Below are 144179 nucleotides of genomic sequence, written 5' to 3'. Positions count from 1 at the left end.
CATGGAAACTTTGAACCTCTCCAACAACCCTTGGTGTTGGCCAATTAATGATGGCCTCCACTTTAGATGGATCCATTTTTAGATCTCCCTTGAATATCACAAATCCAAGATACACCAACTCTTGTTTCAGAAAGTCACACTTCTTCGAGTTTATCTTCAACTTTTGTTCCTTTAGCCTTGAAAAACCATCTTCAAATGCTGTAAATTATCTTCATTATTCCTACTATACACCAAAATGTCATCAAGGTAAACAACAACAAACTTCCCAATGAAGTCCTACAAAACTTCATTCATTAGTCACATAAATGTACTAGGATCATTACATAAACCAAATGGTATAACTAGCCATTCATACAACCCTTCATTATTTTTAAAAGTTGTCTTCCATTCATCCCCCTCTCCTATCCTTATTTGATGATACCCACTTTTGAGATCTATTTTAGAAAAATATGAAGCTCCCCCAAAACAATTCAACAAATCTTCTATTCCTGGAATAGGAAATCTATATCTTATAGTTATCCTATTAATGGCCCTAGAATTGGTACACAACTACCACTTACCATCCTTGCTTGGAGCAAGAACTGAGGGTATAGCATATGGGCTAAGACTTTTCATTATCAATCCCTTGTCAAGCACCTCTTGTATTTGCCTAGCAATCTCTTCATTCTACTGGGGTATCATCTTATAGGCTACCTTGTTGGGTAGCACTGCTCCAGGAATAAGATCAATCTGGTGAATTATGTCTCTTGTTAGTGGCAGGGACTCAAGTATTACCTTAGCAATGATGTCCTTGTACTGGTTCAACAACTCTTCAACTTCTTTCGGGCCTATTATTCTACATTCCTTCTTCCTATCTTCCTTAGGCTTCAACACCAATGCAAAGCATATTCCATCTTCTTCAAGAGTAATAATGAGCTCTTTCTCACTCACCATCAGCACACTTGGTCCAACTTAACCAACCCCTGTCTCTTCTCCTTCAGAATTCAATTTTTATGTTGCTCCATCCTTTAGGAAGCTATAACAATTCTTCTCACCATCATGGTGTGCCTTCCTATCAAATTGCCAAGGTCTTCCTAGTAAGAGGTGGCAAGCATCCATGGGTAAGATATCACACAATATTGTATCCTTATATACCCCTATACTGAACTCTACCCAAGCTTACTCATTCATAACTACCTGCTGCCCTTTGTTCAACCAACTAACCTTGTATGGACAATAATGTGGAAGTCTCTCCAACTTCAATTTGTTTACGACTTCAAGTGAGATGATGTTATCTGTGGAACCTAAATCAATTATCACATTGCACAACTTGTCTTTCACCTTGCATTGAACTCGAAAAAGAGCCTCTATTGAGTGGCATCTTCTTTCATCAGTTCTTTAAGAAGTGTCTTCCTTATCATGAGACTTTCTCCTTCATCCTCTATCATCAACTAAACTTTAGGTGAGTTCATACCCACATTATCTTTTTGCACATATGTAACCCTCCTTTCACCATTTTGAGAAGTAGATGCCCTTTGTGGACACTTATATTTTGGGTGCCCTATATGACCACAATTGTAGCACTTCATTCCTGAGAACCTAGGTCCTCTGCCTAATTCACGTGAGCTTCCTCCATTAGATCCCCTTCCACTGTAGCCTCCTCTGCTACTTGAGTCACCCACTTTCTCCTTAGGGTTAGACTCACCTTGGGACCTTTGGCCTTGTCCTCTATTTTTGAAGTTTCATCTACCTCATTCATTCCTTCCACTTCTCCCTCCTTATTTTTGATCACCCTTCCTCTTTAGCTTCTCTTCAACTTTAAGAGCAAGTTGAAAACACTTTCCCAATGTATATAGAGCCAAGAAGCTATTTTCCTCATGTATGCTCATTCTCAAAACATTTAAATACCTAGCCACTCTTTCTGGTTCCTCCTCTTGTTTCTTTGCCCTAAGAGATAACCTATGGAACTCCTCCATATAGGCATTCACATCCATCTCTCACTGCTTCAAGCTTTGCAGCTTTTTGAACAACTGCACCTCATAATCTACAAGCATAAATTGTACCTTGATTTTTTCCTTCATCACTTCCCATGAAGAAATTAGACTTTTATTGTTTTTTATCCTTTCTCCTTGAATATAATACCACCAAGAGAGAGAAGATGCTCTTAGTTTTCCTTTTTCAATCCTTACCCTATCATTCTTTGGAACTTCATTCATCTTGAAGTGATTGGCGATTGCTTCAGTCCATTCAATCACTCCCTCACTATTGCGATTGCCTCCATATGTAGGTATCCTATCAATAAAATCTCCTCTTATCAACCTTAAAGTAACCACAAATGCCTTTTGATTTGCAGGTAATTTCATTGGTGGATCCTGGTGTTGTTCTCCTTCTTCATCTCCACTTGCACCTTCTTCCATCTCATTCTCCTTATCCTTGTCACTAGACTCCTTCTTTAACTCCTTCAACTTCTCTTCTAGAATTTCCTCCATCATCTTTTTGATGGCATCCGAAGTCATACTTTTTAGAGGCATGGTGTGAGCCTTAGCTTCAGCCTATAATGCTTTAGTAGACATACACTTCCCAGCAAGACCTTGTCTCGCTCTGATACCAATATGATGACAAGATAACAAGAATATATCCTATAATAGCTTCAAAATGGGATGGAAAGAAGAAACTAGAGAAGACTATAGAAAAAACATCAAATACAAACAACACCTTACAAGTTACATCTATTCATTCACGACAAGCACATAGGGATGTTGCCTTACCAAACACATTTTTCTTAACATTGTAGCCCATTCCTGAAAATGATCATAGAGAAACTACTCTACATTCCTCCCACCCACTCTCCACCACACTTAGGCCACTTCAGATGATGTTCATGCGAGAAAGAGGCATTTTTGCCCAAATTAACTCCTAGAGATTCTTGTGTGAGTCTAGCTTCCTACAACAATAACTTCTAAATAAAAATAATGTCACTACTATTTTATTCAGAAACCAATAACTATGATAGGTAGCTCTAATCAATTTGTAGTTTGAAAAAAAATATAAACTAAGTAATAGGAAACCACCACAATGTTTTTTATTTCATCTATTTTGGGTAGAGCACAAATAATTTTCACAATATCTCAGCCTTCTTTCCACAAAAAAGAAAATCAAATCCCTCTCTCCAACGATCAATTTTGGAGAGAATATATAACAATGAGAAATAGTTAAAAATTGTTTTTGGCATCCACCAGACTCGTAAAGGTTTTGTTCAATCCTTTAACAAAATATCAAAGTATACCCTAAAACATCAATCATTTACTAAGTGATATAATAATATAAAAATATGCCCTAAAACATCAAAGTACACCCCATAAAAAATAAAAAAATATTATTCCTATAGGTACTCCTACAACCAGAAAGACCAAGAACTCTAATATTTGTTCAATTTCTATAAGGGCATCTTCATGGTGGTCACATATAAGCCCAAATGTGATAGCATGTAAAATCTCAACAATAACACCATTAGAATCAGAAAGTTCAAAATAACAGCCAATTTGGCATAAAGAATTTTTTTAACAAAAATTATAAAGTAGAATAAACAATGCAGGGGTGATATTGCATTGGATATATGGAAAAGCAAATCTTTTGACCATGTAAGAATCTATGATACATCCTTGCAAATTGTCAATACTAAGAAACAAATTTAGTAAAAACTAAAACTAAAATTTGAGTTCAATTTGATCCAAATATTGTGTAGTAGTATGATAAAAGCTTTCTCAATTTAAAGCGAGGTTGAAACATCAAACCAAATTTATTAGAGTCATATTATGCAAAATTTTTATGTTTCCAAGGTCATTTGGGAATAGAAAAATTGTATTACATTAAATAGCCAATTTGAGTTGAAGTTTCATAGTAGATAAGAAATATGTCTCATAATGTTACAAAATTGTCATGTTATACAAGAAGGCATTGTCAGCTAGATTTTTCATTGATGTATTATGTTAGAGTTATAGGTTATTTTCTTATTAATTAAATCTTTTTAATTTGATTAGTAAGTCACCTATTATCTATTATTTTCTTAAGATAACTTTAAACATATAATTAATTCTTTTATTAATTATTATCATGAAACCTAGGATATTTCCCTTTTAGAATTTTTACCTTTCTCCTTTTATAAGGATGGTAATTTTAAATCTCTTCATTCATTCAATACAATTTGTAATCCATTTTTTTGTACATCAAGAATGTCTCATCTATGGAAATGTGAATTGCAACTTCTATAGTATTTGCTTCTCTATTTCTATGACAAGTGTTTGCATGTAGAAGATTCTTAGGAGTTGTGGGGTTGATTTTTCATCAACTTCAATATGGTATTAGATCTTCAAATCTTCATGTCCTTGTTCTATTTGTGACATATTTCACATCATTTTTTTGATCTCTGGCTTTTAAATAATTTTGTATAGGATCTATGGGGAACCTACTTTTTAAAGCACTCTGAGTCCAAATGGATATCACCATTGAGCTCAGAGCACTCAAAAACCCCTATATCCATATAGAATACATCTAGTTTAGATGCTATATAAATTTGAGGGAAAAACATTTCAACCTAGGCCATGTGGCCTAGACATGCACTGCGATAAGCGATGATATATATATATATTTAAATTAAAAAGTATACTATCAAAAATTTTATGTAGAAGGTTTTTTTTTGAGTTGCATGAAAGAATTGGTTGGAGGCATTATTTTATAAAATGGAGTGACATTTTTTAAAGGTGAGAAAGCATTTAATAGGATAATTTTTTTATTGAATGTGTGCCCTATCATATACCTCTATCAATGCATGCAAGCCACTACACTTGTGTAGAATATGAAGCCATTAGCAACCCCTACCATGATTATTATTAGGATCATCCTTTTTCATTGGGCCTTTTTGTGGCCTTGCATGTGATTGCCAATTCTTGGAAAGTGTGATTTGGCATTTATTTTCCATTTATTTGGCCAACCCTTAACCCAATAGATTTGTGGATAGTTATTCCATGATATCACCAATATTTTGGTACATGTTAGCATTTGGTGGAGGAGAATTTACCCAGGTGGAGGCATAGGCTTTTGCATGCTTCTCGAGGCTCAATTTGTTTTTACTAGGCTTGCATGTAGTAAGAACTAACACATTACTCAGTTGAAACCCATCATGTCATCAAGTACAAACTATGTCAATGCCTTCCTTGGAATCACAATCTATTGAAGCTCACCATATTTTTTTGAGAAATCTCAACATTTTTTTAGGCCCCATTTTTGGCCACATCAGATTGTAAAGCCCTCATGCACCTTGAAAGCAGTCTCTTTCACTGCCCTTAAATTGGGTGAGATGGTGCATTCAAAGACACTTAATTTGGATGTTTTATTCTATATTTAATGGCAAGAGTTTTAGTGATGGTGAATTTTTCCATGTCTAAGGCTAAACCTTTTCCAATGACATCATAGCAATATGCTTCCTTGTTGGTACATGGAAAGATTGGCTTGTGATTTTTATGGGCAATTTTAGTAGCATTGTTGGGTGGAATCCTGATTTATTCTTAGTATTTTTTATTAAGATCATTAGTGATTTCTAGATTTTGTGGCCCAATTTTGGCTCCTATAAGGAAATCTTTTTACATTGCATGGCCAGTTTCCTATTACAAGATGATTTTTTTTCTGTTTACTCTGTCATTTTTTAGACATTTTTTGCTTTGACAATTTTTTGGCTATCAATTGTATGCTTATCACTTGCTAACATCAACATGTCTACCCTCCTAGCTTCGTTTGGACCTACCTTCAATTTTTTCTCATATCTTGGGCATATAGACTTCATTTTTCATAAACAAGATATCACTGGAAGGTTTTCTCTAATCTCATCGTGATGTTATACATAATTTTTAGTTTTTATATTTATTTTTTTTTGCTATCAAAGTCAAGAGTTCTTTTTTACACTCTGGGAGACATACCTTGGGCATACAATCTCTGATTTTAGAATTCTTTATATCATTATAAATATCTTTCTGAGCTCTTTCTTTTGAGGCTAGTTATTTTTTGAGATTCTACTCTAGACACTTTCTATTAAGTCTTTTTCAATTTTGTATTCTGGTGTTTATCATGAATGTTTTAGGTCTCAGAATCATTGTTTTTGTTTCAAATGATTCATCATGGGTTGTACTATCTATTTTATCAACTATATCTCTGTTCTAGTCGTCGTAGACATCATTTATATGCATTCTTGCAAACACACTAAGTTAAAGTACCATATTGCATCTATATTTTTTATTTAATTTATTTTTGCCTTATTTTGTCTTCTAATTCAAGCAGTGACATCTGAGGACACTTGTACAAATTATTGCATTATTAGGATTCACCATATAATTTTCCTTATTATATATGCACTAAATAGCCAACATTGTATTACATTAAATAGCCAATTTGAGTTGAAGTTTCATAGAAAATTTGTATTACATTGAATAGCCAATTTGACTTCAAGTTTCATAGTAGATAAGAAATATGTCTGATAATGTTACAAAATTGTCATGTTATACAAGAAGGCATTGTCAGCTAGATTTTTCATTAATGTATTATGTTAGAGTTATAGGTTATTTTCTTATTAATTAAATCTTTTTTATTTAATTAGTAAGTCACCGATTATCTATTATTTGCTTAAGATAACTTTAAACATATAATTAATTCTTTTATTAATTATTATCATGCAACCTAGGATATTTCCCTTTTAGAATTTTTACCTTTCTCCTTTTATAAGGACGGTAATTGTAAATCTCTTCATTCATTCAATACAATTTGTAATCCCTTTTTTTGTACATCAAGAATGTCCCATCTATGGAAATGTGAATTGTAACTATTATAGTATTTGCTTCTCTATTTCCATGACAAGTGTTTGCATGCAGAAGATTCTTGGGAGCTATTGGGTTGATTTTTCATCAACTTCAATATGCTATCAAAGCTTCAAATCTTCATGTCCTTGTTATATTTATGAGATGTTTCACAACATTTTTTTGATCTTTGGCTTTCAAATAATATGGTATAGGATCTATGGGGAACCTAATTTTCAAAGCACTCTAAGTCCAAATGGATATCACCATTGAGCTCAAAGCACTCAAAAACCCCTGTATCCATATAAAATACATCTAGTTTAGACACTATAGAAATTTGAGGAAAAATAATTTCAACCCAGGCATGCACTACGATAAGCGATGATATATATATTTAAATTAAAAAATATACGATCAAAATTTTTATGTAGAAGGGTTTTTTTTTTTTGTATTTCATGAAAGATTTGATTGGAGGCATTATTTTATTAAATGGAGTAACATTTTTTAAAGGTGAGAAAGCATTTAATAGGGTATTTTTTTTATTGAATACGTGCCTTGTCATATCCCTCTATCAATGCATGCAAGCCGCTACACTTGTGAAGAATATGGAGCCATTAGCAACCCTTGCCATGATTATTATGGGCATCATCCTTTTTCATTGGGCCTTTTTGTGGCCTTGCATGTGATTGTCGATTCTTGGAAAGTGCGATTTGGCATTTATTGGCCAACCCTTAGCCCAACAGATTTGTGGATAGTTATTCCATGATATCACCAATATTTTGGTACATGTTAGCAATTGGCGGAGGAGAATTTACTTGGGTGGATCCATGGGCCTTTGCATGCTTCTTGAGGTTCAATTTGTTTTTACTAGGTCCTTGCATGTAGTAAGAACTGACACATCACTCAGTTGAAACCCATCATGTCATTAGGTACAACCTATGTCAATGCCTTGTTTGGAATCACAACCTATTGAAGTTGAACATATTTTTTTGAGAACTCTCAGCATTTTTTCAGGCCCCATTTCTAGCCACATCAGATTGTAAGGCCCTCATGCACCTTGAAAGCATGTCCTTTCACTACCCTTAAATGGGTGACATGGTGCATTCAAAAACACTAAATTTGGTTGTTTTATTCTAGATTTTATGTCAAGATTTTTAGTGATGGTGAATCTTTCCATGTCTACGGCTGAACCTTTTCTAGTGACATCACAGCAATATGCTTCCTTGTTGGTACATGCAAAGACTAGCCTGTGAGTTTTATGGGCAATTTTGGTAGCATTGTTGGGTGGAATTTTGATTTACTCTTGGTATTTTTTATTAAGATCATTAGTAATTTCTAGATTTTGTGGCCCAATTTTGGCTCTTATAAGGAAATCCTTTAACATCGCATGGCCAGTTTCCTATTACAGGGTGATTTTTTTTCTGTTTACTCGGTCATTTTTCAGACATTTTCTACTTTGACAATTTTTTGGCTGTCAATTGTATGCTTATCACTTGGTAACATCAAAATGTTTACCCTCTTGGATTTTTTTGGACCTACCTTCAATTTTTTCTCATATCTTGAACATATAGACTTCATTTGTCACAAACAAGATATCACTGGAAAGTTTGCTCCAATCTGATGGTATACATAATTTTTAGTTTTGATTGTTTTTTTTTTTTGCTATCAAAGTCGAGAGTTCTTTTTTGCACTCTGAGAGACATATGTTGGGCATCCAATCTTTGATTTGAGAATTCTTTATATCATTATAAATCTCTTTCCGAGCTCTTTCTTTCGAGGCTAGTTATTTTTTGAGATTCTACTCTAGACACTTTCTATTAAGTATTTTTCAATTTTGTATTCTAGTGTTTATCTTGAATATTTGAGGTCTTAGGATCAATTTTGTTGTTTCAAATGATTCATCATGGGTTGTACTATCTATTTTATCAACTTTATGTCTCTTTTGGTCCTTGTAGACATTTTTTATATGCATTCTTGCAAACACACTAAGTTAAAGTACCATATTGCATCTATATTTTTTATTTAATTCATTTTTGCCTTATTTTGTCTTCTAATTCAAGCAGTGACATTTGAAGACACTTGTACAAATTATTTTATTATTAACATTCACCATATCATTTTCCTTATTATATATGCACTACATTGATTAAAGTACCATGGGGGATCAACATTTTACCTTTTTTTCCATCTTGCTTTGTCCAATGAGTTTCCCTTCTTTCACATTAGTCTCATGACACATTTGTGATTGATCACCTCACTACACACATATATATTCCTTTGTACATCTTTATCATGGTTCCTTGGCGTGTAGTTCTTTTGGCCCACTTTTCTAGTTGCCTCTCAACTCACCTTTGTCTACATTAGGGGGTTCTTCTTTTTTTTTTCTCATTCTTCCTTGGTTTGATGTAGTGAGCTATGTATTCAATTTTTGTTCCAATGTACTCGGTGGATGCAGTGACTTGATACATATGTATTTTTGTGAGATGGATCATTTATTATATAAAGACTATTTTTTTTCCTAGTTTGGTTTCAACCTTCCATGTTTGACTAATCAGATCTTCAAGCTTTGTTGTTTCATACCAACTATATCTTCAAGTTCTTTTATTTTCTTTATGTGCCTCTTGATTCAAGTAATGTGTTCTAAGAGAATTAATCTAGATTATTCTCTTCTCTACTTGAGGAGGTTCTATTTCGATGGAGGTTCTTCAAATGAACATTTACTTTTGACAGAGTTTGTAGCTTTACATAGTGGAGTTCTACATGATCATCTTTTGGTCTTATCTTTTGGTGTATTCCCTATTTTAGAGGCTTCTTCAGTCCTTCACTAGTTCTTTCAACATTCTTTCCATCTCTTTTTGGAGTACGGTTTTTCCCATGTGGTTTTCTCTATTTTTCCTCTTTACAAAGAATTTTTTGTACTTGGGTACTTGATCAATCATATGTTGTTGGGATCCATTTTTATTTTTTTTTAGTAGTAGTTTCTAGGTTTTTAACTACTCCCTGAGTTTATCTTAAGGAGGGGTATTAGAGTATTAAGATATTTTCTTATTAATTAAATCATTTTGACTTAATTATTAAGAGTTACTTATTATCTAAATTTTTTTTAAGCTAAACTTTACGCTTATAATAATTAATTCTTTCATTAATCATTATCATGCAATCTACGATATTTCCCTTTAGGGTTTTTACCTCTTAGGTTTGACCTTTCTTGTTTTATAAGGATGATAATTTTAAATCTATTCATCCATTGAATACAATTTGCAATCTTTTTTTTGCACATCAAGAATGTCTCCTCCATGGTTCTATTTATTGGAAACTCCATAGTGTTTGCTTCTCTCTTTCAGTGATGTGTGTTTTCATGTAAGTGATTCTTTGGAATTATGGGGTTGATCTTTTATGAACTTCAACATCTTATAATATACTACATCTATTAAATTTGGTACAATATAACCACTATTTTTAGCAAGTAAAATTAATGATTTCCCAATAAACAATACTCCTCCTCAAGAATGTGCACAACACAAGAAAGGATAACAAGACTTTATATTAGTATAGATATAAAGATGAAGTTCATAAACCCATCAATTTATCAAATCCACACTAACACATAGTCTTATTTTTTGAAGTTAAAAATAATCTTTTTGATAATTTTATATGGTCTTAAAAAATGATTTGATAATTTTAGTATACCAATAAAGAGTTTAATAAGCCATTTTCATATAAGTTTAGGAGACATATGGTATAGGGAAAAGATGTACAATTATGTATACAGGGTTATAAGTGCACAAAGATGAGGGACCAAAAAATGCCAATCTTTTTGGTCCCACAAAAGAAATAAAGTTTATGACATGTGATTGAGCATGTCAAACCTGAATTTTGCTATACTAAGCCTATTTGGCATCTGGTTTATTTAGCACTAAGAATATGTAAAAAGTCTTCTAGACAAGATGCATGCGCTATAGGGTATAAACCAATATGGCAGCTAGAAAAAGTCATAATCAAATATTTCATTGAGAAAATGATGCTTTCCATGGGTTTTTTGCAGTTCTCAAGGTACTAACTTGGTCTTGTCACCAAAGGCATTACACCCAAACTATGCAAGGAGAATTGTCCCTCAAGCCCACAAGAGGCACTACCTGTTAACCCTATGAGGGGTATTTTTAATAAACACCACTAGGGGGAATTATTCCTAGACCTTGGCAAGGTGTGTTTTCCCTTGATGTCATTAGAGGTGATGCCCCAAAACTCTTGTTTAATAATCTAAAATTTTTTATTTTTTTTGATAAAAGTCGGGAAAAGTTAACTTATGTCATTGATTAAGATCCTTATAAAAAATTAGGGTTTGATGGAACAACGGGGACATGAGGGGGAGGATCTGGGGAAGAGGGATAGAAGGAAAAGAGGGAGAGAGATATGGGAAAAGAGAGAGGGAAAAGGCAGAAAGGGTTTAGAGTTGATGGGTTATGGTTATAAGTTTTTAGAGAGAGAGAGAGTTTAAAAATTATGGTTATAAGATTTAGAGTTTAGTGATTAGGTACCTTTAGTTTCAAGGGGAATAAGAGGGGAGATAGGACTAGGTAGGGAATATGTAGAGAAGGAAAAGAGGGGTAAAGTGACAAAGGGATAGAGAGGGAGAGAGAAAGAGTAGAGAGAGAAGGAGAAGATATTAATGGTTAATGGATAATGTTTATAGGTTTTACCCTCTCTCTCCTCTTCTCTCACCCTCTTCACATCCTCTCTCACTCTCCCTTACTCTCTATAGATATCGCTACTCTTCCTATGTCTCTCTACCTATCTCTCTTTCTCTAAACCTTAAGCCCTAAACCTTTAGTAATTTCTTCCCTTTTGCATATCTATTTCCTCCTCTCTTACTATATCCATACCTACCTCTTCCCTACCTCTCTACATCCATACCCTAGTTCTCTTCCATATCTTTATATCTCCTATTCCTTTTAATTCCACTCCTCTATCTTCCCCCATCTCTTATTCCCTTTCCTACTTTCTCTCCTCTTATCTATTTTACCTTCTCCTTCTATTTTAGTACATATCCCTTTCTCCCTCCATCACTTTATCTTCCTATCCTCTTCCTCCTCCTATATCTCCCCCTCCCTCCTTCTCTCATTCGCACTCTCTACTTTTTTCATTCTCTCCCCCTTCCCCAAAAATGCCAACCCTCTTTATTTCACCTATCCTTTTCCCACTCCCTCCTCAGTTACTCTCTTTATCCTTTTCCTCCTCATCTCTCTCTCTTTATTTCTCTTGATATACCTCTCTCCCTCTTTCCATTCTCTCTCTCTCTCTCTCTCTCTCTCTCTCTCTCTCTCTCTCTCTCTCTCTCTCTCTCTCTCTCTCTCTCTCCTCTAACATTTCTCTCTCCTTATTTCCATTCTCCCCTTTCTATTTATTTTACCTATCTCTTTCCACCTCCCTCATCACAAAATCTCTCTACCCTCTTACTCCTCCCTATTTCTCTCTCCCTAAAGAAAAGAATGTTGCAGAGAAGATAGTGGTATCGCCTCTCTCAACTCCACCACCAAACAAACCAAGGACTAAGGCAATAGTGGCTAGTGTCAATCCATCTACAAAGAAAGAAGTAGTGAAAATCACTAAACCAATAAGCTCTAGTAAAGGTAAAAAGAAGTTGAAGAAGAAGAAATCCCAAGCCCCAATGAGCCAACCAAAGAGGAGATGAATAGTAAATTTAAATGAAGTTAAAGAAGATGATACAGAGAAGACAAAATTAGATGAACCAGACACTATACTTAGAAGAGAAAAAAATATTGATAAGGTATGTACCAACCTAAGAACCTATGCAGGCTTATCCAGTTTTAGATTTGTAAAATATGACACATTGGATAATGTGGATAGAAAAAAAGTTGAGGAGGCCATGATAGATATGATGGAAAATAATAAATTGGTTACTAACAAAGTAGAAAAGAAGGTTCCTATTGATTTGTTCAATAGATTAAATAAAATATGGGAACAAGCATCATTAGTAGAGAAAGATATTAGAGAAGCCTCATTAGCCAAGGTTATGTTTAATCTACAAAAGGAGAAAAAGTAAACAATTTTTTAAAATTATAGGAATAGATGTGTTCCTAACTTCATAATTTTTATGATATTACAAAATAAGATTGAATTTGTGTTTCAATAGAATGAGTGACTATGGAAAAGAATTTTTAGTCTCATAAATAAAGAAGTGATAGAGGAGAAAGACATTGAGAAAGTAACCATCTAGGATGATCAAAGTGATGAAATGAGTTTACTTGTACTAAGTCTACAAGGAAACATTTCACCTATTCATGCCATCACCCTTGACACTCTAGTTACTAAGATAGAGAAGCCCTCATATGTAGACAATGAAGATCAAGAGGTAGAGGAAACAAACAAAGACACAAGTGTAGACATTTCTACCAAAGCTCAAGAAGGACCAAATGTGGTTAAACCTCAAATTGAGGAAAATAAGGAAGAATATAAAACAATGCTAAGTGCTACTATTGATGTTTCTATCATTTATTCCAAGCAAGATGGAGTTGTGATACCCCCTCACCATCTCTTAAATTAGTACCAAGCAATAACACTCCTTCACCTCACAAAGGGAAATCAATAAAGTACATCTCTCTAAATATTAAAGTTCATCTAGATGAAGTTATTGAGATGCCACAATTGGATTTGGAAAACATCACTCTTGAACAAACCATTTTATTGCAAGAAATTATGGTGAAGAAGAAGAAACAAGAAGAGTTGAGAAGGAAACATCAATGGAGGAAATTACTACATGATGTTAAGGACATTTTTGTTGAAGCATTTGATATATAAAATTTTGATGGGCAAACCCCAATCTGTTCGTAAGCACTTAATCTTTATGTCTGACTCTTTTTGAACCATTTTCTTGAAAATGTTAAACTTTTTAAATGCCTTTGATTTATGCTTTAAGAAAGTTACCCATTTCATTCTTGTATAATCATTTGTAAAAAGAATGAAATATATTTCACCATTTCACAACATTGTTCTTATAGGACTATATAAATCAGTATGTACTAATTGCAATGATTTAGAAGAAAAATAATCTTTCAAAGGAAATGATGCATTTGTTTGTTTACCTCATGTTGACACCCTTCACAAATATAATTCTTTGGCTTACTTATACATGGCATACCTCTTACTTTCTAATTCTTACTAAATTTTACCAAGTTGTCAAAGTTCAATTGCTCAAGCCTTTGTGCCATAACCAACTTTCATTCACGTATCCCATAAGGAAAAAATCTTCATTGTTGTTATTATTTGTGATATCTTTTAAATTGTATACATTCCCTTTAGATATTTTACCTAATGCAACCAACTGTTCAAATTTTAATTTGATTTGACAACCATGATCACAAATTTGACTAACACTTAAAAGATTTTACTTTAATCTATCAACATAATACACATCATGAATGGAATTTTTTTCACTAAGCATCAAAGAACCCAAACCTTTAATATGCCTTAAAGAATCATCACCAAAACTAAATTTTCCACCTTTTTAGTTAATCAATTTGTTAAACTTTGCTTCATCTCCTATCATGGGTCTAGAACAACCACTATCAATTATCCAAAAGTCCTTATCTTTAGAATGTAGATCCATTTAAACAAAAATAGAATTATTAATCTTATGCCTCCATATCTTAGTCACTTTAGCATCAACTTCTTGATCAACTTGTAGACTAGCATAAGATTGATCATTCTGAAATGACTTAGTTTTATAATTCCTCATAACATGACCAAAGAGATTGCATTTTTAACATCTTACACCATTCATTTTAGGAAAGAAATAACCAAAATGAAACTTTGAATACCTCCTTGACATGTATCTACAATTACTTATTCTATGTCCATATTGATGACACATGAAGCAATACCCATCAAAGAAATAAGTTAACATGTTTGAGTATCGTTTACCCATGTATGAAGTGATTGATATAACCTGATTTTTACCATTAGAAATCTGATTAAAATCTGTATTTTTACCTTCATTTGAAGTGGTAGTATTCTGATTGATATCCTTACTTTCAGATTTAAATATCTCAAATAAAGATTTATCTTTGTTGTCACTAGAACATTGTCCAAGTTCCAAACCAATTCCTATTAGATCATTAGTTCTTCTTTATTTCCTTAACATATCATGCAAGTTAGTGTTCTCATATTTTTCTAACTTTATTCTATATGATACTACTTCATTTTTTAACCTTGTACATTCCTAGTCTTTAGAACTTAACTCTTCCTTAGCGACAAAGACAATTCTCTTTTATTCCTTAATTTTTTATTTCAATTCTATAACTGGTTGATTTAATTCCTTACTTTCCTTTTCAAATTTCTCTTTATAATTTAATAATTACTCTTCTTGAACACTTAAATTCCTTGATCTTTTTAAGTGCATAAAGAAACTCACATTCTAAATCAGCCTCAAGAAGTTCAACATCATCATCACTATTTGATTCTTCACAAATAGTTTTTATAGCTATGAATGAAACTTCATTTTCATCACATTCAAAAATACTAGATTCACTATCTAATACACCCAAAATAAAACTCTTCTTCTTCTTAAAACACTTCTTTTTGTTATAGAATTTCTTTTGATTTGATTTTCCTTTCTCATCATCTACTTCATCATGAATATTATAAGGACATTTAGATGCAAAGTGTCCTATTTTGCCACAATTAAAGCATTTGAAATTTTTTTTACCTTTGTATTTACATGCTCCATTCTTTAATTTCCTTGTGCTGCCCAAGTTTGGTTCATATCATTTTCTTTCAGTTAAAGTAATATTAAAGTGTCAATGTCTCAAGTCCGAGTCTAGATTACCAATAGGATGACCTTTCTTCTCATCATTCTTTTGAGCTAACCTAATACAGGAAATTATATGAGCAATGCACCAGTTCATGGCTAGGTGATTAGGTTTTTGGGAGGGTTTGTTATTTGTTTCCCAATGAGAAGAGGGTTTGGATATTTTAATGATTCATCTTTCTCTAATCTTAATCATGTTGAAGACAGGGATTCATATTATTCTATAGTTTCATGAAAGTCATTGTAGATGATCCAGTTCAGAATGTAAGAGAAGTCAATAAATCTTCAAAAATGGTAGAAGAACCCTAGTCTAAGATGGTATAACTCTTTTTGAAATATAATTGATGACTTATATTTAATCTATGCATCTACATTGAAAATATGACAAGTCAAATGACTTAGAGATTAAGTTCGGATCATTAGATGAAGATCAGATCGACAGACGATATTTTAAGATGGAATTATAAGTGTTTAATGATGCATCTTCATAACTGTTAGATCTAAGAAGATTGAAAATGCTTGTATTCCCACTTTTTAGTGTTGAATAAAGGGTAACCATTGTGGGAATATGAGAAATTGACATGTGGAAAAAATGGAGCAACATTGCAAAGCAAACTAGAGAATTAAGTCTTCTCATCTCAGCCATTCGATCCTAAAGATTAATGATCATCACATGATAACTGGAAATTGAAGGTAACCTATGGTTAAGGTTTTAATATAGAGAAAGGCTTCAATTTTCATGGTCACAAGTAGTTTAATGAAACTCTAGGTTAAAGTAGAAAAAGAGCAAAAATAGAAGAATCGTGTTGTCACAAAAGATTAATGATAAACTATGGTTAAGGTCAAGACTGAGTAAGAACAACAAAAGAGGCATGATTGCAAGGTTGAAGAAATTTCAAAAATGTTAAGTTGTGAAATGGTGACTATAGTAATAGCTAACATCAAATCAGTTGTCACATGTTTGCAGGTCAAAAATGGTAATTAAATTTAATATTTTAAAATCGCATTCATGGTTAATGAATAGTTATTGTTAAGTCGCCATAGTTAGTCAAATAAAGATATGCTAAATTGTGACCTATTGAAAAAGATTTAAATTAATTGTGTTGTCACATTGAAGGAAAGTATTGGATGAATGGTAGTTGCAAACATGCGATATGGAATAGGTATACATGAAAAAGAAAGTGAATCTCAAACATTTGATTTTAGGAAATCAACAATGGTCATATTCTTGCTTTTTATAAATGAATGAAGTTTAACAAATGCAAGAAAATGTGGTACTGACGTATGTATATAAAGGGACCCGTGGAGGAGATGGAAAAGAATTAAAAAAAAAGGAGATTTATCATGATTTAATTTGGACCATTGATCTCAGATTGACGATGGTAATACAAAATTGTGGTGACCATTGGAATATGAATTATACTAAATTTGCACCAAATAGTATAATATGAAGAAAATTATGATTTCTATAGGATTTTTGAGATAACATGAAGCTAAACAATCATGGTGTGTTCTCGAGAGTAAATAAAATGGATTTGTTGAGAGAAAGAACTGAACAATGAAAGAAATGACAAGGATTATGTTAGATGAATCTAAAGTACCAAATTGGTATTAGAAAGAAGCAATTCATAAGGTAGTATAAATTTTAAATAGGGTACAACTAAGGGTAAAAACTAAGTATAATCCTTATGAGTTATGGTATGGACATCCTTCTTCTATTGAGCATTTTAGAATATGTGGAAGTAGATATTTCTTTAAGAATTTTGATGACAAAATAGGAAGCTTTGATTCAAGATGTGATGAAGGAATCTTTTTAGGATATTCTTCTCAAAGTAATGCTTAATTTTTTTTTAATAAAAGGTTGAATAAAAATTTTGAAAGTGTACATGTGAAAGTCGATGAAGTTGTGCAAGATAAAAAAAAATAACAATGGATCATACTTTCCTACAAGACAGTGATAAAGAATTGAAATAATTAGATAATAAAGTTGATGAAGGTGAAGAGGAGATTAAAGCTAAGACAAAAACATCAAAACCAACATATATAAAGGCTACAGGAACAAGTACGAACAACTATCATCCTCAAGAACAAATTATAGGGGATAAATATACAGGTATTCAAACAAGAACAAGAACTATATCTACTCAATATGCTAATCTTTGTTTGTTATATCAAATTGAACCTAAATCATATAAAGAATCTAGTATCGATGAGCATTGGGTTAAAGCTATGAAAGAGAAAGTAAGTCAATTTGAAAAGAATAAGAGTTGGGATTTAGTGTCTAGTTCTAAAGATAAAAATATAATAGGTGCTAAATGGGTCTTTAGAAATAAACTTTGATGAAAATGGAAAGATATCAAGGAACAAGGCTAGATTTTTTCTTTAAGATTTATGCATAAATAGAAGGTGTGGACTTTGATGACACTTTTGCACTAGTTGCTAGAATTGAAGCAACTAAAATCTTTCTTGCATATTCATCTTTCAAGGGCTTTAAAATGTATCAAATGGATGTAAAAATAGCATTTCTCAATGCTTATCTTTATGAAGAGGTTTATATGGATCAACTTGAAGGATTTGAAAATAAAGACTATCATAATCATGTTTACAGGCTAAAAAAGGCTCTTTATGGTTTGGAACAAGCTCCAAGGGCTTGGTATTCTAGGTTGGATCAATATCTTATCAAAAATGGCTTCAAAATAGGTGGTGTTGATAGTAACTTGTACATATATGGCACATGTGATGATATTCTCATTGTTCTTGTTTATGTTGATGATATAGCATTTGGATCCAATGTTGATGCTTTAAGTCAAGGTTTTTCAAAGCTTATACAATCTGAATTTGAAATGTCCATCTTTGAGGAATATCCTATTTTCTTAGGTTGAAAATTTCTCATTTGGAAAATGGTATATTCTTATCCAAAACTAAGTATGCAAAAGAAATATTAAAGAAATTTCATAGTGAAGTTTTTAAGCCTATGAGAACACCAATGATAATAGGATGTGAACTTACAAAAAATGATGATTCTTGTGAAGTTGATCAAACTAATTAAAAATCCATGATTGGTAGTTTAATATCTCTCATGGATTCAAGGCATGATATCATGGATGTTGTATGTTTGGTTGCAAGATTTCAATCTTCACCTAAAGAATCTCATGTTATGGTGGTGCATGAGCACCTAGGGTCTAAGGTTAAGGTCTTGACACATTTTGGCTTGTAGATGGTTCTAGCCAAACATCGATGAACAAGGGATAAATATAAATCCCCAAGGATGTGACTAGGGAGATAGGTAGGTGAATGAATAAGGAGTCTTAGGGATGCCAATATTGCTTGTAGTGGCTTGCATAGGTCAAGGGTTGACCAAAAAATCTAATGTGGGGAAATGGTGTTAGAAGTTATTTTTAAACCACATGGAGTTCATATGTGAGGTTTTTCAATCCATACAAGGTCAAAGGAAAAAGTTGTAAAAGTTGCTCAAGCAATGGTAGAATTTTTGCAAAAGTTCCATTTGACAACTTTGACAACTTCTTGGCCAACTAAATGAACACCCATTTTTCAGCTATTGGGTCCATATAGGAGGTTTCTACATGTACACAAGCACTATTTAACACCATCACATGCCAAGGAGAAGGGTTGGTGTTCAGATTATATGAATTGGAGTTGAAGCAATAACATAATTTGAAGTATTTCTAGTTACAGTCTATTTTGCATATCCTAACATCCATTGTGAATGGATTGATTGGGATTTATTTGCTTAAAAGATAGTTAAAGGTTTGAATGTAGGTATTTCTCTATTATTTTGGCAACGTAAAGTATTGATTAGGTAGGTGTTTTAAATTCATTTTTCCATTGTATAGTTCACTATCCTATTTTGAGTTACTATAAGAGAAATGGCTCTTTCTTTAATTCTACTAGTCAAATCACCATGGCCATCTAGAATAAAGAAGAGAACTCTATAAATAATGTACATATCCATTTCCAAGTGCTAAGGAGTTGGTTTTGTATATATTTTTAGCATGCCCTAGGTGAGTCTAGTGTACCCAGCTAGTAGTTACAATCTATTACACAACTAGCAATTGAGTAATTGAGATTGGTTTGTGCTTATCCAAGAAGTGGTGATTAGAAAAGACCATTTTGCAAGGTTTTGAAGTCAATACTGGTTATAATGTACTCAAACCCTCAAAAACTTTAAAATTAGGGTATTTTGCTAAGCTCATGTACGGACAAGTTTTATGTTTTATTCCTACTAAATATTAAAGGTCTTTGAATAGGGTATCTAGATGACTAGATAGTTTGGTAGGATGTTTTCAAATTTTTAGAGTTGTGTGAAAACCTTAACATGAGGCCTAATTGGGGGATCTTTAGGTTACTAAGCCTAATAAGATAAATTCAAACTTTGGTGAAGTAGGATTTTGATCCAAGACCTAATATTGCTAAGGAAACTTGGAACAAGATTTGGGAAGATACTATGATGAATTTTGGATTCTAAATTGGATTTCGAGCCTTACCTTGCAAGATAGCAAGAAATGCCTCACTAGGAGTCTAGATGAGTTAAGGGAGAGAAGAAGTAAAGGGATAATTGGTGTGATATATCTTGTAGAAGGGGATAATTGTGAGATATCTTCTTGGGAATAGGGTCAGTTAGTCACCCTATAGGCTTAAGAGTATCCTTGGAAAGTTTGGGCATTCAAACCTAGAATAAGAGTTTTGGACCTAGTTACATCAAATTGGTATCAGAACATTAAAAAGGTCTAGGAAAATGCATTGTGTATGTCTAAATTTGAAGGTGAATCAATGAGAGAAACCACCATGGTGACAAATGTTGAGTTTGAAAAGAAGTGACTGAACAAAAAGAGAAGAATGGGTTGTTAGAGGAAGTGTTAGAGGCTATGAAGGGTAAAGTTGAGGAAGTGGTAGAAACAATTGACAAGAGGAAGGAAATTTTGGATATTGGTGAAGATAAGGGTAAAGAAGTTTTTGAAGAAGATGTAGAACCTGAACATGATCCTCCAATCTAAGAAGAATCTTTTCTTAAAGCCATTAAAGCCTTGAGAGGAAAGTATTTTGAAGGAGTACCCTTGTTTAAAGGTAAGATGGATCCTAATTTAGTAATGGAATGGAAAGAGGGAATGGGAAATCATTTTTATTGTGAAGGAGTTAATGAAACACAAAAGTTGAAGGCTACAAATTATATGTTAAGGGTACATACCCTAACTGGGTTGAAATTTCTCCAAGAAGAGAGGGAGAAAGAAAACAAGAAACCTACTAGAAGGAAATGGTGAGAAAGTTCAAGGAGAACTATCTACCAGAAGATTACAAAATTGAATTACACAAGAACAAACAAAGTCTTAAACAAAAGGATATGTATGTAGCCTCTTATACTAAGGACTTTCACAAATTATTCCTAAGATCTAAGATCCAAGAAGATGAGGCAGTAAAAGTGGTTATGTATTTGGAAAGGTTAAAATGGGGTATCCAAGAAGAAATCAATCTATGGACTTCCACTACTCTACAAAGATACTTCTAACTATCTCTCAAGTGGAAGAGAGGAATAAGAAGAAACACAAATCTCACAATAGAGGCAGATGAAAAGTTAGAGATGCTAGAGGCACCCATAGAGGTGGATATAGAGGTAGAACCAGTGACAATAGATCATAATGGGACAAAAAATCTAGTGAACGAAGTAATGACAGTGGTAATAGGGGAATTTATGGTAGAGGTAGAGCTAGATCAAGAAATTATACCTGAGGATCACATTTTTCTAGCATCAAATGTTACCATTATGGACAACTAGGGAAGAACTTGATGTTTAGAAGGGTTTTTCTTAAATGGACAAGCAAAGAAGAACACGAACAAATGAGAGCACTTTTCAAAGTAAAATGTAAGATGCAAGAAAAATTTTGTAAATTTGTAGTGGATTTAGGATTAACTAATAATATCATATAAGAGGAAGTTGGTCCAAAAATTCAATTGGTATGAATTTCACATGCTCGTCCTTATAGAGTTACATGGTTTAATAAAGGCCATAATATTTTGCTAAATGAACAAGTTTGGGTAGTGTTTTTAATAGGAGGGTATGAAGATAAAATACTTTTTGATATATTACCCATGGATCATTTTCATCTACTTCTAGGTAGAAAATGATAATATGATAGCGATGCTATCTACCATGGGAAGAAGAATTTGTATATCTTCAAGAATGATGGAGTGACATATAAAATTTAGTCACTTGTTGAAGAAGGAATGTATATGATAATAGATCAAAACCTCCTATTTATGAGTGGGAAGGAGTTTTTGAATGATTTCAAATAGGAACAAGAGGTTGGGTTTGCAATCATGCTGAAACCTAAGGAGGAAGAGGTAAAGAAACAAATCATATTACCAAGGAACATATAATAATTGTTAGATCATTTCAAGGATATCATCAGTGATGGAACACCTTCTACACTTCCTCCACAAAAGGGAAGATAGTCATCAAATAGACTTTGTGCTAGGGGCTTCATTACCAAATAAGGTTTCTTACATGATGACTCCAAAAAAGAAAAAGGAGATTGCTAGGAAAGTCCTAGATTTTTTAGATAAGGGTTTGATTAAAAAGAGCATTAACCCAAAAAGGGACGTAAATGGAGGTTATGTACAGATTCTAGATCCATCAATAGGATAACCATGAGGTATATGTTTCCTATCCATAGAATAGAGGATTTAATTTATTTTCTAGGGGGTGCTAAGGATTTCTCCAAGACTGATCTCAAAAATGGTTACCACCAAATAAGAATGAAGGAGTATAATGAGTGGAAGACAACCTTCAAAACCACCAAAGGACTATATGAATAGTTGGTCATGACAATTGGAGTCACCAATACATGTAGTACATTCATGAGACTTATGAATGAAGTGTTGAAGAACTACATAGGTAACTTTATGGTGGTATATCTTGAAGATATATTGATTTATAGTAATAATAAAGAAGAACATTTGAAGCACTTATAAATTGTTTTGAGGAGGTTGTAGGAGGAGAAATTAACAATCAACCTAGAGAACAACGAGATTTTGAAGAAAGAACTAGTTTACCTTGGATTTGTTGTCTCAAAAGGTAACTTGAAGATGAATGATGATAAAGTCGAAGGCATACTCAATTGTCCTACACCAAATATAGGTATAGTTGTGATTAGCTTTTATGGCTTGACATAGTTTTATAGGAAATTCATAAGGAGATTTAGTGAGATATGTGCTCTAATATTAGACACTATCAATGGTGGAATGAAGAATAAGTTTTGATGGACCAAAGAGGAAAATGAGGGATTTGAAATATTGAAGAAAGAGGTGGCTAAAAAGCCTATACTTATGTTAGCTAGTTTTGACAAGTTGTTCATTGTGGAATGTGATGCAACCAATATTGCTATTGGGGTAGTTTTGAGTCAAGAAAGGAGACTAGTAGCCTTCTTTAGTGACAGATTAAAGGAAGATAAGTCAAGATACTCTTCTTATGATTTGAAATTTATGCTTTAGTAAGAGTAGTTAGGAAATAAAGGCATTACCTTTTACCAAAGGAGTTTTTTGTCTATACAAATAACCAAGGATCGAGTTACATCAACTCTCAAGAAAAGTTGAGTTTAAGGCACATAAAATGGGTGGATTTTCTCCAATCATATACCTTTATCATTAAGCATAAGAAAGGTCAAGAAAAAAAGGTGTTGATAACTTAAGAAATAGTTTACTCATCATCCAAGAAATCCAATTGGAAAGCATTGGGGTAGATATTTTTAAGGACCTAGATATGATGAAGGTGAAGACTTTTAAGAGATCTACAAGGTAGGCCATGAATATAATAATCATTTTCATAGAAAATATTCTAATTCTACTTTGTAAAATGGATTATTTCTTAGGGGAAATTAGTTGTGTGTACCTTGAGGGTCCATGAGAGAAAATCTAATTTAGGAGAAGCATAATGGTAGTCTTAGTGGACATTTTGTGTAAATAAGATACTAGAGATAGTGGAGAGATTCTACTATTGACCAATGAAGTAGAAAGATGTAAAGAGGTATGTTGATCAGTGTGTGACATGTCAAAAGGCTAAGGGTACTTCTACAAATTTAAGATTGTATGAACCCTTACCCATACCAAATAGGCCACGGGAGTGTATTAGTATGAATTTTATTGTGGGTTTTCCAAGCAAAAAATTAGGTTGGGATAGTACTATTTTGTTGTTGATAGGTTTAGTAAGATGAGACATTTTATTCCTTGCAAACCACACATGATGCAAGTTACATAGCTCATCTCTTTTCAAGGAGATTATGAGAATCTAGGGATTACCCATCAACATTATTTTTGATAGGAATTTTAAGTTCATGGGACACTTTTGGAAAACTTTATGAAAGAGATTAGGCACAAATTTAGCCCATAGTTCAGCTTAACATCCACAAACACATGTTCAAACTAAAGTGATTAATAGGGTACTTGGAAACCTATTAAGGTGTCTAAGAAAGAAGTATGGTCAAACTTGAGATCAAGTCCTATCATAAGATGAGTTTACCTATAGTGACAATATGAACAAGACTACAAGAAAAAGTCCATTTTAAGTAGTATATGGTTACCATCCAAGAGGTATATGAGAACTTAGAGAATTGAAACCACATGAAGAAATGAGTGGACATGTAGATGACTTTGCACAATCCATGAGGGAGGTGCATGAATAGGTCAAGAGAACATTGGCTAAAGGTACTCAAAAGTTGAAGTCAAAGATGGATACAAATAGGAAATATGTACAATTTGAGGTAGGAGATTCAGTATTACTCCATTTAAACAAAGCTAGACTTACTAAAAATATTCATACAAAGTTACAAATGAGAAGGATAGGGCCTTGTAAAGGGCTTACAAAATATGTTTCTAACGAGCTTATAAGATAGATTTACCATAAGATTTGAAAATTTCTCCTATCTTTACTGTGAAAGATTTGATTTAGTATAATGGACCTAATATCAAAGAGAGACACCAAAAAGCAGAGGTCAAAGAGGACACTAATGAGGTTAGTATTCCAACAAAATCCAAGCCTCAAGCTAAAAGAGTTCTAGATTCTGGAGTGAAGAAGAAGACTAGGCATGGAATCCATATAGAACATCTCATCAATTTGGGGAATCAACCTAAATATAAGGAAACATGGATATCTAAGAGTTAGTTTAAGAAGAAAGGTATTCCTACTAAACATCTTAATTTTGATCCACCATAAGTTCTTTGTTATAGGGGGACAGTGGTATAGGAGCACCTAGGATAGAAGGTTAAGGTCTTGACACATTTTGTCTTGTAGATGGTTCTAGCTAATCATAAGTGAACAAGGGATAAATATAAATCCCTAAGGATGTGACTAGGATTAGATAGGTAGGTGAATGAATGAGGACTTTTAGGGTTGCCAATATTGCTTGTAGTTTTTTGCATAGGTCAATGGTTGATCGAGAGTTCACCAAAAAATATAATATTGGGAATGGTGTTAAAAGTTAGTTTTGTACAACATGGAACTCATATGTAAGGTTTTTTGATCCATACAAGTTCAGAGGAAAAATTTATAAAAGTTGCATTTGACAACTTTGACAACTTTTTGGCCAACTAAAGGAACTTGTATTTTTCAATTTTTTGGGTCAGTTAGGAAGGATAACACATGTGAAAAAACACTATAAAACACCATCATATTACTAGGAGAAGGGTTGGTGTTCATATTGTACGAATTGGGGTTGAAGCAATAACACAATTTGAAGCATTTCCAGTCACAGTCTATTTTGCATACCCTAATATCCATTGTGAATAAATTGGTTGGGATTTATTTATTTCAAGGATATTTAGAGGTTTTAATGTAGGTATTTATGTATAATTTTTGTATCTTGAAGTGTTGATTGGGTAGGTGTTTTAAATTATTTTTGCCATTGTATAGTTCATTGTCCTATTTTGAGTTGCTACAAGAGAAATGAATCTTTCTTGAATTCCATTGCTCAAATAACCATGGACCTCTAGAATCAAGAAGAGAACTCTATAAATAATGTAAATATCCATTTTGAGGTGCTAAGGAGTTGGTTTTCCATATTTTCAAGCATGTGCTAGGTGAGTCTAGTGTACCCAGCTAGGAGTTGCATGTTGTTGTAGAGCTAGAAATTGAGTGATTGGGATTGGTTTGTGCCAATAAAAGAAGTGGAGGTGGCTAAAAAGGTGTGGAAATACCTTGAAAAAAATTTGGTGATTAGGAAAGACCATTTGGCAAGGTTTCAAAGTTAGTACTACTTATGTTGTATTCAAACCCTCACAACCGTTAAAAATAGGGTGTTTTCCTAAGGTCATGTATGAATAGGTTGGAAGTTTGAAATATACTAAATATTAAGGGCCCTTGAAAAGGGTATCTAGATCAATAGATATTCTGGTAGGTTATTTTCAAGCTTTCAGAGTTATTGTGTGAAAATCTTGATAGGAAGCCTAATTGGGGGCTCTTCGGGCTACTAGGCCTAATAAGAGAAATTCAAAGTTTGGTGAAGTAGGTTTGTGAGAAAAGACCCAAGATTGTTAAGGAAGCTTATAACAAGCTTGGAGAAGAAACTTTGATGGATTTTGGATTATGCATTGGACTTTGTGCCTTACCTTGCAAGATAGCAAGAAATGCCTAGTTAGGAGTCTAGGTGAGTTAAGGGAGAGAAGAAGTGAAGGAACAATTGGTGTGATAGATCTTGTAGAAGGGGATAATTTTGAGAGATCCTCTTGGGAATAGGGTCAATTAGTCACCTTATAGGATTAAGAGTGGTGTTGGATAGTTTGGACATTATTGCCTAGACTAAGAGTTTTAGATCTAATTACATCATATGACAATTAAAATAGTTTTTTGATATATTTAGGGTGCTTTGGATTATGGGATTTTGTATCCTAAACATGATGATTTCATATTTTTTTCTTATACTAACTTGGATTGGGAAGGTTGTCTAGATGAAAGAAAAAGTACTTCAGGAGCGACATTTTTCTTGGGTAATACGCTAGTGTGTTGGCATAGTAAGAAGTAAGAATCTAATATACTTTCTGCTATAGAGGCTGAATATATAGTTGCATGTTATTGTTGTCAAAAATTTCTTTGGATGGTTCAAACTTTATCAGATATGAAAGTAACAGTGTCTAAACCAATTCCTATCTATTATGCTAATCATAGTACAATCGATATTTATAAGAATCTATTTATGCATTCGTGTACCAAGCACATTGATGTTATTATGATTTCATAAGGGAACATGTATTGAATGGCAATTTTGAATTAGAATTTGTTCCTTCTTCAGATCTTTTGGTTGATATATTTACAAAACCTCTCTCAAGAGCCATATTTGAAGGGTTAAGAACAAGATTGGGGGTTTTATTCCGCTCTTGTCTTGCATAAGCTAATAAATGAGTGATAGGTTTCAGGAGGAGCATATTTTTCTTATCTCTTTGTTAAATTGAAACCTTGGTATATCTCCTTTCTCATTGATTTCAAAGGGTGAGAAAAATGAAGTTGAAAAGAGTTGATGGATATACAAGTATAGTTACATAATTTATATATATATATATATATATATATATCCATCTAGACATGGATGCAAGTCTAGGTACAAGTACACATGGATATATAGGTACAGATACAAGATATACAGGTACACATGGATCTACATGTGGAAGTTGGTATTGGTATTAATCCTGAAGGGGGAGTATGTTGAACCCTTGGTATTTGGTCGTTGATTGTTGTGATTCATATCAATAATTCATCCATACAATTATAATGAGCATATGGTATAGTTAACATCATGTAATTATCTTATTTGATATCCACCAATATTGTTCAAAAAATATTCAAGATAAACACTTAACTATTGTTTAATTAATACTTAATGTTCACATTGGTTAAGAAAATAGTTATCAAAAAATAGTTTTGGTCTATGTGAAAGTTGGCACACTTTTTTATCAATTTGACCCCAAATATCATAACTTTTTTGAAAGGTAGTTAAATGATCTAAAATGGATCACTATTACTTTTTTCATAACACATGTACGAAAAGAGAAAAACTTTGTCTATCAGAAGTAGTTACCAAATTGTTATGATAGTGTTAGCAACTTTGGTCTAATTGAAATTTGGGGTATGTACTTGCCTCCAAAATGTAAAATTTTTTGGTTTATAAGTAGAGGATACATTCCTCTAAAACTTCCAATAGTTTTTTTTGATAGAAATTGCAAGGTTTGTGTGGAATTCTTTTTAGTTTGAATAATTTGCAGGGAGATTATAAACAATAAAGAAGATGGTAATGCTTTATGTTTCTATTTTCCTATTTGTGATTTGATTTTCATTACAAAATTTTATCGAAGGTGGAAGAAGGGTTATATATTTATTCCTTATTCATTCATATCAGTATTTGATCAGATCTTTAATGAAAAAGAAAATATTTTTGGATACCTGATGTTTTGAGGAGAAACAAGGGTTTATCACATCAAGATAGACTTTAATTGAAATCATCTTATTGAATTCATTTATTTAAAAGATCTAATTATACATTTCATCATCTAATAAATTCATTGAAAGAGGCTTGTATACTTTGGTGCAATTTTGGATGTATAAGAATTAGTCAGAGAGAAGAATAGAAGTATATCCTTCATTATGTTCCCAACAAGAAGTTAAAACTAGTGATTCAAAATTCCTATTGTAACACAGATGATCCTCTGATTTGGTATCTCATTTGTTCATTTTGGAAGTTGGCTCTTCCTATATTCATAAATCTAGTGCTTCAAGTTGGAGCTGTTAGAATTCTTTAAAATAACTGATAGTGGGGTGAATCAATTATCCAAGGTCCAAATGAACAATTAAAACTTTTCATAGCTTAGTGAACCCATATCCATAAAACATATTCATCATGCATGCATCCATTAGATCATACAATCACTTAAACTTGTAGGTTACTATCCTAGGTCAAAATAATTTTGCAGTGATATAAATATGAAACATAAAAAATTCAATAAAACCTTTAACACAAGGATTTTATTTGGAAACCCAATTTGGGGAAAACCACCAGTAACATGCTACTAATTCTCACTCTTCTAAAGTAATGCCTTATGAAAGGCCAACCCTGTTATAAGATACAATACACACTATAAAATGTGACCCGGTTAAAGAATTTCAATCACTCTATTAGGAGTGAGCCTTGTTAGAGGTCTTTAGATCATTTACTTGGAATTTCACCGAGTTAAAGTATTTACAAATGATTTTTAGGTCAACCTTAATCCAAAGGATTTACCCTAGACTGATACAATTATTAGAAAGTAACAGTAAAGCTTGATCTAATAAAAAATTACAACTCACGTGTAGATTAAAGATCTTTGTTGTAGTCCACCATTCTTCTTGGCTTTCACACACTTCAACTCTAATCACTTGTTCACCATTCAAGCATTCATACTCTTAAGCCTTCTTGCTTTTATTTCCAATAGTAGTCTCCTTTGTTTGATCTCTGAATGAAGAAATACCTTAGACATGTTGTCTAACTTATGTTCTCGAACATGAACAACCTTTATTTTGACCAACCATCTCTATAAATAGAGAATTAAGATATTTTTTTGTTCATCCCCCATCATCCATTTTAGGGTTAGCTAGTATTAGGTAGGATTCAATGAATCTACCCATCTTTTCATTTTAGTCCCTCTAGAAACTTCTTCTTGAATCCACTTTGAATTCACCTCAAAATAGTTTACCTTGAATTCTATGCCACCAAATCATCATAGTTATATTCCACACACTTCGCAAAATTGAAGTAAACAAAGTAGTGGGCTCAGATTTGTCAAATCTTAAATTAAACATGAATACTAGCACTTAGCCTCAATATGCTATCACTAGGCATACTGTTCTTCCATTTGGCTTCAACAAGATATCTTGAAAACACTAAAGTTTCGTAGTGATCAACATCAACTAAACTTTACTCATCTTACGCTATATCACTCTGCATACACTAAAACTACATTTTTCTTGGCTCCAACTAATTTTTAGCTAAGCTTGCACTAACTTTACTCAGCACCTACTATCCACTTAGTTAAGCTTGGCATACTGAATTCTTCTTTCTTGTTCTTCTAGATAGAGTTAGTGTATCTAACCTTTGTAACCTTATATCGATATTCAGTGCAAGTTATAATATCACTATCTTAAGTAATCTTTGTACTCCTTTTTCTTACCATAACTCAACCTTTCCTCTAAGTCCTCTTGTTATCTCATTTGATCAAATCCTCTTCATCAATCAAACAAATGATAGTACTCAAATTATCTAAGCAATTGTCTTACCAACAACTAGCAAGTTTCACATCAGTGACAAAACAATGATTGAAGCACATCTTCATACTCGTATCAATCTATTTTCAACAATCTTCCTCTTTGGCATTTATGGAAAACCATACCAACAACAATACCAAAAACAAAAATAATTCCTTGTATTGAAATCTCTCCCTCTATCATTATCTTTCTACTTCTATATAGGTTACAAAACTCTCTTTTGATCAATAAATAATAAAATCTTCCTTATGACTCCCTTTATCTATCATCTTGAATTATTTCTAACTTTGTTGATCACTCCCTCTTTCTGATATTCTATTCTTATATCTCTCCCAACACTTTCACCCTCTTACTAGGTAGATTAGTATATTATTTCTCATTTCTCTCTCTATAGATTAGGTCTCTCTCTAAGTAATTCTCCCTTTGTTTGGTATCTTCTTGTACTATCTCCCTCTTTGTCCACAATGCTAAAGACTTTTCATCTCAAGTTACTGATATGGACATGTCTAGGTTCTTCCTTTGTCACTTTACATTGTGACTGATATTTGTTTTAGCTCTTTGATTACTTTGGGCAACTCTTAAAGTAAGATCCACTACATCAAGTTTTAAGATACAACATTCAGCTCTACTTGATGCAGGGCACTTCTCATGCTTCTTAAATATCTTTTGATAGGGGTATCACCTCTAGTTTACCTCTTAGATACTCATGAGCATCCTTAGGTAATGCTTTTGTGAAGATAGTAGCTATCTGCTCTTTTGTATTCACATATTCCATCTTCACCTCTTTTTCTTGAACTAGCTCTCTCAAGTAATGATACTTGATTGAAATGTGATTAGTATTTGTGTGCATCATAGTGTTCTTTGATATATTTATAGCACTTGTGTTATCACAATAAAGTATCATAGGTTCATTGATTTCTTCCTTCATACCTTTAAGTAGTTGTTTGATCCATACAAGATTTGTATAATTTACTACAATAGCAACATATTCTACTTTAGTAGTAGATTGAGATATGCAGTTTAGTTTCTTGCTAGTCCATGTAATCAACCTCTTTCCTAAACAAAATTCTCCTCCACTGGGGCTCTTTCTATCATCAATATTTCCAGCCCAATCAGCATTAGTGTAGACTCTTAGCTCAATTTTTTCATGTTTCTTATAGTATAGACCATAGTCTTCTATTCCTTTCAAATATTTTTTTATCCTCTTAACTACCATTAAATGATTCTCCCTAGGATTAGAAGAGAATCTTGTAACTACCTTAATAGTTAATGCAATGGTAGGTCTACTATGCACCACATATTGCAATTTTCCAATCATGGACCTATACAATGTTTGATTCACTTCTATAGAATCATCATTCTTTGACAATTTTTACCATGTCACCATAGGTGTGCTTACTAGCTTGGAATCTTCCAATCCAAAAGTTTTCAAAATATCACCTTCACATACTTAGACTAAGTGATGTATATACCATATTTTATCTGATGTACTTGCAAACCCACAAAGAACATGATCTCCCCAAAAATAGACATCTCAAATTCTTTGTTCATTTCATTTGTAAAAGCTTTACATAAAGTATCTTGACCTCCAAATATCATATTATCTATAAAAAATTAAGATAGTAAAATACCTTTACCTTGTTCTATCTTCAAGTATAGATTGTTGTTATTATCGAACCTGTCAAATGCAATTTTTATAAGATAATTATGATGCCTTTCATACCATTCTCTTGGTGTTTTCTTTAATTCTTATAAAGCTTTGTGTAGTCTACATACCATGTTCTTGTTGTTAGCATCAAAAAATCCTTCTCGTTGTTTAATATAAACCCTTTTTTCCAAGATACCATTCAAAAATGCAGATTTAACATCCATTTGATAAACTTTGAAACCTTTGAATTGAGAGTAAGCAACTAGTGTTCTTACTCCTTCCAATCTATCAATAGGGGAAAATGTTTCACCATAGTCTATCCTGTCTTCTTGTGCATATCCCTTGCAAACTAATCTTTCTTTATTTCTTGTGACTTCACCAATTTAATCTAGCTTGTTTTTGAATATCCACTTGGTGCTAATCATATTTTTATCTTCTTGTCTAGGAACTAGAGTCCATGTCTTGTTTTTCACAATCTGTTCAATCTCTTGTTTTATGGCTTTACTTTAGTCTACGTATTCTAAGGCATCTTTCATTGTTTTAGGTTCATGCATACTCAACAAACATATATCACTTCTTAGCTTGTCCCTTGTCATTGGATGAGCATTTTTGTCTCCAATAATATTTTCAGCAGGGTGATGTTTCTTGACATACTTTGAAAATCTTGGTGCTACTCTAGTTTCTTCATTTGACCTGTGAATTTCTAAATCACTATGTACTTCTCTATTAGGTAATTAAATATCTCTTTCATGTACACTATTCTCAGAATCAGAATGTGCCTCATCTTCATTCTGCAACTCAGTATTTGACTGTAGCTTGGTTACCTAATGTAACTTGGCATTCATAGCATATGACTCGATAGTCACTAAAACTTGTTGTTAATTTTCCACTTGATTTACAACATCTTCATCAAAAGGCATACCTTCATAACTGTATACAAAAGATTTTCATTCCTTTGGTTCCTTCATAGGTTCAGCCTCATGTACCTTTGTATATTCATCAAATTTCACATTTGTACTTTCCACAATTTTGTTAGTATTAGTATTTAAACACTTATATGCTTTACTTCTTATGGAATATCTAATGAATGTACCTTCTTCACTCTTAGCATCAAATTACCCATTCCTATTATCCTTGAGAATATAAAATTTACTTCCAAATACCTTAAAATATTTTACGTTAGGTGAGTATCCATATTTTAGTTTAAAAGGTGTTGAGTGAGTACCTCTCTTGACTTGTACATGGTTTAGGGTATAGACAGTTGTACTTACAACCTCTCTCTAGTATTTAAAAGTAACATTTTTCTCCATCATGAGTGTCCTAGCATGATCTAGTACATATTTGTTCCTCCTTTTAGCAATTCCATTTTCTGGAGGGGTCCTACGTGCAGATGTTTGTCTTTTGATTCCTCTGTCATTATAACACATGTCAAACTCATTTGATGTAGATTATCCTCCTCTATCAGATCTCAAACATTTTAGACTTTTACCTTTTTCCTTCTCAACTCTAGCTAAGTACCACTTAAACATTTTAAAAGCATCAAATTTATGTTTCACAAATATGATAGTCATCATCCTAGAATAGTCATCTACAAATAGCATAATGTACTTATCTCCTTTGTATCTTTTCACTTCAATTGGTCCACACAAGTCAATATGAACAATCTCCAAAATTTGTTTAGAGGTGTGAGTCTAACTCTTAAAACTAGACTTTGTTAATTTGCCTAACTAACATTTTTTGCAAATTATATTATCAGGTTTCTTCAGCTTAAGAAAACCTCACTCTTTTCATGTTACTGATACTGACCATGTTATCACAATTAACATGACACAACCTCTTGTGCCATAACAACACATCATCAAATTCTGCAACTAGACAAGTAGCATCATTCATATCAAGGTAGAATAGCTTACCTCTAGTTAAATCACCTTTTCCAATTTTCTTTCCCTCATTGTCATATATCTTAGCTATCTTGTTCTAAAACTCAACCTTGCATCCTTAACTATTTAGTTCTGACACACTCAACCAATTATAGTTATGTCCTTACACAGAATAAGTATTGTCACATAAAATCTTTTATGTGAGTTTGATAGATCCTTTTCCTTTTATTAGACAGGGTGCATCATTACAAAACCTTACACTATTTCCATCTTAATAATTCAAGGTAATGAAATTTCTTTTATCTCCAGTCATGTGATGTGAACATCCACTATCCATGATCCATCTATCACTTTTGTTCACACAATATTCTAGTGCAGTTGCCTCATCCTCATTAGATTCATCCTTTATTGCCACATACAACACTTTATCATCATGATCGTTAGATTCATTTATGCTTTCCTCTTCTACAATGTAGCAAGACTTCTTGCCTTTGTCTTTGTAATCTTTGATGTCTTCATCTCTTTTACTTCTATATTTGTCTCCACCTCTATTGTTTTCCTTCTCTAGACATCTAGCAACAATATGACCAACCTCATTGAAATTAAAACACATGATAGGTAGCTTACCTTTGAATTTTCTTTTACCTCTATGAAATCTCCTTGCAAATAGTGCTTCAAGCTATTCTGCATCCTCCTCATTGGTATCATTATGACTGTAAACATATTTTACCTTTTTCTTCTTCTTCTCATTAGGTTCCTTCAATGATAGCTTGTCTTTGAAAGAAGATTCCATCTTGTTGGATTTGAAGTTGTCAAAATTAGATAGCTCAAAAGTAGTGAGTCTACCTACTAGACCTTCAAGAGTCAGATTAGAATTTGGTATACATCTCAGTTCTTGTATGATAGAAACTCTAATAGCATAAATAGATAGTAGTGTTCTTAAAACCTTACTCAACACAATATCATCATCTATCTTACCATTAGCTCCTCTTATAGCATCAACAACATCTTTTATTCTAGAGAAATATTGAGCAATATTCTCACCTTCTTCCATTCTCATGTCATCAAACTTACCTTTAAGACTTTCAGATTTGGCTCTCAAAACATTTGTATCTCCTCCATAAACGGTATGAAGAGTATCCCACATCTTCTTTGCAAAGTAAAAACCATTGATGTCATTGTATTTAGCATAACTTAGAGCAAAGGAAATCTCCAAAATTTCCTGATTGTGTTCTTTCTTCTTCTTCAAATCATTAGCAGCTAGGGCTCTAGTAGGGTCAACATTCTCAGTGGTCATGGTATATTGTGTATGGTCTCCAGGACCTGCTAGATATATCTTCATCAAACTTTTTCATGTAGGGAAGCTGTCCTTGTTGAGCCTGGGTACCTTTCTTTTTGACATCTTGATCTTTTGCTTCTAGTACCTTCAAACTAGTCCTCTTAAGTAGATGGCTCTAATACTAATTGTTTGAATTCTTTAGAATAACTAAAAGGGGGCTTAATCAGTTATGCAAGGTGCAAATTAACAATTAGAACTTTTCACATCTTAGTGAACCTATATCCATAAAATATATTCATCATGCATGCATCCATTATATCATACAATCACTTAAACTTGTAGGTTATTGTCTTAGGTCAAAATAACTTTGTAGTACTATAAATATGAAGAATATCAACTTCAATAACACATTTGACAGAAGGATTTTATGTAGAAACTCAATTTGGGAAAAACTACTAGTAACATGCTACTAAATCTCACTCTTCTAAAGTGATTCCCTATGAAAGGTCAACCATGTTAAAGGTTTCAATACACACTACTAAATATGGCCTGGTTAAAGGATTTCAATCACCCTATTAGGAGTGAGCCTTGTTAGAGGACTTTAGATTATTCACTTGGAATGTTACCTAGTTAAAAGATTTAAAAATGATTGTTAGGTCAACATTAATCCAAAGGATTTACCTGATACTAATAAAATGATTAGAAAGTAATATTAAGGCTTGATCTAATAACAAATTACAGCTCACTTGTAGATTATAGATCTCTATTTCAGTCCTCCATTCTACTTAGCTTTTAGACACTTTAGCTCTGATAGCTTGTTCACCCTTCAAGTATTCATACTCTTAAGCCTTCTTTCTTTCTTCCTAATAGAAGTATCCTCTATTTAGTCTCTGAATGAAGCAATACCTTAGACCTCTTGTCTAACTTAGGTTCTCAAACATGACCAACCTTGCTTCTAACCAACCATCTCTATAAATAAAAAATTAAGATCTATTTTCATTCATTTTCCATAATCCATTTTAGGGTTAAATAGTATTAGTTAGGATTCAATGAATCTACCCATCTTTTCATTTTAGTCACTCTAGAAACTTCTTCTTGAATCCTCTCCTAATTCACCTCAAAATTGTTTACCTTGAATTTAGTGCCACCAAATCATCATAGTTGTATTTCACACACTTCACAAAATTCAAGAAAATAAAATAGTCAGTTCAGATTCATCAAATCTTTGATTAAACATGAATACTAGCACTCGACATCAATATGTTGTCACTTGGCTTCCATACAGTTCTTCTACTCAACTTCAACAAGATAACTCGGCAAACACTAAATTTTACTGCTACTCGGCATCAACTAAACTTTACTCAGCTCACACTATATCACTCGACATACACTAAAATTACACTTTTCTCGGCTCCAACTAATTTTTTACTTGGCTTGCACTAACTTCTCTCGGCACCTACTCTCCACTAAGTCAAGCTTGGAAGACTCAATTCTTCTTTCATGTTCTTTTAGACTAAGTCAGTGTAGCCAAGCTTTGTAAACTTAAGTAGATATTCAATGCACTATAATATCACTATCTTAACTGATCTTTGTACTCCCTTTTCTTACCATAACTCAACCTTTCCTCTAGGTTCTCTTGTTATCTCATTTGATCAAATCATGTTCATCAATAAAAAAAATGATAGTACTCAAATCATCTAAGCAATTATCTTACCAACAAGTATTAGGTTTGACATCAATGATAAAGTAATGATTGAAACACATCTTCTTACTTGTATCAATCTTTTTTCAATAGTTGCTTCATACAATTGTAGCTCTAACTGATTTTCCCAAGAGGCCAATAAAGTTTTAGATTCAAAGTGATTTTTTACCCTATGTGGTTTTCGACTATAAATATTTTGTACTTTGTTCTTTTGTTTATTTTGTTCATGTTTCATAAAAATATGTTGTAATTGTAAAATTTTGAAAAGAACAAGTTTCATCTAACCACTGATTCACTCAACCTCTCAGTAGTGTTTCTATTCCAAAATATACTCTACCCAATTATCTTCAATCATAATTACCCTATTTTGTTCCTTGTGAACAAAGAGATACAGGGATATGCCCTCAATTTTCTCATAAATGTAGTAAATTTTCTATCCAAAATCTTTTAAATACTAAAATAAATCATCTTATATTTAATTTTGCTAAGTCCCATGCATTTTCAATAGTGGAAATTCATTTACATCAAACCCTAGGCTTTGTTGTCTAACCACACTAGTGAATAAGATTTCTTTTGAATTTCCTCTACTAAATTCAAATGGAAACCAAACCAAATAAAAATGAGAGAAAATTGAATGTACCTTCTAACCATACCTTTCGTTCACTGATGTGAATTAGTAATCCATACGAAATTGCCTATACAAATTCAGTTTGATAGAGAAATCAAATAATTCTTTATTGATTCTTATTCCAAAATATTCCAACCAAAATCATGATGTGATCCAAGGGAATTTATAATGGTTTCACAATTTTCCAAACCAAAATCAACTATTATTTGGATTGGTTAGCCATTTGAACAAATATTTTGAAAAGTTTTAACTTTTTCAACTTTTGTTGGAAAATTTACATAACAAATTTTTAGCATGTAATGTGACTTTTGTCAAATAAACTTTGCAGTTTTAATAATCCTATCCAAAACTTACCAAATGACATTATTAGACCATTTAAAATCTTAATAGGTTCTGCATGATCATTGACAAGAAATTTGGCCCTAGGAACAATAATTATATCATTTTCACCAATATGACCCTAAATGGCCCTAAAGGCCCCTTAGTCCTAAACATTGACATCACTCCTATCAATATTATTACAACATTAAAAAATATGACACATAGGGTCTTAAAGAGAATTATTTCTTAAAGCTATACCATCCCTCAATTATGGATTTATTCATTATCCTATGTGTTCTTGCACCATACTGTCCTTGGCAGAAGTCTCAAGTCCTATTAGAGACTAACTACTCCAAATATCATCATCTATGTACAATATGTTCCTCCTTTAACCACATAGAATTTGATGATGGATTATCCTTCCATTTGACCAAATTCTCCATATTTATCTCTTGTCTTGTCCTTTTTTCTATCTAGTTGTCTAATATTCTCTTCATTCCAAGTTTAACTTATATGGGTAACTCTATAATCTAGTCCCTTCTGACATCTTGGAACTCTTCAAAACCTAATTTGATAGATGCTTGACCTCTAAAGCATATCAAGTATTGTTTTGAATATGAGAGAGAGAGAGAGAGAGAGAGAGAGAGAGAGAGAGATCTAAGGTCAAGTCTATTTTTGAGGTATTATTTATATGCAACCTATCCTCGTCATCTTCAATTTTTTGTAGCTTCCTTTCGGTAATCTATCTTTGTTGATGTGCACCATCACCAAGTATTCTTCCCTTAATTTTACATCATTCCTTCTCTAATTATCCTTAGCTTTTATTTATCGACATTCTAATGGAGAGCCAACCTGACCTACTCATGAATCTCACTCATGGCTTCTTTAAAATGTTCATCATTTCTATACCTTTCTTTTATCTCCTTCATGTCTCTAAGTTCCATAGAAACTCTTGGGTGGTTTCTATACATAGACTCCTTATTGAACTTGTATATATGGAGTGACTATAGGAAAATTCTACTTGCATAAATACTAAATTCCAACTGTTTCCAAGCTCCTTTGTCAAATATCTTTTGAGATACCCCAATGATCATTTTACAATTTCAATCTACCCATTAGTTTGGAGATGATAGCTAGAACTACAAGATTACTTTGTCATTAAAAGTAACTATGCAACTCTCATCACCCAGTTTCCCTACTAAAATTAAAATTCCTACTTATCCTTGGAACATGTCTTACCTCTTGTAGTAGCCATTGATTCCCTTTTTGTAACTTAATCTTTATTTTTTCCTTTCCAACAATCTGACAAGGTTCATTATTCCCCAAATAAACAAGCCCAAAATCCCCTTGGACATTATCAAGAAAATAACCTTTATGGGGAGTACCATAAAATGAATCCTATGAATCTAAAACCCTTGAATAATCAACACTTTCTAAAGAAAGAAGTAAAACATCCTCTCTGGGTTTATTACTTACCAAATTTGCCTCCTTCTTTTCTTCTTGTTTGTCTCATTCATTGTTTTTTTGAGCCATTAATATTTCTTCTTGTGCCATGGTTTTCCACAATACCAACAATCTCTTGGTCCTCTTGATTGAGACCTTTTCCCCTTGAATTTTCCTCTTGATTTCCCAAAATTTTTAGAATTATTTCCTCTCGGAGTCATTATTTCTATACTTTGTGTGTTCAAAATAATTCTTGATGTAGATCCACCTAAGATTTTCCTATGAGTTTCCTTACTCAAAATAATACCAATCACATCGTCAAATTTTAGGGTATTAGAGACCCAAAAAAAAAATTTCTCATAGCCATGACCAACTCATTCCAACTCTCAGGCAAAGAACACAAAATCAAGAGAGCCCTTATTTCGTCAAAAAAATTAAAATTTACACAAGATAAATATCTAGTAACCGTATTAAACTCATTTAAATGAACTACAATAGATCCACTTTCTTTCATCTTCATACTAAAAAAATGCTTCATGAAAAATACCTTTTTTGAAGTGGAGGGATTTTCATACAACCTTGTTAAGGTTTGCATAAACTTTTCTATCATCTTTTCTTTTTTAATATTGAAAGCCACCGATTGTTCCCAACATAAATGAACACTTCCAAGTGCCTTTCTATCCAAAACATTCTAGTCCTCATCTATTATACTAGTCAGTTTCTTGGATTTTCCTGCTAATGGTCACCATAAAGCCTTTCGATAAAGAGAGTTGTCCATTTTAAATTTTCAAATTTGAAATTTTTTCCCATTAAAATTATCAACCTTTATCTTGCCCTCATATTTTATTTCTCTCACTCATTCATATGACTCCCACTGAATTTATAAAGGACCATGAGACTTTCCTACAGAGTAGAGACAAAAATAATAATTACATGCAAATATAACCAATATTAGAAAATAATAATACACATAGAAGAGAACAAAAGACACAAAGATTTAACATGGTTTACCCAATCCTTGGGCTATGTCCACCAACAATAAGTCTAATATTTTTATTATCTCATGGTTACAACTTGATTACAATCTATAATCCCTTACAACTCAATACCACCACAAGAAGCAACTATCACATCACACCATGCAATATGTAACCCTAAGCTATTACATATAATATTTTTACCACTTTAGGGTTATTATTAGTTACAAAATGTCATCCCAATAATTTATGATAAAAAGGGCCCAAAAATTGTGCAGAGTGTACAATACTTCCCTGATTAGTGATGACAAACTAACAAAAATCCTCCATCTTGATGAAAATTTATTAAAAGGTTTTCTGATGGGGGAATTGGGGTACAAGTATCTAATTTTAGGTTTTTCATTATGACTTGGGGATTTTAAAACCCCCCAATAGATATAATCTACTAGCATTAATATTTCCATGATATAATTTTGGGAAAAATATGACAAATGTATTGTCATTAAATAATTTCATCTTGGAGGGCTCCAAATAGGGGTTAATCAGGAAGAGAATATAAAATTCTTTCTATGATAATATTGGGTTATCAAACCCTGGAAGAGAACAAAATAAATTTCCCACACTCTATAGAATACCTCTATTCATGAGAGAGAGTGGGAGCATTCCCAGATTGAACCAGATAGTGATTTTTTGCATTTTCCAAGAGAGAGTTGAAATTAGGGGGAAAACTATATATAGGAGGGGGAAACACTTGAAACAAATTTTACCTCATCTATAAGATAATTCAATAGAGTATCTAAATAAAACTCAAAGCATAAATAGTCACAATCAATGTATGAGATACTTAAATGTTCTGCAAATGTCAAATTCCTCCAATCCACCATATTTGAAGAACTTTTCCTATTGTAGTATGAACAAGTTTTTCCAGAGCTCAATGATGCACTTAAATCAAGAATTAGCCTAGGTCTATCATCCTTATGACCAAGAGAAGGAGAGATAGGGTTTTATGATGCTTCCTTGTTTATTGAAGTTAGGGATTTACTACTCAATTTGAGAGATCTTCCCAGGAGGTTTTCTTATCCCTAGATGCGAAATGTTGGATAAAGGATGGTAATAGAATTGCCAAGATATTGTCCACTTTGTGAGGAAGGGATTGATTACAGGGAATAGATTGATATTTGGGGGAATTCCTTCTCCTTTTGGATTTATAAAGTTTCTCCATCCTTATCATTATTGGAGGGCTTTGTTTCTTATGATTTCAAGCTAGTCAAAGATTGGAATTTCTTGGATTACAGATAAGGTTTTTTTTCTTATTTTTGCTAAGAACCCAAAATGAGGAACTTTTGATCAGGAAGTGCTAAGAATTTCATATTATGGGAACATAGAAACCCTCATCCACCATATAGAGAATTGGTAATAGGGCATAAGGAGGGGAAACAAAAATACTAGGATCTTAATCAACACAAAGAAAAAGTAGAAGATTTCCATCGTTTCAAAAGTTAATTGTTCATAAAATATTTTGATATTAATATTTTTAAGGTGTCCATAACTTCATGCACTTTCATGTTTTATCTTTCATGAAAAAATTAAAATTGAAATCAATGCATGGACATGACATTGAAATGAACATGATAATGAAAATCAGATGTAATTATTACATTTAATATTAGTTTATAAGCCTCATTGTTACCTTCAACTTTTATTCCTTTCTATGTATACACTAAAGGTCTTTGGTAAGCAATTTCTTTGCATCATCGATGATCATGTAAGAGAAAAAATCTCACAAAAATTACCTACTGATAGGTTGATTAAATATTTTAGTGAACTCGCTCTATCTTTATGCTTTGTCACTTCAATCTTCAGTCTTTCTGGCACTTTTTATACCTAAAACTTAAGTTTAGTTTGTAGAAGAAATGGATTATCTTATATGCTACTACTAAATATTTCTACAATTATTCGTAATGGAATTTTTAACCTCAAATTTTAATTATGATCATTTCAATTGAGAATACAATTTTAAAAAAATTCCTCAATGATTATAATCTTGTTTTAAAAACAAAAAACAAAATACATCTGTCTAGAGTTTTAAAAAAAAAAGACAAAGAAAGATGAGGGGAACCTCAAATATGGGCTCTGTCAAACACAGATCCTCATCTATTATATTTATAGGAAAATACATACTAAATGCTATCTACACTATAACATAGAGTTAGTTGGAACATTTATTAAAATTGAAACATTTTTATCATGGACAACTAGTGTGTGCAAATTGCCTAAGATAGATCTAGAAATGGTGTACGGAAACCATACACAGTTGGTGTTGATAATTAATTTATCTTTCTCACATCCCCTAATAAATTTATCATCCAATTTTTTGGTTAGATATCCCTCGATAATCTAGAAATTATGGGTCCTAGCCATAATCCTTGTTAGGTACCCACTTAGAATAATTTGTTAAATACTATCATTGATATTGTTTACTTGGCATCAAAATTACTTTGGTTTTTTGTCATTTACCCCTAAGTGATGCAAATTTTTAATTTTTTAGAGTTCACCATGAACTTCATAGACATCATACAAGTGGTTTCAAGATCACAAATTATTTTCCATGAAGGTGGTTTTGGCTCACCACAAACCTTGCTCACAAATAATGTTAGGACCACCATGAACTCTACACTCAATTACTTTCCAAATCAAACATACAATGGTCATCATTATGTAGAAACCATAATCTCTTTGAGATTTCTACTTTTGTACTTGTTTCAAAACTAAATATTGAGTCAATATCTCAGCCATTATACTCATCATTTCTATTGAAATTCTTTTTGGATACACAACTCTTCAATCTATCAAACCAAACTCTAGGGTGTCATTTACAACTAATAATGAACTCCTTACAATAGCTCAGGTATGATACATTTACTTAATTTCCCTACACTAACATGGTCTTAACTTTTTTTGTAAAATACACTATCTACCAAAAATAACCTTTTTAACCTTATCATGAAGAATATCATCCAAAAAAAAATTTAATTTAAGCAACTGAGGACACTAGACCATTCTACCATTATATCTCGTGACTTTTTTTTAAATCAAATGGATGGGCTGCTTGGTCAAAGCTTCTAGCTTGAACGGCTTGTAGTATGACCAAGTTTTGTTCGAGCTCAATGATGCACTTAAATCAAGAATTAGCCTAGGTATAACATTCTTATGACTAAGAGAAGGAGAGATCGGGTTTTAGGATGCTTCCTTGTTTATTGAAGTTAGGTATTTACTACTCAATTTGAGAGATCTTCCTAGGGGGATTTTCTTATCTCCAGATGTGAAATGTTGGATAGAGGATGGTAATAGAATTGCCCAGATATTGTCCATTTTCTGAGGAAGGGATTGATTATAGGGAATAGATGGAGATTTGGGGGAATTCCTTCTCCTTTTGGATTTCTCAAGTTTCTTCTTCCTTATCATTATTGGAGGGCTTTATTTCTTATGATTTCAAGCTAGTCAAAGATTGGAATTTCTTGGATTACAGATCAGGTTTTTTTTTTCTTATTTTTGCTAACAACCTGAAATGAGGAACTTTTGATCAAGAAGAGCTAATAATTTCAGATTTATGGGAACATAGAAACCCTCATCCACCATATAGAGAATTGGCAACAAGGGATAAGGAGGGGAAACAAAAATACTAGGATATTAATCAACACAAAGAGAAAGTGGAAGATTTGCATCTTTTCAAAAGTTAATTGTTCATAAAATATTTTCATATTAATATTTTTAAGGTGTCCAAAACTTCATGCACAGTTTATTTTTATCTTTCGTGAAAAAATTAAAATTGAAATCAATGCATGGACGTGACATTGAAATGAAAATGATAATGAAAATCAAATGGAATTAATGCATTTAATGTTAGTTTATAAGCTTCATTATTACCTTCAACTTCTATTTCATTCTGCATATACAGTAAAGGTCTTTGGTAAATAATTTCTTTGCATCATCGATGATCATGTAAGAGAACAAATCTCACAAATATTACGTATTGATAGGTTGATTACATATTTTAGTGAACTCATTCTATATTTATGCTTTCTCACTTCAATCTTTAGTCTTTCTAGAACTTTTTATACCTGAAACTTAAGTTTAGTTTGTAGAAGAAATTGATCATCTTACATGCTACTACTAAATATTTCTACAATTATTCTTAATGGACTTTTTAACCTCAAATTTTAATTATGATCATTTTGATTAAGAATACAATTCCTAAAGAATTCTTCAATGATTATAATCTTGTTTTAAAAAGAAAAAAGAAAATATCCGTATAGAGTTTTTTAAAAAAAAGACAGAGGAAGATGAGGGGAACCCCAAATACGGGCTCTGCTGAATGTAGAAATTCATCTATTATATTTATAGGAAAATACATACTAAATGCTATCTACACTATAACATAGAGTTAGTTGGAACATTTATTAAAATTGGCACACTTTTATCATGGACAACTAGTGTGTCCAAATTACCTAAGATAGTTCTAGAAATGGTGTGTGCCAACCATAGACAGTTGGTGTTGATAATTAATTTATCTTTCTCACATCCCCCAATAAATTAATTGTCCAACTATGGGTCCTGGCTTAAATCCTTGTTAGGTACCCACTTACAATCATTTATGAAATACTATCATTCATATTGTTTCCTCCACATCAAAATCACTTTGGTTTTTTGTCATTTAGCCCTAAGTGATGCAAACTTTAACTTGTTTAAAGGTCACCATGAACCTGGAAAACATCACACAAGTGGTTCCAAGATCACAAATTATTTTGCATGAAAGTGGTGTTGGCTCAACACAAACTTCACTCATAAATAATTTTAGGACCACCATAAACTTTGCACTCAATTTCTTTCCAAATCAAACATACATTGGTCATTATTATGTAGAAACCATCATCTCTTTGAGATATCTACTTTTTTACTTATATCAAAACTAATTATTCAGTCCATGTCTCAGCTATTATACTCATCATTTCTATTGGAATCCTTTTTGGATACACAACTCATCAATCTGTCAAACCAAAGTATAGAGTGTCAGGTACAACTAATAATGCACTCCTTACAATAGCTCAAGTATGATACATTTACTAGATTTTCCTACCCTAACATGATCTTAAATATTTTTTTTAAAATTCACTATTTACCAAAAATAATCTTTTCAACCTTATCATGGGAGGTATCATCCCAAAAAAAATTAAATTTAAGCAACCAAGTACACTAGACCATTCTACTAACTTTGTATTTTAATCAAATGGATGGGCTACTTGGTCAAAGGTTCTAGCTTGAACGGCCTATATATGAAAATGAAGAAAAGGAATGGTCATTGAGTGAAAATGAATCCCTACAAATTTCCAAAACAAAAATAGTTAACCAATTGCATCATCTCCAAAACAGCATATGACTTTTAATACATCACTTCCAAAGAAACTATCTGCTATCGCCCTGCCTTTAAATAGGTGGCCATGATGCATTGCGTACCATCTCAATCTTTGGGCTGCAATCTAATCATTAAGAATCCTCTCTGCATTTTGAGTTATTAAAGACACACAACTCTAAACATGGGAAGTTTGGTTCACATGAAAATAAGCACAGTGCTTGTTGTTCTTTCCGTCTTTTGTTGGCTCATGTATCAGCTTGATATAACCTCCGAAATCCTTCAAACAAGAATTTGAGGCAGTCAACTCCTTCCAGCCCCAATTACTGTGGCAGCTCCCCATGCCCTCCCCCACTAGCAACACTACACAAAAAATTCTCTTTATCAAATGATAATGCAGCTCTAAAAATGGAGGAGTTAATTGTTTCTCCACCACCAACAACATTGCTATACAAACAAGTTGCCTTGTCAGACCATAATAATAATAAAATGGAGCAGTCAACTATCTCTAGTCTCGACCACTATGGCTCCTCTCCATACCCACCATGACCATCATAGCTACTCAAAAAAGTTGGTACTATTTCAGACATCTACTAAAACCCATTTTTCAGTCCTTGTCTATTCCTATCCCTAAACATTAGTTGCTCCACATAAATAAAACTAGTTGTTTTCTATGATTCTATTCTTTCATTATTTTCATTCATTCACTAGGTTCCAATAATATATCGATGAGAATGCATTTGTCTTTAGGAAAGCAGCTACCTATTGGTTGGTTATATAATGTCTAAATAATTCTTGCCTACTATTCTATTCTTATCCATAGATAGCAGTTGCACCAACCAAAGAGAATAGATATTAGTTGCACCACCCAAAGACAATTGTTTTTTATTAGATAAACAGGTTTTACAGGGATCCAGAAACCCAATAGTTAGTACAAAAGAAGGCTAATAATAAGTGTGATAGCCCAGCCAAAAAAGTATAAGTTCATAGGCTAATAATAAGCATTAAGCCTAGAGAAAGGAAAGAGTTCTAAGAAAATACTAGGAAAAGGAAATAAGCAAAGCTACAACCTAAAGCCAAAACAAAAAGCCAAAAGACAGTGATAAACAAAAGAACAGGCAAGAGTTATTCCTTGTTATTTCACTCCAGATCATCCATCACTTGAGTAGCCTCAAAGGCCAATTGATTCTCCTCCATTTCCATCTGTTGCACCCTTTGATTCCCCTAGTCCTGAGCAGGAATGGAGTTGTCCTTTGCAGGGTCGTCCTCTATTTTGGCTCATCCCTATCTTTTCCATCCTCATCTTCATGCATTTCTCTATCTTTAATCCAACCCATGAGAGAGATGATGTTGTTGTTGATGGAGTTTAACAAGGAAAACATCTAATTTTCAAGGTTGTGATTGTAGTTTTCTAGGTTGTGTATCCTTTGTTTCGCCAAACTAAGCCTGTCGGTCAAATTCATCCTCATGTTGGCATCCATTCCTTTCCTTGTTGCCTCAATATGATTCACCTAATCTTTAACCTCCTCAAGCTTGTGGAAAATCCATTTCATTGAACTAAAATTATCAATCATGCTATTGTGAGCATTATTTAAGAGGTTCATCCATGTCTCCCTGGGTCTGTCGAAAATAGCCACAATTGTCAGATCAATTAGTTCCTCTAGTCACTGCACTTCTTGATTATCCATGAGGATTTGGGGATTCATGGCCTCCCTAAAGATTCTCATCTTGGCAATCTTGACATTGAAGTTGATCCACACTTTCCTCCTATCATTGGTCTACACTTCCCCTTCTGCATACCCAACTTTCTCCTCTTTTTGCTCCTCAGGGTGGAGATGGATAGGAGAAAGGGGCAGCATAGATGCCTCCTCAAATTGAGAGCACACATCCTCTGGACTCTCCCTCTTGTGCTTCTTCCTTCCACTTTCCTCCTTTGTTCCCTCCTGCATCTCCTTAAACACCTCCTTAGACTCTGATTCCTCCTCTTCGTTGCTACATCCCTCCTCAGCCTTTTTAGCCTACTTCTGCCCAAGATCCCTAGGGCTTTTTTTTCTTGGGGTTATGGGGGAGGGGGATTTTTTAGCATGGTAAGTTGCTACTTTCCTCAAAGAAGATATCCCACATTTCTCAGAACTAAGGCTCTGAATTTCATCTAAGTCAAAGGAGTAACTGGAACTTCTAGACTCCACATTCTCAGTCTGAGGGGGGGCATTGCTTATAGTCTGAGCTTTGAAGTGCTCATGGATAAGTAGCAGTAGCCCCTCATGTAGAGCCAAGTTAGCAATGGGCTTCTTTTTGAAGCTATCCATTGCCTAACTCCAAAAGGTTAATAGATAAAAAGGGAAAGAAATTTTGGCTTTCTTCTAGAAATGATTCAAAATAACAAAGTGGTGGGTTCAAGCTCTATCAAACCTTGGGTCCAAAGTGATGTATTTAATAAAAACTTTTAGAACATACCTCCACCACTTCTTCATGGAGTCAGGGACATAGTAGGTGTCAATCTTTTTCAATTCCTTCAATTCCTTCTCACTCTCCACAAAGTCCCTAACCACATTGGCAGAGAGCTTCGTATCCCTAAAAAAATTGAGACCCTTGATAGGGATCTCAGTGATAGCCACAATCACCTTCTCCGTTATCTGGAAGTTGATGACATTCACCTTAACACTGCCATCCTTCCAAGACCCCACCATACTGTTGGTCACCTACTAATCAAAACCATGTAGCTTCATGATATACTTGGTAAACCTAGCCTCTTCAAGCTTTTCCCACACTTTCGGCCTACTTCTCCATTTCTCAAAGTCCCTTGCTGACTCCTTTTTGCATCTCTCGCCCACCATCTCTACACACTGCACACCCACTTTACTCATGTGCTCTTCACTCTGTGATTGGAATGGACCACTGAGAGTAAGCAAAGAGAAAAGAAAATTAACTCTATTTTTTCCCCTGAAACAATTGCAATAAACAACCCACAAAGCATGGCAATTAATCAATAAAGGATATCTACATTTACAAATTCCCAAGCTTCTATTATGAAAAGTACCCTTTCATATTCATAATTACAACTTGATTTCCTTCGTACTTCCTTGGATTTTATCCAAGTCGATCAGACACTTGACATCCATCGGCAAACAAGTTCCAAGAACCCAAGTCTTTTTTTGGTCTATGTCGACACCTATATTTGCCAACCTGTCGGCAACCAGGTTTGCTTCCTGAAAAGTATGGGTAATGTGGAATTTATTGAATTTGGAAAGGGTCTCTCTAGTCTCATTAATGAGATTTTCAATCGTCCACAATGGATATGAATTTCCATTGATGCACTTAATAATGTTATTCGAGTACCCTTCAAGCCATAAATTGGTGACCCCAATTTCAAAAGCTAGTTTAACAACATTGCACACTGCATTGGCTTCCGCAAAATAATTTGTTTGGAAACCCAATGGGAGAGAAAAAGCTGCAATATTCTCTCCATTTTTATTTCTAACCACACCTCCACTACCCAAGGATCCAGGGTTGCCCTTGAAGGCTCTGTCAAAGTTGGCTTTGTGCTAGCCTTTAGGAGGGAGGAGCCACTTGGCTTCCTGTCTTTTCCTCACTTTGTCTTTTACCTTCTCTTTTTTCTTACCTCCTGTCTCAAAAGCTCCCCCCTTCCTCACAAAATTTTTTTCCTTTATGTTACTAAAGATCTTCCTTCCAACAACCAAAGCCAGCTCCTCCCTATCTCTAAAAATCCAATTTTTTCTCTCCTTCCATATGCTCCAACAAAAATGGGGCAGGAGCCAGGAGCTAATTTCTTGCAAGGCAAACCCATCAAACATGCCTTGCCATTGGCAGAAAAAGTCTAGAAGGTTGGAAGGAATGCACCAGCTATGGCTAAGGTCCTGGGTGAGGAAGCCCCAGACTGTCCTAGAGTAAGAGCATAGAAAAAACAAATGATTACCTATCTCTGAATCTTCTTTACATAAAACACATCTGCTAGGCATGATATGACCTCTTTTAATGAGATTTTCCTAGGTGAGTATTTTGTCCTGAAGTGCTAACCAAAAAAACATGTTGACTTTTCGCATTAGGCTTGGGAGCCAGGCCCTCGACCAAGGGGGGACACTTTTGTGCTCCATAAAGTAGAGTACCTATAGGTGCCTGAATAGAGCCCATTGGCATTATCCCTCTAAACCAGTTCATCCTTGTTGTTGCTGAGGGATAAGGAATTAAGCATGATCATAATTGGTTTGAGGTCCTCTGAGATAATGGAAAGGTCCTTCCATCCCTGTTTAGTCCTATAATTGCTGACTTTATGCCCAAAAAGGTTGATGCAATCATTAGCCCAAACTCCATAGCTGGGGTTATTAAGGAGGGGGCCTTGAGAAAGCTAGCAGTCAGACCAGAATAGAATGTTCTCCCCATTTGCCACCTTCCAAGAGACTTTAGAATTAGCCAAATCCTAGGCTTTTAAGAAGCCATTCCAAACAACTAAGCCTTTAGGGATATCCTTGCTAAATAGAGTGAATTGAAAAGAGGGCCTTTTTATATACTTGTTTACCACAATGTCTCTCTATTCCCCCGTGCTACTAAAGATGCACCAGATTTGCTTTTCCAAGAGGGCCTTGTTGATATGAGTGAGCTTCCTAATTCCTAGACCACCATTCTTCTTAGGAGGGCAAACTTTGTCCCAAGTATCAAGGGGGTACCTTTTATTCCTTTCAGTTCCCATCCATAAAATATCCCTTTGGATTTTCTCCATCCTCTAGGCATATTTCCTGGGGATGGTGAAAAGGCTCAGGGCATATATTGGCAAGTTTTGAAGGATGGATTTAACTAGTTGACATTTTCCAGCTTGGCTGAGAATGGCTCCTTTCCAGCTAGCCAGCTTCTTACTAAACCTATCCATGATGCTATTCCAAAAGGAATCAGAGGGGGACATACCCAAGGGGAGACCAAGGTAGGTAGAAGGACGCTTCCCCACTTGACATCCCAGGAATATGGAGATTCTCTACTATCTTTCCTCCGGAGTGTTGATAAAGAAGACAAAGCTTTTGTCCCAATTGATGAGCTGCCCCAACCCTCTAGAATAGGTGTCTAAAGTGTCTTTGATAGGCTTGGCCTCCCTGATCAAGGCCTCTCCACCCATAATGGTATCATCAACAAATTGTTGATGCATGAAGGGGGTGCATTTGGAAGAAGGTTTAAAACGTTTGATCCTCCCTTCTTTCTTTTTCTTCTCCATGAATCTGCCAATATATTTTTCCAAGATGATGAAGAGTATCAGTGATAGAGGAACCCCCTGATGAAGGCCTCTAGTAGGTTTGAAGAAATTAGAGGGGGATCCATTCACTAAAATTGCTAGAGAGGGGGTGGTGACCAACTGGGAGATAAGCTTGCAAGATTTGACATCAAAGCCAAAAGCCTTCAACACCAACTCCAGAAAAGACCAATCCACCCAATCATAAGCTTTAGACTTTTCAATTTTGAGTAACATCCCTTCTCTCTTACTAGCTTCCATATAGTGAATCATTTCATGCACCATGATAATCGAATCTAAAATATGTCTACCCGAGACAAAACCAGATTGTTGTTGAGAAATAATCAAGGAACAAAGCTTAAGAAGCCTCAAAGTGAGCGCCTTCAAGATGATCTTATAAAATGAGTTTCATAAGCTGATGGGTCTGAACTTATCCAGAGTTTCAACACCTGGCACTTTGGGAATAAGAACTAAGAATGTGGAGTTGATTTCCTTCTGAATACTTTTGGCTCCAAAGAACTCCTGAACTGCCTTAACAACATCCTTCATAATGACAAGCTAGTACATTTGGAAAAAGAAGGTGGGAAAACCATCAGGTCTAGGTGATTTGTCCATCGAAAGAGAAAAAAGAGCTTCTCTCACTTCAAAATTAGAAGGAATGGCCTAGAGCAGATTATTATGGTGCAGTTGGAGGATCTGAGGGATACAAGAGATAATGTCATCCTAGTCCACCTTATAGAGAAAAGGATCCCAAGAAAGAAGGGAGGAGAAGAAGGAAACTGCTTCAAGTGAAATATATTCTTCCTTAGTCAGCACACCCTGATCTTTCTTCAGGCCAAAAATCCTGTTCCTAGCTCTATGTTTAAGAGTGGATAAATGGAAGAACTTTGTGTTCTGGTCTCCTTCCTTGAGCCAATTGATTCTAGATCTTTGCCTCCAGAACTTTTCCTCTTTACTAATGATGTCATGTAAATTAGACAGGATGGACAGCTCTTCTTCCCTACTTGAGGCATCATACCCATTTTCCTGAATGGAGGCTTGGATTGAAGTGAGATTAGTAGAGAAATCCTCCTTCATAGAGAATAAATGACCGAAATCATTCTTATTCCAAGCTTTTACCATCCTTTTAGCATTACTGAGTTTTCTAGCTACCCTAAACATAGCAGTGCCTTCCACATCTATGCTCCATCGACCCTTTATTCTCTCTAAAAGGTCAGGGTGGGAGGTCCACATTTTCTTGAAATGGAAGGGAGCAGGTCTATTGGGGTCAAAAGGAAAAATTGAGAGGGAGATGGGGGATTGGTCGGACCCAACACTAGTCAAAAAAGCTAACTTGCAAGAAGAGGACTGCAACCAATCAGGAGAAATGAGGGCTCTATCCAGTCTAACCTGAATACACTCCTTGTCTAAGCATTTATTGGACCAAGTAAAGTCACCTCCCATAAAGTCCAGATCCAAAAAAGCCAAATCATTGATGAAGTTAGAAAGATCATGCTTGCTATCCCAGTCCTAAGGCAGACCACCCTTCTTCTCCTTATCTAGAAGAGGGGTATTGAAATCTCCCATAATGATGCCTTTATTCAAGTTACTATTCTATACTAGCCCTTCTACTTTAGACTAGTAGGATTTTGTTTCTCTCTTATTGTAAGGGGCATAAATGTTGAGCAAGAACCAAAATTCATTGGAATGGATATTGTACACTTTACAAAAAAGAATGTTACTTGCATTAGAAATCGATTCCACCCTGAATAGTTTTGACTTGTATAAAGTCAGTAGGCCCCCAGAGGCTCCATCAGAATTCGAAGCCTCACCGCTTATCATGTTACTAAACTCTATATTTCTCAAAGAATCCTTTTTCATTTTTGTTTCTTGGATCATCAAAATATCTGGTCTCTGGTCTCTAATTATATTCCTAATGATTTCCTATTTATGGGTGCCATTTAGGCCCCTAATATTCCATGAGATGATCTTCATTTTTTACTCTTGGAAAAGTCTATTAGGGTGCTTTGGCACCCATTTGCCAAACATCTTCAGGTCTCCTCTTCTTTGGACTCCCTTTATGATTTCCTACCTACTTTGGTCATAGAGCCCACATTTGGTTTGCAACTACTCCTGGTCACCGTTAGAGAAGCCTTGGATGGATCTCTGATTTGATTCTTCCTAGGTATCTCTCCCTTTTTTTCAAACTTCAAAGATCTAGAAGCCTTATTAGTGTTCCTTGGGGTGTTGTGAAGATCAACCCTTTGGTCCTGATCTTTCAACAAGTCCTCCTTATTTCCTGTTCTGGTCACTGCTTCTCTTGTGGAGACCAGGTTTTCCTCTAGGTTTTGGAAGACGATAATTTCCTTATTGTCTCTTTCCTTGATCTCATCCGTGGAGCCCAGAGCCGGTTGTTCCTCACTAGGGAAAAGGTCCATACCAACCTCTTGAAAACCTTTCTATGAGACATCCTTACCTTCCTCTTCCCTAGGCTTGAGGGTCCTTTTCTTGACCTATTCATCAGTGAACAATTGGGGTTTGATTAAAGGTAGAGAGGAACTGGGTCCTGACTTGAGTAACTCTCCTTCTTTTCTTGTCATTCCCTAAGGCTCTTGGTTTTTCCTCTTAGGGGCTTCTGTAGCATTTTGGGTCTCTGTAGAAAGGTCCTTCTGGCCTTGTGCAGTGGTCTTCTTTTTCCAAACTTTCTTCATCCTCAATTGAGAAGAAGAAGGGGGATTCTTCTTTCTAGTCATCTTAGATTTCAGGCACTAAAATTCCTTATGACCAGTTTTTAGACAGTGAAAACACCCAAAAGGGACACTTTCAAAGTCCAGCTACTGAATATGAGTGCCAAGTTTGGACTAAAACAAACCACTTTAGGCATATCCTCCCCTTCCCTCACTCCAACGTAGATCCTTGCATACGTCAGCCTACTCTTAGAAGCAGTGATTGGGTCGATGGAGAGAAGCTCTCTGAAAGAGCTGGCCACTCCCTTAAAGACATCCTCATTCTAGAACTCCAATGGCAGCTCCAGGAGTCTAACCCATATCAAAGCTTGCTGGAGGAATGATTCGTTTAAGTCTAATTAAGACAACCATCTTTGAAGGATGAGGGTGGCCCTTCCAAAGCTTCAAGGACTTTCACACAAAATGTCAGCCATGTCCTCTTGACAAGTGAACTCAAAAGAGAGAAAACCCTTAGCCATAGTTGTGACACTGACCTGACCTTTCAAGCTCCATTTTTTCAAAGTGTATGCCTGGACCACATCAATATTTGGTCTTGGGCCAATAAACTTCCTGACGAGGGTTGAGGATATTGAGGCAATGTTGTCATCAACAATCTCATCTGGAATAGCAATTATGTAAGATCCCTTTTCCAGTCCTAACACAACGTTAACTAGAGGGAAAGAAGACTTACCAGATGGCTCGACTCCAAAGAGTGAGGCCATATTCTTTGGGAGATTCCTTGGAATTTCATCACATGGGTGCCCATCTCCTGACTCCTCCCCGTTGCCTACCTAGATCCCCTCCTGCGTGCTTGGTGGATGAGGTCCGCCTCCCTGTGATTTCTTGCCTGTCTCAAGATTTGAATTTTGAACTTGTGCTCCCATATTCAGAACCAAGGTTGAGAATGGCAATTCTTTTTCCCAAAGAGAATTGTTTGTTTTTGCAATTCCTTGATTTTACCATTTCATATTCCTTCACATTCATTTTCATTATCGTTCCATTGGTATGAATAAATCATTCTCACATTTTCACATTGTACAAACTAATGGAAACATGAAAAGCACCATATAAAAGAGACCAAGTTAATAAAGAGCTACAACTACTATTTTGTAGACTATATATATATATATATATATGGGCAAGGACTAATGAAAATGTGATAAATTTCATGTTCTAAAAAAAAAGCAGAGGTAATGACAGAAATATAAGTGAGCTAACGGAGCTTTTAAGTTTTTTTTCAAATATAGCATGGGACAATGTAAAAGGAGAATAATATATAGTTATATGGAGAAGTTATATGAATACATAGGATTTATTAAGATCCAATTTTTTATATTGACATCTTAATTAAGAAATAAGAAATTTAATATCCAGAATATGATAATAAGTGGTAAATAATTTTATTAGATTGTAATATATATTAATGTGTATTAATAATATGCTGTAATAAAGATTCTCATAATTTAAATCTATGTATTTATCATAGTTTTCAATTATATATATGTTTGTATAACATTGAATTGGATGTTTAACTCATGTATCACTAAAATGTAAATGTAAATAATGATAAGTGAAAAAATATTGATTCTTCTATACTGCAAGCTTGGTGAATTAGAAGTAAATAAGATTGTTCTATAAGATTTATTGCATGTATAGGGTTAGTTACAAAATAAATAAATAATTGAACTTTTGAAGAAATGTTCATCATCATTTGCATTCTTAATAGCATTTTTATATTAATGCACCAATGTGTTAAACATATGTTAATGTAAAAGATGATTATTCAAGAACTACAATTTCATTTATGCGAGGTAGTGTATAGCTCTCATAATGAATGTTGAGAAAGATATGAAATGTGAAATTGATCTCATAGTACTACTTGGTTCCATAATTTTATACACTTTCGACACATGAGTTTAAAATTTGAATTCAACTATTTATTCAAAGGGCTATTGAATAGATGATTAGTTGTGGTTATTTGGAATTATCCATTTATACCCTACCAATAAGGTCTACAGACCTTTTTAATGTGTAGAAAAGAGTAGCATGAAATCATAGAAATAAATCAATTCGAGTGAAGTTTCACCTAGAATATGGTGTATACTCTATTTATTAATAAGAAGCTCATGAATTTTTAGGAAGATGACACATTTATTTCCACCTTGACAATGATTGAATAGTTCAAGCTAGAAAATATTTCTTTGCATATTTCCCAACTAATATTTTACTTTATATATGTTATTTCCCATGATTGGAAACAATTTTGGTGTCCCTTAAGATATTTTAACATCTAAGGTTAATTTGTGATCCATACAAGTTTTTGTGCTAAATATAATTTTAGAGAATTATTTATAAATAATTTTCTAAGAGATGTTGTATTAGATAGAAAGAACCCCATTTTTGTGTTCAAAATTAGACATAGGTGTCAATTTGAGAGATTGTGATATGACAAGGAAGATAAATGTACATTATTTATAGGAAGGAGAAGGGAAAGATTGAAATAGCTCATATTGGAAAGATGAGAAAAAGGGTCAAATAACAAAGGAGATTTATAATCAAGTTGTTGTGTAGTAAACAACAACCTAGCTAATGCTACCTAGTAAAATTAGATAGGTTATTTTCTTATTTCCTTTGTGGTTGAACCATTTTTTGTCAAAGGAAACTTTCCTTTAAAATTTTACAGAATGTGAATGGAATACCAAAATCTTGGGATTAAAATTAAAGAACAGTGGCCAGTGAAGATTGATGGATCAACTATGGTAAGGGTAGCCAAAAAACATTCTTTCTTTAAGCTATCTTTTTCTTTGTCACCTCAATCTTCAAAATTTGTGGAACTTTTCGTACCTAAAAATTAAGTATGGTCTATAGAAGAAATTGGTCATCTTACATGTTTCTCCTACATATTTCTACAATTAGACTTTATAAACTCAACTTTTAATTATGATAGTTTTAACTGAAAATAGTATTCATGATAAATTTGTGAATGATTATAATTTTGTCTTTAAAATAAAAACACCTCTATATAACCCCAACAAACATTCTTTCTTTAAGTTTTCTTATGCTTTGTCACTTCAATATTCAAATTGTGGGGCACTTTTTTTAAGTGAAACTTAAGGTTGGTGTGTAGAAGAAATTCATCAACTTACATGCTACTCGTACATATTTTTGTAATTATTGTCAATTGACTTTATAAACTCAACTTTTAATTATGATCATTTTGATTGAAAATACCATTCATAATAAATTTATCAATGATTATAATATTATCTCTAAGAGATAAATACTTATCTTATAGTCCTTCTAGCTTATATCTAAGCAAGAATCATTCCAATAGTAGTTTTGTTCTATGGAAGAACATTATGAAAACCAAAATCTTGATTAGAAGAGGCAATATAACCCAAATAAGAAATGGTAGAGAAATCTCATTTTGGGAAGAAATATGGAAGGATGAGGCTCTTGTCAAGGACATGGTAAATGGCCTTGGTCTAATAGAATGGTTGAAGGTGAATGTGCAGGAGAAAGTGGAAAATGACTTAAAATGGGAGAATGGTAATACTAGATGGAAGGACCTTATTAGGTTGTGGCATGTTCAATGCGAGGCAAAAAGAATAAGGCATGTCTCTAAGGAGGCAGATACCTTTCTTATGAACTTGCTCACCAATCCTAATCTCATTAATCAAGAACATGAGGAAAAATGGTTCTAGAGATATAAAAGGAATGGTCTTTTCAATGTTAGTTCGGCCTACTAATCACTTGAAGATACTTTAGCTGCTAACAATTTCAGGAAGAGTTTTTGGACTCATAATCTTCCACCAAAAATTAAGTATTTTTGGTAGGTTGTGGCTCATGGAAAAATCCTCACACTAGAAAATCAATATACACATGGTCTCTTGTTAGCTAATAAATATGTCCTATGTGAAAAGAATGTTGCATCTACCAGTCACATTCTTTTACATTATCAATTTATAGTTGAGCTATGGAATCTAGTGTTCAAGGAATATCATCTCACCATGGTATTCCCTAAAAATATTAAGGATATGATGATGGAATGGAAGGTCTCTCCTTTATTTGACTATGTCCTTGCTAATGCTTGGGAATTAGTACTTCTAGTGGTCAGATGGTGTGGTTTGAAAGAAAGAAATAGTAGAATCTTCAGAGACAAAAATATAGAAATTGGTTCTATCTTCCATATCATAAAAAACATCACTAGGAATAGTACAAACTATGATTTTTTCCCCAAAAGACTTATGTTCCCCAACCTTCTTGATTTAAGGATAAAATAAAACTAGAATATCAAAAAAAGTTTGATGAATATCATCTAGTAGACGATCTAGTAAAGGAAACTATGCTACTAGATTCTACTCGAGAAATGCTGATGGATGTTTCAAAGGCAACCCTAATGCTGCTAGAGCTAGAGGAATTATTAGAGACTAGAAAGGTGATATTGTTCATGGCTTTTATAACATGTTGAGAACTAGGTCCAACAACTACGTTGAGGTTATAGCAATGTGGTTTTGTATTAAAACTCTACAAGATTTAGAAGTAGACAAAGTTTAGTTAGAAGGAGACTCAAAGAACATTATTGAATTTATTGTTAAAAATTTCAAATTCCCATGGAGTATCACCCCTTTAACTAGTGATTAAAAAACAAGGCTCTCATCCATTCAATAGTGTGCTAATCAAGCACACCATTGGAGAAGGGAAAAAAGTTGCAGACTACCAAGGTACATGGTGTCTAAACAATGAGGAATAAAAGGTAGCGACTAAGACGGAGGGGACACAAGAGTTAAATTTAATAGTTTTAAATGATTAAAAAAAATATAATGGTACTTGTTAGGGGTACAATAATTTCTTGGTGGACCACCAAGCAAACAAATTAGGAGGGTTTTGGGCCCTATGATCATTAAAGGAAACCATCCTATTGAGATGTGTTTGAGTATCATTCATAATATTCACCTTAATGATGTGTTAATCCTCATGATTTTGAAAAGGGTGCTACATATTGATTCAATAATGAGGTTTAATCATGTGAATCTTAACCCATATCTCTCTCTTTTCTTTCCCAAGATGGTTAATAATCTTTTTGTTAGACATTTATGGAGTTATGCTAGGAAGTACCCCACTCAACTAAGGTATTTTGTGTTGTAAGTCATCATGATTTACTACATGTGTCACATCAATGGTAGGGCAAGGGCCTTCTTTGTGAAATGGTATAGAACTAGGATCAAGAGAAATATTTGTGGAAAGATTTTTATAACATTAAATCCTACAATATATATTTTTCATGACCCTTATTTGGAAACCAAAAGTTCTTCTCTACACACAAAGCTCCTTAATAACAACCATTTTCTTCAATTTTCAAAGAAAGTTTCCATAATGAGCATTGTTGCAAAAAAAGGTGTTCACAAGCTTAACCTGGGTCAAAAGAAAACTAGTTAGTTGTTTAAGAAGAAGAACATCATGGTGGTCCACTAAAATGTGTTGAATCTAGAAATAGGAAAGATTTGGAGTAGAACAAGGAAATCTGTGGTTATTTTATCAAGATGGGATTACATTCTTATATTCAGGAGATTTAAGGCAACAACATCACCCTTTCAACTAAGTTTGCTAATTATTGGAACAAGGGACAGGTGGAGGAAGGGAATATCAAATTTTTGATGATGTCAGAACTGATTGGTGAAGCAATGGGTCTAGACTATATTGGTGTTAAAGTTGAAAGAAAAGGTATGATAGATTATAGTAAATTTAGGCACAAATTCTTTGAAGATATAGAAGAACTAGTTAGAGTTATTTCTAGAAATGGGTATGATAGGCTCTCTCTTCCTAGTCCTTTTGGTGACATATGTTACTGGTTAATCAAGTATTTCACTCTTGAAGGTCAGTATACAGCCTATCATGGCTACCATTTTCCTTTTCTTAACATGTTGAGATATGAGGAAAATGTTAACATCCCGTCCTTCCTACTTTCTTCTTTGGTCAATAGTATCATCCTAGAAGAAAACCCTCACATTCACCAAGGGCTCATTTTTGTCCTCTACCATCATGCATGTGCCCACCATCTAGGTTTTGGTAGATGTCTCTTGCCCATTAAAAACCTAGAATGCCTAAGGGGCCCAAGACTTCGATGGTTCTTGAAGAAATATGAACTAAAAAATCCCAAATGGAGTCACCCCATCTCTAAGATAACCCTCATTTCTCCAAATCCAAGAATTTTACTATTTCTTCAAAAAAATCCCTTTTTCTTCAAGCCCCAAAAAAATGGAAGAATGCTCCCACTAAATCTAGCCTTGCCAATGCTCTTAAAAAAAGGAAAATGAAGAAAGACATTATTGATATTGAAAAAAATGACATGGAGGAATTTTCTTATTTTGAGGTGGAGGATAGAACTATGGACATGAAAATGTAGAAAAAGAATACTTGTTATGGGGAGATAAGATTAGTGAGATTTTAAAAAAATGGAAGAGCTATAAAGAAGAGAGAAAGGAGGATTCCAACAATTACTAAATGGAGGATAATATGGAAGAAATGGAAGTGGAGGAAATGATAGAAAAAGCTGGGGTTGTCTCCCCTGAAGATACAAATTTTGAAGTGGAAGCAAAGGACACTAATGAAAATTTTAAGTGATGAAGAGATCAAGTCTTATCATAAAAATGAGGTTGGGGAACAAATATTTTCCCCTCCTATCATCTAGAGGCATTTGGAAGACTTAAAACGGGAACAAATATTTTCCCCTTCTATGTTCTTTTTTTGTTATATCATAGTATCAATTCTTTAAGGTCCAAACCCAATAAACGTATCTTGCTTGAGGGCTGTATGAGGATCATTAACAGTTATGTGAAAAAAATTGTTTGTGAGCCTATTCTGAGGAAGATTTTTGAACATTGTGCTAAAATGTCTTGTTCAAGAGAAAAATGGGGAAAGGTTTAAAAGGATTTTAGGAGAATTAGGAATGAAATACCCTAGTTCTACAAAAAGGAAGAAGGATAATGTCAATTATGCGGAGCTTGTCTTTGAATCTGAGGAAGAAAGGGAATGTGAAGAAGAGAAAGATGTGACTGTGGGGAAGGAGAAAAAAACTCGATGGACACAGATAACTTAGATTAAGTTGAAATTTTTGAATCTATGGAAATATTGCTCTAGAGTGGTAATAACCTTATTTCCATGCCCTCTCCATCTTTGGTTCATAATGAGATGAGTTCTCCAATAGTAATCAAAGAAAAATATATCCAGGCTACTCAAGAGAACGTGGAACAAGAGGATCCCAAAGAAGCCATTAGGTTTTTTGACTATGATAAGTTATTTGAGCATGAATTATTCATTTCTTTGCAAGATGCTAAAAGTAAGCAGATTGAGAGCCTGGCACATAGTTAAAAGCTAATTGAGAAAACGAACAAGGCTTTCTGGGAGGGTAAGAGGATAACTAAAGGATGGGATTTCAATGTTGCAAGTGATTGATGAGGATGAGTTTAACAACAACTTTATGGAGGAAGATATCAATGATTTATCTATTGACCCTCCTCATTGTGTTTTGCAAACTGCAAAATCAATTTCACTTTAATCGCTTAGACTAGATAAATGGACTTTCGAATCCCTTAAAATGTAGAATTTAAAATACAAAGCTCTAGAAGGGAAAATAGAGGAGATGCAGACTAAAGAGGACAAGAAAGGGTAGAAGGAGTGTAGGGTAAATTTTAAGAAACTCCCCTCTAAAAAGAGATATAAAATATAGGTTAATCTTTAATTATTTTGAAAAGAAAAACTATTTCTATTAGTGAATCTCTGAACTTTTTTATTTTAAAGATTGTTTATTTTGGTGATCATTTTTGAATCATAATTTTTATGTAGAAAATATTGGTGAATCTCAATAATAATAGGAAGCTCATTAGTCACCATGGAATATTACAAATAAATATTGAACCTTTTTTTACCTAATGGAATATTATGAGGATCATCACATTATATTAAAATCAATGGTGAAAATTAAATTTTGATGAAGCTTGTGCTTGATCTAGAGGAAGTTAAGAAGCAAGAGGAGGATGCTAGTCTTCAAAAATTGACCTAATCGAACACCAAGAAGAAACAAAAGAAAGAGACCCAAATTGACAAAAAAGGATATTAAAGAGCTCATATATAAGATTAGAAACATTCACTTGGATCTAAAAGAGAAAGTGGATGACATAGTCTAGCTTCTTCCACCTATGTGTTGTCTCTACTTTTTTTTTGCTCTAGTTAGACTATTAGTGTTTTAGTTCATGCAGGCTTTTGTGCTAACTTTTGTCAACACCCTTAAACATCACATACTAAGCTTTGACTTCTTAGGTGGATGTGGGCTCAATTCTACTTACCCTTTCACTCACTATTACTCTTCTTGTACTTTTCTTTCAATTATTTTTGAAGTATTAGATAGAAGCAAAAAGGACAGGGGACTGACTCTGGAGTACAAAAATACGAAGGATCTACTGGAGGTTACCTTCCAATCATCTAATCAATACTAGTTTTATACTTCAAAAAAGAAAGAATTTCTAGAACAAAACTATCAATACCATCAGTCCTATTACACACTAGTACATAAAATGGAAAGGCATTCTAGCAGCAAGGAAACATATTACTACTATTAGTCCAACACTTAGACATAGATGTAAAAAGTAAAACCTTGTAGGGCATCAACTTTAGAGTGAATAACAACATTACAACAAAAAGAGAAAAAATAACTAGTGCTAGCTGCCCTCATTCCTTTTAGGTTCCTCATCCTTCTTCTTCTCAAGGTCATCCATGTTCACATCCACTGCCTCCACTTTGATGGGTTTGTCCAAATGTGTCTTCATCTAGTCCTTTGCCACAAAGCCATAAATAGAGTGGGTATTCTTGCTCTCCTTGCCCAAGTCTTTCTTGTCCTTATTCACTTGTAAGAAATAAAGAGTAGTGGGAGAAAAATGCATAACTTTAGTTAAGAATTCTGCCAGAGTGTCAAATTTTTGGTAGATGCCAATGTGATTTTTCATCATCTCCCTCATTAACTATTCTAGCCTATCAAGCTGAACCTTGTTTTGGCTTAGGCCATGGCTATGCTTCCTTTTTTTTCCCCACCTTTGAGATTACCTTTCATGGGGGAGGTGATGCCCTCCCCCCCACTTCTTGTTAGGGATGGGGGCGCATCAAGGGTATCAAAAATGTGAGAGGGACAATGAGGGCTAGAGACAAGCTTCTTCCCAATATCCTAATGAGGTTTCTTCCTCTTGGTGGGTTTAATGTCACTCTTAGTAGACTCAGAGCTACAAACTTATTTGGGGGGGACTTGAATTTGTCCAATTGGAGACGTTTGCTAGTTCTCCAAGCATTCTACTTTCTCTTACTCATATCCATATCTAAATCAATTAGGCTAATTTTATCCTCAAGGGAAGGGGTTTTCTTGGGTTTTTTTGTGGCTGGAGCCAGGGCTAGGGTCGAAATAAATTTGGGGAGTGACAGTATCCAGCATGTTGACCAGAAGTGGTAGTTTTAGGGAAAAGTGGTAGATATATAATTTATTCATGAAACCCTAGGAAATGAGGTAAAATGGTTTACCCTTTTTTATTTTTTTCTATCCTTATAGATATTGTCTTCCAAAGAATTCAAAAAGAGACACAAAAGAGAAAGTTGATGCAAGTTTCTGAAATGGTTGAGAATGGGGAAATGGTAGTAATGAAGTACCTAAAATTGATCCTCAAGGGAAATATATATCATTATGGAGTAGTTGATAACATCCCAGGGCTTCAAAAAATCTTCTCTAGAAAACCAAACTCACATTCAAACTAGGTCCAGATTAAACTTGAACTACTTTTGCATACTAGTTTCATCATTTACTGTAGCCTACGTGCGCCAGTTCTTGCCTCCTAGGGTAAACCCTCCAACTTTAGCAATAACCTCCTCCATGATTTTGAAACCCAACCCATTGATGTTCATTTTTCTCTCATTCCATGAGTTGAATAATTGCATCAAGATGTGCTCATCATGCTTTGTCATCCCTTCCATAAAATGGTAATAAACCACCCTCCCACAGATAAACCATTGTAGCTTCACTCTTAAAGATGCAAGCCTCGACTCCCATAGGTTCAATGTGATCATTGGTGCCTTTAACTCCACCCAACTTAACCATCAACTCCTCAATTTTTTCTAACATCGCCTTGTTGCAAGTTTGGTAGTCACCTTAGGTTAAATAAAAAACACCCAAGATGAAAATGTAAAGGTGGTAAAATACCATCATAAGACTATAAGGCTATCCACAAACTGAGAAACCTCCCTTGGGGCAACATGTTAACAGTCCCTTTCCTTCCTTAATCACCCAATGCTAGTTACAATTGATGTGGGGTTTGGTTAAGGTGTCTTTATTATCTTTTTTAGCCAATTATTTTATATCTAGGGAAATCCACTCCATTTGTCCTTTTACAAAAATAATTAAAGCTCGTGGCAAGAGGATCAAAAAAATAAATCCTTATGCAATCTTTCCAAATGATCTCTTTATAAAGGAAAAACTTCTTTCCTTCCCACCTACGTAGAAACTTAAAGGCATGCCACCTGTTGTTATTCATCATGCATCATTGTGAGAAATATAGTCACGTTCCATCATCACTTGAGATGATTATAGAATTCAGTTGACATCATCCCATTCAATTAGTCATGTGACATTATGGTTGAATTTCACCAACTCATCCCTTCACATTCCTCCATCAACTTGTAAATTTCATCAATAATCACTTTGATCGACCAACTACTCTGGACTTCTTCTTTAACAACTTTAATAATTAACATTGAATCCCCCTCAATAGCTAACTTGTTAATTCCTTGATGAGGCATATTAATGTCTTTATTTTGATATAGTTATCATAGTTTGTACTTACTCTTTGTGCTTTGTCAAAAACATTTTCAAAACATTTGTGTAAATATCTTTTGAACTTATGCCAGAGACAGCTAGAACTTACTAAACCTATGGGTAGTGTGTATGACATACTTTGCTTAATATTATACATAGAATGTACTATTTCATATAAATATCTTAAGCTATGCTATAATATCTAAATAAGAGTAGGAATGTTATCTTGCATATATGTTCTAGATGTTTCTAACTTTTAGGAAAATGATTACTGACACAAAGTTTGGTGATTACTACATTAAAGGAAGAGGATGATGGAGACCGATCATGGCAAGGAAAGCACAGTTCAGTTCCAATGGATAAGTTGCACCTATAGAGGAGTTACTATTCCAAAAAATCTGGGAGGCACGAGTTTCTATATTCCCTACAAGTTGTTTTTCTACTACTTAGTAATAAATTTACTATGTCATGGTTTATCTTCTGCCTTCTTTTCTGGCGATGTTTTTTCAAGACTTTTATATCATAATTTTAATAAGTATCCAATCCTCTATATAATGGATTTAAATCATCTTAGTAAGCTAATGAGAATATAGACAATGCTGGTTTAAGATTTAGAAGTTTCTCTTTTTCTGTTCTTCATGAATTATTTATTTAATGTAATCAAAGAAGGATTTTAATGAAAGAGTGATTTTGGAATACTTGTTGTGTTCATAGTTATTTGAAACCAACCTAGGGCGCCCACTTGGGAGGTGGAATATATTTACGTAGAGTAGATTCATTCTTTACAATTTTCTATTTTCAAGATAGATTTACTATATTAGTCTTGCAGTGTTGTTACTGTGAAAGTTCCTACATCACTTACAGAAAATGATCATGGTAGATGTTTTGAGTTGTTAACTAGTTTAGGTTTATTTTCCAAACCTTTTTATAATTATCTATTTCTATCCCAAGTGTGTTTACTATTTTTTAATAGTAGTATAGATTATTTTCATGCATTTTGCTTTCCTGCAACATAGGTGTTAAGACTCTTAAAGGAACTTAGTGCACATATCGTGCTAAACCATTTCAAGTCCTACATCCCTAGATTGACAATTCAAGTGTATTTAATGATGGAATAGGTATTCTTTAGAATAAATATAGTATCCTTGAGAGAGACAATGGTGTAATTATCTTCATCTATTATGAAACTGTACATTCCTCTTGTTCTAGAAAATCACATTCCCCATAGAAGTGCCAAGGCTTCCTCTTCATTGTTTGAGCACCCTCTAAAATTCCTAGTATAGGCAACCACAATTTTCCCCATACAATTGTAGAAGAAACCCCTAGCAAAAGTACTAGTACCCACCATGGTAAAACTATCAAAATTGAGTTTTATAAAAGAATAATTGGGGGGGGGTGCTACCACACTATTCTACTCCTAGCCATAGCTTTGGAGTTGTCAAATTGTGTCACCATTGGGCCTAAGTCCCAAGAAAACACCCACTTATTATCAAATTTTTCTACAGGATTCGGGAGGGGGGGGGGGGGGGGGGGGGGGCTTCCACTGCAAGATCCCACTACATTCTTTTAGATGTATAATAACCTACCGGGTCACCACCAAATAGGTAGTGGTTTTTTCTCTAAAGCTTTTTTTATTCTGCACCTTCCACATTTTCCAAGAAACATACAATGGGATTATTGTCCATAAATTTTGAAGATCTAGGTGGAAAGATGGACTGTCTGAGTGAACAAATTATTGTAGGATTTCATCAGCACACCACTAGACCTCCCATAAGGCAAGGGACCCCCCCCCCCCCCCCCCCCCCCCCCCCCAACCCCCCATACATCTAAGGCAAAATGGAAGTGGATAAGAAGGTGTGGAATAGATTTTGTATCCTAAAAAGACACAATAGTTAGCTAGTTGACATCCTCTCCTTTTAAGGCTATCCACCATCAGGATAAACCCATGTAAGGATTTCCACCAAATCTTTTTTTATCTTTGGTAGGATCCAAGGGTGCCACATGTTTCTCCAATCTCCCTGGGCCACCCTCCCAAAGATAACAAAGATAAGTTGACTTCACCATGAAATCACCTAAGGGGGTAAGTTTCTAGACTAAGAAGTCATCCACTAGGGTGAAAGGGATCCTATAACTCTAAAGGAGGTTTTGTAGTTCCAAGGCAAGGCATGCTGCAATAAGCTCTTACTTTTAAATTTTAATCCATTGATGATCTGAGGTGATATAGCTTTGAGTTAGAGAACTATAATCTCAAGTACAAGTCTCACACAAGGGTAGGAACCTAGTGTTTATGAGGGGGTTGTCTTGGAGCCATTGGTCTTCCTAACAATTAATGGTGTTTCCATTCCCCACAATCTAGTGACAACCCATCTTAAGAAATTCCCAGGTGTGCACCACATTGTTCCAAATTTTAGAACCCAAGGGGAAAGCATGGGTCCAAAGGAAGTGATGGAATAGTTCTACTCCTAGGTACTTGGCCATCACAATGTTACACCAACTTCCTAAGGAATTCAAAAATCTATAGCCAATCATTTTTCGGAGGGCCTTATTCATATATCCTATCCTTCTTATATTCAAACCTCCAAGGGCCTTAGGGTGACAGACTTTTTCCCATCTCACCAAGCTCATCTGAGAGTTCTCTTCAGTGCTAGACCATAAGAAATTACATTGACTTTTTTCAAGAATATCTCTAAATCTACTAGGGAGCTTAAAGATAGAGATTAAGTACACTGGGATGCCCTGAAAAGAAGCTTAGAGAAGCTAGAGTTTCCCTTTGCTACTTAGAATATTTCCTTTCCAACCCGCTAGCTTTCTCTAGAAGCATTCAACTAGGCCATTCCAATATTGATTAGAGACTTCTTCAACTATAAGTGGTAGACCAAGATACTTGTATCTTGGAGAAATGCCTCTTAGCATTCCAGAATTTCAGTCACCTTTTCTCTCAGACTAGCATCAGTGTTAAAAAAATACACTTTACTTTTCTACAAATTTATGCATTTCTTAGAAACCTCTTATCATGAATGCTAATGATACTACATTGGGGGAGTATCTTGAGCATTGAGGACTATTGACTTGTTGAATTTGTGACTATATTTGTCATTGATGTCAACATAGCAATAATTCTATAAAGACTAGAAGAATAGTAGTCAATAACCTTATGATGTGCAGAGGCTGAGGAATTTTTAGATAATGCATAGTGGAGGAAATTTTCTTGAGGTTTTCCTAATGATGTGGTTAAGAGGACTAAGTCTAATTCAATGGTGTATGGGAGTTACACTTGATTTACTAGAAGCAGTGCAAAAATAGAGCATTGGAAAATAGAGTTCTGATGATCTATCACTATCTTTCATCTGAGATGTAATGAAGAGATGTGTAGTTACATAGTGGTAGAGGACAGTAGTATGATGATGCTATCATTTTTTCAAGAAGTGGTTTCACACGTGTGAATTTTTGTATAGACTATGAGCCGACAATGCTATTGCAATTGTGAATTAACTAATTATCTTATTTTAATTAATTAGGAAAGCCTCAAGGTTGACTGAAGGAATTATTATGAAGATATACTATAAAAAAATGTTTTTTTCCTTATTTTTAATGTGTCTTGAAGAAGAGGATGAAGTGGAATGCAAATTATTAGTGCATAGTGGGAGAGGGAGCAAAATGCTTACCAAATGTGTGTAGTAGATTCATAGTATGAGATCTAGTTACAAGATCTAAAGGAGCATAAGTCTAGTTGATAGAATAGATACAAAGGAAGGAAGTACATTTTGGTTCTCTTATTATACAAGGAATAATACAAATATCATTTGGATAGTGGCTTTATTGATCTTAATCTTGAAATTGTTTGGGTAGTGGGTCTAGCAGTCTTCCATAACTCCTAATAGGGTTGGAATCTCCTAACAGGGATTCAAAGTCTCCTAATAGGGCCTCATATATACTTAATGTTATAAAAAACACCTAATAGGGTCTATCCTCTAACAAGGAATATTTATATTAGTACATCATCTTGTGGGTACCATTCCCACCAGGGTTTTACCTCTGATCAAGGGTTTACATAGTTAACATATTTGGTGTTAATTGTGTATGAGTATCTTGTTGTGGTTTTAGTTTATGTTACTCACCTGGTTAAGTTTTTTTAAGGTTAATGATTGTGAAAATAGTTGGATAACTTATATCAGTGGACTATATATTCTAACAATTGGTATCAGAGCCTCAGGTCCTTGAAGGAAAAGCTTAACAACTTTGGGAGATCCACAATGAGTTATTTCATAAGGAATAGTCCTAAGTCAAATGGAGGAAATTTCAACACCCAGAAGATGGAGATTCTTGGTGAGTTATCAGAATTGTTTACAAAATTGAGCATTGAGTTTCTAAATGCTTACCAAATGTGTATAGCCAATCCAAGGCATCATTAGATGTGTAGTATGAGATCTAGTTACACGATCTAAAGGAGAAAAAGTTTGGTTGATAGGATAGAGATAGAGGAAGGAAGTACATTTCAATTCTCTTATTATATAGGGAATAATACAAAGATCATTTGGATAGTGGCTTCATTTATCTTAATCTTGAAATTGTTTGGGTAGTGGGTCTAGCTATCTTCCACAACTCCTAATAGGGTTGGAATCTCCTAACAGGGATTCAAAGTCTCCTAATAGGGACTCGCATGTAATTAATGTTGTAATAGACTCCTAATAAGGTCTATCCTCTAGCAAGGAATATTTATATTAGTACATCATCTTGTGGGTACCATCCCCACTAGTGTTTTCCCTCTGATCAAGTGTTTCCATAGTTAACATATCTAGTGTTAATTGTGTAAGAGTATCTTGTTGTGGTTTTAGTTTATATTACTCACATGGTTAAGTTTTTTAAAGGTTAATGATTGTGAAAATAGTTGGATAACTAATTCAACCCCCCCCTCCCCCCCCCCTGCCTCCCCTCAGTTATATCAGTGGACTATATATTCTAACAATTGGTATTAGAGGCTGAGGTCCTTAAAGGAAAAGTTTAATAGCTTTGGGAGATCCACGGTGAGTTATTTCAGAAAGAATAGTCCTAAGTTAGATGGAGAAAATTTCAACACCCAGAAGATGGAGATTCTTGGTGAGTTATCAAAATTGTTTACAAAATTGAGCATTGAGTTTCTGAATGGATGCACAACATAGATTCAGATCCAAAGAAGACATGAAGATCAAGGAAGGTATGTAAAAATTTTCTTGTTGGACATGTAATGAGTTTGGTCATTATGCATCTACATGCCCTAAGAGAGCAATAAAATCTAGAAAGAGTTTTCTTTTTTATGAAGATGAAGAATCTAAAGAAAGTATGGAAAGATTCTTGAATGATTATGATGATAAAGACAATGATCTTGAATTGGCTAAGAAAGAGGAAGTAGTTGAAGAGATAGATTTGGTAACTATTGTTGATCCAAAGGCTAACCAAGAAAATGTGGTAGTTATCATTGAGACCAATAATGATTTGTAGAATGAGATTCAAATTGAAGATTTGCCGAGTGAAGAAGAAAGAATTGATTTGATGAATCCTAAATAGAATGGGATTGCTGAAATAGGGAACAAGTCAGTAGCAGAAGCAACAAGAGTGATGTTATTTGAGAATAATGTCACAAAATTTTTTATAGAGAAGTAGTTAACACTATTGTATATACTCTAAATAGAGTACAGATATGAAAAGGTATGAGCAAGACACCCTATGAGTTATGGTCTGGTCATTCACCATCAGTCAAGTATTTTGAAATATTTATAAGTGTTACATAAAGAGATATGATGATATTGGTAAGTTTGATCCTAGAAGTGATGAATTTATTTTTCTCGGTTACTCATTGCAAAGTAAAGCATCTAGGTGTTTTAACTATAGAACTAAGACAACAGTTGAGTGCACAAATGTAAGGATTAATGAAAACTTTGGTACTAAAGAGAAGACGGTAGATTATACTTCTGATGAAGAAGTGGATAATTCTAGAATTGTTAGATAGAATGTTGAAGTTCTTTTTTAGACTAACAATATCGTTTAGAATGATGTATCTATTAAGCATAGAAGAGAACAAAGATTTGAACCTAGAGAAGAAATAAGAGTTGAGATATCAACTCCTACTTCTAGCAGAAACATGACAACAAATCACCCTCCAGAGTAGATAATTGGGAGCAAGGATAAAGATGTGATGACAAGGAATAAGGTAAATAAGGAATTATCTTTTATTTCTCAAGTGGAACCTAAGAACACAGATGAGGCATGCAAGGATGATTCCTAGATGCAAGCAATGAAAGAAGAACTAGATCAAATTGTGAAGAATGAAACATGGGAATTAGTTCCTAGACCTAAAGAAAAAAAATTTATAGGAACCAAATGGGTATTCAGAAATACAATGAATGACCAAGGAGAATTTGTCAAAAACAAGGCAAAACTTGTTTGTAAAGGTTATTCACAGCAAGAAGGCATAGAATATGAAGAGACGTATTCACCTGTGGAAAGAATGGAAGTAGTAAGCATGTTCTTGGCTTTTGCAGCAAGCAAGAATTTCAAGGTTTATAAAATGGATGTCAAGTCAGCCTTTCTAAATGGAGAACTTGAAGAAGAAGTCCACATTGAGCAACTTGATGGATTCCCTCTAACAAAAGAAAAATAATTTATATTCCATCTTAGGGACAAAAATAATGAAAGTTTGATTGAGTTCGTTTAATAGTTCTCCCATTTAAAAAAAGTCCCTAGCAGTGTTGACCACATCGTACTTAAAAATATCCCAAAATTTCTTTAAAAATTTGGGGGAAACCCATTAGGACCAGGGGCTTTGTACTAATTCATGTTGAACATAGCCTTTCTAATTTCCTCCTCCTTCACCTTACCAGTCATTTCCTCAGTCATCCATTCATTCACCACTGGATAAAATGACCTCAAAATATAATTTTACATGTTACTGCTGACTTGGACAACATGGGGGTTGTAGATTTTGTGGAAATAGTTATTGGCTTTATCTTCTATCTCCTCCACTTATTTTATCTCTTGACCACTATCATCCACCAATAGGTTTATGGTGTTTCTCTATTTCCTACTTGACACTGATCTATGGAATATGGTTGTATTTTGGTCACCCTCCTCCAACCACTACACCCTGGATCTTTATTTCTAGAAGATTTCTTCCCAATTCAAAAGGGTCTTCTACTTGTCCCAACACTCCCTGTCATCTTGGCGGTGCTTAGTATTAGCATTGCCTTTTGTAATTTGATTTTTTAGAGATTCCAACTTCTTTTTAGTAGACTTATTTTCTTTGGAAATGTTCCTAAATAAATATTTGCTCCATCCTCTCACCTATTTTCAGATTCTGTCAAGTTTTCTGGCAATATGAAACATAGTTGTTCCTTCAACCAGATCCTTCCACCACTGTCCAACATAGTCTCTGAACTCTATGTGCGAGTGACACATGATCTCATCCTTGAAGAGCTTTCTTTTATTATAATGACTCTACATCCATGAGAATAACAACATAGAGTGATATGATATAGTCCTTAGATCCACCATTAAGGATGTATGTTGTAGAATGTCTTAGCCAGAAGAGATAAGGGCCCTGTCAAGCCTTACTTGGATCAAATTTTTCCACAATCTATTTTTAAACCAAGTGAAAGAAGAACCCTGAAGATCAATATAAATTAAGTCATTCCTTCAAGGAAGCCCTCCAAGTCATGCATGGTATCATAAAAATCATCCAAGGCCCCCCATTTTCTCTAAAGGGTAGAGTAGGGTATTAAAATCCCCCATGCATAAAATAATTTTCTATCTCATAGTATTAGCCCATATAGTACCCTCATCGCAGACAACCAGTCTACCATTTCATGTGTTGGGAGCATAGAAATTAAATAGGTTCCAACTACTAGCATGAGAGGTGAAACTCATGACCATAAAATGTGTATTAAGGAGGATAACCAATCCCACCACCTTATCAGGGTTCTACAATGTAGTAATGCCACCAAAAGCTCCATTAGCACTACTATAAGAAAATTTAGCACCTTGCGAAATGTAAGTGGTCATTCTAGAGAAAACCTACTCTGTCATTTTCACTTCCTACAAAAGAATCATATCAATATTAATTTTAATCTTTTTTTTAATTTCATATTGCTTCCTGGGGCTATTAAGCCCTCTCACATTCTAGGATATGATCTTCATATCTTATAATTTTGGGTTTCCTTCAGGGATTTTTGTTTCCCTATGCTATATCCTCTTTTTTTTTCCTTCTAGCGGATGTTCATTATCAGATGTCTCCCAACTCTCATTGTTGACCCAAAACAAGCCCTATTTCCTCCTCTAGGGGTTCTCTTCAAGACCGTCCATTAAGCTTCATTACTAAGGAAGTCAAGACTTGGAACCTCTTAGGTAGGGGAAGTATTTCAATAATACCTAGGCGTGAGAACACCAAGGTTCCTCTTTTTGAGTGGTGAGTTATTCCCCATGTTTAGGAATGAGTTACAAGGGCTAAGAAAACCATCTACCTCCATCTCTTGGTTTATTAGTTCTCCACCAAGTTGAGCTAGTTGCAGGGCTTGCTTGTCAAAAATACCCCCATCTTCATGCTTAGCTACATCCTTTTTTTTTTTAGTTTGATCACATATTATCTCCTCACCCTTCCCATCAACATCCTCCTTCATACGGGTTCTAAAATTCTCACCTTCTTTGCTAGGGGATTTATTTAGATCATGTAAATCCCCCACTCTAGTTTCTATCAAACTTATATGTTCCATATTCTCTTGTCTTTTGGACTAGTTAGCCATTTTAGCTATTTTTTATCTTTCAACCACCAAAAGACTTTGTGAGGACACTTTGTTCTTGAGTTTCTCACCTTTCCAGCAATCTACAAATAAATGGACATACTTACTACATTTTTGAAAAAAAGGGAGTAGGATTCTAATAGACTAATAGTTGCAACTAGGTAACCCATTTAGATTTTAGATCCATTATGGTTGGAAAGGGTTTGTTCATACCTACATTCACACAAAACTTGGAAAATCCTACTTTAGTCTTGGTGCTAGTCATTATATCCATTTTTATGAACTGGCCAAAGGAGTTTCCAATCCATGTGAACACACACTCATCCTAGAACCCCAAGGGAGTCTGGGTAATCTTATTTAGACCAGGGCATATCTATAGAGATCACTCTTTGGGTTGAACCCTGATTTCCATTTCACAAGCAACAAGTAGTGCTTGCCAAAGTGCTAGGAACCTACCATGAAAAAATCATAATCTCTTTCGATAGTGAATCTAAATAGAAAGAGGGAGCGAGCCATCGTAAAGATAGAAATTGAACCTGTAAGTTTCCACCTCATCGAGAACCATTTTCTCACCATATCCTCTATAGGTGAAAATGAGGAAAAATTTTGAACAAGGCACATAGTAAAACCTGAAGAAATCAAATCAACCACTAATTCTCATAATGAAATCAGAGGTCTGGTGGCCCTTGATGAAAATGTGGGTTTTTCTCTAGAGTCCATTGGGATCTTGGATCCGACAATGACCCTAAGCCACTTCAACTTTGGGGTCTCTGACACATGGTTTTGTTAGGCTAGGATTTTCCCCTTGATGTAGGATGTAAGCATTCTGGGACTTAGTGAACAAAACCAGTTCCAAATCTGAACACACAAGGGTTGGCTCTAGTAGGTGAACGGGTAATGTGGGGGAGGATCTATCCCCTCGAAGACTAAGAGGGCATGGAATTGAGATGAAGGCAACGGGCAGGAAAAAGTTATAGAGGAAAAATTTGTAGATAATTCCACTTTCTAACCACATTTAAGTGTTATTATACGAGTTAAACAGCAATGATCTACACAAAATTTTCATATATGAGGTAATAGAATATGCAATGTTTAAGCTATGTGATCAATATCACTAGATTCGTGAGTAGTTGTAATGAAAAATGCATCACATTAAAAAAATTTAACCCTCCTTCAAATTGGATAAGATAGGAATACTTTTACTAAGTGTGGAATATTTTTATAAAAATACACTATACTTTTGAGTTGCGTACATTGTAGGAGCTAGCGTTGAATGAATTTGGTTGTTGTAGGAGTCCTATTTTTTTCATTCAATGTTCACAAACCAAAACTATAGTGTATCTTCATGCTTGCACAATATCATAAGTCAAATCACTGAGATACAAAATCTTGGTATGATGTCACATAGGCCAAAAATTTTGTGCATTTTTCAGTGTCATAAGAGATGACACTGAATGAGTCTGGGCATTATAGGAAGCCTTTTCTTCTCATTCAACATGTTTTTCTATTTCAATGTGCACATGGGATGAAAATGAAGTTTATTGACAAATTATTCACAATCAAGGGACTTTTATATAGAATCAAGTTGGAAACTTGAGAGCTGCTAGGAGAATATTTTATTCTAAATAAACTCAAGGGATCAATTGGAGATAGATGTTTGTGGAAACTAATTTTCATCCACTTACTATTTTGTTGTTTGTGGAGTCTCCATGCAAGTTGAGCTCCAAAGGATTTATATTTCCTCGTGAGCTTTCTAATACCTACACCCCAATTCTTAATAGGTTTATAGATGTTATCCCATTTAATGATAGTTAGCTTCTCTTTTTGGGAGTTATCTTGGTAGATGGAGGATTTTATTTTTTCCTCAAGATTATCTTTAGCTTTGAACGTTAGGGGAGGCATGATATTTTATATGAGTGTTGTACAATAGGAATATATTTATTCAAGTAAAAGTACAAAGTTGTGTCACCTTTCAGGTTGAGTTATCCAAATGACTGAATTTGAGTATTTCTATCTAAAAACCAATTTTGTTCAAACATATGATCTAGATAAATTCATTATAGCTAAGTTATATATAGTGTCACACTTTTCCAATTGGAAATGCCAATTAAATGCATGTTTTATACTAGTTTCTATCTAGTTACTAAAGAAATCAGAATTTTAATGATATTATTTTAATAACATATAAACACCATTTTATAGAGGACAAAGTCAAGAATATTCTCATATAGATTTAATAGTGTTTTAATTAGATATATTATATTTTAATTAATAAATTCTACAAGCACCTATTTTAACACTCTAAAAGATGATGATTTTGAGAAAGAAAAAAATATTAAATCATATTAAAAAATTAAAAGTTATATGGTGTTCTAGAGGAAAGAATCCTCTTCAAGAATATATAATTTTTCTTCTAGTTAGAATAGATTTGTTTTGAAAAATGTGGTGGGAGATGAAAACTATCGATTTCAAGCAAGTTAAAATTTGAATCATTATAAAAGAGAAAATATAGGTCTAAAGACAATTTTTATTTTTGATTGTTCTAGCTATATATGTTATCTATAACATACTCTAAAATCAAAGGGAATTAAGTTTATTTCCATATAGTTTAGTGGTGGGAACTAGACCCTTAATTTTTCAGTGTTTTTCAGCGGCTAAAAATTTATCTATAAAAATTAGAAAAATATATCAATTCTTACTCCAATTAATTATTAAAAATTATAACCATAAACTTCATCCATTTCTACACATTTCATTAATTTTCTTTATTATCAAATTCAATATAATAATGCCAGGTCTATGTCATTGAAGGTGAACTGTCATACTTTTGTTAGCCTTTTCCTTTACAAAAGGGTGACAAAGGTTTGTGCTTTTACCCATTCATGGTCAGTTGACTAGCATTGGAGAGCCATCTAGATTTCTAGATATCTATTTTGCTATCCACATTTTGAATGACTTGGTCCCACACATTTTTAGACTTGATCCATTTCTCTAGAGGCATACCCAAATATTTGCAAGGTCAAGCCCCTTCATTAAACCCCAAATATTACATATAATAACTTGATGATTTAAATTGTATTGATAAATAAAATTTATGACTTGTCAATATTGACTATCTTTCTTAAGGCTGCATAAATAAGTCAAGGTTGGATTTGAGTTATTTTCTTGATTGATGGAGCATTGGTTAGGAAAGATGGTATCATTTGTGAGCTAGTGAACGTTTATGGTGGGAATTCCTTATGTTACCTCAATTCCTTTAATGAGTCCCTATTCTTGGGCGGCCTTGGTCAACTTTCCAAAGGATTCAATCACAATAAAAAAGACTTCTAGAACTCCATTGAATAAAATGGATATTTTGGGAGAGGATATACAATTGAATATGAGGTTAATCCATTTTTTAGAGAAACCAAATACCTCCATGCATTTGCAAAGGAATATCTAGTGCACTTTGTCATATGCCTTTTGAATATCTAATTTAACTAGCTTACATAACTTGTTTTGATGTTTTTAATTGACTGGTTGGGTTCTTGAATGATAGTGATATTTTCCATAGTCAACTTCCTATAATGAAGCTTGTTTTTTCCTCAAATATGATAACGAGGGGGATAATTTTGAGCCAGTTAGTGAGGGATTTGGTGAGTATCTTGGAAATATTGTTATATAAAGAAATCAATATAAAGTCCCCAGGATGGATTTCCTCTAATTTCTTTGGGATGAGGGTGAAGTAGGTGTGGTTTATTTCTCTAAGGATATTGCTCAAGTTCTTTCTACTTTTAAGGGCTTCCGAGAGGTCATCACCTAGAAAAATCCAACAATTTTGAAAGAATATTGCCTAGAAGCTATCAAGTCTAGGAACCTTGTTGGGTTGCATTGGGAAAAGAGATTTTTTTATTTCTTCTTTGGTAATTTTGGAATTTAACATTGCATTATCATCTACCATGATTAATCTAGAAATAATATTCAAGAGGGTAGATTGAGTTCTTAAGTCTAAGGATTCCTATTATAATTTCAATTGAGAAAACCTCAACGCTAACTCAATGAATTATTTTCAAGACATAGAATAAAGGAAAGTATTTTCCTCATGATGAAATATGTAAGTGTGAATTAGGAATGTAATATAAAAAATTGGTAAATGTGAGTAAGCAATAAAAGGGATCATTATGATGCTAAGTTTGAGATTTGGTAGAGATATAAGAAGAATTTGTTGTTGTATTGATGTAATAAGAGGATAGAGAAAGAGTTTGAGTTGGTGAGATAAGTTGTATTTCTATTATTTTGAAATGAATAACACAAAGGCCAACTGGACAACGAGTTTGATGGTCTTACTCCTAAAGTTGTTTGGATAGTAGGTCCCTATTCTTTCTACAACTTCTCCAAATAGGGACTAATATGTACTGAATATATTTTTTTGGCTCCTAATAGAGTCCATTCTCTTACAAGGAACTTATATATTAGTACATCATTTTATGAGTACCTTCCCCACTAGGATTCAAAGTCTCCTAACAGGGATTGATATGTACTAAATATATTTTATTGGCTCCTAATAGATTCCATCCTCTTACAAGAAACTTATATATTAGTACATCATTTTATGAGTACCTTCCCCACTAGGGTCTTCCCTCTGATTAAGGGTTTCCCTAGTTAATATATCTAGTATAATTTTGTGTGTATCTTCTTATCATTATTGTTGTTATTGATCCCATGTTTGAAGTTTATTAAGGTTGATTAAAGTTTTATTGATCATATAATTTATACACCCCACTCCCCCCTCCCCCACTTTAAATTATCTTGGTGGACTTTACTTTCTAACAGTATCATGTACAGAATTTTGTCAAAGGGAGGAACACATATAGTTTCAACAAAGGAGGTATTAGGCTTTTCCTTTTTCCATTTGCATTTGCATAGCTATATTTTTATATCTTTTACACACTTCTCTATGATCTCCTCTCTCGTTGGTTCTCTCTTTTGAACTATTTATTAAACATCAAAGTCATGGGATATCTTCCAACCTCTACTCGTGATGTATGAAAAATGTGGATCGCCATTTTTTTCTAATGTCTTAAGTATGATCTTTTGAAGATACTCATCTTGTTGGAATTTAATGAGATCTTCACTAGTAACTTCATTGTATACTTCACTTTTATGATTTGAAGGTTGTGGGCATATAGGTGGTAATCTTAATCCCTCATTGCATGATCTTGGAGGTCTTGGAGGGGTATTATTTCCATTGTTTCCAAGGTGTGAATTATTCATAAAGGGGTTTCTAAAACCACCATTAACATTTTGGTTTTCTTATCCATTTGCGTAAGTATTTCCAAAGCCTTGAGTATTGATTTTGTGGGTATCATTTCCTTCATGGGATTGTATTGATGGCCTTCATTATAAAGTTACACCTCTTCAAAAAACTAATAGGTATATCACCACTAAGTAATGATAGAATTCAAATGAAGAGCTCTTTTATATTAATAAAAAAATTTATATTAATTCACTATGTTTATTTCCTTAGGGTTTTAATTAAATGAAAGGGCCACTTGGTCAAAGCTTCTAGTTTGAATCGTCTATGTGCAAGAAGGAGTGGTCATTGAGTGAAAATCAATCCTTACATATTTCCAAAATGGCATATGACTTTGAATACATCACTCTACAAGAAATTAATGGTATGTTATCACCCCATCCTTAAATGGGTTGCCATGATGCATTCCATACAATCTCAATCCTTTTTTTCGGTTTTCTGGCTCATGTATCAGCTTGATATAACCTCCCAAATCCTTCAAACAAGAATAATGCCCTTAAAAATTTGAGGTAGTCAGTTGCTTCCAGCTCCTACTATGGCAGCTCTTCATGCCCTACCCCACCACCATCACTACTCAAAAAAAATTGCTTTATCAAATGATAATGAACCTCTAAAAATTGAGGAGTTAATTATTTCTAGCCCAACCTAAGGTAGTTCTCCATGTGCTCCACCACCACCAATATTGGTATACATTAAGTTACCTTGTCAGACCATAACAATAATGTGCTCAAAAAAATGGAGTAGTTAGCTATTTCTAGTCCCCACTATGTCTCATCTCCATGCCCTCCACCATAACCTTCACAACTACTCAACAAAATTATTGTTTCTTTAGATATTCAGGTAAGTGCAAGAAGTTGGGTCTCACTTTTGAGAAAAAAGTGGAAGTGTTTTCGTATTTTTGAAATTTTTTGTCAATTGATGTCAACATATGAGGCATTTAGAGATTGAATATAAATAGACTTCAAAAATAAAAATTGTAGTGTTCGAAATCTACTTTTTGAATATGTAATTTATTTGTCTACCCATATGATAGATTTTTTTTTGGTATGGATCTTTAAAAATTACTTTTTCAAAATCCCTCTTTTAGGAACATACCACACTGGTGTACGTACAACATATTTTGACACAAATAAATGATTTTTTGTAAATCATTTTAAAAAAAGTTACCTACCACACCAAAGATTGATGATAATATTTTTCCTTAATATTTTATTGAATTTTTTTATTATTATTAATTTTTAATTGACTAAAAAGGTAAATTCTAAAACCTCTCATGTACAGATAGCATAATTTGATCAAAATTTAATTTTTTAATTTTTTTTTGAGAACTTCAAAAGAATTTTATGTAGATTGATGACATATAAATTAATTTAAGAAAAATAATAAAATAAAAAGTTATTAAAGTTTTAGTGAACCTCACTATTTTATATTTAGGTATCACCTATGATTAAAAAATAATGTAAAAATAGTAAAAAATGTGCACCCAATTTTTGAAAAATGGGAACCCGTTTTTAATTTTTCAAAATGGGTGCTGATTTTTAAATTTTTTGTTTTTTTTCAAACATGGGTACCCATTTTTTAAAAATAATAAATTGGCACCCAATTTTTAAAAAAATGGGTGCTTATTTTTTTAATGTCGGATTGGGCACCCAAGTCTAAGTCGGATTGGGCACCCATTTTTTGTTCCTCATCTATTCTTATCCCTAAACATTAGTTGCTCCACATAAATAAAACCAATTCTTTTTTGTGATTCTATCCTTTCATTATTTTCATTCATTCACTAGGTTGCAATAAAACATTGACTTGAATGCATATGTGCCTAGCAAAGCAACCACATGTTGGTTGGTTATATTCTCTCTAAATAAATCTTGCCTATTATTCTATTCTTATCCATAGATAGTAGTCAAACCAGAAAAAGATAATGCCAACCTTATGGCAAGATAGATTGTCAATTAGTGTCAAAACACTTAGTCAACATGAGAAGAGAGTAACAGTCAAGCTATCAGATAGAAGTCTATTAATCGAACTCATGTATGAACCAATTTAACAATACAAGCAGTGAGTAGTATCAACCAAGTTGACAGTATCTACCAAGTTGTAGTGTCAACCAAGTAGACTGTATCTACAAGGCTCTATTGTAAACTGGGTTAGTTTAGCATTCTTGTTTCAGAATGAGAACCAAGAAAGCAAAGTAGTGTAAACCGAGCCAGCTAAGCTTACTGAGTGATCGGTATGGATTGAGCATCTAGTATCAACCAAGTGCCAGAGTTATCTGAGTTGATAGTATTGCCTAAGTGTCTACAATATCACTGAAGTAAGCTATTGGACCTGAGTCTCAATACAGATCTGGCTTTGTAATTATTTTTGAAACTATTGTAGTGCTATTGTAGTTGACTTATTAATGCATTTGGATGGATATAAATATAAATTAATTTGACTATTCAAATGATGAATACTGAAGATAAATGAATAGAAGTGCATTACATAGAAGAAAATATGAAAGAGTGGAGTAATTAGAAGCCTACAAGAAGTATTTAGGAAAGGCAGAGACTCATCTATCATAGTCAAGTGATTAGTTAACATCAAAGGATCTTATTCAACAAACAAAGTTACATAGCAAAGACTAATCCATTGATTCATCCTAATTGGTACATTGGTCAAATCCTCTAATATAGAGGACCTAACAATCCTACTTACTGTTAACCAAGTAGATCACCATAAGTGATCAATTGTACACCCTAACAAGCCAACTTTAATTTCTATAGTAGTGAAGCATTCTAGGTGTCATCCCCACCCTAGTTTTACCTTCTACTTGGAGAGTTTTTCTATTACAAAATACTATGTTACAGTGTTGTTACTTTATTTCTTTTTGTTCCATGCATGCAAGTAGATTGGATAATATAATAAACTAGGATTAAGTGAATGAAAAAATTTAAGTGGTTCCTTATTCACCCACCCCCCACCCCCCCTCAGTCACTCGGTCATCATTACATTTCAAATAGTTGGTATCCAAGAAAGGTTTTTTATAAGAAGTTTAGCAACTTCAGAGAAAAGATCAAAGACAATGGATGTGTACAAGCTAGAGAAATACATTGAAAATTAAAATGTTGTTCTACATGTGGCCATGGAACAAATCAAGAAACTAAAGAATCAAATCTCTCAATTGATGAAAAGAAGAAAAGAATTGGTAGTATAGATAAATGACAATCTATATACTGAAGAAAGGATTGAAGATATTTGCAGAGAAATAAGTTTAGATGAAGTAGATGCACCCATAGAAGATCTACTTGGAAGGAACCTTGTCAAGTTGTAGTTCAGACAAAGAAATTTAGTTTGAACTGAGCTCTTCTAGTGTCAACCAAGATCCTTTAGTATGAACTAAGCTCTTCTAGTGTCAATTGAGTTTCTTCATTATGAACCAATCTCTTCCTACGCTGACTGAACCTTTCTTCATGAGATGAGTGAACCTGTTATTGTTGTTTCCTAGGTCCTTCTTTGACTGAGTTATTTATATTTTTACTTCTTAGTTGGAGCTGAATATTTTATTTTATTTAGATCGTGATTTTAATGATAGGATCTTATCTAGGGATGAGTGTTGACCATTTGAGGTTGGCCTTTCTTTATGTAATGTTCTACAATGTTCTATAAACCATTTTGGAAAGTATAAGTAGGGTTATTTGATCTAGTTTAGGAGAGGGAGATTAGAGAAAAAAGCAATTTTTTTGGAATTGTGAATATTGGGAGTTGGATTATAGATCTTGAAGTTATATTTTGTATCTGGCCATAACCCAGAAGGCCTTACAACTGGTCATGTATGCTGAAACTTTGATGAATCAATAAAAGTGTTTGTTTCAATCTCTCCTTGGTGTTGTTTTCTATGTTTTACTTCCATTTTTTTTACTCAGCGAGGTGGTTGGATAGCTAGGTGTGCCTTTGGCCCTAGTTGTCCATCCCTCCTTGCACTAGGTGGTATCAAAGGTTGAGGTTTATCCTTCTGGAAATTGGATCATGTAGAACCCTAAGTTGAATTTGGTTGTAGGGTGGAAAATCTAAGGATTTTACCTATAACTTGTAGAGGGTAACAATCTTGTAGTAACCTAATTGTAAAGATTGTTTGAGGTAGAGAAAATATTGACAATTGCATAGTGAATACATTGAGACAAATTACACCTAGATTCAATGTTGTGGAGACAACCCAAAGGAGAGGAGTTCATATTGATGATGTGAGTGATGATGAAGCTATATCACCAAACCCTAATCCAAAACCCAAAGAAGATCAAGATGAGGAAAGATTTTTTAGAGTATTGTTTAGTGTACATTCAAAGTCTATTGTAGAAGTTATTCCTTATGATGGAAAATTTGACACCAATGTTGTGTTGGATTGGATCTATGACATGGATGAGTTCTTTGATTTTGAAAACACTCCTAATAATAGTAAGGTGAAAATTGTAGTTACTAGGTTGAAAGGTCATGCCTCACTATGGTGGGAGCATTTGCAAACTGATAGAAAGAGAAGAGGAAATGAGAAGATCATAACTTAGCTAAAAATGGTGAACAAGGTGAAAAAGAAGTTCCTTCCTGCTGATTACCAAGTTAGCTTGTTGGGGAAAATGAAAAATTTGAGACAAAGGGATATGATTGTGAAGGACTATACTAAGGAATTATTTAGATTGGACATCAGATCTAGACATGTGGATGATGATGTTGAGACAGTTTCAAGGTATCTAAATTGAATTAGATCTAGAATTCAAGATTAAATAACTTTTGTGAAATTGGAAAGTGTGGAAGAATCATATCAACATGCGTTGAAAGATAAGGAGATCTTGACAAAGAAGTATGAACAAAGATAAAGAGGTAGAGGAGGTAGAATTCAAAGAGATAGAGGTAGATCTAATGGAGAGAGTGGAAAATCTAACAATTTCTTACAAGATAAGCGCAAATCTAAATGGAAAAATGATGACAAAAGAAAGGTTGAATGGAAAGGTGGTAATTCTTGCCAAGGAGGTACTAGTTCTTACCAAGGAAGAGGTAATTCTTATTCTAGAGGTGGTTTTCGTGGTAATTTTTTTAAATGTGGTAAAGAAGGACATAGATCCTTTGAGTGTAGATCCTTCGAGAATTAATTGTGGATATAAGAATTTTTTGAAGAGGAGAACTTGTAATGGAATAATCATTATTTTATCAATGATGTCAAACTTGCTACTTTCTAGTGAGACAATTTCCTTTTGGTCTGAAAGCTATCATTTTGTTGATTGATGAAGAGGATTTGAAAAGAGAAGATAACAAGAGAACCTAGAGAAAGGTTGAGTTATTTGGTATGTAAATGAAGCACTAAGAACAAGTAAGACATTGATTCTATAGTGTATTGTTTATCTACTTAAAGTTTGAAGTCAAATATTACTCAAATTAAGACTAGAAGAAGATCAAGCATGAAATCTATTTGCTAGGTCTTGCTGAGTAGTCAATGCAAGCTGAGCAGAAATTAGTAGAAGTCAAGTGAAAATCAAGAGGTGCTATGAAAAGATGAAAATAGTACAAGCTGAGTGAATGTTAGTATGTGTTGAGTAAATTCTATTTGGTAATGAGTATCTATAAACTTTAGTTGTTGCTGAGTGAACAAGTGTTGGCCAAGTGATAGAACAATGTAGATGTTGAGTGACAAGATATAGATGCCGAGCAATAGTAAATGTGTTAAATCAAAGATTTGACAAATATGGCCTAAGTATTTTGAATTCTTGAATTATGTGAAGTGTAAGGAAGATAAATGTGATGAGAAGGTGGCAAAAAATTCAAGGTAAACCATTTTGAGGTGAATTCAAAGAAGATTGTAGAAGAAGTTTCTAGAGGAACCAAATGAAAAAGTGTGTAGATTCATTGAATCCTAGCTAATCCAACCTAACCCTAGAATAGACAATTGTGGTTAACATTGGAAATATAAGAGAAGTAACTGAGAGGGGAGTGGTGAATCAGTTACCACTAAAATAAATCCTAGATCCCTTAGATGTCAGTACAAAACAAACTTTGATGAAAACTAAACTCTGTTGATGCTCGACAAACATAGAAAAATGTTGTAACTCAGTAAACACTGAAATAGCTTGGAAAATTCTTAACATGAAAATATTAAGATGTTATCTAAGATTACTATTACTTTAACTTAGTTGAAAACACATAAGAGAAATAGCGTCAACACATTTGACACCAAGATTTAACGTGGAAACCCAATTTCGGAAAAACCACCAATAGCAACTAGTTACTGATTTTCACTCTTCTAAAGTAAGCCCTGTTAGGAGCCAACCATGTTAAAGTTTACAAAATACACTATTAGGTGTGACCATTTTAGAGGATTTAATTTCCCTATTAGGAGTGGCCCTTTTAGAGGTCTTTTGACAATTCAATAGAAATTCCATCTTGTTAGAGGATTTACAAATGGTTACTAAACTAACTTTGTTAAGAGATTTAGATCACTACTACAATGGTTACAGAGTAAAAATGAGATGACCTGATTTCTGATGCAACTAAATTGCTGATTATAGATCTCAATTTTGGATTGTATACTTGATCCTTCTTGATCGAATGTATCTTTTCAGCTGCATAAGGATATTCTTCTTATCCTTGTAATTTGCTTCCTCTTAGCATCATTAGATCTTCAATTATCTTCCATGCATTCTCTCTCTTCTAATCCTCAACTTGACCTTATATTTATATCTTTCATATTGTTAAGTTGGCTAGAATATAACTTAGAATAATTAATATTCATGTCCTCAGTCAGCTAGAGCCAACAAAAAATTTAATTGAACTCAATATGCAAAAATAGGAAAATCCTTTGTTAGCCGACCTTGCTTGGTAGACACTGACTCAAAGAAATTTTCATGTGTTAACCAACTGAACTTGGTTAAAACTACATACTCAAAAAGTTTTTTTGGTAACCAAGTGAGTTTAGTTAACACTGGTTCCATCCAAAATTTCATTCATTAATCGAGTGACCTCGGTTAACACTCAACTTCCACAAACTTTCCTTTGGTACCTGAGTGAACTCGGTAGACACTATCTTCTGAATTGGGAAAATTGTGGAATGCTCAATAGGAATAGAAAACTATCTTCAATGTCAGAGTGAGCTCGGCATACACTAACTAGAAATGATATGACATTTTGTGTAACATCAAAGACAATACACAATTAATAAATTATTTCAACAATCTCCCTCTTTGGCATTAATGGCAACACAACATGTCATTATACAATGAAATTTTTAGAGCAAGAATAAAGTAGGGATCATATCCTTATTTTCATTTTGATTCTCATCTATGAGAAGTCCCTCTATCAATGTGAACTCTTTTTGCCTTCAGTTTCTCCCTTTGTCAGAAAACTTCTATCTGCAATAACTTCTTCTGATAACAAACTCTATCTTTGATATCAAACCAAGTTCATTCTCCCTTTTTATATTTCTTTCTCTTTTTCTTTAAAAATTTCCTATGAGATATGATAGAAAACTTCTCCCACTTTGACATCTCATGCCAAAGACAATATTCAATGAATATCAATCTACCTCAAGTACTAATTCATCTACAATATGCCCTTATCAATATTGCACCAACTGATTGATCTTCAACATGCTCTTGTTGATGCATCACTAAAATTCATTTAGTAAGCTTCAGATAGGGGCATGACCCCTACCTTACCTCGTAGATACCAAAATTCATCCTCAGGTAATGGCTTGGTGAATATGTCTACAATTTGTTCTTTTATATTCACATATTCCAATCTAAGTTCTTTATCTTGTACCAATTCTCTCAAAAAATGATATTTTATAAAAATGTGTATTTTTTTTGGTATGCATCACTAAATTATTTGATATATTGATTTCACTAGTGTTATCACAATATATAACCATTGGATCCCTAATCTCTATTTTCATACTTGCTAACAATTGTTTGAACCAAATACTATTAGAACAATTAACTATTACTGCCACATATTCTGCCTCTATTGTGGACTAAGAAATACAATTTTATTTCTTGCTTGTCCAAAACATTAGTCTTTTATCAAGAAAGAATGCTCCACCACTGGTGTTTTTTGTATCATCAATACTTCCTTCTCAATCAACATCTATGAATACTTTTAAATCCAAATTGCCTCCTATTTTGTACCATAAACCATATTCTTTAGTACCTTTCAGATATATCATGATTTTTTTGATTGCCATCATGTGATTTTCTTTGGAATTTGGTGAGAATCTTGCCACCATACCGACTACTAATGGAATATTAGGCCTTGTATGCACTACATACTGCAATTTTCAAATAATTGATCTGTATGTGGTCTGATCTACCTCTTTGGAATCATCACTTTTGGAAAGCTTATGTCCAATAGACATAGAGGTCCCAACTGGTTTGGAATCTTCAATTTTCCAAATTTATTTAGTAGCTCCTTGATATATTTAGATTGAGTAATGTAGATACCATCTTTCTTCTGCTAGATTTGTAATCCAACAAAGAATTTTATCTCTCCAAACATAGACATCTCAAATTATTTACTTATTACTTTTGAAAATGCCTTGTACAAGTCATCATTTCCTATGAATAAAGTGTCATCCACGAATATTTCTCCCAACAGAATCTTCTTTTCTAGTCCTTCTTTGATACACCAAAATATATGTCACAATAACAAAATCCTTTGTTAGTCAACCCTACTTGCTAGACACTAACTCAGAGCAATTTTCCTATGTTAACCAAGTGAACTTGGTCAACATTGCATATTCACAAAGTTCCTTTTGTAACCGAGTGATTTTGGTTAACATTAGTTCCATCCAACATTTTTTTCATTAATCAAGTGAGCTTGGTCAACACTCAACTTCTACAAACTTTCCTTTGGTGCCCAAGTGAACTCGATGGAAACTGTCTTCTAAACTAGGCAAACTCTAGAATGCTCGGTAGACACAAAAAATTATCTTTAATGCCCTAGTGAGTTTGGCATACACTGAATAGCCATGATATGACATTTTGTGTAATGTCAAAGAAAATACACAATTAATCAATTGTTTCAATAGTTAAGAGGCAAAAGATCTAAATTCTTTATTGATAAAGATAGCTGGTCAAGAGCAAAGATTGTCATGTTTGAGAACTTAAGGAAGACAAGTAGTGCAGGGAAATTCTTCATTCAATGGTCAAATAGAAGAGACTTTTGTTGGCATACAAAGAAAGAAGGTGGAAGAGTATGTAATTCTTGAAGGGTGAAAAAGCTATCAGAGATGAAGTGTATGAATGCCTAGAAGAATGGAGCAATGAAATAGAGATTTGTAATTTGCAAGTGAGTTGTAATTTGTTATCGGATCAAGCCTTATTGTTACTTTCTAATCATTTTATCGGTGTAGGATAAATTATTTGGATTAAGCTTGACCTAGCAGTCATTTATAAATCCTTTAACTAGGTGACATTCTAATGGAATTTTCTAAAGTCCTCTAACAAGGCTCACTTCTAATATGGTGATTGAAATCTTCTAACGAAGTCACATTTAATAGTTTGTATTGTAACCTTTAATAGGGTTGGTCTTTCACAAAGCATCACTTCAGAAGAGTGACAATTAGTAGCATGTTACTAATGTTTTTTCACAAATTTGGTTTCCATGTAGAATTCTTGTCTCAAGTTGTGTGAAAGTTCTTATGGTGTTTCATGTTTACATTTCTACAAAGTTGTTTTGACCTAGAACAAAAAGGTCTACAAAGTTTAAGTATTATATGATCTAATGGATGCATGCATGATAATTTTTTATGGATATGGGTGTACTAAGCATTGAAAATTTTTATTTGTACATTTGGACCTTGGATAACTAGTTCAACACCCCCTCTTAGTTTTTCTAAAGAATTCCAACAATTGGTATAAGAGCTTACTACTTTGAGTAATAGTTTGAAGGTACTAAGAGAAAAGGATCAAGATTTCTAAAAGAGGGGTACCCGAGCTTAATAAGGAAAAATTTTCTACATAAAAAAAATTGATGAAACTACATCTAGGAGGACTTGGAGATCATGTACAATCTACCATCATCACTAAGCATGTTGACCCTACTAGAACCCTAACTCTTGATGATCTAAAAAAGAAGAAAGAACACAATCAAGTAATGTTGGAGATTGCATCTACCCTAAGCTACACTAATTTTTATTACATTAAAGGATGTGATACTTCTAAGAGATGTGGGATCCTATAGAAAATATCTATGGAGGAGACAAACATTTTCTAAGAGCCAAATCTGAAAGTTTAAGAGGTAAGTTTGATGATATGAGAATGCAAGAAGGAGAGAATATAGTTCAACATTGTGCCAGAGTAAAAGAATTTGTTAATCCTATCAAGGAAATAACTGGTAAGATTCAAGATGAAATTGTGATTAGTGAAGTCCTGAGAACCGTGCTGACTATCTATTCTATTAGAGTCTCTACTTTACAAGAACTAAGATGTACACCTGATAATGATCTAACCCTTGAATGATTGATTGGTAGGCTTACTACCTTTGAATTCTCTAATTTTAATAATTTCAAAACTAAGAATGTTGAATCCTCATTCAAAGCTAAACTATCATTAAAAGAATCTAAAGAGAAGAAAAATAGGTCAAATATGATTCTAGTGATAGTTATAGAGATGAGGAATATGTTGAATAGCTTGAAGCATTATTCGCAAGGAGTTTTCATAGAGAAAAAGGAAAATTCAAAGGTAAGCTAACCATCATGTGATTTAATTGTAATGAGGTTGATCATATTGTTGCTATATGTCTAGAGAAGAAGATCAATAGAAGTGAATATGAGTACAATGGTACAAGAGACAAGGACAATAAAGATTATAAAGGTAAAGGAAAGAAGTCCTATTACATTGTTGAAGAGGAAACCAAAGATGAATCTAATAACCATGATGATGAGGTGGTGTATGTTGCAGAAGGATAGTTCTAATGAAGATGAGGCATCTACACTAGTATCTTGTGTGATAAAAGTAAGTTAATTAGCCTTGATTATTATGATGGTAATAGTGTAAGGTTTGGTAATGTTGCACCCTATCTAATAAAATGAAAGGGATTTGTCAAACTCATAGAAAAGATCATGTGTGGCAATGCTTATTATGTGGAGGGACTTAACTATAACTTGTTGAGTGTGTCACAATAGAATAGTTCAAGTTGAAAAGTTGAGTTTGAGAACAAGATAGCTAGGATCTATGACACTAATGGAAAACTAATTGGAAAAGGTGATCAGACTAGAGGTAATCTATTTTATTTTGATAGGAATGATGCTACTTGTCTTGCTGTAGAATTTGATGATGTGTGGCTATGGCACAAGAGGTTATGTCATGTTAACTTTGATAACTTGGTGAGTATCAGTAACATGAAAAGAGTCAGATGTTTTCCTAAACTAAGAAACTTGAAACTATGGTTTGCAAACAATGTCAGTTAGACAATATGACAAAATCTAGTTTTAAAAGTAAGACTCACACCTCTAAAGAAGTTATGGAATTAGTTCATATTGACTTATGTGGACCAATTGATGTGCAAAGCTACAAAGGTGACAAGTACATTGTCTTATTTATTGATGATTATTTGAGGATGATGATAGCTATGTTTCTAAAACAAAAATTTGATGCTTTCCAAATGTTCATGTGGTACTTAGCTAGAGTTGAAAAGGAGATTGGGAAAAGCTTGAAATTTTTGAGATCTGACAGAGGTGGAGAATTTACATCAAATGAGTTTTAAATGTTCTATAATGATAGAGGAATCAAGAGACAAACTTCTACAGCTAGGACCCCTCCACAAAATGGAATTACTAAAAGGAGAAACATATCTATAATGGACTATGCTAGAAAAATCATGATGGAGAAGAATGTTTCCTTGAAATACTAGAGAGAAGCTATAAATACAACTGTCTATACCCTAAACTATGTATAATTCAAGAAAGGTACTCATTCCACACCTTTTGAACTATGGTATGGAAACTCACCCAGTGTAAAATATTTTATGGTATATGAAAGCAAGTGTTATATTCTTAAAGATAATAGGAATGGAAAATTTGATACTAAGAGTGAAGAAGGTATATATCTAGGCTACTCCACAAGAAGTAAAGGTTATAAGTATTTAAATACTAACACTAACAAATTTGTGGAAAGTACAAATGTGAAGTTTCATGAATATATAGAAGTACATGAAGTTGAACCTATGAAGGAACCTAGAAAATACAAGTGTTTTATATACATTTATGATGGCATGCCTACTAATGAAGTTTCTATAAATCAAGTTCCAAATCAATAACAAGTATCAGTGACTCATGAGTCATAGACAATGAATTTTGAGCTATATTTAGGAATTGAGTTATAGTTAGGAGATGAGTTGCAAACAAAAGCTGAGGTACATTCTGATTCTAAGATAAGTGTACATGAAAGAGATGTTGAGTTACCTAATAGAGATGCACACAGTGAATCTAAAGTTGAAATACCAAATGGAGAAAATAAAGGAGAACCAAGATTGTCAAAATATGTCAGAACACATTACCTTGCAACACAAAAAATTGTGAAAATTAAGAAGAGATACATGTTTTCTTAGTATGCATGAGCCTAAATCAGTGAAAGATGTATTAGAGAATGATGACTAGAGTAAAGCCATGAAAGAAGAGATAGATCAGATTAAGAAGAACAAAACATGGACTCTAGTTCCTTGACCAAAGGAGAAGAATGTGATTGGAACCAAGTGGGTGTATAGGAACAAGTTTGATGAAAATGGTGAAGTCATAAGGAATAAATCCAAATTAGTTTGCAAGGGGTATGCACAAGAATAAGGAATTAAATATGGAGAAATATTTTCCTCTATTGCAATATTAGAAGGAGTGAGAAATCTTCTTTCTTACTCTGCATACAAAGGTTTCAAAGTTTACCAGATGGATATGAAGTCAGCATTTTTGAATGGTATATTAGAAGAAGAGTTTTATATAGAACAACCTAAAGGATTTGTTGATCTAATAAATAAAAACATGGTACATAGACTATAGAAAGCTTTACCTAGTTTAAAGCAAGCCCCAAGAGCATGGTATGAGAGGCTTCACAATTATCTTGTGAAAATTTGTTTTGAGAGGACTTATGATAACACCAATCTATACTTGAAGATAGAAAAAGGAAAATGAATTTTACTAGCTAAAATTTTTGTTGATGATATCATATTTGGAGGCCAAGATGCACTTTGTAAGACATTTGCCAATCAAATGAAGAAAGAATTTGATATGTCTATGTTTGGAGAGATCAAGTTCTTTGTTGGCTTGCAAGTATATCAAATGAAATATGGTATATACATCACTCGGTCTAAGTATGTGAAGGAAATATTAAAAAGTTTATGATTGGAAGATTCTAAACCAATTAGCACACCTATGGTGATAGGACATAAACTTTCAAAGAACGATGAATCTGGTGAAGTGAGTCAAACATTGTATAGGTCTATGATTGGCAAGTTGCAATATGTAGTACATAGGAGACTTGACATTGCATTAGCTATTGGGATTGTTGCAAGATTTTTTGTAAATCCTAAGGAGAATCACTTGATGGCTATGAAGAGAATTATGAGATATTTGAAAGGAATAGAAGATTTTGGTCTATACTACAAGAAAAATGAAAAATTTGAGTTAAGAGCCTACATAAATGCTGATTGGGCTAGAAATATTGCTAATAGAAAGAGTACAAGAAGTCGTTCATTTTTCTTAGGGAAGAGATTGGTCACCTAGACTAGTAAGAAAAAAAACTACATATCTAAATCTACTACTGAAGCTAAATATGTAGTTGCTACAGTAAATTGCAAAAATGTGGTATGGATCAAACAACTACTCAAAGGTGTGGAGAAAATCTTTTAACTTGTGGTACGTTATTGTGATAATACAAGTATTATAAACATATCAAAGAACCATATGATGCACATAAAGACTAAGCACATTGCAATCAAGTATCATTACTTGAGAGGGTTGGTTCAAGAAAAAGAAGTGAGGATGGAATATGTGAATACAAAAAAGAAGATATTAGATATATTCACAAAAGATTTACCTAATGATGCACATGAATATCTTAGACATAAACTAGGTGTGATGCCCCTATCCAAAGCTACTTAATATGCATGAGTATTGCCCTGCATCAACTAAGCTAAATGTTGTATGTTACAACTTGATGTAGTGGATGTTACTTTAGGAGTTGCCTAAAGTAATGAAGGGTCTAAATTTGAAAACTTATAGTCACATACAAGGTGATAGAGGGAGAACTTAAATCTATAATATCTGCATACGTAGATAAAAAGTAGTTGGCATTGTTGTGAAAGAGGGAGATATAAGAAAGAGAAAGAAAATAAAGGAGATAAAAGCTAATGATGATATAAGTAGTGGAAATCCAAGTGGAGATAGATTCCTGTGTTGAAGAAGGAGATTGTTGTAAACAAATTGATACAAGTATGATAAATTAATTTCAATCATTATTTTGTCACTGATGTTAAACTTGTTATTTTTTTGGTAAGATAACTTCTTATATGATTTAAGTACTATCACTTATTTGATTGATGAAGAGGATTTGATCAAAATATGTAATGGTAGCACCTGAAGGAAAGGTTGAGTTATGATATGTAAAGGACTACAAGAATCAACTAAGAAAGTGATTACATGATTTATTGATAATCTACTTAAGGTTTCAAAGGTTGGTTACACTAAGCAAGTTCAAAAGAATAAGTTAAACAAAGTTTGTCTGCAAAGCTTGATCGAGTGGATAGTAGGTGCCGAGAAAAGTTAGTGCAAGCCAAGTAGAAAATCACTTGGAGCGGAGTAAAATTCTATTCTAGTGTATGCCAAGCAAAATAGTGGATGCCAAGTAAAGTTTAGCTGATGCCGAGCACTAGTAAACTTTAGCTCGTGCTAAGTGATTTTATAGAGGATGTCGAGCAATGTAGTATGTGTCAAGCATCAGAAGCAAGTTAATGCTAAGTGTCAGCATTATTAGAAAGATCATGATTTCGATGGATCTAAGATGACAAGTTTCTTTTCCTGGATTGTGTGGGAAGATAAGATTGATGAGCTGGTGGCATAGAATTCATGGTAAACTGATTTTAGGGGAATTCAAAGAGGATTGAAGGAGAAGTTTTTAGAAGAGATATGAAATATGGGGTAGATTCATTGAATTTTACCTAATCTATCCTAATCCTAAATTGGATGATGGAAAATGAACGACAAAGGATCTTAATTTTCTATTTAAAGGAATGGTTGGTCAGAAGCAAAGGTTGTCATGTACAAGAACCTAAGGAAGACAAGGAGTTAAGGGTATTGCTTCATTCAGTGACCCAACAGAAGTGTCTACATTGGCATGTTAAGAAAGAAGGCTTAAGGGTATGGATGCTTGAAGGATAAACAAGCTATCAAACCTAAAATGTCTGAAAGCCAATTAGAATGGAGGACTGAAACAAAGGCCTATAATCTACAAATAGAGTTGGAAGTTGTTATCATATCAAGCCTTACTTTTACTCTCTAATAATTGTATCAGTCTAGGGTAAATACTTTGGATTAAAGGTGACCTAATAGTCATTTGTAAATCCTTTAACCGAGTGACATTCCAAGTGAATGGTCTAAAGTCTTCTAACAAGGCTCACTCCTAATGGGGTGATTGGAATCCTTTAATAGGGTCACATTTAACGGTGTGTATTGTAACCTTTAACAGGGTTTGCCTTTCACAGGGCATCACTTCAAAAGAGTGAAAAAGAGTAGCATGTTACTGGTGGTTTTTCTCAAATTGGATTTCCATGTAAATCATTGTGTCAAGTGTGTTGCTAAATCTATTATGTTTCATTTTTACATTTTGGCAAATTGATTTAATAGTAATCTACAAGTTTTTAAGTGATTACATAATCTTATGGATGCATGCATGATGATAATTTTTTTATGGGTTCACTAAGTTGTGAAAAATTTTATTTATACATTTGGACCTTGGATAATTGATTCACCACCCCCCCCCCCCTTAGTCATTCTAAAGAATTCCAACAATTGATCTCAGAGCCATCTACTTAAGAGGACTAGTTTTGAAGGTACTAAAAGCACAAAGATCATGATGTCAAAAAAGAGATGTACCCAAGCTTAATAGAGATAACTTTCCTGCATGGAAATTTTGATGAAGTTACACCTTGGATGACTTGGAGATCACGCACAATCTATCATTACTAATGAGCATGTTGATCCTGCTAGAGCCCTAACTCTTGAGGATATGAAAAAGAAGAAAGAACACAATCAGGCAATGTTGGAGATTGCTTTTTCCCTAAGCTATACTGAATTTGATGATATCAAAAGTTTGGACAATTCAAAGAAAATGTGGGATGCTTTACACCTCATCTATCGAGGAGACACAAATGTTCTAAGAACCAAAGCTGAAAGTCTCAGAGGTAAGTTTGATGATATGAGAATGCAAGAAGGTGAAAATATTGCTCAATTTGCTTCAAGGATAAAAGATGTTGTTAATGCAATAAGAGGAGCTACTGGCACAATAGATGATGACACTGTACTAAGCAAAGTTTTAAGAACACTGATGCCTATATATGCTATTAGAGTTTCTACAATACAAGAACTGAGATGTATACCAGGGAATAATATATCACTTGAAGGTCTGGCAGGTAGGCTCACTACTTTTGAGCTATATAACTTTAATAATTGGATTAGTGCAAGAAGTTGGGTCTCACTTTTGGCCAAAAAGTGGAAGTGTTTTTCCTTTTCTTGAATTTTTTTTCAATTGATGCTAAAATTTGAGTCATTTAGAGATTAAATATAAAAAAAACTTTAGAAATAAAAATTGTATTGCCTAGAATCTTCTTTTTGAATATGTAATTTATTTGTATAGCCATATGATGGATTTTTTTTTGGTATGGATCTTCAAAAACTACTCTTTCAAAATGCATGTTTCAAGACCATACCACGCTTGTGTACGGACACCATAATTTGACACAAATGAATGAATTTTTATGAATCCTTTTAAATGGAGTTACCTGACACACCAAAGATTGATGAGAATATTTTTCTTAAATTTTTTAATCAATAATTTTTTAATTAATTTTTGATTGGCTACAAAGGAAAATTTTAAAACCTCTCGTCTATGGACACCATAATTTGATCAAATTTTTACTTTTTTCAATTTTTTTTTTTTAACTTCAAAAGAATTGAATGTAGATTGATGAAATATAAATTAATTTAAGAAACTTCAAAAAAATATAAGAGTTATTAAAGTTTTAGTGAACATTGCTATTTTACATTGAGGTACCACATTTGATTAAAAAATAATACAAAAATAGTAAATAAAAGCATAACACTATAAAATTTATATTTTTGAAATCAGGACAATGAGAGCTCTAATGGGTTTTTGTTTCGTAAAAAAAATTTGATCGGGAAGACCCTCTAAAAATTATTGCAAGGCATGAATTTGTCAATTCAATGCCTTAGCCAAATCTTGAGAGGCCAAGGCATAGGCTTAGTCTCACCAAGGCATAGGCTTGGTCTCACCAAGCCTATCCCAAACCTAAATCTGAGGCAAGAAAAAAAAATCCTACCTCATGTTGTAAGAAATAGGCACCCATTATTTGAATTTCAAAAAACGGGTACTCATTTTGAAAACCTAAAAGTGGCTTGTAAAATTCGCTGAAAACTTAAAAAATTATATTTTTAAGAAATGGTTACCCAATTTTTACTTTTAGAAAATAGGTACTTGATTTTTAAAAAATGGGTACCCATTTCTTAAAAATTCAAATTTTTTATTTTTTGAGAAACAAGTACCCATTTTTTGAAAATAAAAATGGGTACCCGATTTTTAAAAATAATAGGTGCCCATTTTTTAAATTTAGGGTGGGGCACCTATGCTAAAAATGGGTGCCCATTTTTAAAAAATAGGTACCCATTTCTAAGAGGTTTCATTCTATAGATTTGACTTCCATGGAATTATGACCCAACTTTGTGCATTCACCCAATTACAAACTTAAAAATATTGAATTTTCTTTCAATGCTAAGCTATCATTGAAGGAACCTAATGAGAAGAAGAACAAAAAGATACAGTATGTGTCTAGTGACAGTGATACAAATGAGAAGGATGTAGATCAACTTGAAGCACTACTGGCAAGAAGATTTCATAGAGGTAAAGGAAAGTTCAAAAATAAATTACCTATGATTTGTTTCAATTGCAGTGAGGTTGGTCATATTGTTGCTAGATGTCCAGAGAAGAAGAACTACAGAGGTGGTCCCAAGTACAAAAGTAGAAGAGATGAAGACAGTAAGGATTACAAAGACAAAGGAAAGAAGTCTTTCTATATTGTTGAGGAGGAAATAAAAGATCAAACTGATAAACATGATGATGAAGTGGTGTATGTTGTAATGAAGGATGAATCTAATGAAGATGAGGCAACTACACTTTTGTCTTGTGTGAGCAAGAATGATAGATGGATGATTGACAGTGGATGTTCATATCACATGATTGGAGATAAAAGTAAGTTCATTACCTTAAATTTTTATGATGGAAATAGTGTAAGATTTGGTAATGATGCACCAGGTTTGATAAAAGGAAAATGTTCCATCAAACTCACAGAAAACATTTTGTGTGACAATGCTTACTATGTTCAAGGACTTAACTATAATATGTTGAGTGTGTCACAACTTAATAATTAAGGATGTATGGTTGAGTTTGAAATCAAGATTGCTAAGATATATGACACTGATCAAAAATTGATTGGAAAGGGTGATCAAACTAAGAGTAATAAATTATATCTTGATATAGAGGATGCTATTTGTCTAATTGTAAAGTTTGATGATGAGTGGCTATGGCACAAAAGGTTATGTCATGTTAATTTTGATAACTTGTTTACTATCAGTAACATGAGAAAAGTTAGAGGTTTTCCTAAGTTGAAGAAGCCTGATAATATAATTTGCAAACAATGTCAGCTAGGAAAAATGACAAAGTCAAGTTTTAAAAGTAAAACTCATACCTCTAAAGGAATAATAGAGATTGTTCATACTTACTTGTGTGGACCAATTTAATTGCAATGCTACAAAGGAGATAAGTACATTATGTTATTTGTTGATGACTATTCTAGAATGATGACGGTTATGATTGTGAAATAGAAATCTGATGCTTTCCAAATTTTTAAGTGGTACTTAGCAAGAGTTGAGAAGGAAACAAGTAAAAGTCTAAATTTTTTGAGATCTAATAGAGGAGGAGAATTTACATCAAATGAGTTTTAGATGTTTTGTAATGATAGAGGAATCAAAAGACAGACATCTACTCCTAGAACCCCTCCAAAAAATGGAATTTCTGAAAGGAGGAACAAGTCTATAATGGACTGTGCTAGGACACTCATGATGGAGAAGAATGTTGCTTTGAGATACTAGAGAGAAGCTATAAGTATAGTTGTCTATACCTTGCACCATGTACAAGTCAAAGAAGGTACACATTCAACACCTTTTGAACGATAGTATGCATACTCACCCAATGTAAAATATTTTAAGGTATTTGGAAGAAAATGCTATATTCTCAAAGACTTCAAGAATGGTATACTAGATGAAAAAAGTAAAGAAGGTATATTCCTAGGATGTTCCACAAGAAGTAAAGCTTATAAGTGTTTAAATACTAACACTAAAAAAGTTATTGAAAGTGCAAATGTGAAGGTATATGAGGATGAACCTATGAAAGAACTAGAATAATACAAATCATTTGTATACTTTTATGAAGGTATGTCTGCTAAAGAAGATGATGCAAATCAAGCTACAAACCAACAACAAGTTTTAGTGACTTCTAACTCACATACTATGAATGCCAAGTTTCATTTAGGAACTGATTTACATTTAGATGATAAGTTATAGAATGAAGTTGAAGCACATTCTAATTCTAAAATTAGTGTACATGAGAAAAATGTTGAACTACCTGATAGAAATGAACATAGTGACTCTGAAGTAAATAGACCAAATGAAGAAACCAAAGCTAAACCAAGATTGTCCAAATATTTCAAGAGACGTGATCTTGCTGCACAAATTCTTGGAGATAAAGATGCTAGAGCTATGACAAGAGACAAGTTGAGAAATGATACATGCTTGTTGAGCATGAAAGAGCCAAAATCAGTGAAAGATGCCTTAGAAGATGTGTACAAGAGTAAAGCCATGGAAGAAGAGATTGAAAATTTTGAGAAAGACAACACATGGACTCTAGTTCCTAGACCAGAAGAGAAAAATGTGATTGGCACCAAGTGGGCATACAAAAATAAGCTAGATGAAAATGATGAAGTCACAAGGAACAAGGCAAGATTAGTCTATAAAGGATATGCACAAGAAGAAGGAATTGACTATGGAGAAACAGTTGCTCGTGTTGCTAGATTGGAAGGAGTAAGAACTCTACTTGCTTATTCTACATACAAGGGTTTCAAAGTTTATCAAATGGATGTTAAATCTACATTTCTAAATGGCATATTAGAGGAAGAAGTTTACATAGAATAGCTAGAAGGATTTGTTGATATTAAAAATAAGAACATGGTATGTAGATTACACAAAGATCTATATGGTTTGAAGCAAGCATCAAGAGCATGATATGAGAGACTTCATAATTATGTTGTGAAGATTGGATTTGAAAGGACTGATGATAAGAAAAATCTACGTAGGAAGATAGAAAAAGGCAAAGGTATTTTGTTATCTGAAATTTTTGTTTAAAATCTCATATTTGGAGGTCAAGATGCTTTATGTAAGGCTTTTGAAAATGAAATAAAGCAAGAATTTGAGATTTCTATGTTTGGAGAGATCAAATTATTTGTGGGTTTGCAAGTACATCAAATGAAATATAGTATATACATCACATAGTCAAAGTGTGCTATGGAAATATTGAAAACTTTTGGATTGGAGGATTCCAAACCAGTAAGTACAATTGTGGTGACAAGACATAAGTTGTCAAAGAATGATGATTTAGCTGAGGTAAATAAAACATTATGTAGGTCTATGATTGCCAATTTACAATATGTAGTACATAACAGACCTAATATTGCATTATCTATAGGTCATAGTTGCAAGGTTCTCTACTAATCATAGGGATAATCATTTGATGGATAGAAAGAGATTAATGAGATATTTGAAAAGAATAGAGGAGTATGGTCTATACTATAAGAAAAATAAGAAATTTGAATTAAGAGCCTATACTAATGTTGATTGGGCTAGAAACATTGATGATAGGAAAAGCACTAGTGGAGGAGTATTTTTCTTGGGCAAGAGGTTGGTTACATGGACTAGAAAGAAACAAAACTGCACTTCACTATATACTATTGAAGTTGAATATGTTGTTGCTGCTATAAATTGTAAAAACATTGTATAGATCAAATAGCTACTCAAAGGTATGAAGGAAGAGATAACTAAACCAGTGATACTATATTGTGATAATGCAAGTGCTATAAATATATCAAATAATCCTATGATGCACACAAAGACTAAGAACATTGCAATCAAGTATCATTACTTGAGAGAATATGTTAACACAAAAGAGAAAATTGTTCATATCTTCACAAAAGCATTACCTAAGGGTGTTCATGAGTATCTAAGAGGTAAACTAGGGTTGATACCCCTATCAAATGCTATCTAAGTGACAAAAGGAGTGCCCTACATCAAACAAGCTAATTTCTATATGTTACAAATTGATACAGTGGATCTTACTTTAGGAGCTGCCTAAAGTAATCAAAGAGCTAGAACTACAAAACAGTCACAGGCAAGGTGATAGAGGGAGAAACTAAAGAAGTTTATATCTACATGTAAAGATGTCAAGTCTTTGGCATTGTTGTTAAAGAGGGAGATATTACACTGATCCTAGAGGAAGAAATATAGAGATTGGAAATGAACAGATAAGGGGGAGCAATTCTAGCTCATAGTATGAGGGAGAAATTTTGATTAATGAATAATGTATCAGCTAATTACATCTAACTAGCAACCTATTGAGAAGATGAAAGATATTGATAAGAGGGAGTGATTTCAATATAAAGGAATTATTTTTTTCTTTTTGATATTTTGTTGGTCTTACTATTTTAACCTAGTCAGTTTGGTTTTCCATCAATGCCAAAGATGGAGATTTTTGAAGAAGGAGATTGTTGTAAACAGATTGATACAAGTATGATAAATGAGTTTCAATCATTGTTTTGACACTAATGTCAAACCTACCATTTTTCTGATAAGACAACTGATTATATGATTTAAGTACTATCACTTATTTGATTAATGAAGAGGATTTGATGAAAAGATGTAACAAAAACACTTAGAGGAAAGGTTGAGTTATGTTATGTAAAGGAGTACAAGAATGAGCTAAGACAGTGATGCAGGAGCATCCAGAGGTATAAGGGCAATCCTGTGTCACCCAAAAAAAATGTACTTAGACTTAGTTTCTATTTCATGTCTTTACATTTTTGGATACCCATTTGGCTCAAATAAAGGTTCCAACTCTCACAGTCCAACTATCAGTGCATTTGAAAATCCCAAAAAATAGGGGCATGTAATTTGGCCATCATTTTGGTGATCTAGAAGGTGTGACTTGGCCAGATAAATGTAATTGAGATTTAGAGCATTCCAGAAAAAGAATTAGGTCAAAAGGCCCCACGGTTTGAAAGTTATTGCAATTTTTCGGGTTTTGGAGACCTCCTAAGAATGCTTCAAAGTCAGGTTTGGGGCATTAAATGACCTCAAAAAGTGTTGAAAAATGGGGGACGAGTGAAGCTGTTCCATAGGGCTATAGAGAACTTTGAGAGCTTTCCGAAAATGTAAACGGTTCGTCAATCAGAGCTACGGTTCAAAAGTTATGCCTCTCGGAAGTTCGGCTACCATTTCTGGATTCTTCTAGATTTGCACCGACTTCTAACGTGGCTTCTGGAACCTTCTATTTTGTTGGTGGATGCCTACTAGCACTTTCTAGAATGTACTCCTAGTCCTTAACTCTCCGAGGTCTATTTAAGGAGATTTTTGGCATTGTAAAAGGCAGTTCGGATTGAAGCTTGAGAGGGGGTGCTAAAAGGAAAAATATTCTCCAGATTTATACTATTGTAAGCCCATAGGGAATGTTTTGAAGTTTATTTACTCTGCACTATTTGTACTAGCTTATTTTCTCAGTTAATATAATTCCCCTTTTCTATTGTGTCCATTCTGTTGTTGGGTTGTGTCCCCATCAGACAGTGATAACATGATGTATTGATAGTCTACTTAAGGTTGGAAAGCTTTCTTACACTAAGCAAGTTCAGAAGAACAAGTTGAAAAAAGTTTGTCTGCAAAGCTTGACCAAGTGGATAGTAGGTGCCAAGAAAAGTCAGTGCAAACTGAGAAAAAAATCAGTTGGAGCCAAGTAAAAGCATATTCTATTGTATACCAAGAAAAAAAGTGTATCTCAAGTAAACTTTAGTTGATGCCACAAACCAGTAAACTTTAGGTCATGTTGAGTGATTTTATAGAGGATGTTGAGCAATGCAGTATGTGTCAAGCATCAGAAGAAAGTTAATGTCGAGTGTCAGCATTATTTGAAAGATTGTGAATTCAATGGATCTAAGCAGACAAGTTTATTCTCTTGGATTGTGTGAACCAGGTGGAAGATAAGATTGATGAGCTGGTCACATAGAATTCATGGTAAACCATTTTTACGAGAATTCAAAGAGGAATAAAGGAGAATTTTCTAGAAGAGATGAAATATGGGGTAGATTCATTGAATCTTACCTAGTGTATCCTAAGACTAAATTGGATGATGGAGAATGAATGACAAAAGATCTTAATTTCCTATTTAAAGGAATGGTTGGTTAGAAGAAAAGGTTGTCATGTGCAAGAACCCGATAAAGACAAGGAGTCAATGGTATTGCTTCATTCAGTGACCTAAGAGAAGAGTCTGCATTGGCATGTTAAGAAAGAAGGCTTAAGGGTATGGATGCTTGAAGTGTGAACAAGCTATCAAAACTAAAAAATTTGAAAGACAATTAGAATGGATGACTAAACTAGAGATCTACAATCTACAAATAGAGTTGTAAGTTGTTATCAGATCAAGCCTTAATTTTACTCTCTAATAATTGTTTTAGTCTAGGGTAAATACTTTGGATTAAAGTTGACCTAATAGTCATTTGTAAATCCTTTAACTAGGTTAAATTCAAAGTTAATGGTCAAAAGTCCTCTAATAAGGCTCACTCCTAACCAAGTGATTGAAATCCTTTAATAGGGTCACATTTAATAGTGTGTACTGTAACCTTTAACAAGGTTGGCCTTTCATAGGGCACCACTTTAGAAGAGTGAAAAAGAGTAGCATGTTACTAGTGTTTTTTCCCAAACTGAGGTTTGACGTAAATAATTATGTTAAGCATGTTGTTGAATCTATTATGTTTCATGTTTACATTTCTGCAAATTGATTTGACAATAATCTGAAAGTTTTTAAGTGATTGCATAATCTTATGAATGCATGCATGATGATAAATGTTTTATGGGTTCAGTAAGCTATGAAAATTTTTATTTATAAATCTAGACCTTGGATAGCTGATTCACCCCCCCCCCCCCCCCCAGTTATTCTAAAGAATTCCAACAACTTGAATAGTAGAAAGAGGGAGATCTAAGAAATCAGGAAGCAATAAACAAAGAAAGTCAAAGGGAGAAGATACATTGAAGGAACCTAACAAAGCTCACATTACCCTATATAGAGGAAGGACATATACTACACTAATAGGGGGAGAAATTTCAAAGATTTATTTTCTTTTTGGTATTGTGGATTGGTATTGATTTTCCATCAATGCAAATGAGGGAGGTTGTTGATATAAGATTATTTTGAAGAGAAGAACTTGTAATGGAATACTCATAATTTTGTCAATGATGTCAAACCTTCTACTTGCTGGTGAGAAAATTCATTTTTGGTCTGAAAGCTATCATTTAGTTTATTGATGAGGATTTGAAAGGAGAAGATAACAAGAGCACCTAGAGAAAGGTTGAGTTGTTTTTTCTGTAAAAGAAGCACTAATACCAAGTAAGACATTGATTATATAGTGTATTGTTTATCTACTTAAAGTCTGAAATGAAAGATAACTCAAATTAAGAGTGAAAGAAGATCAAGTGTGAAATGTGTCTGCCAGGTCTTGCAGAGCACTTAGTGTAAGCCAAGCAAAAATCAATAGAAGCTAAGTGAAAATTAAGAGGTGCCAAGCAAAGATGAAAAAAATACAAGTTGAGTGAATATTAGTATGTGTTGAGTAAATTTTAGTTGGTGTCAAGCATTAGTAAACTTTAGTGGTTGCCAAGTGAACCACTATTGGCCAAGTGATAGAATAGTATAGATGTCAAGTGACAACATATAGATGTCAAGTGATAGTAAATGTGTTAAATCAAATATTTGAAAATTCAGGGTCAACTATTTTGATTTCTTGAGTTATGTGAAGCATAAGGAAGATAACTATGATGAGTTGGTGGCACAAAATTCAAGGTAAACTATTTTGAGGAGAATTCAATGAAGATTGTAGAAAATTTTTCTAGAGGAACCAAATAAAAAAGTGGGTAGATTCATTGAATCATACCTAATACAACCTAACCCTAGAATGGATGATTATGGTTAAGAGAAAAAAGATCTAAACTCTCTATTTATAGAGATAGTTGGTCAGAAGAAAAGATTGGCATGTTCAAGAACCTAGGGAAGACAAGGAGTTTAAGGTATTGCTTCATTCAGTACCCAAACAAAAGAGACTATTATTGGCATACAAAGAAAGAAGGTTGAAGAGTATGAATGCTTTAAGGGTAAACAAGCTATCAAAGCTAAAGTGTTTGAATACTCTTTGGGAAAAAGGGACAAAGAAAATATTTTTGCCTTTGATTGAAAGTCTAGATGAGGTCAATTGTACTACTGTGATAATTCACATGGTTAATGGGAAGCAATTTGAAAAAAAAAATGTAGAAGAATCAAATTCGTTTTGCCATAATTCCATGGAGACTGAGTTATGCTAGTAACAATCAAGTTATAGACACTAAAAACTAAATGAAACACCATAGTGGTAATGGAGTGAAAAAGGTTAATGATAACTAAGTGACAACAAAAGCTGGTAGTATTGAACAGGTGCTAGAAAGAAATTGCAAGTTTGTTGAATGAGTATATAAATATTTTTGTCAATGATATACCTGATGGTTTACCACCAGTAAGAAATATAAGTCATTTTATGGATCTGACTCCTAGAACTAGTTTTCCGAATAAAAAACCATATAGATTGATACCTATAGAGAATGAGGAACTTAATAGACAAGTGCATGAATTGTTGCAAAAAGGTTTAATCAAGGAAAGTTTGAGTCCATGTGTTGTACATGTTGTATTAGCACCTAAGAAGAATGGATAATTGAGAATATGTACTGATTGTAAAGTTATTATTAGTATCATAGTGAAATGTAGGTTTCCTATGCCGAAGGTGGATGACATAAAGGATTGTTTGAGTAGGGCAATGTATTATACCAAGATTGATTTGAAGAGTGGTTATCATCAGATAAAAATCAGAGAAGGTGCTGAATTGAAGACTTCTTTGAAAAAAAAAGATGGTTTGTATGAATGGTTGGTAATTTCTTTTGGTTTGACTAATGCACCTAGTACTTTCATGAGGTTGATTAATGAAGTTCTGAAGAGATTTTTGGGTAAGTTTGTGATTGTTTATTTTGATGAAATTATGATATTAAGTAAGACTAAGGAACAACATATTGAGCATGTTAGACAAGTATTACACAAATTGAAAGAGGAGAAGTTGATTATTAACTTGAAAAAGTGTTCCTTTATGCAATAAGAGATTGTGTATTTGGGATTTTTTTATTTCAGCTAATGGTTTGAAGAAGGATCCTAAGAAGGTTAAAGAAATTTTGGATTGGCCTACCCTTGAGAATGCAGGTGACATAAAATCATTTCATGGTTTGGATAGTTTCTACAAAAAGTTTATAATGAATTTTAGTTATGTTTTTAATGCTATGACCAAGACAATGAGAGGAGATAAAAAGGATATTAAGTGGAAACGTAGAGCTGATAACATATTTGAGACTTTGAAACAAAAGGTTGTTGAGTTACTTGTATTGGATTTACCTAATTTCAATAAGGTATTTTAAGTTGAATGTGATGCAAGTGGTAGTGCTATAGGAGCTATTTTTATTCAAGAAGGTAAACCCATTGCTTTCTTTAGTGAGAAGTTAAATGATGTTAAAACAAATTATTATGTGTATGATCAAGATTTTTATGCTATTGTTCAATCCTTGAAGAAGTAGAGACATTATTTGATTCCTAAGGAGTTTGTGTTGTATACTAATAATAAATCTTTATAGTGCTTGGGAAGTCAACATAAATTGAATTAGAGACATATGAAGTGGATTGAGTACTTGTAGAGTTTCAAATATTTTATTAAGTATAAAAGCAGAGTCACTAACTGAGTTGCTGAGGCATTAAGAAGAAGATGTTATTTGTTAACTGAGATGAAGGTTGAAGTTCTTGGTTTTGATGAAATGAAAGAGTTATATGATACCAACCCTAATTATTATGAGGTGTGGATGGATTGAAGAGCACAAAATATATCAGATCACATTAGTAAGTATGATGAGTATTTCATTTAAGAAGGTATGTTTTTCATAGGAATTATGTTGTGTATACCAAGAAGTTTTATGAGAGTTAATTTGATTAAGGAACCCATTGTGGTGAATTGGCTGGAAATTTTGGAATTGATAAGACATTGAGTTTTCTAAAGGATAAGTAAATTATTGGCCATAAATGTATATAGATTTTCAAAATTTGTAACGAGATGTGGAGTTTGTCAAGTTGCAAAAGGAGTAAGTCAGAATACCGGATTGCATACACCTATTTTTGTTCCTGTGAAACCTTGGAGTGACATCAATATGGATTTTTTTGTTGGATTACCTAAGATAGTAAAAGGGTATGATTCCATATTTGTTGTTGTGGATAGATTTTCTAAAATGGCTCATTTCATACCATGTAAAAAGATCTCAAATGATGAGCATTTTTCTGAAATTTTCTTCAAAGAGATTGTTAGATTTCATGGATTACCAAGAATTATTATTTCTGATAGAGGCAGTAAGTATTTTGTTTTTTTGGAGGACTTCGTGGAAGAAGATGGGTACTGAATTGAGATCTAGTTCTACATTCCATCCATAGATAGATGGATAGACAAATGTTTTGAATAGAAGCTTGGGTAATTTGCTAAGATGATTAGTTGGAGACAAACTAAATAATTGGAAAAACACCTTTTGATATTATTACTGGAATGCATTATAAAGGAATATCATATTTGAGGAAAATATTACTAGTAGTATTTGGTAAAGTGGAAGAATAGACCACTTGAAGATGCTACATGGATTTCTCAATTTGATCTAGATTCAACTCAGGTTGTGACACTCGCATGATTTAGGACAATCATTTATTTTCACACTAGTTGTCTAATGCAAGAGCATCCTAGGTTTCCTTGCAATCCTACACTTCCATTCATTCTTGTAGTTTAACCAAGTTCTTTCAGACCTTTCCAAGTTTTAGTTTAGACCGAGTTGTTTAGTGTGAACTAAGCTCTTCTAGTATCAACCAAGTTCCTTCAATGTGAACTGAGCTCTTCCAGTGTTAACCGAGTTTCTTTAGTATGAACTGAGCTCTGTGTGTGCTGACCAAGAATTTATTCATGTGTTGATTGAAACTATTTTTGCTACTACTTAGCTCCTTCTTTAACTAAGTTGTCTATTTTTTTGGTTCTTAGTTGGAGCCAACTCTTTTATTTAATTTAGATCATGAATTTAATGATAGGATCTTGTCTAAGGATGAGAGTTGACCATTTCAAGGTTGACCATTCTTTATGTAACATTCTAGAATATTTTGTAAGTCATTTTAGAAAGTATAAATAGGGGTATTTGGTTTATTTTAGGAGAGGGGAGTTAGAGGGAAAAGTAATATTTCTGGAAGTGTGAATATCGAAAGCTGGATTGTAGATCTTGAAGTTATATTTTTTATCTTGTCATAACCCAAAAGGCCTTAGAGTTGGGCATCTATGTTGAAAATTTGATCAATCAATAAAAGTATTTGTTTCCATCTCTCCTTGGTGATGTTTTCTATGTTTTGGGTCCATTTTGTTTACTATGTAAGGTGGTTGGATAGTTGGGTGTGGATTTTTCCCTAGTTGTTCATTCGTCCTTCCACCAAAAGTTGAACATGATAAAAATATGGTAGAAGAAGAAAAAAGATTACTCAACACTAGACTATAAGAAAAGGACAAAGAAATCCACCAACTTTCACTACATCAATAATATATGATAAATTAGCTAAATAGTACAAATCAAGAAGTCATCAATCTAATGACAAAAAATGATAGACTCAAATGATATTGCAGCAGAAAAAGAAACCAATGAAAGAATAATGACATCAGAAGAAAGAATGGATCAATTGGCTGAGCTATCTTAGATAAGTTAAAAAGGGAAAGCGAAATTGGGCTATACTGGAGAAGGGGAATCATCATAGCAAGGACTTCAAAACATCAAAATACCTTCATGTAGTCATCATCAAAAATTAGGGAATACATCAAGCAAATGTTGGAGTAATGGAAAGTCAAAATTTAATCATAAATGTTACAATTATAATGAGAATGGACATAGAGAAAGTGAATGCACAGAGAAAGCTAAGTTTGAAGGAAAATGCTTCACATGTAACAAACAAGGTCATAAATCTTTAGAGTGAAGAAACAAGAAATGGAATCCTACTGAATAGCTTCCTAAAGAAATCTTGGTTGGGATTACAACACTTGGTAGAAATATTATCTGTGTGGACAATATGGACACATTGGAGCTAACTATGTGAGGACTCACTTTAGAAAAATGAATCCTACCAAAAGATGTTATGTATGCAAAGAACTCGGTCATCTAGAAAAGAACTGTATGAGCTGAGCTATAGCTGAAGATGAAGAGAAAATAAAAGCTAATAAGTTTAGGACTAAAATGAAGTAGTACTAGGTGAGGGAATATCTCGATAACTCAAGAAAAAATAGTAAAGTTATTGACACCCAAGTCAATGATTTGGGTGAATCAATCACCTCTAAATAAGCATACAAGGAGACCACTGGAGCTATGAACAAAATCATATTCTACATTAGTTCCAATCATGCAAATAAGAAAGTCCAAATTAGCATAATAGATGTACTAGGATAGATGGTTGAATCATGTCAAGTGTCAGTTATAACCAAGATGCCAGTCATTATCAAGTTACTCTTCAAGTTTAACTGAGCATGGTCACACTCAACCGATTCATTGACTCAATCAAGTGAAGTTAGCTAGTCTTAACCAAACTTCATGATGTAATCAATTTTTGAAGACTTAACCAAGCCTTCTTCACCTACCTAAGTATAAAGCATTAATAAGGCCCTAAAATTGAAAATCTCATAAAAGGAGGAATCAAAATTTATTTCTTCATCATGAATTCAAAGATCCAATAGAGTATAGCATTCTTCGAGCCCCCAAGAGATTCAGAGAGAAATTTATTTTGAAGCAAATTTGTAGGCAAAGTTATCATCTAAAGTTCTTCATTGATCAAGTGATATGGTAGCTTCATTGAGAAAAAAGGTTAAGAATTGTTCTAAAATATTGGTAAAAGACATAGACTACATAGCACCCAACTTCAAGCTATATCCCACAATTTATCAGAAGAAGGATGTACAAGGAGCACACTCAACCATTCCTCCTAGGATACTTATCATTCATAATGTAAGGTAATTTTATCACTATTCAATTCAATAATTGGGTATTTTTGAGTTAGATCAATCATATAGTGCATTGTGTGAGAATGAAGTGTTGAATGCAAAACACAAGCATCTAGAAGTTAAGGGTTTGATCCAGATCATTCATATGTTGAGGAACTTTTGATTAATATAAATTAGGTTTGTATTGATCTAAGTCGATGACATTACCTTGTGCCTTGAGCAATGAATTCCAATCACCAAGTAGATGATTCATCGAATCATTGGTTACCCAATGATGGAGAAGTCCAAAATAATCAAAACCCTAGGATGTATAGAATTGGCTAAGTTAACCCTAGCTAGATGGGATGATAGAGGCATGAAGTTGAATAATGTGACTAACATGGAAATCAAGTTTGACATTCATGTCATAACTCATAATCTTTATAGGTCAATCTGACCAAACAATGTTCCTTGTTAAGCTATTGACCTAGCATATAAACTTGTGAAGAAGAATTTGTCTTTTGACCTTACTGACCTTCAACGCATTCAGTTAAGAAATAACATGGAGAGCATATGAACCTCCAAGAATAATTCATGTAAGTTTGTTTAACTCTTAGTCTATTTTTACTTTTATGTGAAGAAACTATTTCCATCAAAAGGAACTGTTGTATGGAAGAAGGACACCACCATGCTATATCAGATCAATGACCTCATAGCTGAAATGGGTAAGAATTTTAAAGGCATCATGGATGCATATTTTGAGAATTTCAAGGAGAGGATGCAAAATAGGTTTAAGATCCCTAAAAAATTGGTAGATGATTATGAGCAAGACATTTTTTTCCTAGTTGACTGTGACAAAGTCCATATTTAAGCAGTCATACCTAGGATTACATGGGTAGAGCCTTTGGGATATGAAATTAACATTGATCAAACAAGGAATATCATTGAAGCCCTTATCAATGAACCAGTAGATCCCAAGGTTACATATTTTGGAGCTTATGAGGAAGCAAAAACCAGAATATCACTTGAGATTCAAATCTGTCAAATCTTAAAGAGAAGAAAGAAAAAGTTTAAAAACCTTGACAAGAAGTTTTCCAAATTTGATTCCTCTCTCATTCTTATTGAGGGAAAAGGTGATGATGTAGAAGAGAAAGGTGATCATGAAGAAGAAGAGATAGAGTAACCTCCAAAGAAGAAAGAAAAGGCATGAGCAATAAAATCAGCAATATCTTCTACCCTAGTGATCACTGTCACCAAGCCTTGGAAGCCCAAAAAGAAATTAAGGCTTGAGGATGACGAATATGATGAAGATGAAGAAAAAAATCCTGTCATCTTTCTAAAGAATTCACCACCTACGTTTGAGACACATTTAAAAATAATAAGGGAAGGAAATGGAATTACAGGATTCAAATTCTTTAAATATGAATCCAAAAGTAAAGAGAAATAGAAACAGATTGAAGAGTCATTAGTTGAGAAAATGGCTACATAGAAGTATGACCTCACTAAAACCAAAGGACATGCTCCTAAAACCTTACTGAAAGTAGTTTCTCACCATTGGTAAAATGTAGTTAAAATAGAGAAGGACATTAGAGAATAGACTCTAAGAAATCTTATGCCAAACTTCTCTAATAAGGAAATAAGGGAGGCAATGTTCAAACATGAAAATAGTCATACCTTCATCAATAGCTACCAAGGTTAAAGGTAAAGGAAAAATTATTTATGATATTGATATAGATAAAGAGATTTTAGTCCCAAATTCGGACCACTCTAATCTCTCTAGTGAGAAAATGGACATATTGGGAGAAATATGTAAGAAAAGAGCCAAGGAGTAGTTGCTGAGGGCAGAAAGGGATAGAAGAAAAGTCCTTGAAGATATCAAAGAAATATTTTTGGATGCACTATCTATTGATGTAAATGAAAAAGCCCCTATCATTGAATAATTAGTTGAAATAGTACATAATTTCAATGAAGATATAGATGGATAGGAAAAACTTCTTTAGAAGGCTGAAAGGAAGTTTTAAAATAAAGTGCTAGGAAATGTAACACAAAAAATAGCTATTGATTAAGTAGAATTTTATGATTTAATTTATACTTTAGAAAATTTTTTGAATAATGTTGTATCTTTATTTCTAAATTTGAGTGATACAAAAAAATTTACAAAGGAAAATGAAGAAGAAATGGATAAGATTGATATGGACTTGAAGGCTAGTGCTTGTTAGTTGGCACTCAAGTTGAGTTCTAGTTCGAATCATTTTGCAAAAGTCATATTTTTGATAGATCTTTAGGTAGAACTATTAAGAGAAGAGGACAGAATAAGATAAACCCTAGTAGACATTAAGAGTATGATACTTCCCCACATGGATATTATGTAGAAGAGAATGGATAATGCAAAGACACTAGTTAAAGACACAAACCTTTCAATGGGAGAACACATGTTGGAGTTATCAGCAAAGCTTCAAATTGATCTGCACACACTAAAGTTATTGCAAGATAACTAGGATTTGACTATGTCTTTGAATTTGAAGGTACATCATAATTTCCCCTCTCATTTTGGCATAACCTTATACATTTTTAGCATTTGTAAGAAAAACAAGGGGGAAAGTATGTATATATGCTCATAGGGGAAAATTATGTATATATATGCATATAAAGAGGAAATATGCATCGAAAGAAGAAAAGTAGATAAATAGAGGCAATTTTGAAAAATAAAAAATAGAATAGTTGTGACCAAGTTACAAAGTTTTCAATTCAAACTGAGTTGCAGAATAGAGCACACAAAAAGGTTGAGTTTGAATGGAGGGTTTACATTTTAGATTTTATGCATGATTAGTTTTTTTGTCACTAATGCCAAAGGGGGAGATTGTTGACCATATGGTAAGAGATATTGTTAGTTAGTGCCAAAGTACTTAGTCATCATGAGAAGGTAGCAGTGATCAAGCTACCAAATGGAAGTGTGTTAATTGAGCTCATGTATGAACCAAGTCAATAGTGCAACAAGTGAGTAGTGTCAACCAAGTTGAGAGTATGTACCAAGTTGTAGTGTCAACTGAGTTGACAGTATCTACCAAGCTCTAGTATAAACTCAATGAGTTGAGCATTCCTTTTTCAGAATGAGAACCAACTAGGAACAGCAATGTTAACTAAGCTAGCTAAGTTTTCTAAGTGATCAATATGGACCAACCATCTAGTATCAACTGAGTTCTAGAGTTAGCCAAGTTGGCAGTGTTTCCTGATTGTCTACACTATCACCTAAGTAAGCAATTGGACTCAAGTCTCAACAATGAGCTGACTTGGTAATTGTTTTTGAGAATATTATAGTGCTATTGTAGCTGAGTTATTAATGCATCTGGATGGATATAAATATAAGTTACTTTAATTTTCCAAATGATGAACAATGAAGAACAATGAATAGAAGTGCATTGCATAGAAGTGAATATGAAAGAGTGAAGTCATTTGAAGGGTACAAGAAGTATCAAAGAAAGGCATAGACTAATCTATCACAGTTAGGTGATAAGTTCACATCAAAGGTGTTCAAAATATTCAAGACTATGCCGGGTTACTGAGAGGGGAGGGGTGAATCAGTAACCTCAAAACTTTTTAAAAATTCAGAACTTAATAGCATAATCCAAATTATCATTAATAGATCTAATCTACTGCATACATGAGAAATTAAAAGCATAAAACACTTTGAACACAATATTTTGTGACCCACAAACCTTCCAAATAGAAAATAAAACTTGGGTGGCAATGATGCCAACAAAACTTCAATACTACAGCGTAAAGTTGGCTTGTTAAGGCTTACAATGATCACTTCTGATGATCTGCCTTGTTAGGAACAATTAGGACTGCTAGGTCCACCTTGTTAGAGATTTTACAAACATACAACGAAGTATGCACTTAGTGAAGAGATTTGACAAAAAGCTATTAAGTCGACCTTGTTAGAGGATTTTGAAGCTAATTCAACTATTAGGATGAAACAGTGGATCTCTGACTTATAATTGATTTGCTAATAGAGATTCTTTGAAGTACTAATCACCTTTATGTGATATATATGGCTCTAATGCTCCTTGATATGGCCTTACAATGTACTTTGTCTGCTATTGATTCACATTCACATGCTTATATTCCATTCATATTGTCTCAATACATAACTTTTCCATACATACAGATATGATATAATACATTACATATATATATATATATATATATATATATATATCAATCCAATTTATAAAATTACAAATTCAGCCAATATACAAGTCGACACCTATATTATAAAGTTGACTTAAGTGTAGACACTTAGATTATGAAGACTAACTTGGTGAAGTTCTAATACACGACATCCACTATCGTTACTTGGCATCATCATGCATTTGGTAGAAGTGGAAGCTCAATCCATACTAATCATCTCAGAGTAGTCTTGAACTCAATTTGCACTGGTGACTCGGTGGATACAGTGTCACTCGATAGAAACTAAATTCTACATTTACCATGCCTACACTTGGTAAACACTAAATATCTCATCAGTTGGTTAACACTAACCATCTCATTACATGAACTAATAAATCGATAGACACTATGAAGCTTGGTAACCACTGAACTGCTTGGTAAGAACTACTAGTCTTCACACTGCCTGAATTCACTTAATAACCATTGGAATGCTCAGTAGGAATTGTGAAGCTTGGTAACCACTGAACTACCCAGTAAACACTAAAGACTATTCAATGAGCTTGGTAACCATATAGAATTGGAATAAGTGTTATCACTAATAAAAAACTTGACTTAATGTCAAAAATCTCCCACTTTGGCATTAGTGACAAAAATACTTATCAGTTAAAATTTATATACATTATAGTGTGATACTGGCTTGGTACTAGTATATTACTTTTGAGATTTTTCAAAATTTGTCTTTGTAAGTATATAATCTCCTTAGCTTTGCATGATTCTCCCCCATACAATATACATACTAAGTATACATACGAGTTTTCTCTCATATATACTCTATTTCTCCATCATGTATATTCTATTTCTCCCCCTTTTTGACAATAATGCCAAAGATGTATTTGAAACTTATTTATATAGAGACACCAATGTAAGAAAGAAACTTAGAATGTACCTTAAGTATTTTTGCTAGGGTCTTATCCTAATTTTCTTGCAAAACTTTTCATGTCCATAGAGCAACTTGCACTTCTACATAAAGTTCTATGATGTGATCTACAATTGAGAAGTTGTTGTCATGGATCAATTTTTTTGAGCAAACAATGTGCTTTTGCATTGTGTCCATGATGGGAAGGATCATATTTTGAATATTTATCAATGAAGACCAAATTCTTTCTTCTTCTTTCAACAATTATGCCTACATCTCTGACAAAGATATGATCTTCATATGATGTGCAGAGCTTGAACTCAGGTCAAGTTACAACTTATGTGCACTAGCCTTCAGATCATCATCAATAGTTTTCAAAATTCTCTTTAATTCCTTTGTAAACTTGGTAACATTGCATAATTTCCAAAAAAGTGATGTTACATTTGTGCAAGAGTTTTCAAGATTGGTCAAAATTGAGGAAAGCTCCACTTGCTAAATAGCAATTTGCTGAGCAATGTGCTCAAGCACCTTGTTATCAAATTTCTTTTCTACTTTCTCCATCAATTTCTCTTGAACACTAGAGTCCTCATTGAACTTCTAAATTGCCTCTTCTAATTGAAATAATATGTGTTGAGAAGTATCAACTTCAACACCTATCACCTCAATCAAGATATTCTTAGCACTTTCTATGGTTTTATATTCTTTTTCTCTTTCATCTCTTAATTTCTTTTGTTTTTCTTTCTTAAGGATGAGTTGACTAGATAATTGCATTTGATCTACAGTGGCATTATCAAAATCTAACTTTAGAATCTCAATCTCCTTATCTAGATCAGTATCCTCCTCTATCTCCTTTCCACTCAAGAGTCTCATACATGGTTGAGCCTTGGGTTAAGCCACCTTTGCACATACTGCCTTAGAATCCAGAATGGAAACAATAGTAGAGAAATTAGGACTAAAAATAAAAAATGATATAGTACCAATAGATGGAATACTGGCTGGAATGCTTATTGAATCCAAAACTGATATGCTTATAGATGTATCCAAACCTTTAGAAAACAAAATTGTAGAATCCAAAATTGTAGAACTTGAAACTGTACTTACTAATAAAGAACACAAAATTGTAGAACATGATGTAGTCACTACTGATGCTGACTCAGGAACTAAAGAAGAGGTAGGTTGTAGCTTAGTAGATGGAGTTGTTGACACTTCCATTAATGGAGCAAGGAGTGATTCAAAATTTGATGTATCTACTGTGATCACAATCAAACTTGTTGAAATTGTCTCCAAACTTGATGTAGTTGCTAATTTTCATGGAGAATGAGGAAGTGAGGCAATGACTTCAGCTGCTATCCTCATAGGATCAGTCTCCTCATCATCTTCTTTGTCTTCCTTAGTAGCTTCTTCATCTTTATCTTCTTCAATTTCTTCATTGTCAAACTATATTGTCTCAAGGTTTGTTCCTTCCTCCTCCTCATCATTGTCATCATCCTTGACTTCTAATGGAAAGTCACTTTGTTTATACAAGTGATAAACATTCTTCCACATACCTATAGCATTCTTGATAGAATTCTCTATATCTTTTAGCAAAATTAAACAAGTATTGAATCTAAGAGTCATCGTGTCTTCATTTTTCTTCATAGACTCTTTTACCTAAGCATTGGTAATGCTCAGTAATAATTGTCTTAGGGTTTGTTCATAGATATCTCTTGTTGTTTGCATGGTTGAGTCCCATCTTGGCTTGAATCTCTCGAATAGATCATTAGAAATATGAAATGCTATCTAGTCAAGGGAATACTTCCATTTTCTCATTTTGGTTAGCACCAATTCCTCAACCTACATCTTCTCAACCTCTATCCTAGTCTCATATTTTAATGATTTGAAGTTTGTTATGCCGACACCTTCTTCCATTTGTTTTAGTCTTTCCTGGAAGGTGAGAGGAGGCTTACTAAACACAACTTCACTACCTTTCTTTCTGGATCTCCTAGTAAATACTATAATGGATGCCTTGGGTGACTTGGTGATGATCACCTTGCCTTTCTTCTTTACTGTCTCTTCTTCCTTTTTTGATTCTTCTTCATCCTCTGCATCATCATCATCTTCTCCATTACCTTCAATCAACAAGAGACATGTGCTGGATTTGAGTTTTGCTATTTTCTTCTTGCCTTTGTTAACCACCTGTCGAAGCTTGATTGCAAGCTCAATTATTTCCTTGGCCTCATCATATGTTCCAAAGTGTGGTGCCTTTGGATCAACAAGTTCATTTATCAAGGATTCTATTATGTTTTTTGCTTCATCAATGTTCATCTCATACGGAAGAGGTTTTACCCATACAATTCTTGGTATGATTGCCTAAATGTAGACTTTTTCATTGTCTACCATGAAACAAATATCATCCTTGTAATCTTCAACCAATTTTCTGGGAATCCTAAATCTATTACTCATTTTCTCCTTGAAAAAATCAAAGTAGTTATCCATTATGCTAACAAAATTCTCACCCATTTCTGCAATATACTCGTTAATCTCATACAAAATAGGCAGATCCTTTCTCCATATGACTGCACCTTTAGAAAGGAAAAACTTTTGAACATAGAAAAATAGACATGCCAACAATGAACTGAATTTGCAAGGATTGTTCTTGGATTTCCTTATACATTCCATATTTTTTTTGAATTGTTTCAGTAACAAGTTTGCAAGATAATATGATAGATTGTTCTTCACAACTTTGAATGCCAAGTCTACTACTTCACACAACACACTATTTAGATGACTAGAACTATAGATTTTATGAGCCATCACATGTATGCCAAATTTTAGTTCTATATATGTTACCTTACTAATCTTCATGCCTCTTCCATCCCACTTGGCTAGGGTTTTCTTTTGCAACTCATCTCGACCTGGGGTTTTAGTAGCTTTGGATTTGGAAGGGATGGGAAGGTTGATGATACAATGAATCATCTTCTTAGTGATTAAAACTATTTTCTCAAGCCATAACTGACCACTATGAACTTAGTTTAGGATGTATCTGATCCATTTGATTTGGAAATTTTGAGGCAAGTGGGTAATATCGATTAGACCCTTATCTTCCAAGTGCTTATGCTCAGGTTTAAGGACAGCATTCACACATAGTTCACCTAGGGCTTCATCCATTTTTGAGGTTCCAATTTCTTGAATTGCACACTTAAAATGAGTTTGGATATTGTTAATGAGTAGTACATTAGGAGGGATCAGTGATTGTGCTCCATTTGGATTGAGGGTTTCCACAATTAGTGGTACAAGTTTGAAATATGGTGATTTCCATTTGACTCCTCGGACCAACATTTCAGATCCTTTCTTCACCTTTCTACTACTATTTGGTGCTACCATGGCTACTTGGTAGGATATGGTAAACTTCAAAGATTATACTGCAAATTCTTCTTGAAAATGCTTGATCGTTTCTACAATTCACTTAATCACAATAAAACTTTAAGATTTTGGTGAAAAATGAATTCAATTTCCTATATTTTGATAATAATCTTTCCATTAATGATCAATACAAAAGTAGCTATGATAGCATCATTATGCATGATAGACTGTCATCCACTATCTATTTGGATCACTCAGTAAAAGCTTGTGACTTGGTAACCAAACATGACCATGTTACTCCCGACTTCACTCGGTAGAGTCCATGACCCGACCTTGCTTGGTAGAGAAGTCAATTTGGTGATAACTATTATTGATCTTCTAGGATACCCTTGTATCTTGAATATTAATTTGGATCTTTTCTTTCTTTCAATTTTGGAACTGTTTAGATGTGCTCATGATAATGTAGTTCTAGTTCTTGCTTAGGAATTTAGTTGAAAATGGTGGAGTCACCCACATCTTGAGTGACTTGACCATCATTTCTTGAACTAGCTTGCTTAGTGGATTTAGGAATCTATTTTTGTCTCATCTGCTTTCTGATGCTATCTACTTTTTCTTTCTTTTCATCTTCAATTCTACCTGTATTCATGCAATTCTTAGCTATATGACCAAGTTCAGTACATGTGTAACATCTTATGGTGGTATCCTTTGTTCTCATGTGATGTCTAACACAATTCATACCAATGTGTTCATATTCTGCACAATAATGACATTTGCATGAGGTGTTATAGTCCCAACCAAATATTGCTTTCATAATTTTCTCTACTAGATTGAATGACTTGGTTTTGTAGTTTGATGCCTTGTGACCTTGTTTATTGCATTTGTGACATTTGCCTTCAAATTTTGGTTTCTATTTACATTCATTAGCCTTGTGACCATGCTGATTGCATTTTTAACATTTACCATTGAATTTTTCTTTTCCATTACTCCAAAATTTGTTTGATGTATGACCTATCTTGCCATAGTGGTTGCAAGTGGGTCTTTGATTCCTTTGAGTACCTTGTTCAGAGGATTTGCCTTCTTCTTTCTATCCAATTCCTGCTTCACCTTTTTGTCTATAGAGATTCTTCTCATTTAGTTGATTCAACTAATTCATGTCTGCTTGGGATTTCATCATTCTCTTATTGACTTGCTTTTCAGTGTTTAGGTCATTTTTCCACTAATTTTCTTTTTATATCTCAGCTCACTTCTTATTCTTTCATTGATTTGTCTTTTGAATTTTAGATCATTTCTTATTCTTTCATTTTCAGACCTCAGACTTGTGATTTATTCATTTGCATTGGAGATTCGATCTATAAGATCTTCATGCTAAAGGGATTGATTTTGAATTTAATTGTTCCTTCCATCTTAGTCTTCTTTGGCCTTATTCCTCTATTCTAAGATTTCACACAATCTTATTGACTGAATTTCTTGTTCTCCTTTCAATTTCATTACTTCTTCTTATAGGGAACCATTCTTTTTTGGGAGTTCTTTGATTGAATTGTTTGTTTCATCTAAACTTCTTGAAGGAAAAGGATCTTCAATCTTGTCTTCAATGTACTGGTGATCATTCATTTCATTTTCAAGTTCCCTCCTTTTTAGGGATTGGGAAAGTTGCTCCTTAGCTTTCTTGAGTTGTGCAATGGCCATTTCCAGATCTAACTTTTCATTTTCAATTGTGTTGTCAAGTTTGAATATCTCCATTTTTCGTAATCTTTTCTCAAGCTATCAAGCTTTATCCTAAGAATGAAAAAGGTCTCATACCAATTGTTTGAATCAAGACCATGCCAAGTTATCGAGAGGGGAGAGGTGAATCAGTAACCTCAAAAATTTTAACAAATTTGAAACTTAATAGCATAATCCAAATTATCATTAATAGATCTAATCTACTGCATGCATGAGAAACTAAAAGCATAAAAAACTTTGAACACAATATTTGGTGGCCTAGAAACTTCCAAATAGAAAGTAAAAATAGGGTGGGGATGGTGCCCACAAAACTTCAATATTACAACATAAAGTTGGCTTGTTAAGGCTTACGATGATCACTTCTAATGATCTGCCCTATTAGGAACAATTAGGAATGCTAGGTCCACCTTGTTAGAGGTTTTACAAACATACAACAAAGTATGTGCTCGGTGAAGAGATTTGACAAAAGATTATTAAGTCTACCTTGTTAGAGGATTTTGAAGTTGATTCACCTGTTAGGATGAAAAGGTGGATCTCTAACTTATAACTAATTTTTTGATAGAGATTCTTTGAAGTACTGATCACCTTTATGTGATAGATATGGCTCTATTTCTCCTTGATATGGTCTTACAATATACTTTTTCTATTGCTAATTCACATTCGCATGCCTACAATCCATTCACATTGTCTCAATACATAAATTTTCCAGACATACAGATATGATACAATACATTACATATATATATCAATCCACTTTACAAAATTACAAAGTCGCCCAATATACAAGTTAACACCTATATTACAGTGTTAGCTCAAGTATAGACACTCAGATTTTAAATACTAACTTGGTGAAGTTCTGATACACGATGTCCCCTATCATTGCTTGACATCTTCATGAATTTGGTAGAAGTTGAAGCTTGGTCCATACTAATCATCTCAAAGTAGCCTCAAACTCAGTCTGCACTAGTGACTCGGTAGATACAGTGTCACTTGATAGAAACTGAATTCTACGTTTACTGTGCCTACACTTGATAAAAACTAAATATCCCATCACTCAGTTAACACTAACCATCTCATCACTCAGTTAACACTAACCATCTCATCACACGAACTGATAACTCGATAGACACTATGAAGCTTGGTAACCACTGAACTACTTGATAAGAACTGTTGGTCTTCAAATGCCTGAATTCACTCGGTAACCACTAGAATGCTCTATAGGAACTGTGAAGCTTGGTAACCATTGAACTACTTAGTAAACATTGAAGACTATTAAATGAGCTTGGTAACCATACAGAATCTAAATAGGTGTTGTTACTAATAACAAACTTGACTTAATTGCAACAAAAGGATCTTATTCAAAAAACCAAGTTTCATAGCAAAGATCAATCAATTGATTCATCCTAATATGTGCATCAGTCAAATCCTCTACCAGGGTGGACCTAATAGTCCTTTGAAAAATCTCTTAATTAAGTGCATACTTCATTGTATTATATAAATCCTTTTACAAGGGGGATCTAAAATTCCTAGTTACTCTTACCTGAGTAGATCACCAGAAGTGATCAATTGTAAGATCTAATAATCAAACATTATTACTATAGTAGTGAAGCATTGTGGGGGTCATCCCCACCCTAGTTTTACCTTCTACTTGGAGGGTTTCTAGGATACCAAATAGTATGTTATGGTCTTTTTACTTTATTTCTTTTTGTTCCATGCATGCAAGTAGATTAGATAATATAATAAAGTGGGATTAAGTGAATAAAGTTTTAGATGGTTCCTAATTCACCCCCTCCCCCCCACCTCTCAATCACTTGGTCATCATTACATTTCCAATAGAAAATTATTTATTTTTTGTAATTCCTTGCTTTTACCATACCATATTCCTTCACATTCATTTTCATTATTGTTGCATTGGTATGAATAAATTATTTTTACATCTTTACATTGTACACAACTAATGGAAACATTACAAATGCCATATACAAGAGTGCAAGTTAAAAAGGAGCTACAACTAATGTGCTAAAGACAAAAATAAGGAGAGCTAAAGATAGAGATATAAGTGAGATAATGGAAATTTTAGCCTCTTTTTTTTTTAATATTGCTTGGGAGGATGTAAAAGGAGAATGATATATAGTGTTATGGTGAAGTTATAATATGAATAAATATAATTTATTAAGATCAGTTTTCTTTTATCATGGACATTTTAATTAAGAAATAATAAATTTAATGTAAAAAATATGATAATAATTGGTAAACAATTTCATTAGACTGTAATGCATACTAATGTGTATTAATAATATGTTGTAATAAAGATTCTCTTCATTTAAATTCATCCATTTATCATTATTTTTAATTGTCTATATGTTTTTCTAACATTGAATTGGATTTTTAACTCATGTATGACTAAAATGTAAATTTATATATAATGACAAGTGAAAAATCATTGATTCTTCTATGCCGCAAGCTTAGATATATCTTTTGCATAAATTAAAAGTACATAAGATTGTGCTCTAGAATTAATTTTGTGTAAAGGACTAGTTATTAAATAAATAAATAAATGAACTTTTGAAGAAATGTTTATCATTTTAGATTAAGGTAAAAGCACATTTTGAAGGGACTCGAAACCCTAAACAGTGCGAAAAAAGATATTCAACTAAGCACACCAGGAAAACATGTTCTTGAAAGCCAAAAAACAAACACAAAATTAGGTTTTTTAGGGACTTGAAACCATAGAATGTAACCAAAAAATATGTCCAAATTTTACAAGGATCTGGAACCTACAAGTTACCCAATTTTAAAACAAAAGGAAACTAGAACACTACTGCAGATCCTTGATAATCTTAGCAACCTCCTTACCCACATCAATTGTACTAAGAATAGTATCAGTAGAAACATCCTCAGTAGCCTTTTTCTGTGAGCTTAATATGGTCCTTTTACTTGGTCCGCTAGGAGACACAACCTCATTAGTTTTCTTCCCCAAACTTGATGCGGCCACACACAGACTAGAAGTCACTTGCTCCATTTTGTTGCCACTTTCCTTAATCAGGTGCCGGAGATTTTGTTCATATTCCTTCAATTTTCCAAGTATATTTCCCACATAGGTTTCCAATAGCACAACTTTGGCCCAGTCATTCTCATTATCCTTCTACATTTTAGCCAAATTTTTCTTTAGTTTCAAAATCTCATTGTAAACCTAAGAGTTGCCACGAAGAGAGGGAGTTTCCACGAAGAGAGGAATTGACTTTCATTTTAGCAATATCAAGGAAGGTAAGCATAGCCCCCATAGTCAGGTTATCCATCTTCTTATCCTTAGGGTGCTCCATACCCTTGGCTTCATCTTTTCCTAAATCTTTCTCCTTACCCACCTCCTCCACATTTTTCTCTCCAACAATGCCCTGGTTGGTAACCTCATTACTAGTATTGTCTGACCCTTCATTTTTATCCAAACTTTCATCCTTGTCATTCTTCCCACTATCATCTTTACTAGTAGGATAACCCCCCAAATTAGAACTAATATCCCCCATCTCCGTGTCTTCCTTAGTCTCCTCATTTGTATCAAAAGAATCAGAAGTTTCCTATTCATTTTTTTGGAAGGTATCCTTGATCATTAATTCCTTTTTCACACTTTGTTTAGCATCCCTATTGCCCTTTCTTGACTGAGAATCACTTGTCGACCCCTTTTTCCTCTCTAAAATTGGGGAAACAACAATCACATTAGTCTTGAAATAATTCTCAATTAAGAGAATAAGGCCTTCATGAAGGATGGGACAAGTATCTTTCTTCTTATGAGCATATAGGCTTTGTATAACTAAAACTTCAAATAGAAATGAATATAAATAATATCTTGATATTGAAAGTGGTTTAGTAAAAGAAAATTGAACTTATGGACTCTTTTGGACCTTCCATCTAAGATGAAATATTCACGAATACATGATAAAACCTCTCTCCATATTACCTTGATCTATTTTAGCATGTAGAAATCCCCATTCTTGTTTAGATTTTTCTCTTCCTCCTTAGTTTTTGGGAACCTTTTGAAGGTAGCATTAGAGATGGTCATTTCCTGTTATAATTCTTTAGAATAATTGAGAGGGGGGGTGAATCAGTTATTCAAGGTCCAATGGAACTTTCTTCTCACAATCCTTAATGGCACATAACTAAAACTATCATGCATGCAATTTAAACATTTAAACAACTATGAAAAGTAAACATGCATCACACCATAATACTAAGAATTTGATAACCCAAAAACCCTCTAGGAATAAGAAGGTAAAATTGGAGTGGGGATGATACCCACAAAATATTTGCGCAATTGATTTCAACCACTTCTAATGGTCTGCCCTGTTAAAGGCTACAACACATTGTTAAATGTGACCTTGTTAGAGGATTTCACCATACTGTTAGGAATGGGCCTAGTTAAAGGACTTTGGAACATTCACTTGGAATGTCACCCTATTAAAGAATTTACAACGTGGCTATCAAACCAACCTAAGTCCATAGGATTTATTTTAACTGTTACAATTGCTAGAGAGTAAAAATAATGGCTTTTGATCTTATACAATTTACAACATATCTTGCAGATTACATATCACACTTTAGTTCAATCCTTTGCAGGGCTTTAATCATTGCAGCTCTGTAAGCTTTTCATCTCAAGCTTTGTCACCTTGAGTCTTCTTACTCATCATACCAATGCAATCATATCTATGGTCACCTATCAAAGCAGAGTATTTGTGCTCTCTTCCACCTTAGCATCTTCTTTAGGACTTCATGCTTTCATGCTTGACCACCTTTTTTGGCTTTGTGACCTTATGACTCCTTAAATAGAAATTTGGAATACCTTTCCTACTCGATTCTCCCTCTCCAACTTTAGGGTTTCAATAGATTAGGTAAGATACAATGTATCTATCCCATATCTTTCTCTTATCTAGAAACTTCTTCTAGAATCCAATTATATTCATCAAAAACATTTTACATAGTGTTCTGTGTCACCAGCTCATCATTCTTATCTTCTATTTGATTCACAAAATTCTAGATAACTACCATGTCAGCTCAGATCTGGTGAGTCTTTGATTTTAAAAATAATGTAGCAACTCGGCATTATTGATTTACTAATGCTCGACACTTGAAGAAATTCTATGAAACTCGGCTCTTGCAATTCACTCGGTACTTTAATATCACTCGGCACTTATATCCTGCTCGGCACTTGAAAACTTACTCGGCACTTATATCCTGCTCGGCACTTGAAAACTTACTCGACACCTATTATCTTTTCTGCTACTCAGCACCTGAAGATTGCTTGGCACTTTCTAATGAACTTAGTTAGGTTTTACAAATGACTTAGCTAGACCTTACATCTATGATGTGTTTTAGTGTGCCCATTCTCTATGTCTGACATCAATACACTATTTCATCAATGGCTTATCTAATCCTTATACTTCATTACAACATCATAATTTCAACCTTTCTCTAGGTACTCTAGTTACATCCTATTAATTGCCACCTCCTTGTCAATTAACCAACTTATAGTATTTGGATCACTAAAACAATTTTCATTCCTGCAAGTAGCAAGTTTGACTTCAATGACAAAACAATGATTGAAAATATCTTTTATCGGTTCTATTACTCTTTATTTATGAGCTTTTCAATCATTTTCAATAATCTCTCTCTTTGGCATTGATGGCAAACCAAACTGATCACTTGATCAACTTAGTTACCACCAAAATTATATATGTTTTCTACTACATTCTGCTTCCTCTTGACTGCTGCATCCTTTACTACTAATCTCATATATCTCCATATCTTTACCTTTCAGTTTCTCATAAATCTCCCTCTTTCATATATATATTTCTCGTACTTTGTATTGATCATTTTTCTGCATATATCTCCCTCTTTGACATAAATTCCAAAGATGTAGCATCTTTAACATGCAAAATATAGGCTTTGCATCTCATGTTTTCTCCCTCTATCACCATGCTTGTGACTGATTTGGAGTTCCTGCTCCTACTATCATCCTCTGCATCATTCTTTTGATATTTCAATTATTTGTTCCTATTGATGCAGGGCAACTTCTTTGCTTTAAACTGCATGAGTTAGGGGCATTACCCCCAATTTGCCTCTAAGATATTCATAAGCATATTTGGGCAATGGTTTGGTGAAGATATCTATAGTTTTTTCCTTTGTGTGAATGTAATCCATCTTCACTTGTTTGTCTTCTACCAATTCTTTGACATAGTGATACTTGATTGCAATATGCTTGGTTTTTGCATGCATTACTGAATTTTTTGATATGTTTATAGCACTTTTATTATCACAATACAATACCATGGTTTTGGTTACCTCTTCTTTCATTCCTTTCAATAGATGTGTGAGCCACACAATGTTTGTGCAATTGACTGTTGCTGCCACATATTTTGACTCTGTAGTTGACTGAGATGTGCATGTTTGCTTCTTACTAGTCCAAGTAACTAGTCTTTTACCTAAAAATAATGCTCATCCACTTGTGCTCTTTCTTTCATCAATGTTGCCTCCCCAATCTACATCTGTGTATGCATTGAGCTCAAACTTTTCATTCTTTTAATAATATAGGCCAAAATCATCAGTTCCTTTGAGATACCTCATTATTCTTTTTACTACTATGAGATTATTTTCGTTAGGATTAGCAGAGAATCTAGCTACTATTCCAACTACTAGTGCTACGTCTGGTCTTCTATGTACAACATATTGCAATTTTCCAATCATGGATCTATACATTTTTTGATTAACTTCAGCTGATATATCATTTTTGGATAGTTTCTGTCCTGTTGCCATTGGTGTGCTAACTGGTTTGGAGTCTTCCAATCAAAATGTTTTAAGTTTGTCTTTGATTTACTTTGATTTTTTCATAAACATACCATTTTTTAGTTGATGTACTTGCAATCCAACAAAAAATTTGATCTCTCCAAACATAGACATTTCAAACTCATGTTTCATTTTGTTAGCAAAAATTTTGCAAAGAACCTCCTTTCCTCCAAACAATATGTCATCCACAAAGATTTCAAATACAATAATATCCTTACCTTATTCTAATTTGATGTACATGTTGTTATCATCAATTCTTTCAAATCCTATTTACACTAGATATTTGTGAAGTCTCTCATACCATGCTCTAGGTGCTTGTTTCAGACCATAGAGTGCTTTATGTAGTTTACAAACCTTATCCCTATTTTTCTCATCAACAAATCCCTCTAGTTGTTCAATATAGACTTCCTCTTCCAATTTACCATTCAAAAAAGCAGACTTTACATCCATCTGATAGACTTAAAAACCTTTATATGCAGCATATGCAAGTAAAGTTTTTACTCCTTCCATTCTCACAATAGGGGCAAATATTTCCCCATAGTCTAATCCTTATTCTTGAGCATAACCCTTACATATTAGTCTGGCTTTATTTCTAGTAATCTCACCATTCTCATCTAGCTTGTTTCTGAATACCCACTTGGTGCTAATCACATTATTGTCAACTGGTCTATGAACCAAACTCCAAGTTTTGTTCTCCTTTATTTGATCAATCTCTTCTTCCATAGCTTTATACTAGTCACCATCTTGTAATGCATCATACACTATCTTAGGTTCGAATTTTCTTAACAGACATGATTCATTTCTTAGTCTATTCCTTGTCATTGGTCTTGCATCTTTATCACCAATTATCTGTTCAGCAGGGTGATACCTCTTCACATATTTGGACAAACTTGGTTCTTTCCTTGTTTCCATGTTTGATCTTTCAGATTTAGGATCACTATGTACTTTATTGTCATGTAGTTCTACATCTCTATCATGTGTACTGACTTCAGAGTCAGAATGAGCATTTCCTTCATTTTGCAACTCAACTTTTGCATGCAGCTTAGCATTCACTAGTTGTGACTTGGCTGAGACTGAAACTTGCTTTTGAATCCCAATTTGATTGGTAGTATCCTCGTCAATAGGTATTCCTTCATAAGAATACACAAAGGTTCTGTAGTCATTCATTCTCTTTGATTTTTCAACTTGGACATCTGCATGCTCATCAAAGTTTACATTTTCACTTTCCACAATTTTTTCAGTGTTATTATTTAAACACTTATATGCTTTACTTCTAGTGGAGTAACCAAGGAATATGCCTTCATCACTTTTTGCATCAAATTTTCCATTTTTAACATCTTTAAGGATAAGGCATTTGCAACCAAATACTTTGAAATGCTTTACATTGGGTGAGTGACCATACCATAATTCAAAAGGTGTTGCATTAGTACCTTTCTTGACTTGTACTTGGTTCAGTGTATGAGTAGCCACACTTATAGCTTCTCTCGAATATTTTAGAGCAATAGTCTTTTCCATCATTAATGTTCTAGCACAGTCAATCATAGATCTATTTCTTCTCTTAGCAATTTCATTTTGTGGGGGAGTTCTAGAAGCTGATGTTTGTCTCTTGATTCCTTTGTCATTGCAAAATATCTCAAATTCATTTGATGTGAATTCACCACCTCTATCTGATCTCAGGCATTTCAAACTCTTTCCTATTTCTTTTTCAACTCTAGCCACATACCATTTAAACATTTGAAAAGCATAAAATTTTTTCTTTAAGAACATAATAGTCATCATCCTAGAATATTCGTCAACAAACAACATTATATATTTATCTCCTTTGTAGCTCTGTACTTCTATTGGACCACATAAGTTAGTATGGACTAACTCAAGTACTTTTTTAGATGTATAGTTTTTACTCTTGAAACTTGACTTGGTCATCTTTCCTAGCTGACATTGTTTGCACATGATATTGTTAGGCTTCTTTAGTTTAGGTAAACCTATGACTTTCTTCATTTCACTGATATTGATCAGATTATCAAAGTTGACATGACATAGCCTTCTATGCCATAACCATACGTCATCAAATTTTGCAACAAGACAAGAAGTATTTTCCATATCAAGATAAAACATATTACTTCTTGTTTGATCTCCTTTTCCTATCAATTTACCATCAGTGTCATAGATTTTTGCAGTTTTGTTTCCAAATTCTACTTTGCACCCTAGATTGCCTAACTGTGAGACACTTAGCAAATTGTAGTTTAGTCCTTCAACATAGTATAAATTATCCCATGAAATTTTCTCTATAAGCTTAATGGAACCTTTTCCTTTGATTTGACATGGAGCATCATTACCAAATCTAATACTATTTCCATCATACTAAGTAAAGTTAACAAACTTACTTTTGTCTCCTGTCATGTGATGTGAGCATCCGCTGTCTATGATCCATCTATCATTCTTGTTCATACATGTTACCAGTGTTGTAGGCTCTTCTTCATTAGATTGGTCCTTCATGGCCACATAAACAACTTCATCATCATTATCATCAGAATCTTCTTCAACAATATAGAACTTCTTGCCTTTGTCTTTTTGATCTCTCTTATCATCTTCTCTTCTATGTTTGTACTTTTTTCCTTCCTTGTATTCTTTTTTCTGTGTACACCTTGCAGCAATATGTCCTACTTCATTGCAATTGAAACAAATGATAGGTAGCTTACCTTTGAATTTTCCTTTGCCTCTGTGAAATCTTCTAGCTACTAATGCTTCTAATTGTTCCACATCTTCCTCATCAGTGCTACTGTCACTAGATACATATTTCATCTTTCCTCCCTTCTTTGATTTCACCTATTCAGCATCTTTTAGTGATAGTTTTTCCTTGAAAGAAAATTCAACATTCTTAGGTCTGTAGTTGTCAAAGTTAGATAACTCAAATGTAGTGAGTCTACCCATTATACCTTCAAAACTTAGATTGTTTCCTAGAACACATCTTAACTCTTGTATTGTTGATACTCTAATAGCATAGATAGGGAGAAAGGTTCTTAAAAACTTACTATTAACAGTATCATCATCTTATTGACCACTCAAACATCTTATTGCACTTACCACTTCCTTTATTCTAGAGGCATACTAAGCAGCATTCTCACTTTCTTCCATTTTTATATCATCGAACATTCCTCTGAGGCTTTCTCTTTTTTCTCTTTGGACATTCTGATCTCCTCCATAAATGTCTAATAGGGCTTTCCACATCTTGAATATAGTGTCACATCATTTGATATCATCAAATTCAACATAGTTAAGTGCAAAAGCAATTTCCAGCATTGTCTAATTGTGTTCTTGTTTGTTTTTCAAATCTTCTACAGTAAGAGTACTAGATGGATCAACATGTTTAGTAACAATTTAATTTTGGGTATAATTACCTATGGATCCAATATGTAGCTTCATCAAGCTTTTCCATGCAACAAAGTTGTCTTTTTTGAGCTTGGGAACTTCTCTCTTGGGCATTTTGATCTTTTCTGCTTCTAGTCCCTTTAAACTAAGTTAGCAGCAAAGCTCTGATACCAATTGTTATAATTCTTTAGAATAACTAAGAGGGGGGTTGAATCAGTTATTCAAGGTCTAATGGAACTTTTTCTCAAAACCCTTAATGGCACATAACTGAAACTATCATGCATGCAATTTCAACATTTAAACAACTATGAAAAGTAAACATGCATCACACCATAATACTGAGAATTTGATAACCCGAAAACTCTCCAGGAATAAGAAGGTAAAACTGGAGTGGGGATGATACCCACGAAATAACTAGGCAATTGATTTCAACCACTTCTAATGGTCTACCTTATTAAAGGCCTGCCCCGTTAAAGGCTACAACACATTGTTAAATGTGACCTTGTTAGAGAATTTCACCATACTATTAGGAATGGGCCTAGTTAAAGGACTTTGGAACATTCACTCAGAATGTCACCCTATTAAAGGATTTACAACATGGATATCAAACCAACCTAATTCCATAGGATTTATTTTAATTGTTACAATTGCTAGACAATAACAATAATGGCTTTTGACCTGATACAACTTACAACATATCTTGCAGATTATAGATTTCACTTCAGTTCAATCCTTTGCTTGGCTTTAATCACTGCAGCTCTGTAAGCTTGTTATCTCAAGCTTTTTCACCTTGAGTCTTCCTACTCATCATACCAATGCAATCATATCTATGGTCACCTATCAAAGCAGAGTATCTATGCTCTCTTCCACCTTAGCACCTTCTTCAACACTTCATTTTTTCATGCTTGACCACATTTTTTTTGCTTCGTGACCTTATGAATCCTTAAATAGAAATTTGGAATACCTTTCTCCCTTGATTCTCCCTCTCCAACTTTAGGGTTTCAATAGATTAGGTAAGATACAATGTATCTATCCTATATCTTGCTCTTATTTAAAAACTTCATCTAGAATCCAATTATATTCATCAAAAATATTTTAAATAGTGTTCTGTGTCACCAGCTCATCATTCTTATCTTCTATCTAATTCACAAAATTCTAGATAACTGCCATGTCGGGTCAGATCTGGTGAGTCTTTTATTTAAAAAATAATGCAGCAACTCAGCATTATTGATTTACTGATGCTTGGCACTTGAAGAAATTCTGTGAAACTCGGCTCTTGTAATTCACTCAGCACTTTAATATCACTCGGCACTTATATCTTGCTTGGCACTTGAAAACTTACTTGGCACCTATATCCTGCTCGACACTTGAAAACTTACTTGACATCTATTATATTTTCTGCTACTCGGCACCTAAAGACTGCTCGGCACTTTCTAATGAACTTAGTTAGGTTTTACAAATGACTTTGCTAGATCTTACATCTTTGATGTGTTTTAGTGTGCCCATTCTTTGTGTCTGACATCAATGCACTATTTCATCAATGGCTTAGTTGATCCTTCTACTTCATTACAACATCATAATTTCAACCTTTCTCTAGGTACTCTAGTTACATCTTATTGATTGCCACCTACTTGTCAATCAACCAACTTATAGTATTTGGATCACTAAAGAAAATGTCATTCCCTCAAGTAGCAAGTTTGACATCAATGAAAAAACAATGATTGAAAACATTCTTTACCAGTTCCATTACTCTTCATTTATGATCTTTTCAATCATTTGCAATAGTTTCCTTGCTAAATTTCATACCCTCCTTCGGGAGACTAGTCACTTCTGCAGTAAAATCCTCTGTGATATGGACCATGACCCCATGCAAGATAACCCTTTCTTTGAACCAATTTTTAAAGAAAGCCTCAATAATGTGCGGTTTGAAACCATGCAAATTCTCTAGATAAGGAGTCACACTACGTTTCTCAAGGATTTTCCAAACAAAGGTTTTATCCTTCCAATATTTGCAATTTTTGGGCTCTTGTTTTCTCGGCTCTCCCCCCATTTTCAAATAGAGTCTTAAAATGGATAGAGAAGCAAAACCCAGTAAAAATGACAAAGTGAAGAAGGCCAAAAACTCGCTAAAGTTAATTGAGAGTTAATTAAAATTCCTTTGCGCCACGCCTAGATAATAATGGCATTAAAGTATGATCTTGGGATTATAAGACACCCCTCCATAGGCGCACTTTTAATGTAAAATATATTAATAATATTAATAATATTTAATGTAAATTTTTATCATTATTTACATTCTTAATAATATTTTTATATTAAAGCACCAATGTGTTAAACATATGTGAACATAAAAGATTATTATTCAAGAAATTATGATTTCATTTATATGAAGTGGTATATAGCTCTCATAATGAATGATGAGAAAGATGAATGGTAAAATTTATCTCATAGTACTACTTGGTTCCATACTTTTATACACATGCCACACATGATTTTAAAATTTGAATTCAACTACTTGTTCAATGAGCTATCAAATGGATCACTAGTTGTGGTTATTTGGTGTTATCCATTTATAACCTACCAATAAGGTCTATGGATCTTTTTAATGTGTAAAAAAGAGTAACATGAAAATATAGGAAGAATTAAATTTGAGTGAAGTTTCACCTAGAATATATTGTATACTCTATTTATTAACAAGAAGCTCATGAATTTTTAGGAAAAGGAGGCATTTATTTCCACCTTGAGAATGATTGAATGGTTTAAGATAGAAAAAACTATGTTGTATATTTCCTAGCTAATCTTTAACTCTATCTATGGCATTTCCCATGATTTGAATAATTTTATGTGTCTTTTAAGAGATTTTAATTATCTAAAGTTAATTTGTGATCCATACAAGTTTTTGTGCCAAATACAATTTTCAAGAATTGTTGATGAATACTTTTCTAAGAGATCATGTATTAGATAAAGAGAACCCCATTTTTGTGTTTAAAATTAGTCATAGGTGTCAATTTGAGAGATTGTAATATGACAAAGAAGATAAATGTGGATTGTTTCTAGGAAGGATAAGGGAAAATTGAAATAGGTCATATTGGGAAGATGAGAAAAAGGCCATGTAAAAAAGGAAATTTATAATCAGGATGTTGTGTAGTAAACAACAATCTACCTAATGCTACCTAGTAAAATTAGATTGGTTATTGTTGGCTCTAATTATTTTCTCAATTCCTTTGTGGCTGACCTATTGGTTATAAAAAGAAACTTCCATTTCAAATTTGAGAGAATGTGAATGGAACAATCAAATCTTGGGATTAAAAATAAGGAACAATGACGAGTGAAGATTGATGGATCAACTACATTTAGGGTAGCCAAGAATCATTCTTTCTTTAAGATGTTGTATGCTTTGTCACTTCAAATTTTTAAACTATGTGGCACATTTTGTTCCTAAAACTTAAGTTTAGTCTGTAGAAGAAATTGACCATCCTACATGTTTCTCCCACATATTTCTACAATTTTTGTCAATAGACTTTATAAAATCAATTATGATCATTTTGACTAAAAATACCAATCATAATAAATTTCTCAATGACTATAATTTTTTCTTTAAAATTAAAATATATATGTATAACATTTTTTGTATACTAATGTACCCTTTTTTCATAGTTTTGAAACAAAAATGGTAAATTTACTCAATCAAATTTTTTAGGCTAAATAGATAGAAATCATTAAACTGATCTAGTGATCTTACATTTCTATAATTTAAGGACTAGAACTCTTCACATAACTAATAGATATCACATTTCCATTAAATTACTTTGGCAGCTTGTTCTTACAACTGTAATGGAGTGTTATTTTCTTGATGGGAGATATGATAGGGATCATACCTATCACTTTGTGCTTCTCAATCACTTTAGATATAAAAAGTTGGTTTATTTTTCCTTCTATCTGCTTTGTTCTTTATCTCATAATGTCAATTATTTAATGTACAAACCCAATAAAACTATCATGCATGAGGGTCTTACAAGGATAATAAATAGTTATGTGAAAAAAATTGTATCTTACCCTATTTTGAAGTAGATATTGGAACATTGTGCTAAAATTGTTGGTTCAGGAGATAAATTAGGGAAAGGTAAAAGGATTTCAGGGAATTAGGATTTGAATCCCTTGGTTCTACAAAAAGGATGAAGGCTAAGGTCAATTAAGTAGATTTTTTCTAGAAATCTGAAGAACAAAGAGAATATGAAAAAGAAAAGGATGTGATTGAGGGGAAGGGGAAACTAGCTCGGTGGACACAAATAATTCAGATGAAGTTGAAAATTATGAATCTATGGAAAGATTATTTTAGACTTGTCATGACCCGATTTACCCTCCCTCTCAATGTTTGATTCATACTTAGATGATTTTTCTAGTAGTAATCAAAGAAAATGATATACATGTTGCTCACGAGAATGTGAAAGAAATGGATCCCAAGAAATCCATTAGTTTTGTTGACTATAATGGGTCAATTTAGGATGACTTGTTCATTTCTCTATAAGATGCTAAAACTAAGGAGTTTGAGGAACTAACACATAGTTGGAAACTAATTGTGAAAATGGACAAGGCTTTATGGGATGGGTAAAAGGAAGACAAAGGATGGGATTCCAATATTGCGACTGGTTAATGAGGATGATTTTAATGTCAAGATTATAGAAGAATATATAAATGATCTAGCTATCGACCCTCCTCATGGGTATGTGTAGGATCATGGTGTGCCAAAAAGTGGTGATGTGAAAAAAATAGAGTTTGAACATGTCTAAAAGCACTTCAAAATCTGCTCTAACTTTTTTACACCTATCCAGGTACCAAGCCTAGAAGGAAAGGCCGAACCTTATTGAATATCTGATCTAATATTGTATATCAGATTATATATCGAATATCTGATAATCATATGACATTATTATTATAATATTATAATAATATAAAAAAATTATATTATAACAGTATAATACATTATAATATAATATTATTAAATATAATATTATTATAATATTATAATATAATATTGTTATTAAATATATAATATAATATTTTTTTAGTAATAATAATTATACTATAATACAATAATAATATTATTATTGTTATATTATACTATATATTTAATAAAAATATTGTATTATAATCGTATAATATTATACTATAATAATAATATTATATTATAAGTATTATATTATATTATATTTAATATTATAATATATAATAATGTAATATAATATAATATATATAATATAATATAATATAATACATTATAATAATATAATATAATAATAATATATATTAATGTAATATAATATATATAAAATATAATATAATATAATATTTCAAAGCTATATGTTATATGTTATATATGTTATATATAAAATATAAGATATGCAGGCGATCGAATAGTCGATCCAATATCGGATATCCGATATAATCCGATACCTGTAGCATTACATTAAAAAAAAAGACCATACCCGCGAGCCCTTATTTCTCACATTTTGGGGGCCAGTATTAGCGCATGACCGAATATCAGATATTGGATATTAAGGTATGCTTTTTTTGTTTTTTTAACTAATTTTTAATGTAAATTCGATAGATTTTAGCATGATTTTGTTTGTTTTAGTTGAATCTACAATTTTTTTGAAAAAAAAAGTTAAAATTAAGGTTTTTTAAAAAATATATATTACATTTTGCAATTCAATAGGAATGACTGATCAGAATGATGACACTGAGGCAGGGAATAATATTCCTTGTAACCCCCCACCAAATAATCCAGTACCCCCACAAAACTATCCACCAAACGATCTTCTACCCCCTCAAAACCCTCCTTGAATCAAGGATTTGATAAATGAAAATCTCACTAAGTTGAGAGGTTTGCATAGAACATATAATAATGTACCCGCATTGGCTCTTCTATTATCCACGTTAAATACCATAGTGGATAACATTGAAACCCTTACAAACCAACAAAATGTCACTCTTCATTGGCGTGATCAAATGCTCGAGATGTTTGATGATGGTTTGGATTATGATGAGGTTGTGGCCCTCAACACAAGCAAAGATAGTTTGGCCAGCCTTTTTGTGAACCTGAAAATGGGTTTACCAATTGACCCAAAAAAATCTAAACTATCGATTAAATGGTGCACAAATGATGCCATACATGCAAACTTTTGGGATCGTTGGTGGATGGTCTTTGATATCCCTCCACATGGAAATTTAGACATACCATTTTATTTCCTTAGAAAATTATATGCTGAATTTGTGTTGAAACTTAAAGTGAACTATTGGAGCATGAAGCCCAACATGGGCTTAGGACTAGGAGCTCCTCAGGATAGACCCTCTTCCCAGTGGAAGAAAGCTGGCACTTTTTTCCCCCCCACTGATATCTCCCCTCCTCCTCGAGTGCAGCATCTAGATATTATGATACAGGCTAGCTCTCAGACTATTAGAGCCATTCATAGGCTGAGTAGCCTAATGATATCTCAAGCTAGGTCAATCTTGCCTCCTCGTGTTGATGATGTTGGTGCTAGTTCATCATCAGCTAGCTCATCACATGTTTTTTTGCCTCACACTTGCATTACGTGCAAGAATATTTATTTGGGTCCCATAGGTGATCTTCCTAAGTATTATTTTGTATTAGACAAGGATACACCAGACACACACGCAAAGGCTATAGACCCTGATGCGAGAGAGGAGGGGAATGTAGAGGCATGGACTCCTTCGGTATTGGTACGTGTATATATATTTTTCTTATGACATATGTGATTTAAAGTTAATTTTTGTAATAGAGTAATTTTAATTTTTAAGCCATATTGACTTTTATATGTGTGTGATCTTCATTCATGTTTAGTTGATGACCAAGGAGGAGCTCAAACAGATTGATGCTACCATGCTCTTAGCCATTTCATTTGCCTTGAGACATCTATGGTACATTATGTTTTGTCCACATTTTTTTTTTCTATTTGATATTGTAGCATATGTGGTTGTTAATCTTTCTTTCATCTTGTAGGTAGCACCTATCCTGAAGGTACAAAGTGCTGAGGGTGAGCTAACACGCATTGACAAAGGAAAGGTAATTAGGTGCTTTCTATTTGATTAAATATTGATGCCTTCTTGTAAAAATTTTGTCGTAATCCCAATTAATTACATTCTTTATTGTATATAGGGCATCGCTACTGGTTATGAGCCTGTATAGATTTCGCATCGTAGACCATTAGGGATTTCCATTCGCACTGAGAGCCCCATTGTATGTATAAGTATCATTTATTTTTTATTATCCTTATCTTCATAAATAAATTCAAAACTAATTTCCGTGATATTAACAACTACTATTTTGTATCTCATAGGAGACTCCTAGTGCACATGAGGTCCAACGAGAGAGTTATTTAGATTTGATGATGCGACCACTCACTCCTGAGGAGAAGCCTACAATAGTAAGTTATAGCTTGAATTCATGATTAAATATGTTATAAATTTAGCATGCTATGAATTATAATGTTATATTTTAAATTGTAGATTCATCTGACAAAGGTATTCGAACATATACAGCCCACAATCATAGAGGTACCAACATTACCGAGGGCATATGAGAGGACTTTTGACTGGCACAAGAGGTCGACGAGAGAGGTATTTATTATAAAATTTTGATAGTATTAATCTCCATTAAAAAAAAGATCATTATGAATTTGAGTAATTCAATGTTAGATACCTAGAATCATATAAATTTAGTAGTCTAACTTTGGGTTTTTCTTTTTTGTTTATTTAGGAGGCATCCGATCCACCTAGTGCAATGAAGAGGCTGCATTTTGATCATCCACTAGCACCCTAGGATATTATAGTTTCCGTAGGATGCATCATGAGACATTTTGAGATGGCATATGCCACAGTGTATATAGAAGCATTGATATTATACACATTTTGATGGCATGATTAGCCACATTTTGTATATGGATCTATGTATTTTGATATATATTTGAGTACTTTGTCTATGGATACATGATCTTTGATATATATTTGTGTAAAATTTTGTCTATGGATACATGTATTTTGATAGGCTCTTAGATTATCAACATCTCCAAAAACATCCTTATGGAGACTTGTGGTATTCTCTTCTAATTTTTTATTTTGCTCTTTTAAAGTAGCCATACTTCTTAGCAGAGCATCTCTTTCTATTATGGCATCCAAGGTGGCTTGCTCCTTCTCTTTTTCAAGATGAATGCGTTTAGCTTCTTCCTCAGCAGTCCATTTCTTCAAAAATTCTATTTCAGAGTGCACTTCTTTAGGATCTGCAGAAGTTGCCTTGGAATCATCAGGGTCATCCAGATCTATAAGGTTTGCTTCTACATATGGGGCTATTCTGGGATTAAAAGGATTATAAGATGAACTCCTAAATCCTAGCCTATAATTCATATCTACTGTAGGATCTGGTCTTAATGAAGTAATTCCCATAGTAGACACATCCTTGTCTTGAAAAAATCTCTCATCTGGTAATGGGGTACTGAAAATGCCTCCTAAGAGTCTTGTAGTTTTGGATTCAGAACTAAGTGAGCAAGACTCTCTTCCTATTACTGGTTGATAATGGGAATTGATGGATGCATTACCTTTGGGTTTCCAAGTGGGATTTGGATCTATCTTTTTATTATTTTGGTTCTTCCTACCACCTTGGGGTAAATTAGTATACATTGATACATCAGGATTGGCTCTCATGTAAGCTCTTGTGTTTTTTCTCTTGTCATCCATATTCACCTTTTTGTTACAATAAGCACTAGCTTCAAAACCTTGACTGAGTCGCCACCCTATTTTGGAAAAATATATAATGACACTTTTGCTGACTGAAGGAAAATAATACATAAGTAGGAACAAAAATATGTGGCACAGACAGGCCAATCACTGATGTCGTAAGACTGCAACTCTTTCTTGTTAGATAAGACACTTGGATAGGCTAAATACGTCAATGTGTAGCAAAGGTACTTGGGCTCTATCTTCTTTAAATTCTCAAGGTTTGACACCAAAATATTCCCTTATAACCATAGGAAAAACATAGATCACATGACACACACGTACACAACAGGACCAAAGAAACTGCAGTTCTTTTCACAGATGTGTTGGACAACTCCCCAGTAGATTCGCCATTTTGTTGGTGTTTTAAAAAGTACTAAAACTAATAAGCAACAAAATACTTAATACCAAAATGATAGTACATACACAATCTAAAGAATAGCCTATTCTTATTAACAATTGCATATGTAAGGTATTTGGACCCAACTTCAACAAAACCACAGATGGTTTTCTACTCTTTTGGCTCTGCAAAACTAGGGTGGGTGTACCCAGGGATGGTTCAAAACTGGAACAACTGTATGAGGATTATTCTTAGTTTCATTCTTATTCTCATTTCAAGATCTTCAAACATATACATAATTCTTACTAACTTGGTAAACACATCCCACAAAACAGATATGGCCAAGAATTCTTCTATAGATCTGCAGATGTTTTTTAATAATAATGGCTAACTAAAGCTAAAACATTCCTTGTAGACAAGTGCAGGCCAACTTTGAAAATCTACAGGAAATAAAAGTAAAATTTGATTTGATGATGCATTTGAAAAAACATTTGTAATATATTTCTCCTTCAGCTGAAATAACCTGATCAGTGCCTAATCCATTGGGGTTCAGAGTCTATAGAAAATTCTTAGATCTAATTTGTTGCCTTACAAAAAATTCTATCAGCAATTCTTATCAAAACTTATCATTCAAAATCCTTTTCAATACTTAAGGAATCTTATTAGATTCATCAAAGCCTTTATTTAATCCATTGAATTAACAACACTGATAAATGGATATACAACCTAACTAGATTGCATTCAATTGCACAAGCTTTTACTCATACAACATCAAGGTAGCTCAGTATTTAAAAGGAGACAAAATTTAGAAACAACTGATATGGGGACAGTTCATAGTTTGTATTCATTTCCTTTGAAAATGGTATATCTTTTACAATAGCCTCATAATGGCCTTCAGAAAGAAACACAACTCATTCTATATTCATGTGTTCTCAGAGAATTGACAGAAAATACATTACAAACTTGCTTTCAAAATTTGGACCAAAAACCAGACTAAGCACAATACTTAGAAGAAATAGAATTTGAATGATTCTTTAGCCTTGGAATCTCACTTAAATAGTGTGAGATGCAACAAGCTTCGGGCTAAATAAAGTGACAAGTGTCTTCTAAAGGATACTAAAAAATGTCTATCATAAAAGACAAAAACAAATAACAGAAAAGCTAATACATCGAACAATCCTTGGTGGGTTCCTTTGTGTTATGCTTCTCAGTTGTTGAAACAAGAAGATAAGATCTTATTCTTCAATTATTCTTCATCCTCAGAGTAAATAGCCATGAGGTTTGAAAGTGATGTATCATCTTCAGTTACCTATAAATTTATTTCAACCTGGGGATTTTCCATGTCCTCATTATTAACTATGAGGGTGACTTTTACTTTTACATTTTCCTCCTCATCATCTTCTGACATTTGTTCTAGAAACCAATTTTTCTATTTATTAAAAGCATCATCATCTGGCCAATCAAAACTTAGAGCTTCTCTTTGTATCATTATTAAAGAATTTGCACTTTCTTCTAAATCAGCAAATTCTTTCCTCATAGTAGTATAAAATAACTGTATTTTTACTAGCTCTTCATTTGTCTTTTCCCAGAACCAGTGGCTAGTTTCACTCATGATGTTTATTATTATTTCATTAAATAACACATCCATCTCCCTTTTCCACTTTTCTTTTTCTTTTAATTTATCAATAGATTCTAAAGCACAAGGAACTAGGGTGAATTTTTCAGCAATATATTGGGAAAAACAAAGTGTTAATCTTCTCTGTAAAGAATCTCTTTCATCATCAAAATTCTCTAGCTTATTTAATAAATCAAAAATCTTCTCAACTTGATGATAAGGCATTTGGACTGTAGATATACATATGATTGTAATATCATTATTTCTCTCCCTCCATTTCTGTGCAAGAAGAGTCATTTTATCCTTATCTCTGTTCAACTCATCCATGAGGGCTGCAATTCTTGTCAACTGATCAAAAAAGGTTGACCATTGTATTTTATCCCTCAAATATATCACACCCTATTTTAATTTCTCTTCATATTGATTTCTCAATTCTATCTGCAACTCATGCAATTTTGTTTTCTCCTCTTCAAAGTCCTCTGCAATATAGAATTGGGGCCTTTCAGGGGTGTCAGTTATTTCAATAATAGGGGTTGATCCAAATCCAACCAATGGCTGTGAAGGGTATGCAATTGTAGGTGCACTGGATTCTCCCATTTTTCTCTTCCCAAGTATCCTCTCCATTTGAGACATTTTGTTTTCCAGCGATTGTATCTGTATACCCCTTTCCTCATATGTTTTCAAAACTTCTTCAAACCTAGCATTGAGTTGGGCAAGCTTATCTTTTTCTTGTCCAGATACAACACCACCCAATTTTAGCATTTCTGAAGCCATTCCCATTACTTGTTTACTACTTACCTCACTAGCCCTGTATATTGTCAATGTACCAGTATGTTCTGCAGTGGGAAACTCATGCATCCTGGTACTTTCTCTCTTATCTATTGACCACAAAACAAGGGCTTGGTGGTCATCACTAAATTTGACCCCTCTATAAGCCTGTAGTACTTCTTTAGCGGTTGTTAGTTGAACATCCTTCTGCTTTCTTACTAAATCAAAAACAATAGCATTTGCTATATCCCATTCTGGCAGAAGGAGGACTCCTGATTGTCTAACTATTTGCCTTCTAGCTTTAGGAGTGAACCGAGCAAAATCACTCAAGAACTTTGATTTTACCTCTTCCTTGATAACCGGGTCAAATTTATTTGGTTTCTCAACCTTGATCTTCTCAAAGGCTTTCTCAAAATTCTTTATATTTAATCTCCATAAAAATTCAGTAAAAGCCCTAGATCTTACAAAATTTTCATCATTAATAAATCTTTCAGAAGCCTGGGAAACAATTGGGTCAATTTCCTTACCTTGGTAATCAGCAATGGTCAGGTCCAAGGAAGGTGTAGGAGGTTCTTGTGGCTTTCCAATATCCAGGTCTGTAGAAGTGACAATCACATCCCGTTCTCCTCCCATTTTTCTAAGTTGTTCCTTTAGAGATGCTTCATCATCTATCTAGATTGGAGACTGGCTTGGGGAGTATTGTTCTTGTTGGGAAGAAGAAGACCCCTGCTCTAATTTTCATCCTTTTGGAGAGCTGGCTGCAGATGGACTTCTTGACCTTGGCTCCTTATGAGGGGGTACCTGTTGCACACTTTGAACCATGACATAACTTGCCATTTTTTGCAATGTATATTGGCCAAGAGTTACCACATTTCTACCACTCATTCTTCTTTGTATTTATGCTGCCTTGTCTGGGTGCGTCTTAATAAATATATCTTTCTTTTCATTCATAGTCTGAATTATTATAGCAAAATTATTCATTAATGCCTATATTTTATCTGCCCAGTATTTCTTATCTTTCAATGGGTCATATTGAGGGTCAAAAGCATTAATAAATTCTAGGTTGTTACTGAAAACTATCCATTTGTCTTTCCTTAATTCTTGCTCCTGCAATGTGAACATATTTCTGATTATATCATCCGAATAGTAAACCTGATGTACCATATGGGAAGCTCTCACCCCTTCTCTTAATAGATCATAGAATCCCTCAGGATCAATGAATCTGGCGTGAGATTCTAACATGTTATATTTATTCAAAAACAAATTTAAATGCTTCCACCCCTTTTTAACAAAAAAAAAATCATGCACTACAGTAACCATTGGAAAGAAAGTGCCCTTCTTGACCAATTCCCTCTCATCTATAGTACCTATCTACCATAAGAGATCGACTATCCCTATCTTCAAAGGTACATGAAAAGGTAACACATGAGGTTCTCCTAAGAAACCATAAACTCTTATTACTGTTGAAACATTGTAGGGAATTATATCCCCCCAGTTGTGACTGACAAGTAGCCCTTCAGCATGGTCCTTGGGTCTGACCAATTCTAATAATTCTTGTGGGATTCTAGGCCTATCTGCTCTTAAAAGAAGTCTAAGATTTGATGCAAAATACCTATCAAATCTTACATAACTAGCATCAGTAGCCTTTGAAGTCATATCCACACTCCATAACTACACTGGATTCCTTTCTCCATCCTTTGTTGTTTCTAACTCCACACCCTTGGAGAAGAAATTATATCCTTTGTATAAACATACATGCATCGTCAATGAATACCAACAGAATGTTTTGTTTACTTTCCCCTTTGCTATTCCAACCAGACCATTGTGAATCTCTTTTGCTAGGAAAGTGGCAAAATTTAGAATGGTACTCATTCCAAATTGAAGGGTTTCAGAAATTATAAGGACCACAGAACTTGGAATTTGGTCACCCTCATCTATCCCCAAGATCTTGCAAAGAGAAAAATATAGTGCTTGAGCTCTCAAATTGAAATGTCTTCTTAACAATGGCTCTGGAGTATTGGCTGTGATCACAGGAAAATTACAAACCCTAGTAGCATGATTATGTAGTGGCCTTGTTCTTAAGTACACTCGTTGTGCATCATATCTATCTTGCAAATCATCCAAATCAATGATTTCATGCACAATGTGGTTAGGGTTTAGGTTGAAAACCTCACTCAACAGTTCAGGGAAAACCCTAAAAAGGTTGACCCCTAAATTATTTTTTACAAACCCTGTGATAGGGTCATACTTCTTTGCCAGGTCCATCAATAAATCACTATCAAAGAAGACACTGGGGACTACTAATTTTCCAATGTCAAATTTCCATACATTGCTCATAGGAGTGTCCAAATTTCCCTCTGAAAACTATTTCTTAAACAACTTCAAACCTCCCATGGAAACCTGGGCATCCGTTATCCAATTAGCTTTTTCATAAAATCCTTCTGCCACAACTAATCTAGGGTTTTTTGCAATGAGTTCCCTTCTCTTAGTTATTTCATGCACTGATAAGGAGAATTGTTCGAGAAAATCATCATGCATTGAACATTTTAGATAATCTTTTTGTCTAGTAAACTCTTTTCGGGGAGGCATTTTAATGAAACTTTGGAAAATTCACAACAACAGATGCTTCAAATTTTTCTTAGAAAGTCACAGAGCACTTACCCGCCAAAAATCGCACTTTTGCACTATATGATGTCTTCTGCAATTTTATTGGAGTATTAACTGAGAAATTGTGTGCCTTAGCTCTGAAATCTTGAATGCCCTTTTCTTTCTACACTTTGGTGATTCATTAATGGTGAAATCGTGGGTTCTTTTTATGAATTAAAACCGCACGCACCAAGTTTGGATCACATTTACTCCTAGTAACCGTTGCCTGCAATTTGCACTCAAATTTGAATCCCATCCGTAGATTTTATCAGATCGCATGATATTGATTTAAAAATAACAAGCATTACAATCTTTTTAGAAAAATGCTACATGTCACCATTGTGCTTCCCCGCATTACTTAAAAACCTACATCTTCATAATGCAGGGATGTGTCAACCATCGTTCAAGACAAGATCGATGATTCGAATAATCCATTTTGTATTAATGACTAGCTAGCTGTACTGACCAATACAAAATTGCCATATTAGCTCATACTATCTGACAACACTTCACGCTATGGATACTATATCTTCTTTTGAGCAAGCAAGTGTTTGACATCATCACGGACACACATCACAAATGCGCTTCTCCACATTACTTAAAAACTTGCATCTTTATTATGCAAGGATGTGCCAACCGTTGATCCAGACAGGATCAATGGTGATAAGACTTCACATTCATTAAGCAAGAAAAAACCCTTCTATGCATACCTAGCATTACACGTCATCAGTCGTTTGTAGTGTAGCATATTGAAATACAAATACCTGACCCCACTTTGCCATGCGTCACCACTGTGCTTCCCCGCATTACTTAAAAACTTGCATCTTTATTATGCGGGGATGTGTCGACCGTTGATCAAGATAGTATCAATGGTGATACTGCTTG

The sequence above is a fragment of the Cupressus sempervirens genome, chromosome 9, assembly GCF_028749045.1.
Source record: "Cupressus sempervirens isolate cs-2001-9-10 chromosome 9, ASM2874904v1, whole genome shotgun sequence".
Lineage (NCBI taxonomy): Eukaryota > Viridiplantae > Streptophyta > Pinopsida > Cupressales > Cupressaceae > Cupressus > Cupressus sempervirens.
The sequence above is the reverse complement of the archived record's forward strand: the minus strand, read 5'-3'. Positions refer to the sequence as shown.